At 48.1% G+C, this 121,896-nt stretch overlaps 1 protein-coding gene across 9 annotated transcripts; it reads left to right on the plus strand.

Annotated features, from left to right (window-relative positions):
- The first annotated feature begins 10,017 nt into the window (after positions 1–10,017).
- Positions 10,018–121,482, plus strand: PSD2 (pleckstrin and Sec7 domain containing 2). 9 transcript variants are annotated; one of them, XM_068959675.1, is made up of 17 exons: positions 10,105–10,244; positions 13,085–13,150; positions 35,185–35,290; positions 57,807–58,411; positions 73,005–73,493; positions 75,690–75,884; positions 81,624–81,704; positions 82,296–82,408; positions 88,470–88,530; positions 96,700–96,790; positions 97,928–97,971; positions 101,822–102,012; positions 103,238–103,308; positions 114,918–115,075; positions 116,678–116,822; positions 117,897–118,040; positions 119,665–121,482. In XM_068959675.1, the coding sequence occupies exons 4-17, from the start codon at positions 57,873–57,875 to the stop codon at positions 119,869–119,871; spliced, it is 2,529 nt and encodes an 842-aa protein (XP_068815776.1). In that variant the 5' UTR covers positions 10,105–10,244; positions 13,085–13,150; positions 35,185–35,290; positions 57,807–57,872; the 3' UTR covers positions 119,872–121,482. The 9 variants fall into 9 exon arrangements, with proteins under 9 accessions (XP_068815782.1, XP_068815779.1, XP_068815776.1 ...); XM_068959680.1 differs by lacking the exons at positions 10,105–10,244; positions 13,085–13,150 and adding exons at positions 30,038–30,285; positions 31,116–31,192 and having other exon boundaries at positions 88,470–88,528; positions 96,701–96,790; XM_068959681.1 differs by lacking the exon at positions 13,085–13,150 and having other exon boundaries at positions 10,018–10,244; positions 88,470–88,528; positions 96,701–96,790.
- Positions 121,483–121,896: the final 414 nt, after the last annotated feature.

A 121,896-nucleotide genomic window follows, 5' to 3' on the forward strand; every position in this document is an offset into this window, starting at 1 on the left:
ATTATATGCTGAGATGAAAAGAAAGATTCTCATATTGCCCCAGGAGCAGGGAGTTGCATCAACATGTCTTCCCAACATAGCACTGACACTGAGACATCTTCTGAGAAAAACAACTATAGCCCAGCTCCTCAGCTGGTTTAAAAGCATCTCTCTTTTGAAGCCACAGACTGCCCCCCTCCCAACAGCAAGCAAGGAGCCAGTCTCAAAGGCCATCCAACCCACATGCAAGCAAAGTCTATGCCACTTGTCCCCATTTGACCGTGTCCTGGACATCATCTGGGAGTGAAGGAACAAAACAGAGAGGGTATAATGCCATTGCTTCTCTTTCTCCCCTGATTTAGGTCCATCAAGTGGAGGTAGAAACAGCACACAAGCCCAAAAAGAAACGGCCCGTGCCACATTTGTCTCATTTGTGTCTCTGGGCTTGCTGCACAGGGAGCAGAGGAAGAGAAATATGTTCAAGCTGTAACTAATGCCAGAGCCTAAGAAATGGATCAATTCACCTCGAACAATTTGCAGTGCAAAGTGAGCTGTTCTCCTCTTGGTTAATTCCTCCCCACACAGAGGCATGCATACGCCCTCATTCCCACATCCCTGCTTTAGGAGAAAAGCAGTTCAGTGCCCCAGTGCAGTCAGAATCTGCACCAGATTGCCTGCACCAGATCTCAGCAACAGGTTGCTTCCTTGATGATTTGAATCCCCAGGATGTGCCTGCCATGGGCACCCTGATTCCTGTCCACCCTTCAGCAGTGATAAGGTAGGGTTGTGGAGACTTGATGCCAGGAACGGGATGACCCTAGCACATTGGTAGTACTGCCCATACCCAGCCCAGCTCTCCACGTCTCCAAAGGTTTGTCTCCAATGAGTGCTCAGCTAATTAGGAGAGGGAGCCTAAACCTTTTGGTCTCCATCGATCTTGCCTTTAAATCCTGCAGGCAACAATTCCTCAATCGATACCTCATTTAATTGCTGCCACCAGGATGACAGCTGGGGTTCTGGCTGTGCAAACCTGGCTGTCACATGGCAGGTTGCCAATGCCACCTTCTAACCTCAAACTGATTTATCCTCATGCAGTTCCTCTCCTCCGCCCAGGCCTCATTCCCCTACCTTCCTCCCTCTGTGGGGGGACCCCAGTAGAAAGAGCCCGGGCTGCAGGCATCCCTGCCACGTACACATCACATCTCTGTGCTCATTCGCCTCCAGAGCACAGCTGTGATTGAACTGTCTTGGCAACGCGAACCAGCGCACAAACATGCAGCTTCCACGCACACTGCTAAGATCTGATACAAACTGGGCCCAAATCCACAAGCAAAGCACTGCCATGGGGGTGAGTCCTGGGTGCCACATGCGGTGTTTCAGGACTAGCCCAAGCTGGGAGACAGTCAAACAGGCAGCTCCTGCCCCATACAACCCGCTGCTGGACCTGGCTTTCATGCCTCCTTGTGGCACTGCCATCCCCTGCTGGGACCCAACATATGCTAGGTATATTCAGTTGGCTGTGTTGTTTTTCTTGGTGAGCCCAGGAAACTGGGAAGAGGCCAGGAAAGACCAAGAGAGGAAGAAGGATCTAACAGCAGGGCCTTGGTTTCACGGGGGCCCTGCATGAGATGCCCTTGCTGCAGGTTGGTGGTGTGGGCACAGCCCAGCCCCGTCACAGGTATTCACGTGGCCACTGTGACCTCCAAGGCAGGAAGGGGCTTGTGCTGGGCATGAGGCAGAGAATTCCAGAGGGTAGGCATGGGAAAACAGGACAGAGCCAAAACATAATAGTATTTAGTGCTACTGGGTGGCTGAAATGGCGCTCCCACGGAGGATGCTTGTAGCATGTCACTTATTTCAGTGGGGGTGGAACCACCCCAGAAGCAATGTGCCTAGGACCAAATAAGCATGCTTCCACACTGAACAGAAAGTTGCTGGTCTCTCCCAGGCTGTAAAGCTCTGGCCATGCTTCCCCTCCTGCCTGCTGGCTGCTCAGCCCCCTACTCTAGCAGGTATTTAAGCAGGCTGCAGCAGAGATTTGTTGCAGGATAGCAGTTGCTGAGTAGCTGATTTGAGCTCTTTGAGATGCTCAGGGCTTGCTGAAGAGCAGCATGTACACAGACAAGCCATGGCTGTTATTCTGGCATAAGCTGCCACGCGGAGCAGTGCATTGGCTTCCCAGCTGAGCGCTCAGCTTGGCGTTGCAGGAGGTATTTCAAGCAGGTCAGGCTCCTGCCTGGCTTGGTTTTTATTCTTGTTTTGATCATGCTTTTTGCCGTAGTTTAATGATAATCACTGGTGCAACATCTATTTCCCTCAGTGGCAGATATGCAAAATAATTGCTGTAACCCTGCCTTTGATCAGTTGTGTTTGTCACCTCCTGCAATTCTTGATGGGCCTCTCTTTGTCGTGATGCTGATTGTTCTGTCTTTGTAATGTCAGGAAACATTAATATGTAATTTTGGAATGAAATCAAGCTTGTAGATAAACACATGACTAGCAATATGGTCAGAATGAAATCTAGGCCTGCCTCTAGATTGAGACTGTACTTTACAATGACAACTACGTGTCTGGGGTCTCCCTGGCAAGTAGGTGGATGCCGTGCTTCCAGTGGTGCCTGTGTGATCAGCCACTACACAGCTCAGCCCAACCACCGATACCCACTTCAGGTCTGATCTTGGTCACATCAGCTGTAAAGCAGAGTGGAGGTCTGTCCCACCACAGTCTGTGGCCACCACTTATTGCCTGCCTGTTCCTCTGAAGGTCTCGAGCTTTAAGTGGAGGCAGCAGTTATTGTCTGAGCCCTAATGATAACATCTCAGTGGACTTCTCAGCCCAGTTGCCATGGTGCTGGTGGGCATAACTTGTTTGCTAGCAGTCTTTAAACTAAAATCCATGACTTTCACAGAACAAGCCCCTAGGGCTGATCACACTTCCAGGGACTCCAAGGGAGGAGAAGATATAGCAGAAGAAAGCTTTCAGATCTGTTGTAGATGGGGTGACTATTCACTGAGTAACATCAATGACATTTTCTGTGTCACCCATCCTTGCAGCTTTGAGCTGCTCCACTCCATGGTGACAGTCTTCTCCAAGCAAGAGGAGCTGCAGACATCTAAAATAAATCATGGCAGAACGAGCTCTACTATTGACTGTAGTAACCTATATCATATATACTAGTATCCATATATCCTCACTTTGTGCTAATATCCTCACTTTGTGCTAAATAGCAGGGATGGGGCCCTTGCTGTGCCAGGTGCTGTACAAAGGAAATGATTCTGATGGAACCCGTATCTCTTCTCAGGGTCCAACAGGGGTGTGGAAATCTCAGAGGTGAACATCACAATATCTTTAAAGCCTTCACAGGCCAACACTGAGGAACCAGCACACTAGGAAAGCTGGGGGAGTATGCTAACAGCTTGCTGGGAACAAACTCGACTTTGGTGTAAATGGATGCACTTTCCTTAGCTCCACTGGAGTAAGTAAGAAGCCTCTCAGCTGCTGCGAGGGGCTGCTGTCTGCTCAAACCAATGATGAGAGGTGGGATACCCTGTGTCCTCACATATCTACTCTTGTAGACTGGAACAGCTACACCATGGCAGAACATGACCCTGGGAAAAAAAACAGGTTCTGCTCTTCATGCAAACTGCTGAGGCCAGGGGATACAGCATAGATCAGAACTGAAGAAAAATAAGTATCTGAATCCCAGTTCTCTGTGACAGAAATCATTTTCAGAGTCTCTGAGGCTGGCCAGCATCCAGCCAGTAAATCCAAGGTGTCTTACCACTGAGCTTGAACGGTGTCTGTGTAGGCAAGAACATGCACCTGTCAGGGTGCAATGTTAGGAGAAAGTCTGTCCTGTTCCCAGTCTTGTGGGCCACAGTTCGCCAGAGATCCAGGGAGGAAGGCGATGCTTAGTAGCTCCATGAATGAAGCCACTAAAAGCTTCCCAACACGCTGGTGGAACTGAGGTCTCACGTGTTATCAGCCAGTGGAAGTTGTTTCCATTTGCCTCTATTACTGTTCAATAGTCTGTTATATTAAGGACTGTTAACTGCTGCCGCTTGCTTGCAGCAGGTCTGCTGTGAGACTTATGAGCCAGGCTGAGCACTGCTGGAGCAAAGGGGAGCCAAGCAGTCAATCCTAGTGAGTGGAGAAAAAGGGGCTTATATAGGGCATAACTGTTAGCAGAGGAGACTACCAGGGGCAGGATAGGTTCTGGCTACCTGGGCAGGCAGTCCCATCAGGCTGCCAATCCTGCAGCCATCCTTGGCCTCATCGCGAGAAGGCACCTGACACATGCTGCTGAGAGATCAGCAGTTGGCCCCAAGCATGCCCCAGATGGTTTGATGCCAGGGTGTTTGCAGACAGCTCTGCCATTTAATGGGGGGAGAACGCATGGCTGATCCCAGCTGAAGCCATACACTAAAATGCTGACAGACTGTTTGTTGAGACACAAACATTGGCAAATGGCCCTGCTTGCCATATACTTAGAATTGAGGAGAAGGAGGGAACCTAAGAACAGCACTCTCTCTCTCTGCCAATAACTAAGAGCCACCAGAGTGCAGTTCAGTGCATGTTTCTGAGGAGAGGGAAGTAACTTTAGATGGAGATTTGAAGCCCCCTTTCCAAATGGGATTCCAAGTTTCTCAAAATGAGGCTGGGTGCTGATGGGGATAGCTGAGGATGTTGCCTGGTACAACACAACTTGGGGAATGGAGCACCTCACCTATCTGGCCAGAATGGTACTTCCTTGATCCCTCAGGTTTGGTGTGTTCAGCAATACTTCTCCAGAGTGAGCCAGACTGTTAGCATCTCTGATATGCTGGAGAATTCTCTCCCAGCGGGAAAATGTGGCATGTGGAGCTCACAACGGTGCTAGCTCTGCTCAGTCCCTCTCAGTAGAATTTTACCTTACTCACTGATATATGCTATTAGCTCTCCCCATCTGGAATCCCATGCACCAAAAAGGAAGAGACACATGAGACTGAACTGTCTTTAGATGGCAGCTGTTGAGAATGTAATACTGAAAATGTGAGTCAGAGTTGGGCAGCATAGGGCAGGAGCCAGGGACCAGTGTTTTGTTCAGCATGTGAGACAGGTCTCCTCTGCTCACTTCAGAGTCAGGCCAGGACCTGTGCACAATGGAGTTCCACCCTTGCACCATGAACTGATGGTGGTGCTGGGAAGGGAAGAATTGCCTGTAAGCCACAGCCGTTGCTTTTGGCCTCCAGTGCTGTCATCTTGCAGGTTACCAGGGTTTGCAGCCTGGAAAAGTCAGCTCCCAGGAAGTCTAGGTAGTGAAGCTGCTGAAGGATTCCCAAAAGTGCTGCACAGGAGAGCTGCTGTTCACAGACATCAAACTAGGAAAGTCATAAGCTTTGCTCCTACATGACCTTTTAGCTTTTTGTTTGCAAACAGGTGCCTTTGTGTCTCAGATACGATCTCCCCCTCACTTGTGAGAAATTGCTGAACCTAATTTTTAACCTGACTGGGCTTCCATGCAAAATGCCTGACTTCTGCTAACATGGAGTGTAGTGTTTCCTGGAGTTCTGCCCCTTAAAATGCTGAATACTTCTTAGACCAAAAGGTGGGAGAGAGGGGTACCCAGAGAAAGGGAAACAGGGTCCATGTGGGTGGAGGAGGGGGCATGACATGTAAGGAGTTATCACCTGGGAAGAATACATGCAGAATAGATGGTAAGACAGTGCATTTTTGTTTACCTGGATGCCAGTCAGGGGCAGTTTGATGTTAATGGAGACCATGGATTAAAATTATTACTAGTGACCCTAATGAAAATATAAAAACAGGGGACAGATCTGTGGAAATCAAGCCAGTTTGACTTGGGCTCAAGGCTCAACAAATTAGGAAGGATTCTCCTGTGGTTTGTCCGGCTTTGGGGATCATTCAATGCATACCTGCATCATGTGCCCATGAGTGGAGCATTTTTCCCTTGGCAGTTGCTGCAATACCGCCATGTTCCACACAGTGTCAGACGCCAACATGCAACTACTTCAAGCAGGCTGCAAAACTGAGCTCCGGCCTCCTCTATCCTGCCTGAGATGCCCCAGCCTTCAGGCAACATCAAGGATTGGAGAAGGCATTAATTTGGAGCTAAGGGTGCCTGGGAGACCCCAATAGCTGCCTGCTCTGAGCAGCCATCCCCTAATAAGCTGTAGCACTGCAACCTGAAGCTTTAAACTCAGCACCTACAGCTGCACTGCAAGAATAAGGCAAATGTCAAATGATGTGGGATGAAGCCTCCCATTTAACTTGTTCTATGCCTCTTTCTGCTCTCTCTTGTGGCCTCCTTGGTGCTGTCAACTTCACTATATATATATATATTTTTTTTTTTTAATTTTAGATCACATGATAGAAATGTTGGTCACCTGAAAGGCAAAGTAAATTTTTAGCTTTTGTGGGTTACAGTGAAAAGTGTGAAAAAGAACGTCTCAGACCTAGGTGGAAAATGTCTATTGTGGTGATAGGGAGCAGCTCCTCACCCTGTAAAATGGCCATAGCATATGCCAGTCGGGGCACCTAGTTGCCCCAGTCCCATGTCTGGGATAGGTGTCTAGCTAACACTAAGCTGTGTGCTGCATCATCTCTGGCCATCTTTCCTTCCATCCTCTGCACTGGGCCTCAGATCCCCTCTGACATCCTTGACCACATCAAAGCTGGGGGGGCAAGAGAAACGAAGTGACAATTCCTCAATGCGATGCAAACACCCCCGTGAGAGACCCAGCTGCAGCTCACCTTTGGCAGTGCCCAGCTCCCAGTGCATCGATCCTGCCCTCGGTGTTCCTCCGCCCTCCCACGCTGTCACACTGCCCGCTGAGCCTCAACCCCTTCAGCTTATGCTTGCCCAGCTGCTCGCCCATGACAACCACAGCAAGCTTCCCTCCGCAGCAGGCCTGGGAGGAGGAACAGGCTGCTAACAGAAGAACCTCACTTTGGTTTGATCTGTCTGACCTGAAACCTACAGGAAACTTCTCTCTAAATTAACTTCATCTGTCTCCCAGCATTTCCATGCTGCTCCTGAGCCTTTCCTCCCGGTCTTGATCCCTTTCTTGCCACTCCCGTAGGTTTCCCTGTGTGGGGCAGGGGAGCGTGTCTCTCACTGTGTCTTGCAGAAGCCTTTTGTGTGATCTCCTTCTTGGCCTTCCTTTGCCCTGAGCTTCCCAAGCCTTTTCACCCCCTCCCGCTGACGCACCAGGCTCAAACGCCAGCACCACAGCTTCCCCGAGGATCCTGTCTCTTAGCAACGCTTCAACCCAGAAGGTAAATGCTGATCACACATCTCCATCCATGGTGCTGTGTGCAAAGTGCAGAGGGTAACTGCTGCCTGGAGGGGAGAGGGAATATGTGCCTTCCCCTGCACATGCCACCTCGTCTGTCCCATGTCACTGGGAAGTGGTCGAAGGTGGGAGAAGAAGGAGGTTAAGTTCCTTGTTGCTAGGAGGAACGTGTGGTGTCACAGTCCAGCTACCCTGCGACCCAGCTCATGTGATGTGACAGGAGATTGCAGAGCTCAAATGCCCCTCTGGAGTCCCTGCCTGCTCCGGACACACAGTGCAAGTGCCCCAGGGAGGCCTGAAGCCTGGGTCTCCTGCCAAAATCCAATGGTTCTGCCCATCTTCTGCCAGCGTTTCATGACTGACAAAGCCCTGATAAGATGCTCAGACCTTTGCCTGCTCCATAGGAGCTGCAGAGATGAGCATGGGTTCACACAGGCCTTGGGAACCTACATACCAGCATTGTGGCTGCGTCCCAGTGAGCAGTGGGAATATCCGTAGGACTGAATCCTCTGTCATGGCCATGCAGCGAGGCCATCTCACTGGTACAGCGTTCTTGGAGATGAACTGACTGAAGATTTAATCCTGCTGGTGTGGGAACAACTTGGGCTTGGAGGTGAGTGCCAGCATCACTCAGGCTCACTGATACCACAGAATCACAGAATCACAGAATCGTTTAGGTTGGAAGGGACCTCTGGAGATCATCTAGTCCAACCTCCCTGCTCAAGCAGGGACCTCTAGAGCATATTGCCCAGGATCGCATCCAGACGGGTTTTGAATATCTCCAGAGAAGGAGACTCCACTACCTCTCTGGGCAACCTGTTCCAGTGCTCTGTCACCCTCACAGTCAAGAAGTTTTTCCTCAGGTTCAGGTGGAACTTCCTGTGGTTCAGTTTCTGCCCATTGCCTCTTGTCCTATCGCTGGGCACCACGGAGAAGAGACTGGCCTCATCCTCTTGACACCCTCCCTTCAGATACTTGTAGACATTGAGGAGATCCCATCTCCGTCTTCTCTTCTCCAGGCTGAACACGCCCAGCTCTCGCAGCCTTTCTTCAGAGGAGAGATGCTCCAGTCCCCTCATCCTCTTTGTAGCCCTCCGCTGGACTCTCTCCAGAAGTGCCATGTCTCTCTTGTACTGGGGAGCCCAGAACTGGACACAGTACTCCAGGTGAGGCCTCCCCAGGGCTGAGCGGAGGGGCAGGATCACCTCCCTCTACCTGCTGGCAACACTCTGCCTAATGCACCCCAGGAGACCATTGGCCTTCTTGGCCACAAGGGCACACCGCTGGCTCATGTTTAACTTCTTGTCCACCAGCACTCCCAGGTCCTTCTCAGCAGAGCTGCTCTCCAGCAGGTCGGGCTCTCAGCCTGTCCTGGTGCATGGGGTTCTTCCTCCCTAGGTGCAGGACCTTGCACTTGCCTTTGTTGAACTTCAGGAGGTTCCTCTCCGCCCACCTCTCCAGCCTGTCCAGGTCCCTCTGAATGGCAGCACAGCCTTCTGGTGTGTTAGCCTCTCCCCCCAGTTTAGTATCATCAGCAAACTTGCTGAGGGTGCACTCTGTCCCTTCCTCCAGGTCATTGATGAATATATTGAACAAGACTGGACCCAGGACTGACCCCTGGGGGACACCACTAGCCACAGGCCTCCAACTAGACGCTGCGCCGTTCACCACAACCCTCAGAGCTCGGCCATCCAGCCAGTTCTCCATCCACCTCACCGTCCACTCATCTAGTCTGCACTTCCTGAGCTTACCTAGGAGGATGTGATGGGAGACAGTGTCCAAAGCCTTGCTGAAGTCCAGGGAGACAACATCCACTGCTCTCCCCTCATCTACCCAGCCAGTCATCCCATCCAAGGTGGCTATCAGGTTGATCAAGCATGATTTCCCTTTGGTGAATCCAAGCTGACTACTCCTGATCACCTTCTTGTCCTCCAGATGCTTACCCCCAGAAAGAAGCTCAGGCTGGGCTCTGTGTGATGCTTCACTCTGCTGGGAGAGCTTATGCGCACCTCAGCCTCCACAGGTATTTGGGGCCACCATGTCTGCAGCCTTGAAAATCATAAGAAGGTCCTAAAACTCATGACATTGGAATAGCGAGGGACTCAGGGGCTGTGTAAGTCTGCCATATGCTGTTTTGCACTGGTGGGGTGGTGCTACCAGCCCTCAGCCAGCATCAGTGAGTGGCTGCCTCTGAGATGAGAGCAAAGCGTCTCCCAGTTTCACCTTGCTCCAGGATTTGGCCATTGTCTCTGCTTCAACAGGAGAACTGCCCTGGGACAGGAGCCACTCAAGTTGTGGGTCACCTCCCTGCCTGTGGTCCCCACGCAGCAGCATCCTTGCCCCAGGTGCAGGCAGTGCTCTGCTTCCACCCCTCTGGAACAAAGTGAGAACAGGTGGCCCCCCAAGCTCCACAGCCTGTTGCACCCCCTATAGCCTGTCTCACCCTTGCACCTCTCTGTATCTACTACCTGTCTGTATCTACTGCAGCGTTCCCTGATCGCTCCCCCCACCCCACAGCCTGTCTCACCCCACGGCCTGTCCACTCCCCCCACGCCCCATGGCTTGCCTCCCCCAGCCTGTCCCACAGTCCGTGTCCTTTCGCACTCTGCACCCCACAGCCTCTCCCACCCCACGGCCTGCCCCGCCCCGCCGCGGCCGGGCAGCCGGGCCGGGCGCGGAGCGGCGCGGCGCGGCGCGGGCCGCCAGGGGGCGGCAGAGGGCGCGGCGCGGCGCGGCCGGCGGCGGGGCGGTCGCAGCGGTCTTGCCCGCAGCCCGCGGGAGCGGCTGTCGCGCCGCCGGCGCCGGGCCAGGGCCGGGCGCCTCGAGGACGCGCTGTGCAGAGCTGCCTTCCTCATGGCTGCGTGCCCCCGGCGGCCCTCGTCGGGGGCCGGTGCGGGCGGCGGCGAGGCGGGGACGTGGACGCCAGCCCGGAGCTGGAGCCGGACACGGGCCAGGCACAGCAGCGGTGCGGTGAGTGCGTGCCCGCCGGCGAGCTGCGGGCTGCGGCTGCGGCAGGGCCTGCCGGCGGCGGCCTGCCCTCAGGCCCCGACCTGTCCTAGGCAGCGGCACCCGGGGCCTGGCAGAGCCCCTCACCGGGCAGCCGGGCCCTGGGAGCCGCGGGCCTGGGGGGCCAAGAGTGCGACCCTCACCGAGGTGCATGGGGCAGCCTTAGCCTGGGCCTCACCAGCATCCCCAGCCACCTGCCTGTCTGCAGGTCCAGAGGTGATGGGGCTTCCCCGTGCCCTCAGGCCTGGAAACCCTTCCCTGGCAGCCCATCTCCACCATGTCTTCTGCCCACCAAGCTAGGCCAAGGCACGGGTGCCAGTGGGGTCCAGCCCCACTGACTGGGCATGGGCATAACCCCACCCTATGAGAACCACTGCAGGCCGGCGTGCCCTGGGGGCATCATGCAGGGTTGGCCCATCCAGGCCACGTGATCTCCTAAGCATGACACTTGCTCAGAGGCAAGCAGCGTGCTCCCCAGTGGGGGCGGGTTGTGGGGCGATGGGGGGCTGGTTCAGCCCCGAGGTCCCTTTGCTTCCTATTCAGCCTTGTCACCTCTGGTGAGATGACGGGGACAAAGGGAACCTCTGCTACCCCACTTTCCCATCCACCATGGAGGACTGGGCCACCTCTGGGGGCTGTACTGCCCCATGCTACTGCTGTGGGGTACAGGAAGGGCTGTTTGTAGATCTTGTTTACACCTTTCGCTGTGGGTCATACAGTGACACACATTGAGCTAAAGGCTGTCCTTACCTGGAGAGCCTTCCCAGGAAGGAGTACTAGGAGATTAAACTTGTGCCCAAGTTTTGTAACTCTATCTCATAGGGCTGCAGTGACGATCAGACCATTTGGGGAGGAGTCAGTATTTTGATTTTGGAGGATTTGAGGCCTGGAAGAGGATTTTTCTGTTCTCAGGTTCCTGACGTCCTGCTTATGTGTCCCGTGCCCCCTAATTTTCTTCTGCTTAATGGAGTAAACTCAACTAGGTGCCAGAAACATCATTTCAAATGCCATCTAGCAGAATTTAAGACGCGATCCAGAAAGGCAGGGTATTTATTCGGATCTCCAGTACTCCAGCCAACCCCACTGTTCTATAAAAGGGGACATGGACATCTGTGTACCCAGTGATGTTAGAAGAAGGTCCCTGCTCAGACCTTTCGTGGAGCTTACAGGCATCTGCCTCTGGGAGTGGGCTTTCAGTTTCTCTCTCAATCCCTAAATAAGACCAGGAGAAGAGTGAGATTTAAGGTTCATGCTGTCCTCAGGGTTTCCTCGCAGAGCAGTTCCCTAGAAGACACCCCTGAACAGGATCCAGAATGGTTAGTAAGCATGAGACATTGTTGAGAGGGAGCTTGGATCCCAGAGTGCGATGTAGACTAGGACTTTCCTCCTGCTGTTCACATGGCCATGAAACCCAGCTCAGTTTAGTCACTGTTGCTAGCACCAAGAATGGGACTGAGGCAGTGCTGGGCTGGAGATGGTGATCTCTTCTGTCCCAGTGTTTCCTGTAACCCCCAGACTTTCCCCTTCCAGTCCCAAAGGGGCAGCATTGCTAACCACCCTGGGCTGCTGAGGAGAACAGCCTGTCCCTGGAAAATGACTGCGACATGCTGCTCTAGCATAGGCTGGATAGGCCCTCTTTTTGCTTTACTGGTGCCTTAATCTGCCCTGCCTTATAAGTAAAGTACATTCCTCCTCTTTGCCCCAATGCTTTGTCCTCTCTTGAAGACAAGTGCTAGCAGTAGCTGTTGTAACAGCCTTAAGAAAGACTAGTAAAAACTTTCTCTGCCTCCCAACTTTGTAGTAGGCTAGTTTGCAAACTCCCCTAGGCCAGAACAAATGACTGAGCAGCCTAATTCAATGTAAGGTAGTTAAAGGCTATTGCAGATGATGGATTATTTCAAGGTTGAAAGGAAACTGATGCAGGGATACTTGCAGAGAGTCTCAGTGCTTTCTCTAAAGGTGAGCTCAGCCATTGGATTAGAACAGAAACACTGATTTCCGTTCTGAGTCTGCTGAGAGTATGGATTGCCCTCAAATTGCGTTGATTCCTCGGGCTGTCCTGTGGTTGAAGTGGGACACGAAACTAGTGAATACCTGCATAGAGGTAAACTGTACAGCCTGATGAAATGAAACCATTTACTGCATTTATTATTATTCTTGCGAGTCTTGTGCTGGTTTTTGAATACCTGAAGGCCCTGTCTTGGGGCTGCTTCAGTGTAACCCTCTCATCTTTCCAGGAGGCCCAACTGATAACACAATTCTGGGTGGAACGCAGGGAAGACTGCCACAGTTCACAGCTGGGCAGCTGCCCCAGACTGCTTTCTGCAAATCTGGGCTTTGCAAAAGAAACCACTCCTGGCAGGGAGCCATTTCTCTGAAGGGGCTTAAAGCTTTCTACAAAGGAAAGTTCTCCACAGACCTAGGGCCTGTGTGCTTTCCTACTGCTTTCTGCAAGAGTTACAACAGATAGGGAATAAGATTTTGAACTACGATCCAAGACCTGGTGCTCTCCAGTGCAGGCTCCTAAGCCAAGAAAACTGCCTGTCCTGCAGGGGCCTGATTTGAACTCCAGCCCTTGTGCAGTCAGTAAGCGGAGTGGCATTAACTCGCCTCTTCAAAAAGCAGTGAGGGTTCTTTGATGAGCATGCTATCTGTGGTATTTGTTGTTTCTTTTTTAAAGACTCATCATGCTTGGTTTAACTGCAGCCTGCTGGCTGGTTTGAAGGTTACAGAGCTTTTGAAGATGCTAATACAACCTCAGTGATGATCCTTAATCGCTTCTTTATCATGTCCTCTCTAAACAGTGATCTTCTAGTGGACTGAAAACCTGGCTGGTGGAAGGGCAGTGAAGCACATGGAGTCCAGCAGAGGTAGGTTGGCTTAAGCCAACTGAAGGAATGGGCCCCAGTACCTGAGACTCTTGAAGCAGTTTGCAAGCATTAAACTTGCTAGGACACTTCAGTTGTTAGGCTCATCAGGAATCTTTCTCTCTGGAAATGGCTTGGGAATCAAGGAAGAAATTTCTTGCAAAACCCTGAGTTTAGGAGATCAGATAGAAGGACCGGCTGTCAGTTTAACCATTTGTAAGAATTCCCTAACCTGAGGGGCTGCAGATCAGGGCAGCTTCAGGAAGTTTTAAAGTAAAGTTTTAAAACATGCTGGTCTTTGTCCTGGAATCTTCCTACTGCCTTTTTTGTCTGACTCAGCATTGAAGCTGGCATCCAGAGGCAAAAATCTCCTCTTCAAACTGTTAGGTGATCTTTCTTTCAGGAAGGAAGATGCCTTCACAAGGAGATGTGCAAGGGGGGCGGTTCTCTTTGATTCTTCATATCCCACAGGCTCCTGGGGCATGATGCTGCTTCTTGTAGGTAGATAGATGGCTGCCGTCGGCAAATGTCAGAAAGAGGGAGAACCACCCTGCTTTGACTGAAGACCACTTGTCCCAAGCGCCTCCCCAGGCATGTTACATGTCTTCTCTTTAGCGGTTTCCCATCATGTTAGATGTGTGCCTGGACAAGCTTCTCCGCTGTATTTGCTCCTCCTGCTGTGGTGACCAGATGTCCTACTCTTAGTGGGTTTGTCCTACTTTCAAGTAGGTTAATCTATTTTTGCGTGGCCTAGGGTGTTGGACTGTCCTTCGTTGTGACATTGCCTTCCTACGTGCCCTGCCGCCTGGGAGAGGCAGAAGCTTTTCCTGTCATGATCCCAAGCAGTTTTCCTTTGATCTGTACACTGGAGGAAGCACGTATGATCCTGTGTAGTGACGAGCCTTCTTTGCTAAGGTGGGAGGTGCAAACACACAGTGTATGGTCTCAGAGGCTCAATACTAGTGCAGGGTTTTGAGCCTGCCTTCTTAAAGATGATTAGATGCTGAAGGTCCTTGAAGAGAAAAGCCAGGTTTCTACGTTGCTTTAGGCTTTTGGGTGTCTGTGTGCTGGCTGACTGTTATGCAACGCTGGGCGTTCTCGTTTGCACACTGTTTTAAGTGCCTGCACTCTCAGGGTCTGGGAGAGCCATCTAGCAGAGATGGGACGAGGGACATCTAGGGCTGTGAGCTGGGGACTGGACTGGAGTCTTGTACTGAAACTGATAGCAAAAGACGTATTACAGCCTTGGCACTGCAGGGAACCTACTTCCAACTCACAAGTCTTCCTCTGAAAATGCTGTGTTTCCCTCTAAAAATGCCTCATCTTTGGCTTGCCAGCACTTGCTAATATTGATCTCTCTGGCACTACTTGGCCCTTCCTAACCGACTGATTCGTTTACCTGCTGCCCTTGGAACTGGAGTTTAAAAATAACAGCTTCTCATGAAAGCTAGCAGTGACACACAGATTTGCAGACTTGAAGGGTCTCTGAACTACCCAAGCAGGACTCTGAGTGTTCTGACATAGCTGAAATGCTGCAGTCATGGAAAAAGGCGAGGGAGCTTGATTCCTCAGCAAGGTGAGCTGTACCATAGCAGGGCTGGAAGGGAGAGGAGAGCATGCAGAGTGGAAATGGAAGGCCAATGAGCTTTGGACCAGTGCTGCATTTTATTTATGGCCTGCTTAGCAATATCGGACAGTCAGTCTGGTTTAAAGCATCTCCTGTCCTGGATTGACAGTATGCATCCAATTAGCCATGAAATCCTCTAATTATTTGTCCTGAATTGCTCCAGTGGTAGCCAAGGTCTGCTATCCCCTCCTTTTGTCTGTGTCCCAGCTGAAAACGCCCCAGTGTCCCTGCATCTAGAGCAGCAACTCTGGTGTGTGAGCAGGGTCAGCAGAACCTAATTTAAGGAGAGGGGTCACATGAGTTAATGAGGGGGTGGGCCTGCTTCATTAACTTTTTAGAGATCTCTAAAAAGATCTCGTGTCCTGAGACATGAGGGACGGAGTTCACCAGATTATGTGCAGCCAAGATAAGAGCCATGTAATGAATTAATGTGGTGGGAGAGCTGGTTGGTATGGCTGCAGACCAGGGGGAGGAAAGGGAATGAGTGTCAGAGAGGATTTGGAAAAAGAAGGTCACTCATGTCTGTGCAAGATATGCATGTTCCTTGTAGAGTGCAATATCTCTGTCCAGACCAGGTCTCATGTTTCCACAGAGACATTTCATACTCCCTTTGAAATTGTATTACTAGGGGGGATCTCAGGAATCAGAGATAGCAAACACTCCCCCCTGCTCCCTTCACCCTCCCTGTTCTCTGCCCTCCTTGTTATTGCAGGCTCTCTAGAAATACAGCTTATCCATATAAATGGCATGTTCTTTTAAAACTCCACTGCTTCAGCCCCATAATCCTTGCTGCTTGTTTTTACTCTATTCATCAATGTTGTTCCAGCAGAGAGAAAGGAATAGACTCTGCCTGTTGTAGACTGCACTGTATCAAACCAGTCGAGATGACCATCTCAAAGGAATGAACTAAGCTCTCTAGGAGAGAAATTTGGTCTCTAGAACTTGGTCAAAGCAGCATCCTTTTTTCATGTCAGCAACTGACAGGGTAGTGGGAAATACCTGTGGGATAGAGAAGTCATGGAGGAGACTGAATGGGCTTATGGCTTAGAGGAGACACAAGCGAGGCCTGAGGACTTCTTTTTTTTTTTCCAGATGTATTCTGTTCCCAGACGTAACTGTGTTATGTTACAGCTGTGAATTCTCAACTGTAAAACCATTTTAAGGTGAAAAAAGCTTTGCAGGGCGGTTATCACATCCTTCTGCTCATTCTAATTGTTCATTATGCAAAAGAGGAGTCTCAACTGGCTGCAGTATAAAATGTGTCGTTTATGCTCTCGGTAACCTTAACTCTGACCCAGAATGAAAATGAATAGCTCTCAGATGAGACAGGACACCTTGTTGTAGTTTTAAAGCAAAGTTTAACACAAAACATATTCAGCTCCTCTATGAGAGGTCAGCTGAATGTTTCTGCCATTATTTCCAGGTCACAGGCTCCTACAAAATGAATTTTATGTTGCCATCTTCAAATGCCATCTGAAGGCAAACAGCACCTCTGCTCACACTGTTTTCCATGGACGCTTCCTCTTTGTGCAGATGTATGAGGCTCACACTTTCTGTGACCAGTCCTCTTTTAGTGATACAATTCTACTCATGAGCTCAGGAAGAAATCACAGTGGTAGAATCAGTATGGATACCCATCTTGGGGAAACCTGGAACCAATCTGTAGGTGTTCCAGATGGGGCTCAGGTAGCTGGAGTGCAGTGATCTGAGTCTAATATTTCTCTCTGAAATATTTCTCTCCAGCTAAGGGATGTTCAAACAGGGCCCTTCTCTGCCAAAAAGTGCCAGTCCGGCAAGGCTAGGAAGCAGCTGACACATCCTTCAAGTCTCTTGGTGTCCTTCCACCACAGGTCAGAGGTGTGTGTGCCAAGTTCAAACCAGAGAGCTCCCTCCATACAAATGGCAATGTGGGGGGTGGGGGGGAGGGAAGCTGTTATATACAAAAACTATTTCTTTTCTGCCCACTTAGAAAGTGGAGCTATTGAATTTTAAACAGCAAAGACAAAACCCTGCTGAAGAGGCCTCTTCTGTACTCGCTTCGTGAAACCATGGATCACAGTGATGGGGGAATCCGGGAAGATGCCAAAGTTGGCCTGATTAATGACTCTGTTGTTGTCTGCTCTAGTTTGCTGAGCTTCGCTCTGGAATGACCGTTTGCTAAAGAAGCAAGTATTTTCCCCAAAGAAGCTTTCTTATGAGCTGCCCCTGTGCTTGGAGTTGTTCTGAACTTCATGACTGGAGTTCCTAAAGGTGGTTCTTGCACCGGCCTTTAGAGTGACACTGGGCTAATGGACTGACCCAAAGTGCTCTAGGAACCTCCTTTATGGCAACAAAGGCCTGAACTTGCAGATGGAGGGGGCACAGGCAGGAGGAGACAGAGTCTCTTTGTTTTACCAGTAGCCTTTTTTCCCTGGCATTTAAGGGTGAGCAGCCTCACAGCTCCGTACCCCCTGAAGAGGGGCACCCCCTTCTTCCTTCACTTCAGTTCCCATGTATGTCTCTCCACTCTCTCCAGCAGCACTGCTTTTGCTGTGTTGGGAATACAGTGGCAGCCTGACTCATGCTTTCTGTGCAATAGTCTATCACTTCTTCCAGTTTGGGCAATACCTTGAAAGTCCATCAGAGCAGCCTTGCAGTTGCTTTTCCCTGTACACCTCCTTTTTCCTGTCCCAAGCTCAGAGCATCAGGCTTTCTTCCCTTTTTTTTTTTTTTCTCCTTGATCCACTTACTTTTAAAATAGAGCAGTTACCTTTCTTCAGAAAAGAGCTAATTCTTTCCAATCTAGGGCAGGTTTGACAGCACAGCAGTGTATGCAGTTCTCTCTGGGAATGTGCTTGTGTTTCCAACATGAGTTCATAGTATGGCTGTGCTCACGGGCAAGGGGGATTACATTTGTGGCTTAAGATAAGGGTTGGGTCAGTGGCTCATGGTCTAAGAAAGAACAGCACTTAGGGTTGAGGGATCTGTCAGGACCCAAGTCCTTGGTCCCCGTTTTTTCCTTGTAACTGCACATATGTCACAGGAGCGTAGGCTTGGCTCCGTCAACAGCAAGGCCAAGATGTAAATGACCCCAAGATTAAGTTCTGTCAATACTTCACACCTGTCCCTCCATGGCCAAACCTAGGTCCATGATGGATCTCTGGATGGGGAAGTTTACATTGTCCCTGGACCTATGTGATGAAAAAACAGAGGTCTTCAGACTTGTACCGACGCATGTATCAACAAGTAGCAGAACTGCAGGGCTGGCAGGAGTTTGGGAGGTGACCTGTTTCATCCCCTTGCCTGAAGGTGGGACTACTTCTTATCTAGGTCACTGCTGATAAGGGCTTCTCCAGCCTTTTCCTAAAATCCTTGCCCATGACTCCTATGTCTCTCACAAAAGGGGGAGCTGACTGTGATTTGGGTAAATAATGGCTTCTGAGATTAAATTCTCAAAATTTAGAAGAATCTCTGCAGAAGCTTGTTGTAGTGATGAATCCTGTGATAGAAAGGATTCTATCTGCATCAGCTTCCATGCCAGTGGTGGTGGGAAGGGTTTATATACTCACATTGTACTGGATTTCTTAATCTCCTCTGTTTAGGGATCCTTCTGCTGCCTACAAGTTTACACCCAGCTGTTTTTTAATTAAAAAATAAGCAGACAGGTATTCACAAAGAAAATGAAGCTGTTTTATTCTTTGTGTGTCCTTGATGATTTCCTGGCATCTTCTCTGGGGACAATCATTCTAAGCTTTGAATCTGAATGTTTGTCTTGCAAAGCCCATCATATTAATTGGGAAGAGAGCCATGCAACAGTAAATGTCTCATGCAGAGCAGACTGGCAGCAGTGTTAGGAACTATGCCTTCTTCTTCCCCCTTAACACTGCCTGGTAGGCTGTGAGGTTCAGGTGATGTGGCTGCAATTCAGGTTCAGCTTTATCTTTTGAGTGACTGCATACAGTTTCGTGTATCTGTGCTAAGGCTGCCTTGGCAGTAACCATGACCCATGTTGTGCTGTGAAGTACGGTCAGGATTTTTCAGCTGAGGAGAGCTGTAATGTCTTACAGTGTTAACAAAGAAAGATCTACTTAATGCATCCAAGATCACATGGAAAAACAATGTTAGCTGCTGGTGATTTGTAGCGTAGTAGAGGAGTGGAAGAAGAACAAGCTGACTAGAGCTGGAGGCTAGAAATCCAAGGCATGCCTTTATAGCAGAAAGTATTTAACTAGGGAGGCAAGGCTAGGTTACTTACTGTCTTTCAGCTGAGCTTTGTGCCTTTTTAGTGAAACTGGCGATGCAACACACATCCTGGAAGTTGGGGGCATACAGAGGACTCCCAGATGAGCTCTGAGGTGTTACTCAAACTACCTCATGTCCATCTGAGATTTAAAAACTTGTGTACTTGAGATGCTAAAGCAACTAAATCCCTGGGAGGAGACTGGAAGGGTCTCTATATTCCCTGAGTGAGCAGTGCTTCTGCATCCAGTGTGTTTAGATAAGACATGGTAGAAAAAAGTGAAATGCAAATTGTCCAGGGTGGAAGGAGTTGACTCTCCTCCCTTAAATCATTTTGAAGCACAGTGAACCTCGAGCCCACCCCAAGTGGCTGCCTTGTTGGGTACAGTTTGGGAGGTCTTCTGGGTGGGACCTGATACACAAGGCCCAAGCTCTCATTGACACCCTCTCAGAGGATGAGCCGGGGCAAGGCTGAAGGCACAGCCTAGCTGAAAAGGAATTTCCCATTGAAGAAGACAAGCCAGGAGAGCGGAAATTGGTTGCTTTGGACCTCACCAGCAGGAATGCCCGGCTTTCCCCTGCCCCAGATCGTAAGACCCCTCAGATGCTCTAAGATCTAAACTCATCAGGTTTGTACACTGAATTGCTCCATTGCTACAAAGCAAATGCAAGGATAAAGATCCAACCATGCCTTTGTTAGTGCCTGGGGGCAGATTAATGTCAGTCTCTTGCTTGGTGCCTACCGTCTGTAGCATCTCTGAGCGAGACAGGGGAGTGTTCGTTTATTGAGCTCTACTGCGCTCCTTCTACATGGGTAAACTCAGTGATATTACATATTTTTCATACAGGAAACTGAGCTTTGAAGAGGTGAAGTGACTTGGTGAAGATCTTTAAGGAAGTTAGAGCTGTGAGGAGGAAGGGAGAGAAGAACCCAGGAGAGCTGTAAAGCTGCCATTTTAATTTGCTGTATTATACCCTGAGAACATAAGCATTGCTGGAGATACCACCTCAGCTGCTAATCCAGTGAGAGCTACTGGAGATTTGCAAGTAGTAGAGCTTTAAACAAGGGACAATGTGAATTCAATCTGACATCCCATAAGATTCTCCTTCTCTTTGGCCCTGATCTACCAATAGACACCTCTTCCATTTTGCATATAACATGACCTATTGTATAAATATTTAGTCACCCTGTTGGGAACATTAATTATAAATGGAGACGGAGCTTTTGAAAGCTTCCCTGTAGGTCTGGACACCCAATTTCCATTAATTTTAATGAGAACCAGACATCCAAATCCCATTTGGTGGCTTTGAGTAGTTTCGGCAGGAAGCTCCGTTTGACCCCCCCCTCCCCTTTTACCCACTCTGCAATTTAATAGTGAGATTTGCAAATACATTACAAATCCCGTGGATTCCTGAGCTGCCCTTGAGTGATTGTTCTCTGCTGAGGATGGTTGGCTGGTAGCTTCAGAAGTATTTATAATAAGTTCATTTAATCCATCCTGTTAGTTCTTTTCCTCCATCCCCCGTCCTGCTCTCCCCTGGCACTTTGAAACAGTGATGCCTGAATGAACCCCCAGCCTGCACGGTTTTTGACACAGAAGCTTTGATGCTTGAAAATGACAGCTGCACAGAGCAGGTCTGAAATGAGTGATTGAATTATCTGACTGATTAAAAATGTGCTGTGGTTTGGAAGATCTGATGGCAAATATTCACTTAGGCAGCTGACATGAAAGAGAATGCGCTTGCGCGCAGGGGGTGTGTGTGTGCATGCATGTGTTAGAAAAAGCAGCTGATGAAATGCGACAAACACCCAGAGCTGCTTGGAATGGCAGCTTCTTAAGCTCAGCATCCTTTCAAAAGCCCCAAATCTTCTGCGTGATGCTCAGCAAAAGCTAAAACTCAGCATGGTTGCAGAGATAATCAGTATTTAGACAGACGTCAGCAGTGGTTTAGGAAATGGAAATTATGTTAAAAGGTAGCTCAGGCTGGGGAACTACTTAACTGTGTCTCAGTCCCATATGGACCTGTAACTGAAGAACGATAAATTCTTCTGCTGAAAAAATGGTTCCCATCCTCCATATTGCAGAAATGTACTCATGGTGTGGAGTGGCCCCAGGGATACCAGCTCGATGGGAATGTGCCCTGCGATCGAAACTGAAAAAGATGAGCTCCGGTGAGATCATCCATAACTGACCAGAAAGATAGAGAAAGGAAGCTTGATTATGGCTTTTTTTCCCCCCCATCACTGTCAGTGATGGGAACAGCAGATATGTTAATAACAGCAGGAACAGTTACAGCCTTTCCAGAACTGTCTCTGCTGCCTTCCCAGCCCTATTTGGTGATTTACTCCTTCCCAATGCCTCACAGAAATTCAGTTCTGCGAGAACATAGGCAAAAAATCTTGGAGTGAAATGACTGAGAAAATAAAACTAAAAATGTTTCTTTGCAAATGAAGCATGTTTTGTCAGCTGAACAGATCACGGATTCTGGAGGGAGTTTCAAACAGGAAAAAAACATCAAGCCCTAAAGGTTACAGCTGTAGTTCTTCGTTGCAAATGGTTTTGTTCTGATAGTATACGGAAATTGATTTTTTTCCTAAAATGTTTAACTGCTCTTCATCTCTCTAGTTGTAGAAGATCATTATCTTCTCCTGACTCCTAGCTCAAAAGCGATGAGACATTGGGCTAAAACTAATTGCTTTATCAGAAATAATTTTGGTTTAGTCTCTCAGTCCAACCACTGAATAATCTGTTCTTTGCCCCCTGTCACTGCTATTAGCTGCAGTGATGTTAGATATCTCTAATTGCTTCAGCCATGTATTTTCCTGCCCACGCTGTTGCAGTTCCAGCGGCCATTTCAGCAAGATGAAATGCTATAGCTACAATTGTCCTAAGGATACACATAGCCCATGGTAGTTCAGTGGGATCTGTATGTCATCTCCCTGTCAGCATCCCAGAATATTCCTGTAGCAACCCAGGACCACTCAGAGCAGAGAAGATGCTGAAATCCTCCTTACAAAATGTTCATGTAGCTGCATGCCTCATCATTCCTTCCTGCTCAACTGCAGCCTGACAACTGAGATTTTTGTTCCCCCTCCCACCCTTTACAGTTCTATTCTCCCACATCTCCCAGCCAGACCGTGTTAGGTTTAGTGAAACCTCTGATGGGTTCAGTGTCTCGTCCTACCCTCTGCGTATTTCCTTTATAGACAGTAGTATGTAAATTAAATTTTTATTTGCAAAAATTTATTTTAAATCCTTTTTCCTGTATTCCAAGTCGTTGAACAAGAAAGCCAGAGCACCTGGTTGTGGCCTCTAGGTTGGATCCAGACTGGCATGTTTTTTAAAGGTGAAGGTAAATGGCTGGGCCAATATCCACAGTTAGATAGGCAGTGCTCTCTCTGGTATATGCACAGGGTAGCTTACCTTGACTGGATTACTTTGGCGTTCTTTACCACCAGACTTCATCTTACAGACTAAGAAGTCCCTGATCTCACAGCCAGGGCCTGGTCTCTCTTCCTACACCTTAAGTGTCCTCCTTTTTGGTGTCTTGGGTTGTCCCTTGTAACAGCAAATTCTGTTCTCTGCTCCTTCATAGCAATGCTCCAGAACCTTACTGCACCAGGTTTAGGCCTAGATCACTTGGATGCCCAGGCAGTCAGTGCTGAGTCCTGGGCCAGCATGCAGTGAGGGAAGGCTGTAGCTGTTTCCCACCACTGTGTCATTTCTCTTCAGTGGCTCTCTTGCCTTAGGAGTCCAGGTGGTCCTCCTGGATTGCATCTGTCTCTAGGTACACTTCCTGCTTAGCAGGACTGTTTTATCCATGCATCATCTGTCCTGACAATCTGCAGGGCTGCTCTGAAGAAACCGTAGTTTTAAAGAGTCCAAGGGCTGGAAGGACCTCCCAGCAGAGATGGACTCGACAAATGGCTTTAGGTAAAGAGGGAAGGTTGCTTCCCTTAACCATGGGTCAGATTTGACAGTCAGAAGGGCAGTGACAACAAGCTCTGTGTAATTGTGTGAAAAAGGTTATCGGTAGCAACCTTTTAGGCCTCTAGGCTTGAAATATGGGGGAAGAGGTAGAAAGTAGATTGTGTAATCATGCCATACATCAATGGCACGTGCCTGAGTAATAAACGGACATCAGAAATTCTCATTTACAAAAGTAAATTGAACGTACTGGCCAATACCGAGACACATTAAAAGATTCACAGGGCTGAATCACAGGATACCCTAGTCACCCAGGCCTGACAGGTCAGAGAGCTGGAAATAAGAGCTACATATGAATCTCAGAGCCATGCAGTGTCAGGTACACTGAGAAAGTCATGTGCTACCTGTCAAATCCCTAACCTGGCTGGTGAAGATCATGTTGGAGATCCCAGTGAATTGATGTGATACAACTGTGCAGGACTCCTCAGAGATACAGCAGAGCTATGCCTACCTGGCATAGCGCTTAGGCTAAGTAACATTCCAAAGAAACGTCTGGGCAGCAGTGATAGAGCTTATGGGCACCTCTGCAGGTGGTTGCTTTCCATTGGGTAATGGGAATAGATTTACTGACAGAGTCCAATAACCTATAGCCTTTTTGCCTCCAAATTATCAGCTTTTCTTGGGACATTGTTCGCATGCCTGCCCTATAATACAGCCAAAGGCTGCTCTCCCATTCGGATTCAAGTTTGATATGCCCCTGGCATAGATGTATCCCTGCAGACTACCAGATCAAACTGGAGAGCTGGACAAATAGTTTCCCTAAACAGCTTCATAATAAAGTGAAAGAAAATCCATGTTTGTGGAACAGCTTTTCAGCCTCAGGGACAGATGCTGAAGGACTCATGCTGCTGCCAGTACTACAGCCTCAGAGTTTCTAAAAATGACGGATGAATTACTGTTACCAAAAGTATTGCAGTGAACTTAGTGTGATTCTGTATCAGACCTCACACTGATAGATCATGGTGAATTGATTACTGAATTCAGAATTAATGGTTGCTTAAATGACCTAATTGCATTTGTTACAGCAGATAGAATGTTGTAATCCTAAATGATAGTACATATGCATGGCACTTAAAGTGGTCAGTTTTCCTGAGATGAGAACAATTACAAGCAAACCATGATTGGAGGAAAAACTGAAACAAAATAATGTGTATTATAGTTGAGAGTTGTTTAAGAAAATGTTGGTAGAAGCCATTTCCTCCACATGCATGCGTACAATTTTGCAGTTATCAAAGTATTCTTAGCTAAGAATCTATCTTTATTAAGAAAAACAAAAACCAGCAATAATAATTAAAAAAAAACGGAAAAAGAAGGGATTTGACAACAAAGGCTATAGATTAACTCTTATGTAATGCAGAAAGCTAAAAAGGCTCGTTGGAAAGAGCAGTCAGGTTCAGAAATGAAAATTAGGTTTACTAGCATTAAAGACAGTAAGAGAGTGTGTGTATATACATTTATGTGTATGCGTATATGTCAGGAAGAAAATCAATGCTACAAGTTGTTGTTAGATGATGGTGGTAAAACAGTCTGTCATGATTCCACAAAGAAAGAAGTATCCAGCCAAAGATTCATAGCACTGGAAAAAAAGCAGTCTGATACCTTCATATCTTACAAAGATAATAGAAAGCTGCTTGTTCCAGCAGTAACCAGGCGGCATCTTAAATGGCAACAGGTAGAACTGAAATGTTTATGCATAGCTAGAACTGGAAAAATTGCATTCAACAAGTTTTTTAAAAAGCAGCTGGGAAATCCTTTTAGGGTGTTGATACCTCATGTATATTTGGTAGCTGGGGCACTGGGGAAAGATGTATTTGCACCTCTAGTTAGAAAGGCAAACTGGGATGACCTTTGTTTAGGTGCCATGATGAATGATGGGGAGGGGAAGGCACATTGCACTGGAATCTGGTAATAAGACATGGAAGACACTGCAGACTCCCTGTACCAGAAGAACAACTGAGTCCCCAGTGGACTTCCCAGAGTTTGCTCAGATCAGTTGTTGAGGATATGATTTTCAGTCACTAAAAGCTGGTGAAACCGTAGACCAACATTAGGACAGATCAGATGCTGGGAGTGATCTGATCTGCTTGGGGAGATGATTTTATATGGATGATGAGCTTTCAGGAAGACAAATGCAAATTCATGCATCCAAGAACCCCTGTGAACAGAGGGAAGATGATGTTTTAGGGGACGATGACTCATCTGAAAGTTGATGTGTAAGAAGACAGTGAACAGAGAAAGCAGGATCAATCTTTCCTTCTGGCAAAATCTGAAATGCCAAGAATGGTGTCTCCCATATTCCAGGCAGGGATTTCCCAGGCAGAAATAAACACAACAAGCAAGGGGTCAAATATCTCCAGAATACATCAAGACTCCTCCTCATGTTTGCACAGTAGAGGTGACTAATCCTTACACAGTAGATTCAGTCTGAGTGAGCAGTGTCTGCTTGGCATTTCTAGAAGGGTATGGAGAGGATGGTGGAGCCTAAAACCAGTGTATCTTCCAGTAGAACTGTCAAATACCAGTTCCTCAGTGCCCTGATGTGGGCAGCTCCGTATGCCATGGTGTCGCTGTTCTCATTTTGAGTCCCACAGTTCATGAGGAACACTGGTGTGCGTGGAAAAAACCCAAGGCAGTCATACTCAGCAAAGAGTTGAGCAGGAGTTCCTAGCATCACCACTAGGTAAGACAGTAAGCCACACATCTCTGCTGCACCTGGGAAGAAGGGTACATCAAGGCGAAGGGATGTGGTAGTATCTCTGGGCTAGGCACTGGCCAAGATGGTACTCAATTCTGAGCCCTCTTCTAGTACCCACACTCAGAAAGTTATCAGGGAGCTCAAAGAATGAATTAAAATGTGCAAAAAGACACAAAAGGAGTTCTACCTGCTTTGCATATCCAAGAAAAGGCTCTAAGGGGATCACAGTCTGAACAGCTTCCTAGAGAAATTGATTTCAGTAACAAGGCTCTGTCATCAAACTGACCAAAATGTAAGAAGAACCAGTGACTGAAAGCTGACACCAATTGGAAGTGTTTGTATGCGGAGCCTGGGATTTGAACTGGAGGCATTTCACCCTGTGTGGTAATTAACCACTGAACAGTTTACCTCCGGGTGAGGTGCTTGGAGTCTTTCAGTGCTTGGCCGTTTCCCCCTGGGTGTTTGTAATTCAGCCAACAGCCTGGTATGATGCAGAAATTACTAGGTGCAGACTTTTCTGGACATGTTCCAAGAACACTTTATGCCCCTCCTTAACCTCCTGCAGGAGTGGATACAGGAGTAAGCCGTGGCCTTGGATCTTGCAATGCCTGTTGTAAGCAATATCACCTGTAGGTTGAGAGACCTTCTCCTGAGATGAAGATGCTTTTTCCTGTGCATAAGGAAAGCTTCTTTACTTGAGGACACATTTTGTCTGGGCTCTCTAAATCTCTCAGGTCAAAGAGTTTTCAACTGGTTGTTAAAGCAGAGGTTCCTGGTAATGTCCCTTCCCATTCATGTCCTGGACAGGTTAACAACTCTCCCTCAGTCATCTCCCGATCCATCACAGCACCACAACCCCCCATTTGTTTTCTAACCCCACACCAAGCACAGGCAATCTGTGCAACTGTAACACTCTCGTGAGCTACAACTGGGACAAGGTGTCATAGAACAAGAGGTACAGCTATGACTGAGGGGAAGAGAAACCAGCTGTGAGTCTTACATTCAGTGTCTGAGGCTTCAGCTCCAGTCCAACAAAACATTTCACTCCTCTGTGAGATCTCTTGCTAGGTGCACGCTCTGGGATGGATACGCTGGTTTATATGTACACCCACACACCCACACACACACAGAGGAGATGTGTACATTCCTTGGACTCTCTTTTGAGAGACTCCCTCTCTCTGTTCCCTCTCCTATTTCTGTCTTTGCAGCTATGCAAACTTACTAGCAGCCCTTCTGCCCTAAGGGCTCTAACGGAGGTCTTTGCAGCGTTTTTTCATCATTATTTTAAAGCATCAGTTCTGTCCATCATCCAGCCACCCAGGGTGAGACAAAACAAATCTCTTCTCTCCCAGCCCCTAGAGCCATGATGACACCTCTCACCACAAGCTGTGGTCCTCCTAATGTGAACCACCATCTCAGCAGTCAGTACTCAAACAGCTGCATGGAAGCCATTATCCAGAGCAAAAGGCTGATTTTGAGTATCAGGAGGAATGCAGAAAAAGGCTCACAAAGGCTGGCCCTTCCTCCCTTCCAGAGGGCTCTTACTCCGTTCCGAATCTCCCTATCCTCACTGCCTGCGAAGAGCACACAGCAAGGAAGGTCCTGGTGATGCTTTCCCCTAAGTCTAGCTTGTGTCAAGGTAACTTGTATTGTAAGTTACTGAATCCCAGCTGGGAAATCCAAGAGATTTCCAGAGAAAAGTAACTATGGGAGGACATGAAAGCAAAATCATTCCTGAGCGCACCCTAACATTTGCAGTATTTTCATTGTAAAAAGGAAGAAAAAAGCTGAGCAGCACCCAGGAATGTCCTTGTGTGCCACACCAAGTATCATGCATTGGGCATGGAAAATTATCTGTAACTGGACAGCAGAATTTCAACTCAGCACTTGTCTTAGCTGCAGTTGAGGCATTTTCTTAATTTTCAGGTGAAGCTGATTGATTTGGTGGGATTGTAGAGTAATTGGGCCTGGGTTCTCCACTCAGAGAGAAGGGGCAGCAGGGCCAGGGTTGCAGAACCACCCGCCTTGGAGAGAAAGTTCAGGTTTATCAGTGGATCCCGTGTGGGTAAGAGTCCTTTGCACTATTTTAGGACCACAAACACTCATCATTCTCTAGACATGCCCTTCTCTCCCATCAATCTAGATGGAGCATTTCCATGGTCTGTGGAGTGTGGTTAGTTAGCATCCATGCCTGTCATGTGGTGTGTAGTGTTTAATTCTGTTGCATGCATTTCCCTGCTCTCTGGAAGGCTCCCAGATATGTGCTTTTGTTCATATTTGGTGCATGAGGGATAGTTCATGTGATGTCAGTGTGTAAGGAAAGTGACTTCTCCCAGAGGTTGCTCTCACTTCCCCGCAGGACTCCTGTCACAGGTGGCAAATGACACCTGTACAGTTCATGTGCACATCCAGTTAGTTAAATGGCATGTGGAAAATTGTTATAGTCATGGAGTTTTCTTTAATTCCAAGCAATAATTATGGCATATCTAACAAAGCTTTACAGACAATCCAGGAAAAGTATCTTGTGCTCTTATTGTTAGTAATGTATCATAAATGATATAGACAAGCACACAAGAGTGTTCAAGGGATGAGAGGAGATTTCTCCCTGAATCCAGCGCTTATTCCCAGAAGCAAGGTGATTGATAGCGCAGTTCTTTGGAGCCCAGCTAGTGGATGTATTCTTAGAAACTAGAACCTCATTTTCTCATACTGCAAAATGTCACTTCCCAGGACTGGCTGCACAGAAATTGGATTTTGCTACTTGCCTTCAGACCCAAACAGTACAACAGACTGATGAATATTGATCTTTTTTTTAAAGCACCCTAACCTGATAATTGACTGATTACAAATACATTAAAATTGATCAGAGAGAGGAACAGGACAGACTTTTATGATAGTATAACTTGAATCATGCCTCTCAGATAAAAGAATACAGAGAAAGGTTAAGAATTCCACACCTGAATTTGTCAGGCTATTTACTGGCCTTGTCCGTGGTCACGATACCTATTTCATGTGTCTCTCCAGCACGGTAACCTTCATTCACACTTGTGTTTGTTGGATAACTCCTGAGTATAGCTGCAGGGTGGCTCATTACATGGTTCATTACAGATACTAACCCTGGCAAACAACCCTGTGCGCTGCGCTGTACTGTGGGGTGTGCCTTCTGGAAGAATATACAGCCATATTTTACTAAGTTGCTCGAGGACATTATTTCATCTAATGGCTGTGCTTTGATGTATGGATATATTGCTATAGATTGTAATGGTATTTTTAATTCAGGACATAGGAGATTTGTCAGTTCATAATACAGTATTCAGCTGAGGAGTTATTTTCTTTAATTTTATGTTCAGAGGTGTATATCCCCTGGGATTAGCTTTCCAATAGAAACAGAGGTCTAGAGAGAGGTTTTCCACCAGAGACTGATGAAGCCATCAGCTACATCGGAACAGGTATGTGGGACATACACCAAAGCCGCCTTCTTTGGCCTAAAGGGAATATCAGCAGACATGGGGGTGCTGTGCTTTCTCTCCATGCAGCTGCAAGAGCCTTTGGTCCTCCACAAGCTGTTAGAAGGGAACGCTGTGCATACTTGCAGTGCTGTAGCAACCATGACCTGCCAGCACAGTGCTTGGCACAAGCAGGCATCACGCTGCTCTGTGAAGCACCCAGGGCAACAGGTGAACATCCTGGTCTGTGTGCGTTGCTGGGATGTGGGCTATCCCAATGTGAAGGCATGCACCAGTTCTGGGTGAAGGACCCCAATAGCTGACCGTTGCCCCATCCAGTTCAGTTTGAGGGAGCCTTCAGTGGGTTGTACTCAAGCTGGAATGACTTGAAACTGAAGGTCAGCTGAAGGTCAGTGGGGCTCTCGGGCAGTGGTGCGTTATAGAGGCAAGGCCTGTGGGAGCGCTGGAGGCACAGAGTAGGCCCTGCAAAGCTGATCTGCAGCACTGGGGGCTTTTACCAGGGTTGGCTTTCTTTAGGTATTTCCAAATGCTGTATGTCTGTGTATGTAAGTACATAGATCATTAAAGACAATGTATGTGTGTTTGGCAGGGTTTCACCAGCCTCAGCTTGAAAGGAGGTGATTTGCTGGCAGAAAGCAGACCTGTTCACCAGAGCTTTGCGGGGGGTGAGGGGCATAACCCCCAACCGATCTGGAGGTATTGTTAGCGGCTCCTGCACACCCTGAGCGGTAAGCAGAGCTTTCCAGCCAAGTGGCAAGCCGTCTCCTGCCGTGCATGTTCCTCCAGGGGCTTTGCCAGCAAGGTCTTTTCTTCCATCCTTTCATTGGGTCCATTCACCATCACTCTCTGCCTCCTCCCCTTCTCCTCGTCCCCTCCCATCCTGCCCGCTGGATCCCTAGCAATCTCTTTACACCTCAAGGGAAGGCTGGGAGGTGTAACCGTTGCTAGCAAAAGAGAGAGAGAGGGAGAGCAAGAGGGAAAGAAAAAGGAAGCCAATAAAAGGGAAGTCTAGGAAGGTGACGGTTGGGGGGATGGGGCTACTCCTCTGTCTGTGGAACTGCAGATTATTTTGCATGGGTTGTTGAAGAGAAAAGAGAGCTACATTTGTGAAGGGACCAAGAAATAAGCACCTCGTTGCTCGGGTAAGTGCAAATATGAGCTCCCCTGCTCTCATTGTCTGTCATTTGGTACCTCCATCCCCACATCCTATTTTGCTCAGTTATATTGTTTTTGATTATTATTAGGATTATTTGATGAATCAGCTGCATGCTGTAGTTGCTAGAGATCAAATTGCTTCCAGTGTGTGTGTGTGTGTGTGTGTGTGTGTGTGTGCACGCGCGTGCATGTGCTTGTGTATGTGGAAAGATGCCCATTCTCTGAATATACATTGAGACATTTTTCCAGCTCTCAGTGGGGTGTCTCGGTTGGGGTGTTATACTACAGCATGCTGTACACACACACATGCACATGCACAAATGGTGTTTGCTGTTATTGATTTAAAAATCCATTCATTCAGGCAATTATTGAAATAGCTAGACTGTTTGGCAGCTGAAAATTAAAAGGAGGCTCTTTAATCACAGCGCTCATTTGGATGGGGCTACTTTTCTTGATCCTGATCCTGACATTTTCAGTATTATGTTTTCTAACAAAGCTGCGTTTAAAGATCAATTCAGCAGTGGTTATTGCATCCAAATTACATGGTTGTCATGGAGATGGTACAGAGAAGCTGAAGTGATATGACTGCATCTGGACTAGAGTAAGGCTTTACTGTCAAATGAGATCCTGCCTTACCTCCTGTGTCTTTTTGTCTGTGCTAGGTTACAATTTCTTTTAATCTTGAATGAAGCAATACCATATTACAGGATTTAGAGGTCAAGCTGCTGTGAAGGGTGTGTGTTGGCCCCCCTCAGTGCTGTGTTATTATCTTAATTGTGATATTAGCATTTATGTCTCACTGAATTTCTTCTACCAGACTGAGGAGGAGGAAGACACAAGAAGGACAGATAGTTTTCAGAGCCACAGCTAGAACTGGGAGTACTTTCTAAAAAGGTAACTGCCGTGCCCACACCTCCCTGCTGCTTTCCACATTTTGGGGGACAAAAGGAAAAGAATTCTCTGATTTTAGCCATATTTGTCTTCCATTTTCCTGTCTCAACTTTAACAATACAGATAGGCAGTCACCTGCTCATCACTAAACAAGAGAAATGGCATTTGATTTTGTTTTATTATATTTGTTTTCCTTGCAAGTGGTTACATGAATGTGTTGGCAGCTGGGAGAGAAAATCCATAATTTATGAGGAAGAAATTTTCCTGCCTAAGGCTAGCTAGAACACAAAGAGTATATCTGTGGGAAAAGCATGTAATATGTTACAGATGTGTATTTCTCTAGTGGCTGGGAGTAAATCACACTATTGTGCTCATCTTCATTATTTTGGGTGTTAGACTGGTTTTAGTATTTAATCTGAGCTCATTGTGTACTCACACAATAAATGTGTAATTTGGAGCATAAGTTTACATCTATAAAATGCTTTGGGAATGCATGTGGCATTGTCTCCATAAATACAATTTCACCCTTTTCTGTAAGCCTAAGCCTATTGTGGGGATGTAAATATAGTAAAAGACACTGGTGGAAACAAGCCCATCAGAATGGCAGTATTTCTCTAATTATATTACTAAACATAGGAGAGAATTAATTACTAGGATAAACAGAGCTTTGTAGCTGTTGGATCAGAGTAATATTTGCATGGAGTTCCAGACCTGTGTTATATTAGCTAGTACTGCAGCTTAAATTTCTCCCATGCCAGTAGATAATGTTTTTAGCCAGCAGTGTAGCATGCTATCATTAGATATTTTTATATAAAATGTGCTAAATCCCCATGTCCCTGTCAAATTGTCCATTACAACTGCTCCAAAGTGTGTGATTCAGCTAGGATTTTCTTTAACATGATTTTTCCTGTACAAGTCCAAGCAAACAATGGATAAAGTCTGAAAGTGGGCGGCCAAGCCCAGAGGGGAATTCTGAGAGATGGCTGATTCACAAAATGGATGTTTCTCATTTTGGCTGTTCTTTCCCCCTAAAAGTTAAGCACAGGTGGAGATGAAGTGGGTGGTTTTCCCTCGAGATCCACTTGAATCCATGAGGCTGCAAGTCAAGCATTTCTGAATTTATACTGAATTTCTTCCTGTCTCAATGTGTTTGTTATTGCTCTGCAGTCCACCCTAGGGCATGCCTTTATTTCCCTCTGGGGAAACTGAGGCTTGAAGTGGTCAAGTGACTTCCCCAAGGTCACAGTGACAGTGTTATCAGAGAACACAGGAGATCTGCCAGCAAGTCCCTTTCTCTTACCACCAGGCCAGTTCAGTATCAAGATGGTGTGTTGCTGTTTATAGATGCAGTGGGCAGGTGATGATGATGGAGAGCAGTACTAGTTCATGGACTCTGGGTGGACGGAATAAGTGTACTTTTTACTGAGGCCACACATTACAGCCGGGTGGCGGGAGGAAAGTCAAGCAGTTTTACACCAACTTCTCTGGTGTCCAAAATAAGGACACTCTTTTCTGACCTGACATACAGGGTAAGCAAAATGGAGCCCCCTTTCATGTCTTCATTATGTGACCAACCACAACCCTGTCACATGTCTCTTCACATGGAGTTGAGGACTGAGCACTCAGGAGGAGGAATCCCCTTTGTTACTGTTTATGGTTACATCCAGCTCTGAGTGTGAAGTCTTTATTGATGTCTCACACCTTTGTTCTCTCACTGGTGCTTTGTATAGCTCCCTTACCACTCTGTAATGCCCTATACTGCTCTCCTTGACTTCAGCCTACAGCCCCATCCTCTCTCTTCCCTCTTCCCCATTAATCTGACACTTTTCTGTCCTCTTCCTCCATGGGTTTTCCCACCAATCTGTGCACTCCCAAATGCAGATCCCTCCATCCAGTGTTGACACAGAAGAAAAGAGGCTTCGGCCCATGTCGTGATTTATATATGACATGCTTGCTGCGAGGCACATGGCACTGAGCATGTCAGGTAAATGCAGGTGTTCTGCCTAAAGCTGGAGTTGGTGCTTGTTGCCAGAAGGAAATGGGAAGGCCTGCGCTGCTCACACATTCGTATATGGCCCTGCTGACTTGCACAGGTTGATAACATTGCTAGAAGGATGTTTTCTGGGCTGGGAACAGCTGTTGCTACTGCCACCAAAGCATTGGATATGGACAGAGTGACTGCCTCTGAAGGAATGCTTGGAGATCATACATGAGCAGTCACTGGAGTGGATGATCAGCTGCTGTAAATGGCCACATGAGGGTCTTAAGGTCCATGGAGCTCTGCTGGTTGACAAAGTCTGGGCTGTAGAGACATCTCCTTGTCAGTTTTGTTGAGGGAGAAAATGTCCTCCTCTCCCAACAGGACAGAAGAGCTTGGCCAGGGAAGTGCCTTTCCCTGGGATGTGCTGGGTCAAGGTCCATGGGAGGAACAATGCATCCAGGCTCTTACTGGCCAGATGGGTCCAAAGAGGTCCTGCGTTCTGCATATGAGACTCATGATGCTTCTCTATGGCAAAGCATGGCCCAGCAGAGAACTTCTACCCACACGAAGATGAGAAATGGAAGAGCAGATCCTGTGACTAGGCAGCAGCTGGCTGATGCACACTCTCACTGGGAGAGAGGAACTTCTCAAGCCCAGAAGATACCTACCTCACTCTTCATCCTCACTGCTGTCCCTCTGTCTTCCCACAGGACTTCCAGGAGATGAATGGCCAAGGTGCTCAGGAAGGCCTTTCCCTGCAGTCTGTATTACAGCTTTCCTGACCCTGGGCAGCACCTAGTTCTGCTCAGGTCCCAGGCAGGGACACCAGTGATTCCTTCTTCAGAGCAAATGCTGCTCCTTTCTCTCCAGCTTGCCCCCTTAACGTACTGGATATTCTTTCTCTGCTCCCATCATCTGCACCAGGGCTGCCTCTTCTCCACTCTCCTCTTTGCACTCGGCCCAAGAGGACTGGGACATAAACATTGGAGCAGCCCCAATGCTGCTCTCCCTTGCAACAGGTAGAGCCAAAGAGTATGAGGAGCTGCATACAGTCCGATCAAACGGATGATGCTGATGAGGCCCTGAAACCTTTCTTGTGCTCTCCATGCTCTTTCTGGGCTCTGGGCTCAGCCTAGCATTGGTTGGACAGTTTTTCTCATCTGTTTCTTCAGCACCACTTTTTATATGTCCTACTCTCCTTCCTTTTTGTTCTCATTGCCCCACATCCTTCCCTCTTAATTTCTCAGCTCTCTGATGTGTAAGCCAATCTTGGAGAGCCTGGCTAAGGGCTGTTGAGGATATAGGACTGGCAGGTAGCCTAGGCTCTCTGCTTTAGGGTTTTTTGAAGGAACAGCTAACCCCCACGCCCTGAGCAGGATCCATGTTTGCGCTAGGCCCAGGGTGTGTGGGGAGTGTGTACCAGAAAGGGAGACCACACCTGACAACAGCATCCCAGCTCCACTGTGGGTAGTCTCAATCAAACTGGGCATGGTATCACCTCTGTGGTGTCACAAGCTCGGGAAAGCCTTGCTTCACTTCCTCCTAAATCCACTCCCCTCTTCACTGAGGCATCCTGAATGGCCCCAAGCAAGGACTGTGTTGGTGGGATGCCCTGTTGTTGCTAGCTATCTTGAGACACTTCATACAGTCTAGGAGTTCAAGGAACGCGTGATGTTTCCTTTCAAGGAGAATGGGCAGGGGATTCATCCCAGCATTTTCTGCTTTCCTCTGTAAGGCATCCAGCATGGTCTGGTTCCTAGGGTCCTCTCCAAAAGCTCCTGCTATAGCAGAGCCTTAGTCCTCTGGTTTTGTATCTGCAGCTGTCCATCTTAGATACCTTAGCACTATGGAGGCCTCTGGTGTCTGGGGAAGTTTTAAGTACACTGTGAGCCTGGCAAGGAGGGAGTCAAGGAGGGAAGTGGGGATATTCTGTGATCTTCTAGATGAAGCATTTGCTGGACTGAGGGGTCTGCAACTGGATTTGGTCACTTCCCATCCTGTATCTCCCTTCCAGAGAATGCAGCTGAGCTCCTGGTCTCTCTGTGGCCTTTCACTCACTCTGTGTTGGAGAATCAAAACCAACTTCCTCAGAAGACAGACTGCAGCTCCAAGTTAGGAGAGTAAGTAAGATACCAAACTAAATAAACGTTTCCATTTTTTTTTTTAAATGCAGCATTTACTTATAGGCTCCAATGTTAATGCAAGAGCCTCAGTCCTTGCTACTTTTTTTTCTTCTTTACTTTAGGGGTCTTTTTCAGTCTAGCTGATGCTCTTCAGTGGTTTCAGCACAAATGCAGCACAAATCCAATTAAGATTTATCTGACCTGTAACTGCAATTTTCAGTCAGTGAACAATTTTTCCAAAAAAATTTCACACAGTTCTGAGAAAGAGCCTCGTCTAGAGGTAGAGAGAATTCCCTAAGTTTCTTTCCTGCCTCTCTTCAGCATCCAGACCAGAGCTGGATGTCTTGGCCCAGCTCAGAGAAGCTTCTATACCCTAGTCTATACAAATTGAGACTTGCCAAATATAGTGTCCCCCACAGCCAGCCCTAGGTCCTGTAGGCTTGCGTAGGTCTTTCTCCTACTCTGTACAGCCTTTTAATGTTAGCTGGTATTAGGCATATGGGAGTATGGAAAGAGCATAGCACTTTCTCCAGCTCCAGCTAAAGCGTCTCCCTGTTGCGTGTCCTGATGCAGTGTCATTTCTCCATCGCGTGTCCTTGTAGATGGATCTTGCACACTGTTAGATGAGATCTGCATGCTCGCTGTGGCGCAAAGCACTGTTCCCACTGTTCTTAATGCAAAGCTTACTTAGCCAGCTTATAGGTGGGGCTCTGCTAATGCCAGGCAGGGCATATTTGCTTTCAGAATTTGCTCCTTGTCTGAGGACACTGGGTACCCTGACAGCTAAAGCAGATGGAGGTGCACTGGGACCCTCATATTTCAGTCACTTTCTAGGATCAAAAATAACCATCCTGTGGATGCAGTCTGCCCAGGAGGGACACAGGCAGATAGAGCTGCCATGGAGAGAGCAGAGCTGACATTTTCTGGTCAGGAGGGGATACATGATGCAAGGGATTCTGCTAAATTAAAAATATATATTTGTCTTCTCTAGTACAATGGAAGCTAGGGAAGCAGGCAGGAAGAAAGTGAGAAAGCTTTATTTAATTGGATTATGAGGCCCCAAAGGCTTCAGACTCAAAAAAAAAAAAAAAAGATTTTTGTAATTGAGGATGGGGTTTCTGCCAATTGCTGCTTTAATGAGTATTTAGGTTTTATCTCATAAGTTAGCAACACCAGGCAAGGACAGCAATTTAAGCCACCTCCCCTAACAGATCCTTGAGCCTTACTGAAGCAGGAATTACTCACCAGTAGCTGGGAGTCTCCCACCTTTTGATGAACAGGCATCCTTTGCCCTTTCAAAGCTCTGTTTATCCAGGTCTTTTGGTGTTCTCTTGCCATTAAAGCTCTCTCTTTTCCCAAGTCCCAGGAGGCAACTTTCTCCATTGCATGTGTGGGGAAACTGAGGCAGCAGACAGTCACAGGATTGTTTCTTGTCTCAGAAGTAGAGAGGGAATTAATTTGCTATACCTGCTGAGAAAGTTTCCTTTGATGGTTTCTTCCTAGACCGGAGTGGGACAGGCTCATAGTCCTGTGGGGCTGTGGCATTCTTGTAGCCGGAAGGTGCTACCATGCAGTGGAGCAATCTGGGGGTTGCTCTGTGCTACTTCAGCTCTTGGTATCCTTAGCTCTGTCTCTCATCTCTCATGATCGGTTGGAGTGGTGGCACTCAGACAGTGATCAAGCGGCAGAAATTGTGTTAAAAGTAGTCTAATCTCTGTCAGTTTATTAAGTTTGTCAGTCTAGTCTCTGACTCCCCCATGTCCTTCCTGACTCCCTTAATTGGGATAGGGCATGGTGGGCTAATGGTTTGAGAACCCTTCAGATTCCTCTCCACACCTGGATTTTGGCATGCTGAGCTGAGCTGTGAGTCCCAAGCTTGAAGGCACAACTGCCAATCTGTTGGTGTCCTTTGCTGTCCAACCCCTTCTGCTCAGCACAACTATGAGCCCCTGCCCAGCTGTGTGCTCATGGAGTTGGGGGCTGGGCCTTGTATCACATGAAGAAGAGCCATTGCTCCTGAGAGACTTGCTCCACAGACTCCTATGTCATTGTGACTTGCCACAAAACTCCCCCCCACCCTGAGAAAGAAAGCACATGAGACGTGGCCTGTGGTCTCACTTGAGCAGCTCTGCTTGGAGGGGGATGTTTATTCTCTCCCAAATCCCCAGAGCATCTCTCTGCTTTGGTCCTGTGATCACATCCTTAACCTGTCCTCTGCTGTCCCCGAAACCCGCCAGCCACAATTGCTCCCTCATTAAATCTGTAAGATTCATCAGAGTCTCCCCCGCTGCCCTGCATTTCCAGCACCATTTCTTTGCAGGCTGAGAACAAAGGCTGAGCCGTGCATGTGCCAGGGTGTTTGTGGTGCATTTACTGCTTATGTCAGGGTCGTTCATTTTGAGAACGGCAGCGTGAGGCTTGGTCAGGCTGGCCTGTCTCTTGGCTGCAGGGTCACATGTTCACACTCATGCTATTTCAGTTCCTGTAAGTTCATGTTTTCATTTAATCACAGCTGCCCGTTTTTACGAAAGGAGAGGCAGACCAGCATTACCCTCTGAGCTCCTTGGGGGGAATCCCCATTTAACAGTTATTTCTTAGTATGAGGTAATTGTTATTGTTATTTCTAATATTAATTATTGCATCGTTTTTGTTTCTGTAGTTGGATTAGAGGTGGCAAAGGGCCTTCTGAAAGACTAGAGGCCTCACATTTGTCTGTGGGTCAGTCCAGCACTAGCAGTGCGTGAGAGACTGTCTCTCATGGCTGGGTCCTGGGGTGGGCAGTTGGCTCTGTGGGTTCAAGCAAAGCTTAGCTTCCACACGCTAGAGAAAAAGCTAGTTGAAGCCCACTGGAAGGGGTCTGCAACTGCTCTCCTACTTCTCTCTAGCTAAGAAGCCTATGACAGGAGCCAGTGGTACACATTTACCCTTATCCTGGACAGTTTTGAGCCCAGAAATGGAGAAGAGAAAACCTCCCAGTTGACTTTCAAAAAAAAAAAAAAAAACCCAACCACCTAGGCCTCATCTCATCAGAAGTTGTTTCAGAACGGTCAGGGCAGCTAATGAGCTGTTTTAATACATGGCTTATCAGAGACTTCAGAGGCATATGTTATGGGCAGTATTTCAGAGGTGTTCAGAAGTGTCTTTAAGTCACTGACAGCCTCTATTTATCAAGTCTTTATGAACTATTTACAAAATGTGCTATATTATAAAGTGTATGCTTTTATCTTACGCTCCTTCGTCGCCCCTCAGTTGTGTGGCCTCAGGAGCTTTTGCAGTTGATTGCTCCTCACTGGCAGCTTCTGGCTTCCTATGAGCAGTATCAGTGCACACAGCCATGGAGCCTCTTTTCAGAAGGTTGTAGGATTTCAGTCCAGAACGGCTGTCAAGAGCCTCTGTTTCTGGATCTGCCTTCCCTTTCCCCAGCTGGCTATGTTGTCCACCTGAGCTGAGCAGAGGGCAGAACTTGTGACACCCAGGGGAAATGCTTGTATTTCTTTGCTGGGAAGTGGTAGCTTCCTCTGGGTGATCTCATGTATATTTCAGATGATCAGTGTTCAAGCCTCACAAAAGGACTTTCTTGGTGCTTACGTGTCAGTAGACCATCCCCAGCGATCTTGCACTGGCAAAGCCTCTGAGGCATGCTGCATTTTCTCCATAAGGACTCCTTACGGGACTAAGTCCCTGCATGATGCTGCTGCCTTTGGACTCTCCAGTGCCTCATGAGCATGTGCACTTCAAGGCATTGAGGCTTAGCACTCCCGCAGTGCCCATGCAGCAGTGCCCATGCAGTGCCCAGCTCTCTGGCTTTCCAGTGCCCATGCAGCAGACAGAACCTGAGCATTGTACAGGGGTGTTTGATTCATGACACATCTAGGACCTGCTTCTGGCATGGCACCTTGCAGCACTGAGACAGGGGACATTGGCATGGACATTACTCCTGACCCCAAAATTATAAGACTATCTTAAAAGGGAAATCAATTTTTATTCCAAACTTTTGAACTTGCCACCTTTTGAACCTTTGAGCTCTAGAATTTTTCAGGCTTCCTCTGCAGTCTTTTAATTTCTGTTTCCAAGAAGGGAGAGAATTGGGTGTTCAGGTGTGACTTCAGGGGGAGAATTGGGTGTTCAGGCATGACTTTAGGGAGCTTGGATTTCAGATTCGCTCCCAATGGGAGAGTTGTGATAATTTCAAGAGGTGGCAACTCTGCACTGCCCAGTAGGAGTGTTGGAACCAGAGCTGTCTTGAGACCAGGTACAGAAGTAACAACCCAAGGTGAAACACAGGAGACTTGGATGTGTAGTATCAAAGCAAAATCACAGTGTGATGGCAACACCTAGAATGCAAATGTGTTACTATTACTGCCATACAGACCAAGAACGAAGTGAAGTGGCCACAAAATTATATCAGCTTCTGAGAGGTATAGGGAATGATCTTCCAGCAGAAGTCTGTGTTTTAGTGACCAAGATGTTTTTTGTAAGCACAAGCCGAATGCAGAGAATCCATCAATCTCCAAACAACAGCAAATTTTAAGGAGTGTGCCTTGGTGACACTGTCCTTTTAATTCTGTGCGCTATAAAAAACAGAGCTGCCCAGTCTCACATGCACGAAGTGCAGTTTCCACAGTTGTCTTATTCTGCATGTTCCCCAGCAAGTCTAACTGCCACTGCTCTCTCACTGCTGTCGCTGGGTCATTTGATAAGCCAGGCAGAGTGGCATTCATTTTCCAGACCTTTATTTCATCTTCACAACATCCTCATTTCTGTCAGGCCCCCCTTGGCTCCTTGTGTATCTACAAATACCTACTCAGTCCAGGATGTGATTCATCAGTTCCCCAAATTGTTATATTGAATCCTAAAAGTAATGACATCTAAGGAGCAGGAGAAAGGCCCTGAGAACTCCAAGTTTAAAAAAACTCTCTAAGATGCAAATTCACCTACTGCAGTCTGCTACGGCAACTCTTCTGTACCCTTTTCACAAGATCTAGTGCAGGATGTCTTGCACATTATAGAAATCTGGAAGAGCCTCTGGATCCTGGAGCCAGTATAGTTTAAACAGTACGCTGTCCTGATGCAATTACGTCAACCTGATGGTGCTTTTTGCTCTTCTTATAATTCCCTTGTGGAGAAGAAATAACCCTGTCTATATAAAGCAACTTTACCTCAGTGTAGGAGCATGCCTGTTAGAGCTATATGTCTTCATCAGAAAAATCACACTTCTATTGGCATGGTTATCCAGCACTTCTATTAAGTACAGAACAAATCTCTGTTTGCACAGGAGTTGCAAAATGGTTCCATCAGCTTTGTAGTATAAATTTCGGGGCAATATGCTCATTTTTCAAAGCAAATCAACTTCAACATTTCATTCTACTCAAGAGATCCGTGCTTTGACAAGCCAATTTTAGTTGTGTTGGGAAGTTTTGTTCCTGGGTTTGGAGGCTGTCACTCCCAGGATCTTCACCACAGCAACCGTTCCAAAAAGGAGAAACTTAGAAAATCTCACTGATTCTTTTTGAAGCACCTGCTTTCTATAAATGAACGCACAGCAATGCAAAGCTACTAGCAATGGATCTACTTTGAAATGGGGGAACAGAACTGACTGTGGGAAGAAAAAGAAGACTTGCAGGTTCCAAGAAAGTGGGTCCCTTACTCATGTAAATGCAGAAACATGTCTGAAGAAAGCTGTCTACAAAGGAAGTGTTTGCAGGCTAAATACGGTCAGCTCTGCTGGGCAGGAGACTCATTTTCTAAAAGTAGGTGTCAGCGGCTGGGTTTGTTGTTCCAGGCTGTGGAGATCTAGCCAATGAACACCAGAGTGTGATTTTTTTCATCGTAATATAGACATCTAAGTCAGATGCATTCTTTCTGCTGACTCTGACAAGGGCCTGGGGGCTGAGCTCAGCTGGAGATGTCTACATTTGGATGAGATGAATCTGACCCAAAGTGCTTTCCTATTTGTTCAAACAAATTCTGCTCTAGTCAAGTCCTGACTAGCATCTCCGGTTGCCATGTGAAAGATAATAACAACTTTTCCCATCCTAACAGAGCAGCGGAATCCTGCTTTTCTTTTAATGACTCCATGACTCTCCATGACCTGCAGACCACAGCCTGAGGGACAGGCAGTACATCAGTACATAGGTGTGATGGACCAGTCAAGGTGCAAATGGACCCCACATCTTTCTTCTTGAGTGAAAGCTCCTGGGAGAAAGGAAGGAGGAAGTTCATGCTACATGCAGAACATGTACCTTGGTCAACTAACTGGGATTCCTTGGGGCTCTAAAGCCAATAGAGAGTTTGTCAGAAGTTTAGAGATCAACTGTTTCTCTTTGGAAAAGGAGGATTTGCTAAACCCACACTTCCTTTGTAGGAACATTCCCAGCAATTTTGACACGGAAGGTGGAATTCTTTTTGCTTTGTTCAAAGCCAAAGTGAAAACTGCCTGCTGCAGAGGAACTAGTGAGCTATAGATAGAGTACTCACTGGGAACAGTGCTGATATACATCCTAGTCTCAGAGGAAGTGTTTTTCCCAGAGCACTGTCCTATCCGTTCCCCTGCAGTGGCATGCTCTCTCCATTTTGCCTCTCAAATGTCTTGATTTGGTCTTGATTATGCACAGAAGCCTCTTCACATTAGTTCTTATTTCCTCAGGCTACCCCTTGCAGGTCCTTTGGGCAAGCGGGTTTATGCCCAAGCAGGACTGCTGACTTCAGTGGAAATGGCACGTTTCCTGCTCTGACGTCCTATTGGAGGTCATCACATCCGGACTTGGTCTGTGTGCTCCAGCCAAAGAAGTGCATCTTAGTCAGGGGCAGGAGGAATGAGGGCAGCTGTTCTTCCTTTCCTTTACAGAGAAGAAAAGAGAAAGACCCCACCCATGTGAGAATTACCCAGCTGTTTCCCTCACAGACAGGCTTATTTGTCTCACTGGAGGTCCAAAATGGAGACTAGTTGATTCAACTTTAGGCTTAGCTTACTGAAGTCAGTTGGCAGGCTTAGCCCTTTCTGGACACTCTCCTGGCCTTCTCCAGCAATCTCTTCTGAATTCAATGCCTTCTAGGCCTGACCATCTTCCACAATCCAGAGTTGAAGCTCATAGCTAAGCACTGGGGCTCCAAGTCAGCCGTTGAGGTTGTCACTGGGAAACAGAGGCTGGAAGGAGCTCACAGGGCCTTCTGTGGAGCCCAGCTGGTATTCAGTGACTGCCTTCCTTCTTAGCACCCATGTGTCGCACCCATGTGTCAAGGTACATGTTGCCTAGTCATGGATGCCTTAGTACAAATGCTGTTGGTTTGGAGGCTACCTGGAAATGCCAATCAAACAGAGGTCTCTATTCAGCCAGGTCTCAGTAGCATCCAAGACTTCTGGACCAGTTGTCTGCATGGCAGCCCCAAGGACATGGAGACCGAAGCTGTGTGCTGCTGCGGCCTGGAGAGTGCTGAGCAATGCTGACATGAGGAGAACACTCCTGATACAGCAGAGACAGCCCTTTGGAGGCTAGGATGTGTCCTCACTTGACAAAACAAAGGCAGTTCCTTCTCTGCCAAGGGAACCTATTTTTCTTCTTCTTAAGAAGGGGTGAAAACCATTCCCTTTTCTCTGGATATAGTCCAGGATGGCAAAGCAGACATTTTGAGATGCTTGTAGATGTATATAATTACATCCCTGATGCTTGCTGTTCTCTTCCGCAAAGAAGGATCACCTCACTGGTCCTCCAGCCTGCAGCATCGATGTCCCACTCATAGCAATACCATCAGGTTGTTCCTGGTGGTTCCCTACAGATGAGGGGCTTGCTGGTCCGCCTGTGTGAATATAGGCCCTGCCCTTCACGAATGGGTGCTGTGCTGACCTGTGGAGAGAAGGGAGATGTCACTCACCGAAGACTGAGGAGTTGTTGGGTGTTCAGAGTCCAGCACATCAACTTTGGGCGCTAGCGACAGATACATACAGCTGTCTCTGACATCAGCACCCACCGAAGTCTTGACTGCTGTCTTCCAGCTTTCCCCAGCAGGCGTGGGAGATGTTCAAGAAGGCCTTGTCTCCTGCAGCGGTCCCCAGATCACACCCAGCTCCCAAAGGGCCCCTTGGCCAGTGCCCAGTCACCTCTGCACATTTTTGTGCATCTGGATTCTCAATGCTGCTGGACAACTTGTCCCTTGGGCTGGAATTCATTTGTCTTCAACAGCCTTGATCACCAACTTCTTTGGAAGAAGCAGCTCTGTAAAGAGCTGGTATATGATCAATCCTCTTTCAGGAAAAGATTTCTCCTATATCCCAGAATGAGATGTTCACTGATGTATTTGAGCCTGAAGGGAAGGTTTACCTCCCTTCCAAAAATCCGGTTCATTCTGTAATGCTCGTCTCCGTTATGCTGTATATTTATCTTATCCATAGGTTTGCCTGCTGCCTCTTGGAATCTTGCTAACGTCTTACAGCAAGACGTTGCACAGGTTTAGAGCATGACGGCATGGCAGGAATTTCCTTTTCTGGGGTCTGAGTCAGCCTCCAGCCGTGTTTTATTATTTTGGATATTGAGTGAATGTGGGGAGGGCAGATGAAAGCAAAAGGAGAAAAAAAGGTGATTAGGCAGGCTGTTTCCATTTACAGGTTATGAAAAGCAATTTGAATTCTCGTGGACTTTTATGGATAGTAGACCTGGCTTTGGGGAAGACTAGTTTTAATGTTCTCAATTATAAAATCACCTCACTTACAGTAGTGCATGGAACTGAGTGAAAAGAAACAGCCTGTTTTTGCAATAAAACCTGCAGACAACCGCTACACTACCCCTTATTCCTGTTTACAGCCACCTGAACTGTAAAGCTTTCAAGAAGAGAATGAGACTACCAAAGAGTAAGTAGGCAGAGGCAGGGATGGAGACAGCTCTGAGCTGAGAAAAGAAATCCAGCCGTTTGGAGTCAAAGGTGGGGAAGGTTGCCTGGAAGCATCATTTGAAAGCTCCTATCGTGAATGATGCAGGCTGATCAATAGCAGTTTGTTCTATCTTAACATAGGGTGTGAAGCATTGGGACCTGCTTGCCACTCAGACACGCCCCCTTCTTTAATATTCTTCTCTGAGCTGAGGGAGCTTTTGGCCAGGGCCTTGGTAGCAAATGCCCAGCAGCCCTAGTCAGAGTGCTTGGCATGCTCTGCAAGGCATTCATACAGCTGGGGCATGCAGCAGCGGGTGCGAGGTGGCCTGCTCTTTAAGTTCTGGGCTGCCTGAAGGTGGGGTGCCAGGGCACAGAAAGCCTTTGCCCCTGCCCTTTTTCCCCTGGCTTTGCTCTCACACCAGGGGAGAGGTGGCAGGAGTCCTTGCACATACAGGAGTCTTCTGTAACCTGCCTTTGATTTGCCTTGTGCCATCACAGGCTTGCACAGTGCAGTACTGGCCTTGAAATTCCACAGCAAGCTCCCACCCTGCCCAGGCCTACTCCGCATGGAATGTTGTCTCAAGGAGGCAGCCCTATATGAATGTCTCTCCTGCTCCCCTCTCTTTCTTCCCCTAACGGTAGGGAAGAAATTCACTCTCCTTTGCTGCTTTCTCTTTCTGGGGGCAGATCCTAAGAGGCCTCTAGTCCTCCCTCAGCCACAGGAAGACTTGTGTAAATCACAGTGGTTGAGTGCAGCTGGAGGGAGGCCCACAGGGGACTTTGTAAGGTCTCAGTGGGTCAAGCTTCACTCCTGCAGGAGCCGGGATCTCAGGGACCAGACCCCACCGGCTGCTGTATCACTGATGGGAACCTTTCTCTTCTCCCACTCAAACTGGAAAGCTCTTGACAGACTTTTGAAGTAGCCTGTTCTAGGAGGATTTCAGACCCAACGTGCCGACTGGAATAGAGAGATGTTCAGGTCTGTATCAGTCACTCTCCTGAACCTTCCCTTCCAAGCTCATGCTTGTCCCAAGAGACACAGAAGCCCACAGACCCCATGCTTTGGCTCACTTTTTTGTGGAAGCTTAAACAACTCCTACCCCTCACCAACGCATAAAGTGATGGTGAATTCCAGACCCCCATAGGCTTGCAGCTGTGTCTCTGTTTCCCCTATGAAATGGACTGTCAGGTTTGCCTAACATATGCACAGGCTGAAGGAACGCTCAGTGCACAAAATGCTGTATAGCCAAGGTGTCAGTACAGAGAGTAAAGCATGAAAAGTAATGGGCATATTGTTTTATTTTTCCCCTTTGAGTAACTGCAAAAGACTGCAAACGGGAAAGCCGTTAATGATTTTAAAACCCAATTTTATTGCTTTCTGTGAGTGGAAAACTGGCATTGTTTCCCCAAGATGAAGTTTTACAGGAGCCGTTTGGATCTGAACACACACTAATTACTCTGCAGGCTCTAATAAAAATTCAAAATAAGGAGGTCTAGGATTTCGCTTCAAGAAAAAGCAAGTTCCATGCACAGTGATTTCTGATTACCCAAAAGTTCTTTTTTTAGACTGTAGTTGCTTTGTTTTAGTCTGTGTAATATGTTTTATCCATGGACTTTCTTCTACCTTGGAAATGAAGGATAGGACCTGTGGTTTAAACTGACAGTGATAGATGGAAACCATTGGGATAGTATATTGCACATGAACAACAACCATCAGTACCCCAGGGGCTCTGCAGAGTATGATGCTAACAGCAACGAGCATTTTATTGTTGGAGCCATGTTTCTTTCAGCCCAGGTGAGTGGTGGAACAAACGGACACACAGCCGGGGAAGTAGCACGACTAGCCCTGGTATGGGCAGGCTGACTCTGGTGACTCTTCCAGGTGGCTCCCTTAAGCCTGATCAGGGTCTCCCACAGCAGTGCACTCGCTCTAGTCCATGCTGAGACCAACCAGACAGCAAGGCACGGGGCATCTGGATGGGAGTGGAGAGTACACAAACCTGTTCCCCAGGGCACAGAGCAATGCTCTCCTATCTGCTTTCCAGGAGCAAAAGAACTGCAAAGTTGAATGACTTGCCCACTCAGAAAGCCTGTTGCAAAGCAGGGATTTCTGAAGGTGGATTTCTTGAGTCCCAGGCTCAGAGTTGAAGGAGCAGCAAGGCAAGGGCAGGGAATGAGGAAGTACTGGGTCCCTCAAGCTCTGTCCACTTTCTGCTTTTTCCTGCTTTGGAGTGGCATCTTTGAAATAATTAGTGTTTTACAGATCCCAGCCCAGCTCTGCTCCTGAGACCAAAGTCTTCAGTAGAGATATTGCAGATTAGTTAGAACTGGGTGTCTTCAAAGGATGACAGGGCAAATCCTGTTGTGGACGGGACAGAAGGCATCAATTTATCACGGTATAAATCCTTGGTATTCCTACTTGAGTCCAATTGAGTCCAATACACACATCTCCACAAGGAGGTAATACAGTTATTGAAAATCCAGAGAAGGGCAGTCAAAATGCTCAAAGAATGGAGCAGCTGTCTTATGAGAAGAGGCTAAGAAGGCTGGGACTGTAGTTTGGAGAGGAGAGGCTGAGAGCTGATATGATTGAGGTCTACAAAAATCATATAAAAACAAACCTCCAGCCCATGGGAGAAAGAAATGATTTTCACAATGAGAATTGTAAAAGGTTTTTATTGTCAGCAGTGTTGAAAGGGCAGAGGTCAAGACAAAGATGTAATAGAGAAGAAATTTATTTCAAAAACAAAAGGCAGGCTAAATCATGGCTATAATCTCTCCATTTCTCTATCGGTCCCTCTTCTCAAAGAAATCTTGGTGTGCTCATGCACGCTTCTTCCATCCCAGGCAAAGCCATACCTGCGTTTTGCAAACTCAGCAGTGAGTCAGGTCACAAAATCACATCTGTTCTCATTCCACTGGCCACATAACGCATCAGATCAACAGCATTTAGATCATATGGCCTTACAGAGTGTTTCCTTCCTGATCAAAGGGGGTGGGAACTCAGAGCACGTAGTTGCTCATAGCAGAGGCTGTTACAGTAGGAGCTTTAGCCCACGGGACTCAAGGCATTCTCAACAGGAATGACCAAGGGAATTTTAAGCTGCTAAACACCTAACCCAGATGCTCAGAAAACAAAGATTCAGCTATTTAGGGTTTCGCTCTCTAAGAAAAGCAGAAGAGAATTGCGGCAGGCTGCCTGTAAAGGCAGACAGGGACAAGGCACAGCTGTAGCTGTGTGTGTAGGTGGTATCTGTGTGTCTACACAGCATGGTCTGTATTAAGGAAAGGGGCCAAGCAAGAAACATCTGCCTGTTGCGTCTGTTTGAATTATGCTGATGAATTCCTCCCAGCATGAAAGCTGATGCCTAAAATTGGCTTTCACTCACACAAAGAGGACATGAAAGGTATCTTTCAGAAGCAAACATCTTGAGAAATCTGCAGTCTCTATACAATGGCATGGAGAGGGTTCTTACTGCACAGAAAGCTCTGCAGAAGTGCACATGTTGTGGTGTTCAGCAAATGAGTTGTGAGAAAGGCACCTCCTGCCTTGAAGATGAAAAATAACTTGGAGCCCAAAGGATAGGATTGTGGAGTCCTGAATGGCTATCTGGATGTGTACCATCTGGGATTAGGGGAGTTCAGAGGACAAAGATCCTGAGATGCTCTCAGCTGGATCTGTCTGTGCTGTATTTATGTTACACTGAGTGAATCCTGTCCCATGCTTTGGGGTTTCTGCAGCTTGGAGAAGCTGTCCCCCAGCCTCTGCTTGTAGCACTAAAATGTAGAACTTGGTTTCAGGGGATGATAGGCCTGAATTGAAGATAAGCAGGCAGGGATACACTGGGGCTTCTCAAGCTATGAGTAAGCTCTCTGAGCCCTGCTTAGTGAATTTTATTCAAAAGCAGAGTTAAACCACCCGAACTATAGTTCAATCACTTGGGCTATGGTCAGGAAGAAACGTCCCCTCTAGGTCCAAGTGACAAAGTTCCTAGAGACTTTTTGTCACCTAGAAGAAGCTCACAGGAGGTGTCACCTATTTCTTGGGATCACATAGGCATTTTCCTCTCTCAGTTCTTTCTGTATCATGGCCCCAGCCATGGCTCAGCTCTCTCCCACTCTGTGCCTAGTGGTCCACAAACTCTCAGAGATAGCCACAAGGCCCGCCCAGCTCAGCATCCTGCCTCTCGGTGGCCAGCAGCAGGCACCTAGGAAAGAGAGAAAAGGACTGCTAGAGGGATGATCTAGAGGAAATCTAATGAAATTTAGCAAGGAGAACTGCAGAGTCCTGTGCCTGGGCTGGATTAACCCCCGACATTGGTACAGGTTGGGGACTGCCTGCCTAGGGAGCTGCTCAGCCGAGAGTGACCTGGGGGTCCTTGAACCCCAGTCAGCTCTGTGGTTTTGTGGCGATGAAAGCCAACCATATACAAGGCTATATTAGCAGAAATGCAGCCAACAAGTTGAGGAAAGAGATTCTTCTCCTCTGTTCAGCTGTGGACGCCTAGATACCATGTCTGGTTTTGGAGCTCCCAGTGCAAGAAAGACATTGACCGAATGAAGTGGGTCATGGGATTACATGTGCCCCCAGCTGTCAGCATAGGTTCAGAAAGCCATGTGCTGGTGGCACCTGAGTGGTAGCTCAGAGATCTTCTCTCTTTCCCTTTATGACAGCCTTCACTTCTATGCCCCAGAAGAAAATATGAGCCAAGCTGCCACCTTTCCCCCAAACCTGCTCTGAAGCACACTCACAGGGACTGACATGTCTCTGTTAGCCCCAGGACCTTGGCAAAGTCTTCCACCACTCCTCCTTGGCACTGCTACCACCTTGGGTCCAGCAGATCAAGGCGTTGTTTTGGGTGAGGCCTCCCTCCATGAACTTTGCTGAGTGACCCAAAAGGGTCAGTCCTGTTCTGCCCTGCATCTTCCAAACTTACAGGCAGCTCTACAAACAGGTGCAAAATCATACCACCCTCCTTCCCTCGTGTTCTGTACCACAGCATATCCCAGAGTAGGGGAGACTCGGACTAGGCAAGTGGCCTGTTTGCCACCCCTTCCCCTTGCTGGTCATTCTCCTCTACCTCTTTTTGGTTTTGACTCTCAGCTTGTCAGACAAGACATTCTGGTCTGCTCGCTTTCTCCTTCACTTCTTGAACCACAGGAGCTGCATCAGAACCTACCCTTTTCTCTGTGTTATTGCCATACCTCCTACTCCCTGTCTGTTTGGAGCTCTTTGCAGTGCCAGGGTGAGGACAGCCCCATCACGAAGAGAGCTGCTGCCCCCATCTCTGACAGGCATAAGGGAAGGGAACCCTGACCACCAAGGCAAAGCAAGGCTGCAACATGAAACAGGCCAGCTCAGTGTGAGGAAAAGTTAGTGCTCAAACAAACAGCAGGATTTTTTCCAAGCCTTTCTGTGTCGCAGCCACCAAGTAGTTACACAAAACCAAAGTGGGAGCCTTTCCAGTTCCCAACACAGGGAAGAAAATTAAAAATAAACCATTTCCCACCAGCCATTCAGCTTCAACAAAAGCTGGGAGACTTCCAGAGCCAGTCCCTGAAAGAGCTGCTGTGCGGTTTCCAACCCCTCACACAATCTGGACAAACTTTATTTCATTTCTGCCCAGCCTTTTGGGGGCTGGTACTTTCCTGCATTTGATGCCAGCCTGGCTTCACTGCCCCAACTGCAAATCCAACCGTGGCCTTTAAGTAGGCCAGCGTGACCTCGAATGACCATGAGGGAATGCCTCAAAACAAACAACAAGCATTTGCTTCCTGGGTGCCTCCTTGCACTGGTAACTTGATCCTCTTCATGCCCTGCATGAGCAAGCAGTTCACACTGAGGAGTAGGCTTGGATGAAGTTGTCTGCTTTCTGATGGATGATGTGGTAGGGTAAATCTTTCTGCTGCATTAGCTCACTGAGAGTCTGGCTTTGCACCCAGTGTGCAAGGTGCTCTTACAAACATGAAAACAGTGTCCCTCGCTCTCACAGGGCAGCAGGCAAGGGCTGGGCTGGAGGCAGTTCTCTATCTGCTGGGTCAAGCCTATGTCTCCTCTACTTCTGCTCTCCTTTCTTGTACTTAGTTTGGTGGGCAGCTCCCCGTGCCCTGATCTGCTAGTGGTCCAGGGGCTGTACAGGACCGTGTGGCAGAGTGGGGCTGGAGCACGCAAGTTGGTGGCTGTGCTACATAGCCGGACTGTGGCCCTGGACATGTGGCACATGTGGGCTAGTGTTGCCAGGAGTCTGGTAAATGAAACTAATAGGTCACGTCACTGCAGTTGGCTTGCTTGGATCTCACCTGCGAGATTCCTCAGCTCCTCTTAGCCTTGATATGTTTTGAACCACAATGCTGCAGTGGTAGCAGCCTCTTTTGCAGTGCAAATCCATGTCCTCCTGCTTATGTGGGCCTTGCAGAGCTTGTCTGTGCCTGGAGGATGGATGGACACATCCTATTTTCTCTGGCTGCTAGAGTTTGTTTCTTACAGATTGCTGGGTCCATCCAGACTACTGCTGTATTTACTGAGCAAGGGTACCTTTCCATTAACACAGCCTCTATTAAGGTGAATAATGCTGTTGATAGCATCCCTAATACAATAAATAAATATTAAAGATATTATGATAATAAAATGTAATGCAGATCTATGAGTCAGCCTATGCTCTCAGATACCCAGCTCTGAGAAAGGACCAACAAATCAAGGAACTGAAGCTTAACAAGTGTGTCTCAGCAGAACTGCAGGTAGCCTTTGGTGTGACCAGTCCTGGCCAGGGTGTAATCAAGGTCATTCTCTTTTATTGTCAGCCCTCTTTTTGCATGCTAAACTATGTTATGTTTGCTGGAAACTGGAAACAGTGGACATGCATGAGATGTCCATGTACTGTCAGGACCTAGGAAAGCAACAGTTGCTTTAGGGAGTGCCTGAGCTGCAGGAAGGACAGGGGTAATAGTCATGTGAAAATCCACTGGTGGAAACTCATATCACCCTCCAGCCCTTATCTGTGCAGCCCTCAGCCAAAGAACACCTTGCAGAGTAGAACCAAGAAGAAACAAGCAGGGACACAGTAGAAACCACGGTCCGATCCAGCTTCCTGTCTGGCAGGCTGTACTGCTTTGGGGTGATAGAAAGGAGGCATCTGTATTCCAGCCCCGCTAGGTGCTATGATGTGCCCTTGCCTAACGACCTGGCTGAAGATATGGCTTCTTTGGGCCAGAGGTAACAAGCAAGATTACCACTGCTGGTGGTAACCTTCCACCTATTGCCGGAGATAGACATGGACAGTCATACTAACAGGGACAAGTGCTTCCACCTGGACTTACATTCTAACCAGCTTCTCTGGGTCTTTCCCTCCAGGGTCTTTCTCCAAGTCCAAGTTGTGGCATCCCAGGCCATTTCCTCCTCCCTTTGTCCATGCACCTGACCCAGCTAAGGGAGGTTCACAGATCGGTCCTACCACATATAAGCAGCTCATTGGGTTGTAGAGCAGGAGAGACCCTATAAAGCTCACATGGGGCACACTGGCCTGGCTGTGGGACTGAGAGTGGCAAGAGCCAGTTGTATGACCTCAATGGGAGACGTCACCATGGGCAGCTGGGAGCTGAGCCACAGGCCATTACAACCCAGCCATTCATCTGGAACGTCTGGGAAGCCTCAGCTGCTTGTAACCTGGGTGTGCTTCAAGTGGCCATCACTGCAAGCCTAGATCTAGTTGCTAGTGACTTGGTCAGTAATTTGTCATGGGTTGATACACACTGAGCTTGCCAACAGACTTTAGCTGTCCATGACAACTTCCATCCATGTGTGGAATGGAAACATACAGAGGGCTCAGGAGGTTGCAAGAGACGCAGATTCCTACTCCTGGCTTTGCTAAAACCATACACTGGAAGCTGAGGGCTGATGGTCTTCCTGGCGCAGCAAGAGTCTGTTCATGCGTTCTCCCTGCGCTTCCTTGGGATCTCTTAGGCGGACACTCAGGCCGAAGAACAGCATGCCTAAGGGATTAACAATAACTAACTGACTCTACAGCCCTTCTTCCAGACCATAAATGTCCCATCTAGACTTCACAGAGGGTAAAACAGTATAAGCGTAGTGCAGTAGTTTATGCTGCATAATAACAGTAATGTTGATTTATTGATACTAGTAATATTAATAAGCAGATTACAGTTAGGAGAGAAGGGGGACTCCTCACACCTTATTAAGGTTTACCAACATTTCTCTTTGCACAGCCTCATCTCCCAACCACATACCTGTTTTCTAGTTGCATATAGCTGTCTCAAGCTTTAACTATTTGACCAGAGTTTAGCTTGAGTGGTGTCTGATTCCTACTGAAGTTTTGAGGTGGGCTGGGAGGAGGGGAATGTCAGCCTAAACCCTTTGTCTGGTTTTAAAAAATTGAATTTGAAAAAAAAAAAAAAACACATTATTCAGCTCATGTTAAGAAAAGGCCAATAAAGCTATGATGAAAAGTCCCTCCGAAGGTTTGAACATTGGCTCTGTGTTGCAAGTCTGAATTATGCCTCTGCCATGGGAAAGTATTAAAATTTGGCTGTATTAGGTTTTCAGCATAAGCCAAGATTGCAGCGCAGTCATGCTCAGGAGAGTCTTGGTAGTTTTGCAGGTAAATTCCTTGAAGATACTGCATTAGCTTGGGTCTGCTCTCAATGCACAGGAAAGCCAAGTGCTTGGGACTGATTTTCCATCCTGGATTTAGTAGGACAGAGGTATGCAGGCCTTTTCGTTAGGATGGCAGAGGAACAGACACTGATCCCACATGTGTGAACCTGAGGACTGTATCAGGGACTTGTCATGGCCTATCTTAGCCCAGCTTTTGAATCCCCCTGACTTTCCATGTATTTACCCCCACAGGCCTTCAAGGATGGGCTTTGGACCCTGATGTGCTGATTGTCCCAGGAATTGGGCCAATCTAGACTTTCCTTCATTAGGGGGATACATGCTGGCTGAGAGAGATACTGCCAAGGCCACTGAAGGGTCATGAGGGCAAGGGAGGATGGAAGCAGCAGTCCCTGCTGCACAGAACTTTAAGCATCAATGGCATAGATATCTGCTGCCTGGCTCGTCTACAGGCTCCTTCTAGCCACTGGAGAGCAGGAGGCACATCTATATAGCCTGATTCCCCCAGACTGAGGCAGACATCTAACATAGTACAGGCAATGCAGCCATGTCCATCTATCTCTGTGGACACTAGCAAGTCTGGCCCGCTAGCTCAGGCAGTTGTCTGTAGATATGCATATACGATGTCTGGTGACCAGACGTGCTCCTCTGGCCTGGGGTCATCACAGAGAGAGGCATCACTGTTCCCTTGCCAGTCTGCATTGCACAATGCACTCTGCAAAGGGAACATGACTTCATGAATATTATTGATAGTTCAGATTTTTCCTTACAGTTAGCTCCAAGACCTTGAACTTGATTCTCTGTTCGTTTGTTAGGTTAGAGGAGGACTGGAGGGAGCTGGTGGATGTTATTGGTAGGCCACTCTCCATCATCTCTGAAAGGTCCTGGAGAACAGGAGAGGTGCCTGAGGCCTGGAAGAAAGCCAATGTCCCTCCAGCCTTCCAAAAGGGCAAGAAGGAGGAGCCAGGAAACTCCAGGCCTGTCAGCCTCACCTCCATCCCGGGAAAGGTGATGGAACAGCTCCTCCTGGAGGTCATCTCCAAGCATGTGGAGGACAAGAAGGTGATCAGGAGTAGTCAGCATGGATTCACCAAAGGGAAATCATGCTTGACCAACCTGATAGCCTTCTATGACGGAATGACTGGCTGGGTAGATGAGGGGAGAGCAGTGGATGTTGTCTCCCTGGACTTGAGCAAGGCTTTGGACACTGTCTCCCATCACATCCTCCTAGGTAAGCTCAGGAAGTGTGGGCTAGACGAGTGGACGGTGAGGTGGATGGAGAACTGGCTGAATGGCAGAGCTCTGAGGGTTGTGGTGAATGGCGCAGAGTCTAGCTGGAGGCCTGTAGCTGGCGGTGTGCCCTAGGGGTCAATATTGGGTCCAGTCTTGTTCAATGTATTCATCAATGACCTGGAGGAAGGGACAGAGTGCACCCTCAGCAAGTTTGCTGATGATACTAAACTGGGGGGAGAGGCTAACACACCAGAAGGCTGTGCTGCCATTCAGAGGGACCTGGACAGGCTGGAGAGGTGGGCAGAGAGGAACCTCCTGAAGTTCAACAAAGGCAAGTGCAGGGTCCTGCACCTGGGGAGGAAGAACCCCATGCACCAGTACAGGCTGAGAGCCCGACCTGCTGGAGAGCAGCTCTGCCGAGAAGGACCTGGGAGTGCTGGTGGACAACAAGTTAAACATGAGCCAGCAGTGTGCCCTTGTGGCCAAGAAGGCCAATGGTTTCCCGGGGTGCATTAGGCAGAGTGTTGCCAGCAGGTGGAGGGAGGTGATCCTACCGCTCTCCTCAGCCCTGGTGAGGCCTCACCTGGAGTACTGTGTCCAGTTCTGGGCTCCCCAGTACAAGAGAGACATGGCACTCCTGGAGAGAGTCCAGCAGAGGACTACAAAGAGGATGAGGGGACTGGAGCATCTCTCTTCTGAAGAAAGGCTGCGAGAGCTGGGCGTGTTCAGCCTGGAGAAGAGAAGACGGAGACGGGATCTCCTCAATGTCTACAAGTATCTGAAGGGGGAGTGTCGAGAGGATGAGGCCAATCTCTTCTCCGTGGTGCCCAGCGATAGGACATGCCCGAGGCAATGGGCAGAAACTGAACCACAGGAAGTTCCATCTGAACCTGAGAAAAAACTTCTTGACTGTGAGGGTGACAGAGCATTGGAACAGGTTGCCCAGAGAGGTGGTGGAGTCTCCTTCTCTGGAGATATTCAAAACCCGTCTGGATGTGATCCTGGGAAATACACTCTAGAGGCCCCTTCTTGAGCAGGGAGGTTGGACTAGATGATCTCCAGAGGTCCCTTCCAACCTCAACCATTCTGTAATTCTATGATTCTGTGACTGTTGGAGGGATCCATCTACAACACAGATGTCTCTATCTGTAGATCTAGTTGATGAAATTGGATGTTCAATGGTTTCACCAGCAACTTTCTGCTGGATCCTGCAACAAAATAGCCCCATACTGCCTTGCTCTGGTCAGGTGGGGATTGTAGGAGGGAAGAAGTCAACAGCCATTTTTAAGGATTACTCTTACACTCAGCTTTTGTGACACCATGGCTGAAAACCAGGAAGGACCAATGTGTGCAGAGGAAGGACCGATAGGAGTATCTTGCAAACAGCAGCCATAGGATGGTTCTGGAAAACAGCTTAAGATGAGCCAGCACCAGGGTGATAGGAGATCAATGGGGTTCTCTTATCTGACCTGTTTCTCACTTTCTCTGGTCCCTTGTTACAGGCAGGGATTGTGCATCTGTTGGAAGAGCCTGGCTAGTCATAGTGAGATAGGTGTGGTGATGATGCACTGGCTGTGACAGCAAGAGATGCATGGTGATGCACATGGAGAAGAGGTAAAACTGTCTGTGGTGTCTGAAAGAGGAGCCTGCCCCAGCTCATCTGTGGCATGTGCAGTCCTTGAAGAGTTTTCCCCCCAGGCCTGTCCTGTGCAGGGCTCTGAACTCTCAAGCCCAATGCATCTCCCTGCTGCAGGGGACAGGACACAGAGAAGGGGCCAGATCCTGGGTTCAGGTTAGGCTTTGCCTGTGTTGCAGGTTTGGGAAGTCAGCTCTGGGATTGGGTTTCCCCTCTGGAGCAGTCCTGCTCAGCCAGCACCTCAGTATGGATCCACATGGATCAGTCCATAACCAGGTCATAGAAGGGGCGGTGGGTTCAAATCCCACCTCTCCCTTGCTTGTTGCCCAGCTGCAGAGAAATTGGAGGCAGGGGGACAGGCTGCTGACATCTTCCCAGCCTCCACAGGGTGAGGAGTTGCAAGACTGGAGGCAGATGAAGCCCAGCACCTCTTGTTACGAAGAACGAGTAAGGCCCTTTGCTGACAGAGCAGTGAATGATTTTACTGCTAATGAGAGCTGCAGCTCAGTAAGTCAGAGTGCCCAAGCCCTGCTGCAGACGTCAGGGCACCCTCACAGGCTCTCAAAGGTGAAGTGTTATCCCTGATTTACAGAGAGGGAAACTGAGATGAAAATTTAAATGGTTTGCTTGAGACATGAGGTAGGAACAGAACCTACCTCAGAACCTACCTACCTTGCTTTAACTGGTTAGCCATGCTCTCTACTCAAAGACATCCATTTTTTTTAAAACAAAATCAGGTGTTACCATGCCCCAACCTGAGCTCCATACAGAGTGCTTGCTTCCACAGAAGATCATTTCTGATGGTGTTGTGGTCTCTTGATTTTAGTTGCAGGGGTTACAGTGGAGAAGAGCTTGCATGACACTGCAGGGCCACAGCCCGTGACTGAGGATAGTGCTTGCAAGAGTGGAAGCTTTTGCATCAGTGGACATGTTCACAAACAAGGTGCCTCTTTTCATCAAAAACCATACATCTTGTTTGTCTGGTGCAATACAATGTCCTTCTGCTGTCCTACAGAGAGAGCCTCTCATGGGATATTCAGAAAGGACATATTTTCCAGTCTTAACAGGCAACTAATGACACTCTTCAGCAGTTATTTTTGTGTTGAGGAAGAGAAAAGTGTTATTCTGGCAGGCAAGAAGCTGTTTGGAAATGCAAAGTCAGAAGGGAGAATCACACATGTTGGCACATGACAGGTGCTTAAAGGTGTTAAAAAAAATCACATATTGCTCCTTTTTACCCCACCCCAACAAACAGGTCCCTGCTTTTGGTGAGCAGGGAGGACCCGAGTACCTCAGCAGCCAGTCTAGGAGAAACAGCAGGGCTGCACTCCTGTCCCCAGCCCTAGGCAGCTACTCACCACAGCCAGGACTTGAGCAACTTGCAGGTCACAGGCCTCCCACGTTTGAGGTTGGATTTATCTTGGGGAGCCTGTGTACTCATGCTAATCTGGCCAGGCCAATTGAAAAATTAGAAATTGAGTGACATTCTAAGGGAATGATGTGGGAACCGGCCTACACAGCCCCATGTTGCCTCTTTGTGCTCTGAGCTGAGAAGCTTCATTGCCCCTGGTCCCCTTCTTCCTCCACACTATCTTATTCATGCTCAGTTTTGGTTTAGGAGCATGCATAGGTGATTTAGGACCTTTAGCTTCAAGTGCTGTTAGCCACACATCAGGTTAACCTGCTTCAGTGCTTTCCTGGCCGCTGAAGGTTGGCAAGACTGTGCTGAGTCCTGGACCCTGGCTTTACACTTCTGGGGAGCGTTGCCTGAGCCATGCACCTACCATACTGCTCCAAGAGGAGAAGGGGAAGACTGGGACACCTGGGCCTGTGATGGCTCAGGTCTGCAACTGCAGCTTGGAATCAGGCCACAACTTTCCCCTCCACATCTCAGGACACTGGTCAGTGAGCACTAGTTTTTGCAGGCAGACCAGCACCATCCCTCCCTGTTTTTGAGTTGGGAATGGGCAGGGGGCATTTTCCTCCCCACTCCTGCCCCTACTTGCCACTCCCAGTAACAAGTTGGGCTGACCTGATGGATGCTGGCCCTCCTCCACTTTAAACTGTTGCCCTTTTGAATTGCTATCAACAAATGTCTTTCTGACAACCCTTGCAGAAGCTCATGTCTCTCTGTTTCTTTCCTGTTGTAGATAATACCAAGCCTGAATTAACCAAGGGGAAAGAAGCCCCGTAAGCGCTGTGAGAACAAGCAGAATATGACTGAGAACATTCACTTTCCATTATCTTCTGCAGACTATAATGAGTTGCATTCCTCAAGCTCACAGATCGTTATGTTAGCCTGTAACAATGGAAGCGAGCAGCTCAGTGAGCCCTCAGAGCCTGCCAGTGGGAAAGCCAGCCCCTTGGATAATGTTGAGCCTTTCCAAAGAAAGGATGGTGAGAGCCTGGCCAATGACAACATGGGCCAAGGGGCCGAACATCTGGAAACAGCCCTGGCCACGTGGAAGCCGAGTGAAAGACAGAGGGAGCAGGGACAGGAGGAGTGCACACTGAGTGAGAGTGGCAGAGATGATGGGCTGGCACTGATGAACGGCTTGCACGCAGAGCTTGCTACAGGGAAGGAGAAAACACAACTGCAGGACAGCAGCGTGCCCAGCCAAAGCAGCGTGGATTCAGGGGAGAGGGACTCCCTCACCCAGGAGATAAACAGTGAGGGCCTCAGCAAGGTGTATTTGCACACGTTCTTGGGCTCTTCAGAAGCACTAAGCGCTGACGACACAGAGGAACAGCTCGGGTGAGTGGGAAATTGTAACTTTAGTTCAGTGCTGGTTTGCGTATGTTGTTTCTCAGACCTTCTTGGACCTCCATATGTAACTCATCAGTTTAAAAAGCTACAGCTGCTCTCATGGCTGACTCTCATTTTTTCCTCTTTTCTTTCTGGGCTTTTTGCTCTGCTTTATCCTATTACAAATGCAGAAAAGTTGTGATTAGAGTCAGTGCCTGCCCACAGACGCACCAAAGCAAAGGAAAAGGATTTAGGGATCTCCAGTGTGCTGAACGCAGGGTGTGCTGACTTTGAGGGTGTCCCACTTGCAAACTGGAGATGCAGCTGCATTACCTAAGGCAGAGCTGGCTGAGGTAGCTTAAATATTAAAGCAGGGCAAGCACAACATGACAGCATGGAACCCATGGTGAGTTGGGCTTGTCCAGGAGCCTGATACACCCCCAGGAGTCCTGGCAGCATAACTTGCTCTGGCAGTCTTTGGACTAGCCAAGTTACAACCAAAGCAACATCTTGTTAGTAAGAGAAAGCAAGGTGTTAGGTTTTGCTTCCCACTTCACTTCTGGCAGCTGTTATCAGTGCCTGAGTAGCACAGTGATAGTTTATTTTTTGCTTTGGTTCATGGGCAGGTGCTCCCCAGCAGCAAGAGAGTGGCTTTGTGTGGCTCAGTCTGGGATGTGTGTGATGTAGGATACACAGAAACAAGATGGGGCAGTGGGGGAAGTGCTGTGTGTCAGGAGGCCATGCTTTCCGTAAAGGTGGTGATGGCCTGCTGAAGCACTACGGTGACACTACCATGGCAGGTAGTGCTCTCCCAGAACTGCAGGTGTGAGAGCTGAAAGACACCACTGTCGTCCTGTCCTCAGATGCTATAGACAAACCAGCGTATATTTCATGCCTTCCTCATCCCTGTGTCCTCCTTGCTGGCAGCATGACTTCATGAGAGAACCCTCTAGGACCATAGGAAGCTCTGACCAGAGATAGCCTTGTTGGGAGCTGGTGTGGGCTTCACACACTGCACTGATTTCCATATTTTATACCTGTACAAATGCCTAGACCCCACTGGAGATCTGAAGGTTGGGGATTGAAGGAAAATGACTGGTCGCTGGGATGAGTTGAGGTGGGATATGTTGGTATGCTCTCCTTTGCCACCAGAAATGGCCCAGGGAGCCTGGGGTACTGTGTTGTAGCCAGCCCAGGGTTGCTAGCCGTTGTGAATTTTACAGCATGGCCTGTATACCTTCTGTCACAACATGGAAGAGATGCCAGCAAGCAGTAGGGTGCTGGAGGAGAGCAGCAGAGGTTGACAGACAGGTGCATTGCCTTCTTAAGAGAAGAAGGCCTGAAAGGGCCATAGTGGCCAAGAGGTGCAGGTAAGCCACCTCCTAGTTTTCGTGTGGTGCAGGCTTCAGGCTAAGTTTGTTAGGAATATTGTCTGGAGCATAGCCAGGGATTGCAGGAGTGCTGGGAAGCCGCATAGCATGTGGGCTGAGTGCAGGGTATATCAAATTCATGGCATCTGTAGAGTTGAACAGAGTCCTCAATAAAAAGCTGGTGATTTGATTTATTCAAGCCCCCCAGCAAGAAGCAGCAGCTCTGTTTCAGCAAGTAGAATTGAAGGTAGCAAAGAGGAAGAGGGGTCCAAACTAGGCTGCTACTGTCTGTTGGCATCCAGAGGTAGGGTCGTCCACCCCCAGGCAGGTCCTCACTGCCCCGCAAGCTACTTAGTTGGGTCTTGGGTGTCTGTGAGTTGCTCAGGTTGCATGGGGATCACATTTGCTTGGTATGTGGCTCCCTGCCAGAGACTCTGAGTTGAAGACGAAGCTAAGAGTGGTCAGTGAATGCTGGTACAATCACTGGAAGTGCAATTATTTTAAGGTACTGGGGCATGAATTGGGAGAAGTGGCAGGCTGAGGAGCTGGACACGATGCAACCTGACTGTGCTCTGCATGCAAAGGCCATGATTTTGTGCTCTATACATATTCATTTGGATAGTAAGTAAGTTTTCTGGGAAGCTGAGTGCAGAGGGGACAAGTCACACACCCTATTCAAAGGCAAAAGTGTAGCTGGAAAACCTCAAGGACACAGCTGAATTCTGGGAAACCATTTATTCTGCAGGAATCAGGTTAACTCCCTGTATTCAAGCTCCGTAGTACTTTTACCAGCCATCATTAGGGTAAGTGGCAGAAACAACTGGCCAGGGCAGATACAGCATTGTAGAAAGGATATTTCGCTCTAGAGACATTGGGATCTGTCCATGTGAACTGGGCGCAGTGAGATGTATTTGATCTTCTTTCCTAGCTGTAGCTTACTGCCTGATGCACTGGCTCTCCCAGATGAATGTGCCTTCAAAAAGCTGACAAGCAGATCGAGGCACAAGGGAAGTCACTGTCATCCTGCACCATCTCTTGAGTTTCCCTAATTCTTTCTTTTTTTCCCTTCTAGATATGATTGTTTCCATTATTACCCCTTCTGGATGTAGGAGAAACTGGGGTTTCTCTATCTCTGGCCTAATGTTTTTCTGATGAGCAGTCAACAATTCATTCCTGGTGAACAAAGCATTTGTCATCATTGCTATGTTGGTGCTTGTGTGGCTCATTTTGTCCCTGGATCTTAAAGTACTTTACAAGAAGGGGTTGAGTCTTGCTCTCCCCACTGGACCAACAAGAAATCAAAGGGTAAAAAGTCCTCCAAAGTCATCCAGTCCATGATAGAGCTGGAGAAAGAAATTTGGTCCCACGATTTCGCCCCTGAACGTATGTTAGCACATCTAGGTAGGAAATCTTTATTAACAAAGTCAAGGAAATAAAACAAACCCAAAGCTTTAGTGCTTGTGCTGCAGTTTACGTTCACTGAATCCCTTTCACCTCCTTTCTAATTTATTCCATGACACCCCATTGACATGTGAATATAATGTTTGGCAAAGTCCTATTTTCCCCTTTTTATGCCTGTTTTGACTCTTTCACCTTCTGAGAGTCCCCAGCATTGGCCTAGCTGGTCTCAGGGAGGTCCCAGCTCTGCAGCTGGACTGAGACCTTCACCAGTGAAATATGTTCTCTTTTTCCAGTCTCCAGAAAGCATGCAAAGAAGTTCCCACATTTGGCTTGTAGATGCACTTAATACCTGACACTTTGGAACTACTGCCTTTACCCACACATTTCCTCCCACAGTACTGTGCAGCCATTGAGCATTTCAAATTCCATGAAATAAAGTTTCAGCAAAACTTTGCTAAAAGCCATCACTGGGTTGACAAGACAGTCCTAGTTTCTATTATGTCCTTTTCAGGCAGGCCACCCTGCTCCATCAACACAGCAAACTAGGTTCTACTTTATTATGACTAAGTAACCAGTGGGAAGTAAAATGTAAACAACTCAGTGCACAAAAATCCAGTATGGTTCAGTTGCAATAATAGCCAAATGCATTGCTTTTCATGCCTTGCCGTAAGCAGTAAAATAGCATTTCTGAGATGACTAGGAAAAGCAGCACAGGCAGTAAGATACAGCGTTACTTCAGTATACTTACAGAGACTTGTATTTACAATGCAAATAAAAACATGGCTCCTTATTTAAGTAAAGCAATTGCCTTCCCTTCTATTTAATACTTAAGTACAGAACACTTCTCTGTGGGCAAGCAATGTTAGGTCTATTCACACAAGTGAGATCTTTTGTTGTCTCACGTCTTAGCCAAGCTTTGCTTGAATTGATACAGACTGTGCTTCTGGGCTGGTGTGAGCTGGAAAAAGTCTGTTTGTCTTCCCCTGGGAGACTCTTCTCTGGGACCACACAAGGAGAGAGATGAACTGACTTGTATGCATTGGTGCTGGCAGGATGCAAGCAAGCTGGTCAGCATCCACTGACTTGTCCTCCACTGCGACTCCTGCCCTGATGTCTATGATATGTCCCATGCAGCTTTAGCTAAGGTGTCCTTATGGACATGGGCTTTCTCACTTTGTTACCTGCTATGTGACTTTGGGCTCAAGGGATAAATAAAGGGTTGGAAAATATAAGCTCCATGTTGTAACTAGGTTAATGGAAATGGCTGTGCTCAGTGTGGTGACTGAGTGAGTGGGAGCTGTCTGACTCTGGAGTATGGGAATGTGGGACCCTCTGATTAATAGCCTGAGGGCACGGGGCTTGATGGCTCTTTCAAGAGCAGTCAGGAGAGCACTTATAAGGACAGCTACAGGGCACAACTGCCCTGCAAATACATGCTGTGTGCCAAACCTCACGGGGATGGGCCAGGGCATGCAGCATCCATGGGTGCTCCCACAGCTGCCAGCTCCCACACAAGCCCTTGCATGCTGGTGATCAGTAATGAAGCGATGCAGGCTGGGGGGGGAGACACAATGGCTTTCTCGGAGGACCTGGAGAAATCACAGAGGCCAGCATTTTTCATTAGTTTGATGAGAACACAGAGCCTCTGTTACAGAGGGGGCACGGAAGTTCAGTGGTGGTGGAGACTATTGCTAGAAGTTTGGCAATGGCACAAGCTACTAAGGCAAGTCTTGTAATTCCCACCAACTGGGAGTTTTTAAACTGCCTCCTGCTTTTTGGAAGGGGGAGACACAGTGTCATTGCCAGGCATTGCAGTTCACCCTCCAGGGATAGGTGGATTTTTAAAGAGAACCAGTCCTGGAAGTAAGGAGCCTTTAGGTGGCAGTGGTTAGTTTGTGAAGCTGCTGCTGTCATTTTGCTCTTCATGTCATTTTTGCTGTCTGTCATTTTTGTTCGTGTCCGGTTTGCTGTGTGGCCAGCTCTGATGAGGCAGGTGATAGTTTTCTTAAAGCCTTGAGCTCAGGCATTCTATGGGGCTCTAGTTTTGAGGGCACTGGAGGATGGCCTCTGCAAGCATTGCCTCTTGGACATGCCCAAGAGAATAAGCTGCTCCATGAGAAAATGCTGATGGTTAAAGCAGCTTCCCAGAAAAGTGTGTTATCAGCAGTGACAAGGTGTGTATTCACTTGGCCTTAGGGCCACTATTTCCTGAAATAGCTAGCCATCTTCCAGCCTGCTTGAGGCACTTTGGAGAGGCTAGGATTTCCACAAAGAGACGACACTACTTTGGTATCTCTGAACCAGCAAATTCAGGGCATTGATTTCAGGGTGTTGATTTCAGGGCCAGAAAGAAACACTGTGATTCTCCTATCTGACTTTTATGTGAAACATCTGTGGATGTCACATATGTTTGTGTGTTCGCTGGCATCATCTGGGCAGCCCTTGGCCCTTTCTGAATTAGGAGAGCCTTATCTGGCCATATGATGTGCTGGTATGGAAATGTGAATTTCTGTGGAGGTTACTATGCCCTCTCCTTCATCCTGGATTTGGCCTGGCTCTTGAGATCCAGACATATGTGTATCAGTGGTAGCACCTACACCCAGTGACACCTCTCCCAGCTGCCAGTGGAGTTTCTTAGGCCTTCTTATAAGACTCCAGCCATTCCTTGGAACAGCACGGAAGTAAGGAAGAGGATCTGCCTGAACAGTCAGCTTCTACATTTGGGATGGTTTTCACAGTAAGTCCTCCAGGGCTAATGTCAGTTTGTAAAAATCAAACAGAAGTATATTTAAAAAACAAATATATGAGTTCTTCTCAGTGCCTCACCAAGACAGAGGAAGTGAGCATCGGACAACAGTTTTGTTCTGTTGCAGAAGGGTTGTAGAAGTTTTCTTCTTGCTTCTGGCAATAAGGTCATCAGTAGGCAGGTGGTTTTGATATTGTCAACAAAGTTGAGCTGGCAGACTGGCTTGTGGCTTTCACCACTGAAGGCCTGGCTATGAATAAAGGTATATTAGTGAGCATGGAGTGATGTGCCTGCACACAAGCAGCACACAAGCAGCAGGCCTTCCTTTGGCATGCAAAGTGATGCTTTGCCAAGACCCGCTCCTAGGGTCATGAATCAAGCCATGATAGTCCACAGCAGCTTCTGAAGTCTTCCTCCATAGACCTGTTATGAGAAGTATCTTTTCGATCTAGCAGAAAGGGTACGTGTTTCTCCTCAGCAATTCAGAGCTAAGGTGTGTTTTCCTGGGCCTGGATGAGAAGTGCATTTACTATCCCAGCAGTCCTGGTGAGATTCTGAAAGCTTTTTGAATCCTAAAGCAAGAAAAATAATTGAACTACTGAACATTTTTGTGAATTAGCTGTCAGAAAGCTTCTTCCATTCCCTGCCATTCTGGCTTTTAATATTGTTTCAGTTGCTTGACAAACAATGATTTTTGCAGTATACTGAAGGATTTTTTTTAATTTCAGAGATATCAAAATTGCATGTCTTGGCCTTTCTGTAGCTACCTTCCCCCTTCCCAAAATGGTCAAGTGAGTTAATGAAGGGGAGCCCAACCTCTTGCTCTACACAGTTTTGTTTGGATGAAGCACCAGGTTTTACATAAAGACTGCTTCCTCAGGGATATTCCTTCCAGTGGTATATGTGTTTGACCACTGAACCTCCCTGTCCTGTAAGCTACTCACTTCATCAGCTAGCTGGTCTCAGTGGAGCCATGTGCCATTTGTCAGTTTTGAGGAGGGAAATGTCACCTCCCCTCCAGTTTTTCTGCCATGTTTCCCAGCTGCAAACCCCAGGTTTCACACATCCCTGTGGTATCTGAGCCAGTGAGCACCCCTCAACCAACACCTTCCGCAGGAGTGAACATCATGCCAAGCCTCTGGCCTTACGAGTTTCCCAGCAAGAAGAGATTTCAAGGGAGGAAGGAAAACAGTGTAACTCTTGTCCCTGCAATATTTGATGCTGTCTGCAGAGCCATTGAATTTTTCTGTTTGTTTTTGCCTGTGCAAGGCCAGGTGATGGTGAGCCCCTACCTTCCTCTGACAATGTATCCCAGTAGCATAGCAACCTCTTGCGTATCATGTCCTGGGATTTTGCCTGAGGTGCAGTTAGTTTTTTCAGTTTGCAGAGATTGTTTATACTTTGATCAGTTCCCGGCCTTCCATCAGTGATCATGCAGGGCTAATAGTTTGATCCCTTGTGTCTTTCTAAACCTTTATAGTAGGAGCAGGAAATTTCCTGGGTAGCTGGGAATTTACCCTCCAACCTTTACTCACTGCACAGTACTACCAGACAAGGGCTGACTAGGTTTATAAGGTTTTTGAGGAGTTCTCGATTTGAAAAGCAGGAGTCTCTCCTTCCCTCCTAAACTAACCCCATCTCTCCGGTGGATCTGACCTCACTCATGGACCTGGACATTCCCCTGGCAGACCCTGGGAGACCTCACTTCATAGTGGTGGTTGCAACCCAATGTGGCACTGGAAGCCCTGTTTTCTGTTCCCTCAGCCTGGGTGCCTGGGAACTAGCACGGTTCCATACTGTTCCCTCTCTCTCACTCCATTCCTGGGTCTCATGGATCACCTCTGACCCTGAGCTTGAGGTTGCTTTGTCCTGCTCGGTAGCTCTCTAGGGAGAGCTGCGCTTTCTCCCACAACCCATCAGCCCTGGAGCAGAGGTGCTATGCATGTAGCAACACCTCAGTTTTGAGAAGGGGTATAAGGGCACATCAGGGTCAAGGCTATGGTGGAGGACAGCAGAGCAGAGTGCAAGCACCATGGTATGCAGGAGCTTTGCCACCCAATTTCTGATATTATTCAGTATTGTGGAAATTGCCCATCACTGCTGCCGGTAAAGGATCTCACCAAGGTAACAGCAGGGAAAACTGACTTCATCTGAGCTAAAACAGAACTCCGAGTTTTTTTGCTACTGGGAACCACACCAAGAACAGAGTTGTTGTGCAGAACTAGGACAGAGCTGGAAGGGAATCAGCATCAATATAGAGGATGAGAATAAAGCAGGAGCATTATCGGGGGACATTGGCTGCAGTGCAGAGCTCAGTTTAGCTGTCCCCATTGCATACCCATGTGTACGTAGACATGACATGCTTACAGAAAAACCTGTTCCCTACAGATGTACCTATAGTGCTATAGAAATAGAAATGGGACTGTCTCCTGCCTCTCAGTCAATAGTATAATACAGATTAGCACTCTTTGAGATCCAAGAGCTGAAATAGAAATAAATTGTCACTCAAGGTACAGGTTTAAGATGCAGAATTATTTCATTATTTCAGTGTTGTGGATCTCAGCTAATACCAAGAGTGGGAGCATCAGCTCTGCCCAGCACCTGATACCTGGAACAAGGGTTTTCTGCCCGCTCAGGACGGCCGAGGACAGTGCCCTGACTGTAGACAGGGGAGATCTCTAAGAGCAGAACTGTTCTGATGCACAGGCAAAGGCCTGGGGACAGACAGAGCTGTCCTTTGCAGCAGAGGGACGTAGGGTGTGGGATACCCAGTGCTGGGCGAGGCAGCTGGACAGGACGGGGCCACACAGCCTGCCCCATGTTGCCACTGGCCACCTTGCAAGGCCTCACAGGGGCCTGTCCCTGGCCAGGTGGCAGTCCCCCACCTCAGCTGGCCTGCTCGATTTGGCCCTCTTTCCTCCTCCTCGAGGCAGTCCCAGCCCCCTGGGGGGCCCCGTTGCTAGGGGAGCCGGGGTGCCTTAGCAACTGCCCAGCCTGGGAGCCACGGCTCCCCCCGGGCTGCCAGAGCCCTCTCCGGTGGGCAGGGATGAGGCCATGGTGTCCCTCTGCCTCCCAGAAGATACTTCGAAGTCAGGAGACCACGGCCATGGCAGGAGGAGGAACCCACAGCTGGCACTGAAAAGAACCACAAAGAGAAGCAGCAGCAAGTAACCTCTGCTTTGTTTGGTAGTCATTTATTTAGGACAGGCCCAGCCCAGGCCCTGAGAGCTTGATAAATAATTATGAGCGGCACAGTTCAAAAGGCCAGGAGATCAGAAAGCAGTCATTTTCCCCATGCCCTCAGTTCTCAGCAGGCAGTATGTTATGGCTAATTGCTGAAAGGCCATCTCCTTTGTGATTCCCCCAAATCCTTCCCAGCTCTTCTTCCTGGTCCTTGGAAATGTTTGACTGACAGACTTTACACCATGGAGAAGGAGAAAAGGCAGGCAGGCTCTGGCTGAGGTGAGGTGATGCCTTAGCCACAGGTTTGTGCATCCAAGGGAGGGAGGGGGTTGGAAGTCTAGCACTGATCACGCCTCGCTGTTGCCTTAGCCTTCTCCCCATTACTTATATCTCAAGGGGGATGCAGCACATAGGGCTGGGAAGCTGAAAACCTCAACACTTTGTATTTCCTCCCAGAAATCTCCTGGAAGCAGATTCTGCGAGGAAGAACTGATTGTGGAGGCAGAGCAAGCATGGGCTTGCTGGAATGTCTCCCTGTAAAATCACATCTCCCTGTAAAAGAAACATGTCCCTGTTATCCCAGCCCAGAGCTGCTTCTTAAGATCTGCCTTTGAAAGGAAGGGATGTGACCTTTGCACCAGCTGTAGCTGATGGGAAGCACATCTGGCATCCACAGCCCCACAGATCCAGTGCCCACAGCCGGTGCGAGGAGCTGCATTACTGTGCAATGAGACAGTGCCACGTTGAGTCGTTAGACAAGGGGGTGAGAAGGGGCATCTGGTGCATCAGGTCATCAGATGGGGACTGCAGCGCCAGGCTGCAGCTGGGAACAGGGCTCTTCTGATCACAGAGCTGTGCTAGGAGGTCCTTGCCAGCTGCAGGACAATGCGGGGGAATCTCTCTCAGACTAGGATACTTCAGCTTGGAAAAGAGATGAGTGGTGAAGAGGAGGTGTGAGAGAGGTCCGTGAAACAGAACAGCCTGGAGAGGGTAGATACGGAATGCTGGCTTTTCCAATATGAAAGTTGGGAGATATAAAAAGAAGCTAGCAGGTTCAAAGCAAATAGGAGGGTGATTTTCATACAGTGGTGGTGAAGCTGTGGAACACCTGCAGGGTGTTTTCTTCCCTGGGGCTCCACATGCTGGAGGCAGGTGATGTTTCATCACAGCCAAGCACCTGGCCTCCAGAGGGCATGGCCTGGCAGGGGGTGCCACATGAGTTGAGAACCGGTAGGTAATCTGCAGCAAGGCAATAGCAGTGGCTAGGAAGCACAGCTGAAGTTACATTGAGGCAAGTGAGGGTGCACTGATGAACCTGCTGGGAAAATGGGAGGCCAAGTTCTTTCCTTGCTGCCTTATTAACACATCCTCTGCTCAAGAGGTATCCCTCCCTCCTTGCTGCTTATTTAGCTGTGCACTGGAATTAAAGGCAAATCCTCACAGCCCTGGGAGAAGGAAGTGTATATCGCAGGCTATGTAATGGCACAAACCGACTTTGCTTCAGGGCTCTGCTCAGCCTTTGCCCGAGCAAGGCAGTGATGTTCAGGAGTCCACGTCCACCTTGAAACCAGGCAGCCTGTGTCTAATGAAGAAAAAGGGTCTGAATGTCTCTGGATCAAGGCATCCTTAAGCTGCTGATAGCTGGGAGTTGGAAGGAGGTGGCTGACTGGGGGGGCAGTCGCTTTGCTTTCTCTGTTCTCTGCTGCCTACTGGTGGAGATAGGATATAGGGCTATATTGCTGTACCTCTCCTTACTTACGCTATGAGCAATACCCTGGGGTGCTGTGTGCCTAAGTTTCCCTAGCTACAAAGTTCAGAGAACGACTGAGCTATCTTGTGAAGGGCATTAAAACTAGCAGTGTCTGGACTCCTGGGAGGCACTGTCATGACTCCACCATGTCCGGCTTACAAGCAGTTAGCTGCTTCTGTGCTGGAACCACAACCTTCCAGTGTCCATTTCCAACTTTTGTGGGCCAGGTGAGGTTCAGGTTAGATATTCTGCAAGGCTGTCACTGATACCTCCTAGAAAATGTTATGATACCTCCTAGAAAATGTTAATAACAATAGCTGGGTTTGGACATGCAGCGGCAAGGCATCTCATTTGCAAGGACTGCTAATTCCTGAACCATCCCCTAGAATTCATTTCAGGGAGATACATTCTTGCTGTGAAATGAGACCATGTTCATTAGGAGGGGAACTATGCACAGCCATAAAACTGAGAAAGGGTTTCCAAACTGTGACAACCACAGCGAGAAGGAAGAAAAGCTTACTTTTCCCCTAGCTTTTGCCTATATCACAGCACTAAATGTCCAGTTTTGTCAAAGCAGAATTCCTACTGGGAATGGAGAGAGAGGTTTCTCCAGAGAAACCCAGTGTATTTCAGGCAGGTCCTTGCAGCTTGGTCATTCCGGCTATTCCAGGAGGGACTGAGTCCTCCTAGTTCTCCAAGGCTCCAGCACAACAATCATTTGAGTATGACTCAAATGAATTTTCCTGTTGTGGGTTTTGTATCAAGATGTGCACTATAATGAATTCCTCTGTGTTCAAAGTCAAGCAGAGTCAGTATTGCTGTGGTTCATCCAAGCTTACCTGGAAACTAGTCTTGTAGACTCATTAATTTCACAGCCACCTCTTACCCTTCTAATGCTGTGCCTGAATCCCTCAGGCTGGCTGTAAAGTAGCATGGAGCCTCTCCTGCCTAGGCATGTCTCTCCCCTTGTACATCCCTGTCAGCTGAGAGAAAACAGTACGTCTAGGATGCCTTGCCTAGCAAAAAAGGTTTAAGAAAGGTCAGAAAAATTGCTCCCTAAAAGCTCCTGTTTTTCTCTATTGTAGAGGGAGCAAGGACATTCACTGCCACCATCCAAAGTTAGATTAGATCACAGAATCACAGAATCACAGAATCGTTTAGGTTGGAAGGGCCCTCTGGAGATCATCTAGTCCAACCTCCCTGCCCAAGCAGGGACCTCTAGAGCATATTGCCCAGGATCACATCCAGACGGGTTTTGAATATCTCCAGGGAAGGAGACTCCACTACCTCGCTGGGCAACCTGTTCCAATGCTCACTCACCCTCATAGTGAAGAAGTTTTTTCTCAGGTTCAGATGGAACTTCCTGTGGTTCAGTTTCTGCCCATTGCCTCTTGTCCTGTTGCTGGGCACCACGGAGAAGAGGCTGGCCTCATCCTCTTGACACTCCCCCTTCAGATACTTGTAGACATTGAGGAGATCCCGTCTCCGTCTTCTCTTCTCCAGGCTGAACACGCCCAGCTCTCGCAGCCTTTCTTCATAGGAGAGGTGCTCCAGCCCTCTAATCATCCTGGTAGCCCTCTGCTGGACTCTCTCCAGGAGTGCCATGTCTCTCTTGTACTGGGGAGCCCAGAACTGGACACAGTACTCCAGGTGAGGCCTCCCCAGGGCTGAGCGGAGGGGCAGGATCACCTCCCTCCACCTGCTGGCAACACTCTGCCTAATGCACCCCAGGAGACCATTGGCCTTCTTGGCCACAAGGGCACACTGCTGGCTCATGTTTAACTTGTTGTCCACCAGCACTCCCAGGTCCTTCTCGGCAGAGCTGCTCTCCAGCAGGTCGGGCTCTCAGCCTGTCCTGGTGCATGGGGTTCCTCCTCCCTAGGTGCAGGACCTTGCACTTGCCTTTGTTGAACTTCAGGGGGTTCCTCTCTGCCCACCTCTCCAGCCTGTCCAGCTCCCTCTGAATGGCAGCACAGCCTTCTGGTGTGTTAGCCTCTCCCCCCAGTTTTGTCTCATCAGCAAACTTGCTGAGGGTGCACTCTGTCCCTTCCTCCAGGTCATTGATGAATACATTGAACAAGACTGGACCCAATATTGACCCCTAGGGCACACCGCCAGCTACAGGCCTCCAGCTAGACTCTGCGCCATTCACCACAACCCTCTGAGCTCTGCCATTCAGCCAGTTCTCAATCCACCTCACCGTCCACTCGTCTAGCCCACACTTCCTGAGCTTACCTAGGAGGATGTGATGGGAGACAGTGTCCAAAGCCTTGCTGAAGTCCAGGGAGACAACATCCACTGCTCTCCCCTCATCTACCCAGCCAGTCATTCCGTCATAGAAGGCTATCAGGTTGGTCAAGCATGATTTCCCTTTGGTGAATCCATGCTGACTACTCCTGATCACCTTCTTGTCCTCCACATGCTTGGAGATGACCTCCAGGAGGAGCTGTTCCATCACCTTTCCCGGGATGGAGGTGAGGCTGACAGGCCTGGAGTTTCCTGGCTCCTCCTTCTTGCCCTTTTGGAAGAGTGGGGTGATGTTGGCTTTCTTCCAGTCCTCAGGCACCTCTCCTGATCTCCAGGACCTTTCCAAGAGGATGGAGAGTGGCCTAGTGATAACATCCGCCAGCTGCCTCAGCACTCGTGGGTGCATCCCATCAGGGCCCATGGATTTATGGATGTCAATGGGTCTCATGCTGAATCCGCTTTGCTCGACTTCTTCCTCAGAGGGATGCACCGATCTTGAGCCTGGAGGAGGTGATGCTTGAAGATTAACCAGCTTTCTTGGACCCCTCTTCCTTCTAGGGCCCTACCCCAGGAGATTCCTCCAAGTAGGTCCCTGAAGAGGCCAAAGTTAGCTCTCCTGAAGTCCAGCGTTGCAATCCTACTCATTGCCCTGCTCCCTCCTCGGAGGATCCTCAACTCCACCATCTCATGGTCACTGCAGCCAAGGCTGCCCCCAGCCTTCACATCTCCAACTAGACCTTCTTTGTTCGTTAGTACGAGGTCTAGCATTGCACCTCTCCTCGTTGGCATCTCCACCACCTGAGTCAAGAAATTATCATCAATCCTCTGCAGGAACCTCCTCGACTGTTTGTGCCTAGCTGTGCTGTCTTGCCAACAGATGTCAGGGTGGTTGAAGTCTCCCATGAGAACCAGGGCCTGTGATCGTGAGGCTACTTCCAGCTGTCTGTAGAAGGCCTCATTGACAACTTCCTCCTGGTCAGGTGGCCTGTAGTAAACCCCCACAACAGTGTCACCCATGTTACCCTGCCCTTTAATCCTTACCCATAGGCTCTCAACTTGCTCTTCATCCACCCCGAGGCAGAGCTCCAGACATTCTAGTTGCTCCCTCACATAAAGAGCAACTCCACCACCTCGCCTTCCTGACCTGTCTTGCCTAAAAAGCACATAGCCATCCATGACAGCATCCCAGTCATGTGAACTATCCCACCATGTCTCTGTAAGCGCAATGAGATCATGGCCCTGCGACCGCACACAGACCTCTAACTCTTCCTGCTTATTCCCCATGCTGCGTGCATTGGTGTACAGGCATTTCAGAGAGCCAGTCAAGCATGCAGGCTTCCCAGGAGAGGTGCAAGAGGATCCTCCGTAGCCATGTCCCATGCTGTCTCCCCTGGCTGCATGCACCCGCTGGAGGCATCCTGACTTGAGTGGTGTTTTACTGACTCCCCTGCCACTATACCACTCCCCTTCCCCCATCTTGCCTAGTTGATGACTATGATCCTTAAGGACTGTCATGATTTTGAAGTATAGTCATAATTGGAGCACTTGAAAGGAGAGATAACCTGCAGATTAGATCCACTCTGGCACTGGATCAAATCACAGATGTCAGATGCAAACATCTCCTGTTCAGAGCTCTGGATTTTTAGTGAGACATGATCAAATTAAGGGTTAGCTCCACCCCTGGGATTGCTCATTGTAATGCTCTGTCTTCATCAGCTCTAGAATTTGTGCCAAGCTTGAAGCTTGTAATAAAATTGGGAACCAAACAAGTTATGCCACAGAAAGTTCCCAATGGCCTGTAATAACAGCATCTATCCGTGTCCCTTCTCCTGCCTCCTACCTCTGAGATGAACAATCCACGCAGATACCCTGACAATATTTTCCACATCTCCCGTTTTGGTGCAGGTTTGCTACTGGAGATGCCAAGCTGAGCTGCACTGAGGATGACAAGGAGCAGTTCCAATTTAAAGATATCAGGGATGGGTTCAGCTCAACCTTTGAGAAGATTGTTGAGTCTGACCTTATGAAGGGCACATACTACAGCAGCTTGGATTCTCTGGATGTGCTCTCTCTCACAGATGAGACAGACAGCTGTGTCAGTTTTGAAGCCCCACTCACCCCATTGATCCAGCAAAGGGTCAAGGAAGGCCCAGAGGTCTTAGAGCAGAAACTGATGGCCCAGCAGAGAGAAGCTGTTCGGCACGCGACTGCAGATAAACAAGAGCAAGCAGCAGCAAAGCCAGTGGAGGGGGATTTTGGGAGCCCCCTGAGGCACTCGATTACCAGCAGCAGGTCAGAGAATGTGCTGAGCCGTTTGTCCTTGAAAAATATCCCAAATGGATTCCATGTGGAAGGATCAGAGGAAGACAACATTAAGATCATTAACTCCATCAGGTAAGTCAGTATGCTAATTCCTTTCAGGATGTGAATTCCTTGGGCAAACGGCTCCTTTTCTTATGGGGTCCCAGTCCAGGAGCAAGGCTCAGAGGACATGCCAGAGATGGGGATATTTTTTTCCCATGATCTTCCTTCCCTTGTGCTGTCACGAACAGAGACTAAGCATCAATAGGACAAAATTTCCTACCCACAGATTGAGACCACACCAGAGAACCAAGGTCTCATGGCATTAGATCAGCCTGTCCCCAGCTGTCCTGTGGCTTTGTCCTCTCTGCTCTCAGACCCAGGACCCTATGCTACACATGAGTTTCAGGGTCCTGGGAGAGCACTGAGAGCCCAAGAAAAGCCAAGGCTCAGCACTTTGTGTTCATATTTGCCCTGGAAGCTACCTACATTCATCTAGACTGCTTGCAAATCTTGTCTGCCCTTATAGCAAGCAAAGCTGGGGCATTTCCAGGCAGACTGCTGCTTTGTCTGCCTGATATCTGCAGAAGCCCATGGGAGGTTAAAAGCAGTCAGGCACGCTCCCAAATGAGCTCTGAGGTGCAGGACATGCTTGATGTTTTCCCTTAGGACTGGGTGCCCCTGTAGAGGCCTTCCCAAAGGCTCTTAATCTGCAGGCAGTAATGAGGCAGGAACAGAATTCATCCTCCAAGCCAGGCTGAGACCCTAAATGCCCCCCAGAAGTGCTGAGCAAAGGGACCACACAAGGGACAGTATGAGACATCATTCTCCACATGCAGGACATCACTGCATGGCAGTTCCTTCCAATAGGAAGCTAGGTGATGAATAGCCGGGTGAAATCTGCAGAGGAGATCTGGAGCAGTCTGGTGCGTGTGAGGAAGTGGGTTCAGTTAATTGCACGGCCTTTAATGACTCACACTGCCCAATACTGGGTAAAGAGGTGCTATAAATGGCTTTGGACAAGAAAATAAAGGCACACAGCCCCATCTATGTGGTGCCAGTGGGGCTGTTCTACATGTTACCTATGGAAACTGCTGGCCAGAATGCCAGCCAGCAGCTGGGTAGAGAAAAGCCCACCTGGGAGAGCAATTACATTTCCAGTCCCCTGCACATGATGCCCGAGAAGGCCCAAACCTGTACAATTGCAGTTTTTCATCGTCAGCAAATAATTTGAACCTGAAGACATATAATCTATACTTAAGGTTTTCTGAACGTGTTCAACTTCCAGAGAGACTGGTTTCCATCATCAAGCAGCTACCCACCTTTCAGAGCCTGACTACGGGTAGATGCTGCAGAGTGAAGGATGAGAGAAGTAGAAGGAATCAGAGGGAGTTCAGAGCCATCAACCACAATATAAACACTGGCACATCTCACGGCAAGGTTCCTCCTGTGCACTATACAGCAGCTAGGCATTAGGGATCCCAGGCTATGTTAACTCTGTCCTTGGTATCTTCATGGAGAAGAGATGTTTCTCACCCACAGAAAGAGGTCCAAGATGGTTTGGTGGCTAGAAGCAAAGCTTGGCAAATCTGAACTAGAAATAAGGTACAAGTTTTGAACAGTGAGGGTAGTAAATCATCAGGATATCATATTGAGATCTACTAGTGGAGTCTTCCTCACCTGGGGACTTTAAATACATAGTGGATTTCTTTCTAGGAGAGTGTCTATGGCTGAGACAAAGAGAGGATACCAACGAGCATAAACACAGTGATCATAATGAACCCCTTTGGCCTAAGAATCTACAGTTATCATCATTTTGAAGGGGAAGCCATGAACGGATGAATGAAGGGATAGGGACTGCAATGTCTGTTTTTCATATCTTGGCCTCTTCAGTCTGAACTCTGAATTCCCAGAGTTGCTGGGAATTTTGGAGAGACCTTTCTCCCTCAGATACTGATTTGAAGAAACTAAAACTTCTGACAGTCCCTGTATCCATTCAGGACAACTTTCCATACAAATGGAGAGAGGGGAAGTTTAAAAAGGTGTTAAGACGGTACATCCTCATTTCTTGGTGTGAAGTCACTTTCTCTTCAGTCTCTTCCTACAAGTTTGAAATTAAAATGTAGCATTTGAGTGTCTCAAAATACATTTCGATTGATCTGAAATGAAAGAGGGTTTTTGCGATGTCCAGGTCACAAACGTGTGTTGCTGTTTTTTCATATTTTTTTTCCTGTGGGTTTCATAAAGTCACATTGCTGCTTTTTGAATTATTTTTTTGCTTCTGTGTAGTGATGCCAGCTTGAAAGACACTCTTTCAGATTCTGACTCTGACATGGGCAGCACAGAGCAGCTTGACCATGGCAGCACAGACACTTTAGCAAATGGCTGCAGGGCAGATAGTGAGGCTGCAAAGAGGCTGGCCAAGCGCCTCTACAACCTCGAAGGATTCAAGCGCTGTGATGTGGCACGCCAGCTTGGAAAAAAGTAAGTGGGCTTTTTGAGTTACAGCCACCCCAGGAGAATGTGGAACGTGGCAAGGTGATTGAATTGACAGAGCCAGCTGTGTGGCGAGCAGAAACACAGTTTTGGTACAAAGACGAGGTTCTGAGGGAGCACTGACAATGCTGCTGGGAAGAGGATAGGACAAAGCTAGGAATTAATTTTGAAGGAGAAAGCCTGCTGTTGCAGGGGCTTGCTGGATGGAATTGGGACCATTTGAGATCCTTCCAGTTGATCCTTCCTGTCCAAGTCCAATGCTTTTACCATTTTAATGGTACAAGTTGTTTGCATTTATTGGGCATTAGCTTCCACAAGGTCCTGTCCTCCAGAATCAAGAACTTCCTGTGTTTAGAAAAGGCTCAGACCAAGACCTGTGAAACAATCCCTGAACTGAAGGGTTTGTTATCCAGACCTGCACCTGTTTGGCTGGACCCTCTTTTGGAACAAGAAGGTGGTATCAGTGAGAGCCTCTCCCAGTGGGATAGGACAAAAGCCCTGTAAAATCTTTGCAACGGACTCACTGGCAACATCCAAGATTTTCATGACTGCACTCAAAAATCTCCTAACTGCAGTCTTTATAGACAGCGTGAACTCAGAAAGCTGGGATGGAGAGCCAAGAACACACTGGAGGTCTCAGTACCTTGGTTGATAGACTTGCCGGGATAAGGCAGAACAGTGTTTATTCAAAGCATCTAAAATAAGTGACAGAGTTCCAGAGATTTTTAAAAGACAGAGTAAGAGTAACAAAGGTGTGAGTAATAAATGATTTTGGGTTGCCAGTGGGTCTTGTGGTGCTGGGTTTTTTGTATGTCCTGAAATGACTCACATCTGTACAGACCAGCAGAACACAACTATCCCTCAGCAAATACCCAAGCTTCCAGAACAAATATCCAGGGCTTCTTGACCCTCTGCTTAGCCTCCGGGGTAGAAAGAGCCCACTGAGCGATCTCTTTGTTTCACCTAACAACATTCTGCTCTCTCAGTGTGATTCTTGAAAGCAGGTGTATCTCTGCTTGCTGCTCTTTCAGGTCTGGCATTCTTTTCCTTTCTTGCAAAGTTTGTTGTGCCAGCTGGCTGAGCAGGGTCAGCTCCAAGCAGTGGGGTCTCTCAGAGTGCATCTGAGTGTGCCCTTTTGCCACTTCCTGCCACCTTTGCCTCACATGTACACCAAAACAACATTTTGGAATGGTGTGCCATGCCTCACAGCTGGGAATTGACCTAGCCTTTAAAAGAAATTAACTTTTGTTTTGATCAGCTGGGTTTTGACAGCTGGATCACTTCCTGGATCCAGTTCCCAGCACAAGACCTGGAGAGAGCTGCAAGCTCTGGGACCAAGTGGGTAGATTTGTGGAGCAGGAAAGGAAGAAGGATGGGGATAGGTGTATTTTAATCTGATCATGCCCACTAAGACAATATAAGACCAAACTACAGTTGTGGGAGCAGGTTCAGTTTAAGCTATACTTTCAGGTCAACTCTATTTAAGAGGTGGACTGGCTGGGGGATATGTAGGAAAAGCAAAAAGGTGCATCTCATTTTTAGACTTTTTAGCTCTTTTTAACCCCTTTTGTCTGAATGTTTCTGTGAATGTTGGCAATTTTCTCAAAAAAAAAAAAACAAACAAATAAACAATATATTCACCATTGTGAAAGAAGTAGAAAAGACTTGATGAACAAGGAAATGGAAGTTGGACCTCTCCAAATAGTTTCTTACTAGCTGATACAATTCTGTGAAGTTAACTCCAAATCCAGAAAATGCCCTTGTTTCTCTGAATGTATTTTGGCAACTAAACTCTATATGCAAGATTCCTGTTCCTGCATTTGTCTGTGGCGTTGTCTTAGGCCCATAGTCATATGTCTCTTTCTCTTCTGCATCACTTCCTTCGACATGAACTGGATGTAAGTTGGTGTCTCAGCTGCCAGTCAGGACGCCTTGAAGATGGTCATGCTGGGTGTTCTCCTGCAAGATTTCTAAAGGGCATGCTCTGTTCACAAAGGCACTCAGGCAATAACGGAGCAGGCATGACAAAAAAGAGGCTTGAGTGAAGAGGTTTCAGCATTGCCATGCATTGTGAGCTAAGAATCTGTCCCATGGACAATGTGACCTGAGCATACAGCATACTTTCCTCTTCTGGAGAGTCCGTGAATATCATGTGACCAAAGTTCTTATGGGAAATCTGATTTGATCCAGGTGACTATAGCAGAATAAGGGTCTTGGAAAATACAGTGGCTCTGTAGAGTAGTGTGATTCAGACCCAGGCTATAAATATCACAGGATGCATCCTTGTCCAGTCATGCAGCAATACAACTAGGAGAAACAACTGAAAAGATCGAGGCTCCTGTGCTGTACCCAAGGGTGACTTGTGACCAAGACAGATTAATAAGTCTCTCAGTGCCTGGGCCTTTCCAAACCAGGAAGAGGGAGGAAACGTTGAACTGGAGTGTAAGGGGAAAGAAGGTCTGTAGGGACTGTCTGTGTGGCTGGGCCACGAGCCAGAGGATGCTCGACATGTCCCCACGGGAAGCCCCTCACAGTGACCTGATATATACCTTCCTTATAGTGAAGGCTCTGTGCCATATTTGAGCTGCCAGTGGAAGCGTCACCCTTCCCTGCAGGAGGAGCTGGGATTGGCACAGAGAGAAAGCAGGCTACCTCTAGAACAAGGAAGCCAAAGCAATCACCTAAGTACACCACAGTGCAGGCTGTGGGCTTGCCCTGGCCTGTGATGGAGCCTCTGTCCCAGGCATGCCTTGGGGTATGTTGCCTGGAGTTTGGTGCTCAGGGAAAAGGATCCCATCAATGTTATTAAGCCCCAGACTAGACATAGGAGTTTGTTTCTTTCTGGGAACTGGTTGCCTCCAGGTGCCCTACTAAGCTGTCCAGTTTCCTCAGCAGAGCTGGCAATCCCTACCTGGAGCTTTTCCAAACAGAGATGAACCAGATGAAGCACATAGGGAAAAGAGTGGCAGGTAACCCAGGCTGGGGAGCTGCTTGACACCGTGGCACCTGGCAGCCACCAAGATGCTGGCGAGCACCATCTCTGGGCTTAGCAGAGAAGCAGTTGGCACAGCCCCTTCCCAGCCGGGCTTTCTGGGTCCTGACACGAATCCCATGTGGACTTTTGGCCTCCAGCAAGACTCATTGACCTGAAGGACAGGCAGCTAGGCCTGCCTGCCCTGCCAGTGGAAAAGTGTGAAATGGAGCCACTATCCACTTTCATCCTGCCTCATCTCATTAAGGATGTAAATTACGGTATAGCTTCCATGGCTGTGGAGACCCCTCGAGAGCTATTCAGCCCACCCAAGACCTATGCTAGGCTCTATATATACTTCTCTGTCTTTTGGCTCTAGGGAGCCTTGGGCAAGGCCAATCCTTCCTTTGGTAGCCCAGCATAAAGTTAAGTGGGAGGAATCAGACACTTGTTCTCCCCCTGTCCTAACCCGTATCCCCCAGGAACGGCTTTTCCTGATCATGCAATGTGTTTTGTTACTGAACAGGGTCCACCCCAGAAGCAGCTGCCTTACAGCAGAAGATAAAACAATGCTATTGGAGCAGCAATGAGTTCTGTCTGTAATACATCCTGGGGTGAAAGTAGATGTGCCACACTTAGCAATATGCTTTTCATTTTGTAGGGAGAAGGAAAAGGAATTATATGGCAAAGGCTGAATATATTGAGATCATTTCTCATTTCTTGCCAGCATTCATTGATTCTTCTTTTTTCATTACTAAAACCACACATTAACTAAAGAAACAGGACCAAATCCAAGGAATAAATGATTTTCCACAATGATCACAAAGTTTTGGCTCGAGAGGCTATCGGGACTCATAAGAGGCTATTGACCCCACCTTCAGACGTGAATAGTATTAAAAGATCTTCATGGCTGCCCATGCTGTCAAGTGGGAAGCTGCTCGTTTGGGTGCTACAGGTCAGAGTGATGCCTCTAAGTCACACCTGAAAGCAGAATATGGGGAGATGGAGACTTAGAAGCTTTTTTGCCTCATATACGTACTCCTCCCCCAATTTTGGGCTGCAGAAGAAGCCCCAGTAGGACTAAGAAGCTTGCGGGGAGGCCCAGTGACACCACAAGCCAGGGTGGCAAGGCAGTGAACTCTGTGCCTGTCCTACACATCTGCAGTATACCTTGTGGGACTTCCCTGCACAGATCCCTGCAGCCCTTGCTGGCAGGGATGAATTCCAGATGCAGACACCTGGCCTGATGCAGAAGCTAGGCCTGAGATTCTGCTGAGCTTTTGTGTTTGCCATCTGAAATGGCTTTAGAAGGGAAAGGAAAGGAGACAGGATGCAGTGCAGATTTACTGGCTGATTTACTTGATGAGTCCCCCAGTCAATTTTGAATGCCCATTAAGTGTGACGTCACCTTTACTGCATTGGCCTTCCTACAAACCAAAGGGATCTCAAGAGCTTTCTCCCACTGGGACTGAGCAATGTCTTTCTCCTCCTTCCATGCCCAGTGGAGGGGTGATTCCATGGGCAAGATGAGAACTGGAGGCTTAGCTTAGCTCCAATTGTCAGCCTGAGAGCCACATCTCTCTACGCTGGGGAAGAACAGGTGTCTGGAAGATGCACTGCCAAATGCTATGACCTACCATTATGGCTTACAGTTGTCAGCTCATCCTTTTCTACAGACACCTTATGACCTTTCTCTGAAGAAATGCCCTCCCTCACACAGAGGAGGGATAAGGATTAATTGTTTATTATTTCCCTTCTGGCTGTCTGGTTTGACTTCTGTGCTTGTCATCCCCTTCCCTTCCACACACGCCAGGGCCCAGCAGCAACAGTGCGTGAAAGAGGCTAAACTCAAGTGAAGCTGGGAATGATCAGCCCAAAACACCTCTGTGGAGCAAAGCTGAGAAGTCCCAGCCCAGTCAAAAATGAGGTGTGTAGTGCTCCAGTGAGGGAGATGAAACTCTGGAGGAATTAGTGGAACTGTCTTTTGAGATATACTTGCCTTTTCTGGCAGTCACTGATGTAACTGGGAGCAATACTGCTATCTGAGCTGTGCAGATAGAGGGACTTGACAGCACTTGTTCTAGCTTTAAAGGCAACCAGTCTCCAAGCATACTTCAAAACGACTGCAGGAGAACAGATTCTGGAAAAGCATTCAGAAATGAACAGGGGCCAGAGGCTAAGCTGAGTGCTCCTTCACCCCAACTCCTTCAGTTCGCCAATGGCATTAACCTGACTGTCTTTCTCCCCACATCAAGATGTGAGCAAGGGTGTGTGAGGGTGGACTTGAGAAGAGACATAGGATGGTATGTCATGGTGAGAGGGTGGGATGGGAGCTAACCTGGGAATGGAGAGCAGGAATACTGCAGTAGGAAGAGGGAACATGTCTAACAATGGGAGGGAGAGGATCAGGTAAGATCCTCCTCCTCAAGCTATGCGGTCCTGGCTGGCTTGGGAGGATGAGACCCTGTCTAGCCAGCAGTGCAGATGGCAAGTGGCTGCACTGAGGCCAGACATATCCCCTTCTTAGGCGTCTAAGGATGGCAGCCAAACAGTGCAAGGCTGGGGGCATGTTAAGGCCCTTTGGAAGTCTCCCAGCAGCATTTCAGGCTTGGATAAATTCCCTTTGGGTCTGGGACCATGTCTGCACAGTCTTGCTGGGAGTTTGAGCTGTCCAGGAGACAGGAGCCTGCTGTTCCTCTTGTAGACAGTGTCTTCTTCCCTGATGAAAGGGCTGACTACTCCCTCTTTAATTACAGTAACGAATTTAGCAAGTTGGTAGCAGAGGAATACCTCAGCTTCTTTGACTTCACTGGCCTGACCCTTGACAAAGCACTCAGGTGAGCTGGTCTCTGGCATTCCTGTGTATCGCCTGGGCTGAACAAAGCTGAGCAAGGCGGTGGGTTTCTCCTCGGGGCTTCCCCCAACTCCAAGGAGGCTATCCATCTCATGAGAACAGGGACTGGGGGATCTTCATGTTATGGTTAAATCTTTGCTTTGGTGTCGTGTTTGACACAATGTACTGCCACCAAAAGTTGGCTTTGACAGCTGGGCCCACTACCTGCTTCCCCATGGTGGAGAGCAACTTTCCTAAGAATCCCATCTGTTTCAAAATCAGAGCAAATGAGAGGAACTTCTGCCCTTGTGATGGATAACCCATCCTGATGCCATCAAGCCAGAGGTGAGGCAGATTCATTGATCTCACCTGGCAACATGGTCCCCTAAGCATCTCAGAGCTCACTCCATAGATATTCTTTCTATTGCAACCTGTAGGGCCCAGGGCCTCACAGGCTGAGATGAGGACAAGGGCCTCCCTAGCTGCTCTGAGGACCCTGAGAGGAAAATATCCCCTTTCCATCTCTCTCTTCAGGCTGGCCACTGCCTGGCAGATTGGCCTTGTGACATCTTTAAGTATTGCTTTCTATTTGCAGGACGTTCTTGAAAGCATTCCCCCTGATGGGAGAGACGCAGGAGAGGGAGCGGGTGCTGATTCATTTCTCCCGGAGGTACTGCCAGTGCAATCCAGAGGAGAGGACTTCTGAAGGTACCATTTTCTTTCCCTGGCTCTAGTGAGGCACCATTGCATGCTCACAGTGCACTTGCCACACACCTAATGAGTCTCACAGGCTGAGCATAAGACAAGTTATCCATAGCCAGGCCTGAGTATCACCCACTGGGCATGGAAGGCTGCAGTTTCTCCCTTTGTCTAGCATCATGCCCTGCTGATTAGCCCTGCCCTGGGTGGGATTGGGGGTGCCAGGGACCTCACAAGGAGAGCCATATGTTTCCCATCAGGATCAGTGATAGGGAGACACTCCCTCCAGCTCAGAGGGTTGTGGTCAGTGGTGCAGAGTCAAGATGGAGGCCTGTGGCTAGTGGTGTCCCCCAGGGGTCAGTCCTGGGTCCAGTCTTGTTCAATATATTCATCATTGACCTGGAGGAAGGGACAGAGTGCACCCTCAGCAAGTTTGCTGAGGAGACAAAACTGGGAGGAGGGGCTGACACAGCAGAAGGCTGTGCTGCCATTCAGAGGGACCTGGACAGGCTGGAGAGGTGGGCAGAGAGGAACCCCCTGAAGTTCAACAAAGGCAAGTGCAAGGTCCTGCACCTAGGGAGGAAGAACCCCATGCACCAGGACAGGCTGAGAGCCCGACCTGCTGGAGAGCAGCTCTGCCGAGAAGGACCTGGGAGTGCTGGTGGACAAGAAGTTAAACATGAGCCAGCGGTGTGCCCTTGTGGCCAAGAAGGCCAATGGTCTCCTGGGGTGCATTAGGCAGAGTGTTGGCAGCAGGTGGAGGGAGGTGATCCTGCCCCTCCGCTCAGCCCTGGGGAGGCCTCACCTGGAGTACTGTGTCCAGTTCTGGGCTCCCCAGTACAAGAGAGACATGGCGCTCCTGGAGAGAGTCCAGCGGAGGGTTACAAAGAGGATGAGGGACTGGAGCATCTCTCTTCTGAAGAACTCTGCGAGAGCTGGGCGTGTTCAGCCTGGAGAAGAGAAGATGGAGAGGGGATCTCCTCAACGTGTACAAGTATCTGAAGGGAGGATGTCGAGAGGATGAGGCCAATCTCTTCTCCATGGTGCCCAGTGATAGGACAAGAGGCAACGGGCAGAAACTTAACACAGGAAGTTCCATCTGAACCTGAGAAAAAACTTCTTGACTGTGAGGGTGACAGAGCATTGGAACAGGCTGCCCAGAGAGGTGGTGGAGTCTCCTTCTCTGGAGATATTCAAAACCCGTCTGGATGTGATCCTGGGCAATATGCTCTAGAGGTCCCTGCTTGGGCAGGGAGGTTGGACTAGATGATCTCTAGAGGTCCCTTCCAACCTAAACGATTCTGTGATTCTGATTCTGTGAATTTTGCCGCCTAGACCAAATATGGATGAGCTATGCTGAAGGCAGCTTCTTCAGCTGTAGCCTGGCTTAGTGGCCTTGCTTTGCACAATGCCAGGAGCGATGATCAGTGGTTTGTGAGCTGCTGGGATCAGGGATTGCAAATTTCTGCAGTTGTGGCTTGCAAAGTAGTTCCTGCTGTCATTGACTGATGCTAGCTCAGACCAAGGTCTCATCCATGGAAAGTGGTTCTCCTGAATGGAAGAGAATATTTCCATATAGATTGAGGAAGACTATCAGCATGTCATGCACAGGGGTTCTGCTCCCTGCATCTACAAATGCAGAGAAAGAAAGCACAGTAGGGTAAACTTTTGGGCTCACCAGGAGTTGCAGATTTTGGAAGGTACTTTCAGCCCCCCCCCCCCCTTTTTTAAGTTGAGATACTTTCTCTTGACACTTTTAGAAGGCAAAGGTCACTCCCTGTACACACGTGTACATGCACACATCCAAATATGAGTATGCCTACACTCACACTTCCATGAATGCCTCTACACATGTACTCAGAGGTATCTAGAGATGCCACAGTGAGAGGAAGTCACTGTGTTGATCTGCCCTCAGCTGGTGGTGCGGAAGTGCCAGTTGTTCCTTCTCCACCCCCATCACTGTGCGATAAGTCTAAGAAGGTCCTGTTTGACTCTATCTTGCAGGCTTCCCAAAGAGCAGCAGTGCATTGTGTCACAAGAAATCTCTAATCCTTCTGCCAAGTTAACTGGACAGAAGCTCTTCTCAAAATAGAATGAGCTCTTTGTTTTGATCAGTGGTATCCTAACAGACTATAGCTTTCGATTTCATTTTCCTGTGTTTGCTTTACACACAGTTTTTCCCCACTCAGTTCAGAAGAGGGCCTACCTCTGGGACTGATCCTCCACCTATAGAAATTAAGCTGCAGGCTAAATTTTCAAGGCTTTTTTTCAGATTTCCTGGCACTGATTTTAGCAGGAGTTGCTGAGATTAGGCTAAACGGAACCAACCAAAATATCCCAAATACCCAATCCTGACCCCTCTTTACTACCTCTCTCTGGAACTGGATCTTGGACCCTTTCTCCTCCTTCTGGTCCTCAGATATCTTACACTCAGTGTGTGGAGATGAATGTGTACACGTAGTAACTTGAACAGTGGTTGAACTGGAGCACATAGGAGTCAGGGTCATAGGAGTCATCCCACACCTTTGAGCATGTGTGTATTTGGAGGGCAGATAACAGTAAACCAATGCAAAGGTTTTGCCATGGTGACATAGATTAAAAAGCTGCCAGTGAAGCCATGATGTGGCAGTAGTTCAGAAGAGAAATTAGATCCCCTCTCTGAACACCTGTGCAAGAAAGTATCTGCTAATACAAGCAAAGATGAACCCAGAATGTTAAATTCTTCAGGAACTGCATGGCCCTTAGTGAACATGTCACTTTTCCTGATAGGACCTGTTTTGCAAATGTTACAGTCCTTAACAGTACAAAATTCATTAACAGTAAGGAAAATTAGAACTGAAAGACATTAATGCTGCAAACGTCATTACCTGTTCATTAACATTTCAGGCCACAGCATAGCCTGTGATGGTGGCAGCAGATTTATGCAGGGGTGGGCAGAACCAGTTTCAGCAGATAAATGCAAACTAAATGAGTCCCAGGCAGGAGAGAGCTGTACTCAGTGGCAGAAGTGAATGAGACTTGGAAAATACAGTTGGAATCCAAGTACTACTTGAAGCTAATGCAATGAACATGTGCAAGGCATGGAGGGAAGCAAAGCATTTCCTTCAGGTCACATCTTTTGCAGAAACTGTCAGAAAGATCTGAGTGTGCATTGGATGGATAGTGTTTTGAGAAAAGTACAGCAACTTGTGATGTTCTTTCTTCAGGAAGCAGTTCCTTGTTGTTGCATACAGCCTAAATTGGCACAGGAAGTTTCATCTAGATGAAATCTGAGCCACTGCTTATTATTTAGATACCTAAGGAAACACCTGTGGCTGTGATTGTCAGTTGGCATGTACACATGGAAAAGCCAGGGCAATTTTGTCCGGAGATGATCTGGCAGCTCTCAAGGTCCTACAGCCCTCTAAGACATTCCAGGGCTTTGCTACATGGTCGTTCAATAACACCTCTACTGACGAAGACATGGCTCTTGCAACATTGAGGGTCAGTTCAGTCTGCATGATGGGATGCTGCAAATGAGAGTGGCAGAAGCTCTTACCTGTCAACTACTGAGTGGGGGTGGTTGCTTTTCTCCCAGAGAGTTGTGTCTTGGACACAGTATTTAGTGCTGTCCTGCACTGATGAAGCCCAGACATGGAGGATGAATATGATTGTGTCATAACAGTGTGAGCAGAGTGAAAATGGGAATGAAACTGAACCAAGCAGCAACTGATGCACAGGCAGGTTTTGGGACACCAGCTCCACCTTGGGCCTATGGAGAACATGGTTTACCTGACTGAAGTGATAGAGCAAAACCAGGTGAAGATGTCAGCTCAAAACCTCCCACAGAGACTCAGAAATATGCTCTGGGGAGGCAGTTTGTCCCAGGCTCAAGGCTGCTGCTTGTGAAACTGAAGGAAGCATTTCTCTTAGGGAGTGATTCTCTCGTGAAGAGGAATGTTCCTCATTCAGTACAAATGATGCCTTTGTTTGGTAGCTGTCTGGACTGGGAAAGGACCGCAGCTCTTTTCTTCCCCATGGCTACACATCTTCCGCGCAAGCAGAAACCAGTACCACCTCCCCATCCTGGCCTGTCCCCCATAACATCCTCGTAGGCAAGCTCAGGAAGTGCGGACTAGATGACTGGACAGTGAGGTGGATTGAAACCTGGCTGAATGGCAGAGCTCAGAGGGTTGTGATCAATGGCGCAAAGTCTAGTTGGAGGCCTGCAGCTAGCAGTGTCCCCCAGGGGTCAACACTGGGTCCAGTATTGTTCATCATCTTGTTCATCAGTGACCTGGATGAAGGGACAGAGTGCCTCCTCAGCAAGTTTGCTGCAGATACAAAATGGGGAGGAGCGGCTGATACACCAGAGGGCAGTGCTGCCATTCAGAGGGACCCCCAGCAGGCTGGAGAGATGGGCCGAGAGGCACCTCATGAAATTCAACAAAGGCAAGGGCAGGGTCCTGCACCTAGGGAGGAATGAGCCCATGCAGCAGGACAGGCTGAGAGCCTGACCTGCTGGAGAGCAGCTCTGCCGAGAAGGACCTGGGAGTCCTGGCGGACACCCAGTTGACCACGAGCCAGCAATGTGCCCTTGTGGCAAAGGCGGCCAACAGCATGCTGGGTTGCATCAGGAAGAGCGTTGCCAGCAGGTCGAGGGAGGTGATCCTCCCCCTCTACTCAGCCCTGCTGAGGCCACATGGGCCCGAGTCCTGGGCCCGCTTCTGCTCTCTCCAGTAGAAGAGAGGTATGGAGCTACTGGAGTGAGTCCAGCAAAGGGCCACTAAGATGATTAAGGGACTGGAGCATCTCTGCTATGAGGAGAGGCTGAGAGAGCTGGGCCTGTTCAGCCCGGAGAAGAGAAGACTGAGCATGGATCTTATCAATGTGTTTAAATATCTGGAGGGAGGGTGTCAAGAGGATGGGGCCAGACTCTTTTCCGTGGTGTCCGGCGATAGGACGAGAGGCCACGGGCACAAATCAAAACACAGGAAATTCCACTTGGACACAAGAAAACAGCTCTTCACTGTGAGGGTGACAGAGCAGCGGAGCAGGTTGCCCAGAGAGGCTGTGGAGTCTCCGTCCTTGGAGATATTCAAAAGTCATCTGGACAGGGTCCTGGGAAATATGCTCTAGGTGACCCTTCTTGAGCAGGAGGATTGGACAAAATGATCTCCAGAGGTCCTTTCCAACCTTGTCAACCATTCTGTGATTCTGTAACTCACAGCCTGACCCTAGGGCTTCAGTTCACAGCGCAGCCTGGGCTAGGGAAATAAGCTGGAAGCATCATATTAGGTTGAGTTTGTTACATGGAGTAGTCCATTTGTGTGAATGAAGGCATTCCAAGAGCAGGGCCAGAGGCCAAAGCTTCAGCACTTTCATCTCCCTGCTGTTCTAGCTAGGCATTTTGTGACTGTTGAGGGCACCAGTTGATGTGTGCAGGAGTGCATTTGCATCTCACTGCTGTGTGGTGGTTCATGAAGCCAGGTCTCTTGACCTTGAAGCTTCAGGGCATAGCCTGGGTTTGCAATAGCAACAAGCCACCAGGCTACCTGGTGTAGAACTGGGAGCTGTGTTGAGTCAAATGGAAGGAAAAGCTTTACAAGAGTTTTATTAAATCAGAGGGTACATTTCACAGTTGGGGAGCCAAAAATGCTACCTTCATTTGTAGTAAAATTTTTTGTTGGGGGATTCAAGAGCTTACAAGCCACCCTGAAAAAAGCCTGAACTAGCTTAAAATACTCTTTTGCCAAAGCCTCTGCAGCCTTTGCAATGTGATTAGCACAAAATGGAAAGTGGAGAGGAATCAGCAGAGAGTCTGATCTTTAGAAGGCCTTTGACAAAATTGCTCTAAAGTCAATTCCATGGTAATCTTTCCAGAAAAAGGTAAAGTTTGAGGGGAAAAAAGATATCTTTTGTTAAACTAACTTGTGTAGTTGGAAGAAACAGATGTGCTTTAAGGCACATGAGTCCCCAGACATAGCAGCTGGCCTTTCTTTTTGCATCAGGTAGGCTGCCCATATACAGTGAACACTGAAACTAGCAGGAAGGGAAGAAATAACTGCCAGCTGACTGTTATGTGTTTCAGATGGGATTCACACACTCACCTGTGCCCTGATGCTGCTAAACACAGATCTTCATGGCCATGTAAGTAGTACTTGTGGATGCATCCTTCCTTCTTTCCTTCCCAATGTAGAGGTCTTTCTCCTTGTGAATGGATGTGTTGCTGGAAAAACAAGATAGATTGGAAGAAAATACTCTAACCAATCCCAGAAGAAACTGTTGATGCTAGGCCCAGCCCTGGAGACAGACCTTCTCTTAGTGTCACTCCACACTCACACCAAGGACAAGTCTCCTGCTACCTTCCCTTATCCTATACAGGTACAGGCAGTGCAGCCTTCTTCCCATGTCCTCCTGTGTGCTTCAGCCCTGCCCTGGGAGCTCTCATGGAGACGTCGTCACCACTAGTCTCTGTGATGCTGGCAAACAGCAGCTCCACCTGTGCTGCTATTTGTTATGATACAGACACGTGAGGCTCCCATCATCCCAGAAACTTCTACAATGCAGTCAGTAGTTTCGAACAGGCCTAGGTTTGATTTTTGCTTTACAGAACATGAAGTAAGTTGCAGCAGCTCCTCTTACCTAAGTCATTATGCTCAGCCACTGGAAAGCATCACATCAGAGATGCCTCTAGACAAAGAGAAGGGTGAGAAGAGGTCACTGCCAGAAGGTGAGGTTGGAAAAGAGCAGAGGCTGTTAGGAGAGCTTTCACCAGAGCTTTCTTAGAGGCACCTTCAGGCTGCACAGACTGGACTTTTTCCTAAAAGTTCAACTGGAGAGTTCCCAGGGTATGTTGAGTTGCGAGCATAGCGGGGGAGAAAATTGCTGCAGAAGGGAGATGGGACTGGGCGTGGGGGGCAGCACTGGAAAGTGATATTCCCTGGAGATCTTAGCCATAGAGTACAGCTCAGAGTAAGCATTAACTCAACAACCTGCTTACTACTGTGGAAAGCTGTTGGCACTGGTGGTCCAGACCTCCTCCTCTCTGTGTCCAGCCTTATCACAGAGCTGTAGAACATGGCTGTGAGCTTCAGGGGCTTGTATCCGCTTTCCAGTGGTGTAGGAACTCCTTGAGTCTCAAATCACTGAAGTACCTTCTCCTTTCATAGCCCCTCTGAGAGCTCAAACATGGAGCTGCGGACTCCCCAGGGCCTGTGTGCAGAAGGAGCAGGGGAAGGTTTATTGTAACAGCTTGCACATATGAAACCCGTATAAGTTTTACCCCCTTTTTCTGCCTCACAATCCCATGAGTTCCGAGCTGTAGTATCAGACTCCTCTCCTGCCTCCATCTGGCAACAATTTATTATGCATCTGCAGAGATTTACCCTGATTTTATCTTTGTTAGTCTGCTAATGAAGAGGCAGTAGGCCATAACGTAGCTCTTTTTCTGCATACTGGTTTATAATCACCTTCAAACCAGCTTGTTTTTGTGGGGGTGGGAAGAGGACGTGGATCAATGCTGTTCACCTGTGGTGGCAAAGATGCAAAGGCCACCAGCTTCACCAGTTCCATTTGACAGTCCACTTGAGAGACCCTCCCCATCATTGCAGCGTACGTACGCTCCTCATGACACAGTGGCAAGGTTTGAATGCAGGAATCCATGGAAGGAATTACTGGTCTTGGCAAGAGCAGCTAGTCACACCAGCACAGTCAGCTTTCTTCTCCTGCAGAGGTAGACTCGTCTCTGAGGTGTGCAGCAAGCTCTGTTTTGTGTTTGTTAGGGCCAGGCCAGATTTTGGACCCTGGCAAGCCAATGAATAGGCTATGAGAAGGAGATGGGGTCTAGGGATCTAGTCTGAGGTAGGAACCAGTGTCAAAAAATAACCTATTGAGGGAAAGCTTGTGCCAGTCAGGTGCTGAGACAGCATCTTCAAGAGACAGAGCCCAAGAGGGGCAAGATGAAAGCTTGGAAAGGACATAACTCACAACAGTACTTGATACTGCTTTTCCTTAGCCAAAAATGGGGATAGGAGAATGCCTTCAGCAAGGCATAGGGGATAGAGCTCCAGGAACAGCTGATGTCCTTTGCCCGAAAGAGTGTTGCTACAGCCGGGCTCAGGATATGGAGGGGAAGGGGATAATGGCAGTGCAAGGTGGTCTCAGCTCTTAGTGCCGGATCCAGATGTCTCTTATTTGCTCTCTCTCCATTCAGGAGGGGCCATCACAAGTTAGCCTATTTGATGCACTCTCAGGAGCTGTGGGGTCCTTAGGCTGAAGTGAGACCAGGATGCAGGTCTCCTTTCCTGAACATCTGCACTGTGGCCTGCACCAAGCAGGTTACAGGTGCTATGGCCTCATCCTTTCCCGACCAGAGAGCCTATGACCAGCATCATAACAGCCATGTGGGATCCGTTCCCACATGGATGCCAGTAACATGTCTACGCAAAGTGTCTTTGAACGCTATTAGAGAGCAGTGGAGCAGGCTTCTGGGAGGGTTTTACATAGCATTCATCCTTCAGCTGAAATGGTTAGAGCCAAGGAAATATTTTCATCAAAGCGTTTTCTGCGACAGCAAAAGCAGCATTACAGCAGAACACAAACCATGCCCCTCACTCCACAATAATCTTATTTTCTCCAAGTTTTTTAATTAAAAAATCCAAAGAGTGGCTGGGAAGGCAGAAGTTGTTGAAAGGGCCAAAATGAAGCCCCAAATGCTTATTATTTCAATTTTTTGTTTGAAAAGTTGGCTAACAGGCTTGGTAAGAGATGATCTCCTGTTATCTAGGCAAGGAAAAATATACCTTTCTTTTGACCAGGTATAGAAATGCCTGAGCTTTTCTTCTTTGAAAAGTCTTCTCTTTATTTTTTGGCATGCATAACATTAATTTCTTCTTCTCCTTCTTCTCCTCCTTTTTTTAATTCCTTCTGCTCCTGGAACCTCTCTTTCTGCTCTTTAACCCTTTACCAGGTGGTAAGTGCAGTCATTCTAGTGTTTTACTTTAAAGCACTGGCATTTCACTTTTTTTTCTGTGTTAAAAAATAGGCATTTTGTTTGTCTGGATTCTGAAATTGTTGTGCAGTGCCCTTCACTAATTAGCAGCCCATTCTTAGCAGCTAATATGAGTCACGTGAAGTTCTCCTTGTACAAAGAAACCTCCAAAAACCACAGTGTACATGGGACTGTGTGACTTATTTTCTCTCACCCCTCCTTGTTTTGTTAAAGAAGTTGTCATGATATTGCATATCACTTTTTATTTCATTTCCTTTTTGATATTGTGTGTATGTTTCAGTGTTTTACTGTGCATTACCATGGAGTGAGAAATCCTCTTGGTTAGGAAAGGGTAATTAATATGTTCCTACAAATGGCCAGTTCTCTATAATAGTGTCTCTACAGTAGGCTAGTTCAGAGTTGCAGCAATGGCTGTCAACCCTGAGTTAGGGTTAAATATATTGAATCTGGCTTTAAAACATGAGACTTTCACTTGGCATCACTGGAGGTTTGCTTTAGTACTGTTGATTTTCACCACAGGTGCAATGAAACCTTGTTTCCAAACGGTTCAGAAAATATTTCTAAAAAGTTAAAAGTGAGATCTTCCATTTTCATTGATTTACACGATTCCTGGAGTTGTTGCTTTAAAAGCCAGCAATCACTACCAAACATTGCAAGCTTTGTAATAAAATCAGGGTTGCTGGCAACTCTGTAGCATGCTCTGCTGCTGCTATTTGAGCTCCAGCAGAGCTTCTGACAAAGGACTTGCGCGCTCCCTCTGTTGACCCTTGGAGACAAAGCTTTGGCATGTCTCCTTTTACATGCACAACTTTATCCCTCTTTGTCCAGAACTGCTGGCCATGGAAAGACAGTGACAAATCAACACCTCTGTATCACCAACTCTCACAGTTGCGTTTTATTCTCACAATACTGAGTGCCTTACTGAAGCCCAGCCCCTGATGCCATGTGCTGATCTGACAAACTTTAGCATTCAGTACAAAAGGCAAATCAGCAGCTCTCTTAGCCACTGAACAAACCTGGAAAATGTGATCCCTGACAGCCTCCAATCCCACATGTCCATGGTTATTAGCCTTACAAACCCTGTGAGTTTCTCTGTAAGCCAAGCTTGAGATTTGAGACCCTGATGTTTGAAAAACTGGTATTAGCAGTACTGCTGTGTTAGTAGCACTGAGAGAGCTGAAGAGCTCTGAGGTCAGAGCAGCAGTTGGAACCACCCAGAGAGTGATCAGACATCCATCTACCCATGGCAGCTTTGCATGACCCAGGTGTCATTGTTACCTGAGGGCTGCAGGATCATTTCCTGCAGCTGGATGACTTTGTTTCTGCAGCCTAGGGCACATCCACTACCAGATCCCCTTGGTCCAGTCACACCAACAACCCTCACTTCATACTGAAGCATGAATGGAGCTTTCCCCCCCTACCCCAGAAGATGAGTGTTTGAGAGAAGTTAAAGCCTGAGTAAAGCAGGGCCCACTAGGGGAAGAAGGTTTATGCTGAGGAGTTCACAGGAGTTGTGCTCCACTCACCACTTTGCAGCTGAGATGTTTGGTGCCTGGGAGCTCCAGCTCAGAAACTTGAGTTTTTTAAAAAGTTACAGAATGAGGGCAGGGGAGAGCATCCTGGGCAGCCACCCTTCACTGCTTCTGCCCCCTAGCAGCCTGCTTCTCCTGCTGGGCCTTTCACATGGCACCTGCTCTTCCCACCAAGCATGCAGCTCCCTGGTCTTCCTGCCATCACCCCCGCTCACCTGTACAGCCTCCTAATGTTGGGATTTGGCTACACTACGGCCTGTTGTTCTCTGGAGGAGGGTAGAGTCATCCTGGACACTTCAGCGCATGATATGTGATTATCTTGGATCAGTTAGCTCAGCAGCAGATGGTAGAGGCTCAGAGGAGGAAAGAGCTCTGTGATAAACAATGGAATTGCACTGGGGTGAAAGCATGAGACAGCAGAATCAGCCCAGTCTATCTACCCATATAACCATCTTCCAATCCATCTTATCATTCCCATAAGAATCTACAGATCTACCTATCTCACCTTGAATATTCCTCTAATTTATTCTTGTCCACTCTAGCCACCCCAGTTCACCCTGTCTCATCCATCCATTCCTATAGACCACCTGCACCCATCCATCTCTATCCATCTGTTCCCATACTGTCTCTACCTGTTCGTTCCTCTAACTATCATCCATTGCCATATGTTTTATCCACTGCTCACTCATACACTCGCCATCTCACTCACTTGCCACTCAAGCACACCATAGTACTGGCTGATTGCCTTAGAGTGTGGCTGACCAGTTCCTCAAGGAAATATCTCTCTCCAACCTCTGCAAGCAACTGTTTATGCCCAGAGATCCCATTTCAGCTAGGGACATGGGACATCAGAACACTGACCTTTAGGTGTGCAATTGCTCTTCTCAAACAGAACCATGCCTAGACTTGAAGATTATATCTGCATGCGATGATCTTGTTGAACTGAGGCCCACTTCATAAGAAAGTACCGCACTTTCCCCTTATGGTGGCCCTTTCTAGAGGCATTCCTGGGATTCTCCATATCCACTAAGTACTGTTGCAATATGTGGAAAAGCTCAGGCAGTCGCTGGCATTGGTGCTGTTGATAATCAGGTACTTGTGGTCACAGAACTGTTTCTTTGCAAGTGTCAATCAGGTGAAGCTGCAGAGTCCAGGTCCCAGCATATTTTTTTCGTTTGTTTGTTTCTTTACCCAGCTGATTATAAATGCAGGAGGTCTGGTGCCACAATCACTCCTGGTATTGGTTTGGAAGCACTTGCAGGGCTTTGGATTTGAGCAGCTGGTCCCAGTCCATTTCTCAGAGTAACAAGCTGAAGTGTTAAGATATTGTTGACTTGAAGTTGTATTGCTATTAAGCCACCCCAGCACCCTGTGCTCAATCCTACTGACATCCAGCCTGAATCCTGCCCCTGACTCTGCAGTACTTTAACAATCTAGTCCAAAAAGATGATTCACAGTGCCAGCACTCTTGCTGGAGCTTTCTCTTCACCTCTTCTGGTTGTCAGAGAAAGGGCAATCCTATGATTTCATCCTCCTCAATTGCTCAACTATTAGTACAGTGCAGTCTTAGTCTGCAGTCTTAGTCTGGGTTCAGAGATCTTCATGCGCAAGAGAAAGAGTCAGATCTTTATGAAACCAATACACAGAATGGAAAAGAAGCCATTCAAGCCCTAGGATTGATTTATGGCCTGGATGCAATACACAGGATACTTGAAGAAGGTCCTGTAAGCCAGGTAACTTGTGCCATTTTTTCCCCACTATATCCATTCACTTTTCAAAAGGTTCTTGCTTCTATCTTCATTGCTGAACCAGCCCCACTGCAACAAGGATTCTGCAGACAGAAAGACCTGTGCTATGTGCTCTGGTTTTACTGCTCAAGGCAGGGGTAGAAGTAGCCACCTCCTTTCTGCACAAAGGAATTTGTTGCCTCAGGGTTTTGGGCAGCATACCTCACTCAGAAAGATTTCCTACTGCCTTTTTTATGCCCTCTCTCAACCTCCCTTCTTTCTCTACCCACACACCCTTTGCAGTGCTGGCCATTTTTGCTGTAATTCAAGAGGCCACAAGTACACAAATTCCCTTCTCTCTTCCAGAGAAACACAGCCTGTCTGCAGTTTTCTCTGCAGGTCCTCTGAGGCTAGTTCATCCCCTGAGTACTGGCTGGCAGAATCCTGCTGCTGTGGGGTCCAGTTATGGGCATCAGTTTTTTGAGAAAGGAAAGATGGTTGAGTTTCATGCTGTGCTACACTGTGCTGACTGCAGCATCACCAGGTGATGCAGATTTATGACAATGCTTTATTCCTCTTTTCCTTGATCTCTCCAGCATGCCAGCTCGTCTGAAGCTGGCACCAACAGGAGGCAAAATTAGGAGTATCAGACAGAGATGCTCAAAGACAGGGTCAGCTCCCTGTTTAGCCAAAGAAGATGTCTCCACACACAGCTAGCAGGTGTGGGGGGCACATTGTGAGTTAATCCCAAGGCCTCACAGTGCAGATGCTTTCACTTGAGGAGAGGCCCCCAGGTCATCTTTTCTGCATGTTTGTGGGCAGGGGTTTCTAATGCCAGTCACTCTCAAGAGTGCATGGAAGACATACCTTGCTCTGCACAGTACCTCCTATATCATCTGCTGTGGCTCCATCCCCTCCCACTGAGGCCCTGAGTGGGATCCTGGCTCAGCCATTCTTGCCCATCCTCCCAGCATCCTCTGGGAGGACCTTGGACAAGGACAGCCACCTTGTTGATACCACAACTCAAGCCCACACAGTGTCAGGATGCTGTTGGGATCCTTAGGGCTGCCAGTGGTAGGTCATGTCTACTACGCTCCTCTCACTAGCTCCACTGACCGCTCCATGCAATATCACCAAGGGTTCTGTCCTTGGGCTCTTCACTCCAGGGTAAAACCTGCAATATCACATGGCACTGGAGATACCTCTCTTTCCTCTGTGGTATCAGACTCCTTTTTCTGAGCCCCACAGTCCTCACTGACTCCTCCACATCTCTGCTCTAGTCCTCTGGAGAGGTAGGATTGCAGGGGGAGGCAGGAAAAAGGGCTGCCTCGACCTGCACAGTCTAAGAAGATGACACTCTCAGCTATGGTGAGGGGTAAGAGAGTGTGGGAAGAAGAGGCACAGCAGGGACGGATGACAAAGGCAGCTATCAGGGGTGCCAGATGGCCTGACAGCATCAGCATCAAATAGTCTTGGCACAGTATGTTCCAAATCATGAGATTCCCATGGTATCCATGTATTGCCCTCACCCTCCACAGTAACTAAGCTCACACAGTAACAAGTAGCTGGATCATTCCTGTCCGTGATGGCAATCAAAAATAATTTCCATCAAGGGCAAGTCATTGCCCAGATCCTGCTGCCTTAAGAGGCTGACTATGCATGCTCAGAAAATTTCATATGCTGCTGGCATGGAGACACACCCCAGTGTTGCTGTTTCAAGGCAATCTGAGTGCTTGTCTTGAGTTTTAAAGCACAGATACAGCACCAAGACCAGCATAGAAACCAGAGGTGAGACCACTTGAAAAGTGTGGATCAAGAGCTGGAGAGGTTATTTACAGGTTCTTTAGCTGCACCATTTTAGAAGAGGCCATTTGAAATGCCTGGTTGCTGGCATGAACAAATAGAGCAAAGAGCCCAATAGAAAACCAAAGCAGAAGACCTGTTTCCAGCTTTGGGTCTTGGGACAAATCCAAGCCTCACCATTACATACAAAATTGTTCTTCAAAAACATTCTGATTAAAGTTTAATGACCTGCCTCTTTGCCTTACAGAATATTGGCAAAAAGATGTCATGTCAACAGTTCATAACAAACCTGGATGGCCTGAACGATGGGAAGGACTTTTCCAAGGATTTGTTGAAGGTAATATGATATAAATAGACAATTGCATGCTGTTATTATTACTGTAGTACCACCCAATCCAGTGCCCAATTCAAGGGCACCAGTAAGTGCCCTTGAATCAGCATTTTCCAGTGCATAGTTCATCCATTGGAAGAATTTTAACCCATGCTGATAGCTTGTGCTAACTTGCATATCAAAGTTTCTCCTTCCTGTTTGTCTTTTGTCCAGATTCGTGGCATATCTGTCCTCAGAACATATCAGGGGGTCTCTCTCCATCGTAGTAGTTCTGTGACCCACCAGACAACGCACAGAGCAATGCACTCAAAATAAATATGGCCATCTGGCACTGGTACTGTTCTTTACCTTCACTTCCACTCCAATTAGATGGAGCACTCCAGTACAACTATTTCAGTACCGTGGAAAGTGGGCTAGACACACAAAATCAGCATTTCGTCACTTCATGTGGTTTAACACCACCAGCTTTGCCCATACCTGCCACAGTTTCAGCAGCCTGATCTGGTCGGGATTTCACCGTATGGAAAGTGGTCGAAAGGACCAGCGCCACATCAGGGGTGTCACAACATGCTTGAGACAACCCACTCCAACAGGCCTCATCCTACCCCAGCCCCAGACATGGTCAGGGCCACCTTCACATTCTGCTTTCCCAGCCATTAACTCCTTCTTTCCCAGTGCCCAAAGGAAGTTATTTGAATTTTGCACAGGAGGAATCTGAAAATACAGAAGAGCTGTGCTCCAAAGCTATTCTTTCTGCCCCTGCTTCTCAGAGCAGCATTTAAACCTCCTCTGCCCCTCTTAGCATACCCCGAACTCTTCTGTCATCATTGTGTAGGCAAGAATTCACTCAGGACTAGGCCCAGCACCCAGAATTAGGCACAAACATCATAACCAGGCTCCTGAGCAAGGCTGACTGCCATATGCTGCTGCTTACTTGTCCAATCCAATCCCTAGCACGGCACATAGGCAAAAAAGGGCCAAGTAGGATAGCAGCTGTCCTGCTCCCTGGCTGTTGCTACCCCAGGACAATTCAGCAAGGAGGGCATTTCTCCAAAAACACATACAGTGCGTTGGGCAGATGGTTTCCACAACCCAGGAATGTCTTCAATAAGAGATACAGCTAATACTATCTTCTTGTTTCAGACACTGTATAACTCCATCAAGAATGAGAAGCTGGAGTGGGCCATGTAAGTATACGTTTTAAGCATTTGAGAGATAGCTTGTCTTTCAAAGTAGTTGACAGGTCTTCAATCATGTTTTTGATCCAGAAGCATCCAGAACATTCCCTTTCAAGCCCTTAAACATTGAAGGCCCTCCTGTAGGCGAGCTGGATTTATTTACAACTCAAGTACAAAAGTAGTCAGGGGAGGATGGTGGCAGTCTGGACACTAGAACCGTAGGCATGATCTAAAGGAAGGCAATGGCCTCTTTATTTTCTGTTACACCTGTGAAGTGGCAGCCCCTCTCCAAATCCTTCCAGAGCATGGCCTTTGCTCAAGAAGCCCAAGGTCTGGGATTATTTTCGTCACTGAGATCTCACTTCTCTTCCACTTGGAGCCACAGTGCCATCCAATTCTTTCTGGAAATAAAATCACACAATCACTCAGGTCGGAAGGGACCTCCGGACATCTCCAGTCCAGGAGACTCAAAATGGGGTCAACACTGAATTCAGAGGGAGGTGCTTAGGACTTTGTTCAGCTGGGTCTTGAAAGCCTCCAAGGATATTCTGTTGCCTCTCTGGATCTGCACATCAATGCTTAGTTATCCTCAGTGACATTTTTTTCTTATATCCAGTCAAAACCTCTTTTGTTTTAACTTACACCCTTTGTCTCTCATCCTCCTGCTGTGCACCACAGTGAAGAACCTGGTTCTGTCTTCTCAGTAACTTCCTCACAGATGCTGGAAGACTACAATGAGGTCCCCTGAAGCCATCTCTGCTGTAGGCTGAACAAGCCCACTTCCCTCAACTTCTCCTCACAGAGCAAGTGCCCCAGTTCCATGGCCATTTTGGGGGCCTCTGCTGGACTCTCTCCAATTTCTTTCTGTACTGGGGGACCCTAAACTGGTTGCAGTATCTAGATATGGTCTAATGAGTGCAGAGTAGAGGTCAATTCCTTCAATCTCCTGGCTGTGCTCTTGTTCATACAGCCCGGGATGCTGTTGGCCTTTGCTGCCAGGACACCACTAGCTCATGTTCAGCTTGTTCACCAGGAACCCCAGGGCCTTTTCCACAGAGCTGCTCCCCAGGCAGTCCCAGCCTGTCCTTTATACAGTATCCTACTCTACTTTGCATTTGTTCTTGCTGAATTTAATGAGGTTCCTGTTGGCATGTCCCTCCAACCTGTTGAGGTCTCTCTAAATGGTGACTTTGCCCTCCCAGATATCGACTGCAGGTCCTGGTTTGATGTCATCCACAAACTTGATGAGGTGCACTCTGTCTCCTCTTCCAGATCACTGATAAAGATCTTAGACAAGATAAATCTGTTCCTCTTCAGCTATACACAAACACCTTTCTCATCTCCAGCTACCCTGAAACAACATGGTGACAGTTCTGAGAACAGCTAGCGTGATCACCTCCATGATGACTTCACAAATGGTTACACTACATCTTCCTCAGCCCTTCTTCCTTTTCTCTGTTAACAACCATCTATGTCCAGTGTAGGTCAGAATCGCTTGACAGGAAGGTGCTATGTGCTCCCTAGCCTACTGCCTTTCCTGCAGCTCTCTGTGCCTGTACACCTCTGCCTTAGGGAAGCCCATGGCACACCTTGGGCCTTCAGGTTACAGCATGGACACTTCTTCTCTTCTAAGTTAGCCTCAGGCCTGTCTTGCCCTAGAGGATCGTGGGACTGAGCAGGACCTCTTGGGCTGTTAGCTCCATTGTTTGCTGTACACCTTATGTTGTCCTGGCCAGAAATGTCTCCGGAAATGGTTTGATCCTACCTCCTCCCTCAGCTACCTTGCAGGAAGGGTCAGGCTTTCCAGATATAAGGGGAGTCTCCTGCACCAGCTATGCCACAATAGCAGAAATGCTTGCTGTGGGCTAGGGGTTCCTTCAGGAAGGGCCAGGGGCTGTAGCATTGGAAAGTCAGTGATTTTTGAGTGAGTCATGAGGCGTTGATTCCACTTAAAAAATGATCTGACATTAAAACCTTAAGAAAGAGAGGCATCGATAACAGCTTTGTAATGGAAATGCAGCCCTGAAGGGGTGCAACCCCACCAGGCCATGGCAGGCCGGGTCAGCCAGCCGCATGTGGCCTTCAGTGCATTGACCTAGCTGTGGCGTTGCTGTAGCACATCAGTCACGAGAGGGAGCTCTGTAGCTCTACAAAAGGTCCCTGGTGGGATAATTTATATAACAGGAGTTCAGCAAAAGTGCAGCTGTTCAGTGGATGCAGACAGTGGTTACACAACTTCTGCAAGCACACAGCTCTGGTGGGGGGCACGTGCTCCCCTACATGGGCATGTCTGGGGAGCAGCATCCCCCACAGGGCACAGTTGTGGCAGGCTGAGACGGTCTAATCCCACTCAACAGCATCTAGCCCTTCATCTGCCCCCCTCCACCCTACCTTCTCATTCCTGTGCACCACCTTGTTCACCCCAGTTATTGGTGTGGGACCTGTCTTGCTGCAGAGTGTCTTGCTTCATTGCAGGCAGACCAGTTGTAATGTGAGAAACCTTTCACCTCTGCAGCAAGACAGATGATCCCTGGCACGGGTATCTGTTTTTTCTTCAGAGACGTGGCACTGAGTCATAACCTTGCATGCATCAGGTGAGACCCTCTTCTGCCTGCTTGCCTCTGCCTTCTCTCAGTAGCCATTCCACTGCTTGGCCTTCAGGGAAGCAACACACCCTGTCCACAAAGCCCAGCTGGATATGCAGACACAGAGCCACAATCCCAGCACCAGCTACCTCTCTGGTAGAACCCAGAGAACTGATCCTCCACTAACTCCCCAGCCAAGCGTGGTTTCTGTGGTCCCCCAAGCCCCAGGACTCCTATGGGGCCAAGAGCTCATAAACCAAACCTCTGTTCCTAGAGGTTCCTGATACTCTGACCAGTCTCCTTGCTGCAGAGGGGGAAGTATGGTATTTTACCGCTTACATCCCAGCATTTGATTAATCCCCAGCTCACTGCACAGCTGAGATTTGGCCCTAATCTAGTCTGCAACCTTGGGTGCCCAGGCATGCCATTTACACACTAGTTTGCACCAGGTGGAGCAGAAATTCCCTGTTTGCTTTCCCTTCTGAACATCCTACAGACACTGGGGAAATACTTCCCATGCAAGTTCTAATTTCTATGTTCCAAATTATTTTTACTTCAAAAAGGAAGAAACAGGCTTTGAGGAATCATTGAACATTTCTCTGAACTGCTCAGCCCTTGCTGTCCAGAGTCCAGGAGCAGGAGATCTGTGAGGAGAAGCAGTTTCTGGAAATGACCAGCATTCTTTGCTCTCTGCTGTCCCAGCCTGAAGACAGAAATGGGAATGAAAGGCATAACCTGCTCCAGGGTTTTCACTTATTTGATCAGGGTGCCCAGCTCCTTAATGTCTGCAGACATTTTGTGCCCCAGAGATGTGGAGAAAATTCATAAAGCTCCTTCAATATCTGGTAGGCCACAGAAGCCGCCTCAGGAGAGGTGATACCCCTTTGATACCTGGTCTCCAGCAAAAGACCTCCCCCTGGCCCCTGTTGGTGAGGCATATAGTTGGGGACTCTCCCTGTGAAATGCTCATAGTCCTAATAATGCAATCTCTGCAGATTACTGGTATTCACACAGGCACGCATCCCTTACCTGTTTTAAGTAATGTCACAGTGGAACCATTGAGACAGTTGCTTGCCATCCATGATCCTCCAAGCTGTGTCTAGATCACCACCATTGGTATGCCCTGTATATTACAGTCCCTGGGTCTCCTTGCCTTTTCTTTCTCTAAGTAGTCTTGTAATAAGCAACTCTCTCAAAATCAAGAGCAGATTATACCCACCATGACCCATCCCGTGTGTCCTCCACTCAATCTCTTCTCTGACTTTGTTTCCAAGTGATGAGGACGAGTTGAGGAAATCACTCTCGGAGCTGGTAGACGACAAATTTGGATCCAGTGCAAAGAAAGTGACAAGGATTGTTGACAGCAGCAACCCCTTCCTGGACATCCCCCAAGCGCTGAATGCAGTCACCTACAAGCATGGTGTCCTCACACGCAAAACCCATGCAGACATGGACGGGAAGAGAAGTATGTGTTAATGGGACAAGTGGAGATGTGCCCTAGGCAGTATCAGTGCCTGCCCCTAACCTTCCCCCTGGCTGTCCCTCTGGAGTGGCATTTCCTCGTCCCATCCCAGGGAATACAAGTGAGAGTCTCTAACACCTGCGCACCAGTTCAGAGGGAAAGGAGGGTGTTTTGAGGCATTTGCAGACTTGAATGTTGTCTGGAGACCCCAGTCTTGCCTTCTCACTGCCAAGGAACCTAAAAGTGTCTGCTCCACACGCTGCTGACAAAGACCTGGCCTTCTGTCATGGGCATAACCCTGAATTCCACACTCTGAGCAGTTGGGCAAGGCTGGTTCCACAGCAGTCGTCCACCCCAGACCTGACCTTAGGGCAGACCGGTCTTAGAAGCTTTGGCCCTATCTACATTCTGTTGTGCAGGGCACTGGGCAACAGGATACCTCATAATTTTGCAGTCAGCATGTGAGATTACAGGAAAGGTAACAGGAAATGTATTTGGAAGCTGTTTAGCTGCTAGTGAGCAGTGATTAGTGAATCACTAGTCACTTGGATATCCACTATCCCCTTGGGAAACCACTGTTGCTAACCGATATGGATGGCCCAGTCACTTTAGTCAACTAAAAGGTCTTGAGGAGAGAAGGTTACCACCAAAGGCCTTCCTTGCTTCCAGCACTTTCTTAATAACCCACCCCTGGAGGATCAGCTCTCTTATGATGATGTAGATGGCTTTCCTCACCTCCCATCCCTCCCCAGCTTCTAGCAAGCTCTCTTTCCCTGAGTCCACCAAGACAGCTGGTCGTAAGGCTCCATCCCTACTGCAACAGAAGCTGCCTTAGCCAGGGTATGTCTGCCTAACCCATCTGAACTAGAGAAGCTCAAGGTATGTTGCTGTTCCTCAAGCATAAGTCCAAGTAACATGAACCTGGGTTTGGAGAAGCAAAGACTGCCAGCAGGTGTCCACTAGCACCCCTGTACCTTCTCATCTCTGACTTTGACCTGCTTATGGGAGAGATGCTCGCTGGGAAGCTGCATCTCCCACCCCAGGTCTCTCTAACTGTCACCTCTCTGCAGACAGGCTGCTTGTAAGCAGTGGCTTGGAGGTGTATGAGGTCTGGCATCAGTGCATGTCTGTGGTGGGTCAGGAAAAGGGTTGGTCTTGCCAGAAATGTGAAGGTCAAGCAGCTCTGGCAGAAGCAGGCATGTATAATTAGATGTTCTTCCTTTTTTAGCTCCCAGAGGAAGAAGAGGTTGGAAGAAATTTTATGCTGTGCTTAAAGGGACCATCCTTTATTTACAAAAGGTAACCATGGTGGACTGAACCATTTGCTGATTTGTGCTGTCTCCAAAGCAGTCATGCTCTCCTAAGCAGGAGTCCCATAGATGCAAGTACAGGTGGGTCCATGTCCTAATGCAAGAATAGACATCTACAGAGTTCCTCCAGCGATGTATACACAGAACTGGAGGACACTGTCATCTTCTGTGATGATGTTCATGCTAAGGGTGCTATTCACAGCTTCAAAGAGCACCATGCAGGAAGAAATATGAAAGAAGGAACATTTAGGCAAGATTTCTGCAGAAGAGCCCCAAAGGTAGGAGGAGGATGACTGAGCAGAGGATCTGGAATAGGCAATAGAGGATGTTGGTGAGCCATGCAATAGGAAGCTGCCAGGAAGACTGGTCTTGTGCTGCCTATTGTTCTATTTGCTGGCATAAACCTGAGCATAGATAGCTCCACTGAACATGGTAAGGACCTCTCCATGCTTAAATTTATATGTCTGCTTCAGGGCCCTGCTGAGCGAGGTCCTCCATGAGCTGTCAAATGGAGCTTTCTGCCTTTCTGCACCTCTGTTCATAGAGCTTTCTCCAGCTCCCCAGGTCTTGTAACCTGTCTCTAGTCATCACAAGAATAAATTGCAGATCTCCACAAGGGGCAAAGTCACCACAGAAAAGCCTCCATGCATTCTGTAGCCTTCATCTCTCTGCCTTTGAAGACTCTTGGATGCTAGAAGGATTTCCATGGGTAGTCTTTATGTGGGGAACATTTGAGGAGCCTGGACACGAAATCGTTTTAATTTCAGTAAGAGCCAGCTATGGGTGCCTGTTTATCACGCAGTTGCATAACCCACTGAACTAGGTCTGAACTACTTAGTAAAACATGCTGTGCAGTAAGCCATTGAACTCACCTTGCTGGAACAGCACTCCCTGTGGGTAGATGTTACTGTGAGTTGCAGAATTATCTCCAAAGCAATGGAAGTAAACAAACAGTGGATTATATAAGAAAGGCACAAAGATCCTCAGGGCAGTACGGAATTATGACTCAGAGCTCATAGCACACCCCGATGATCTTTGTGTTTTGCCAGATCCTATGGCACATGTCACAAGGCCAACAAAAGTCTGACAGTAGCTGATTATGATTTGCTGTATGGATTGCTCTTAGCCAAGAGGCATTTTTACAGCCTTGCCGCCTTCTTCTGCAGCTGAGGGAAGCTGCAGTGTACAGGGGAGCCCAGGTCTTCCTCAGCCTTCTAAACGTGGCCTTGTTCAAGTCACTGACACTTGTTACACTCCAGTCTCTTGTCTTGTTGCAAGCTTCACATGGCATCTAGTGAAGAGGTCCTCATGCTGACTGCAGGGTTAGACATGAGGATTTAACTAACACAGAGCGACTGTCAATGTTTAGTTTTGTTGACAGAACAGTTTTGCTATGGAAAAAAAAAAGCAATTTCATCAAAATCACAGAGACCAAATGATTTTAAATGAATTTTTCAACAAGGACCTTTAGGGACGGGGACCTTGAGGTGAGGCTGTTGAGGAGAAATATATTTGGAACCAAATCCACTTTCAGGACAAGATTCTTCCTATGTTGGGCTAAAATCCAATTTACTCCTGTTTTTTCTCAGTGCTTGGACAGTTTTAGAAGGAGCCATGAAGCAAATGATGAGTATCATTGCTGATTTGGTTTTCTTCACTCTACAAGGATAGTAGCAGTAACCTTACAGGCTGGTGTATTAATACAGGTTGTTATATTAATACTGGAAGCTTATAGTTCCAAAAGAGAGAGGGGATGGGCTTGACAGAGACACATGGTTGTTGGAAGACCAATGCTTTTGTCTAGCTTGGCCTTCAGGGGCTAATGGTAAAGAGGTTGAGGACTTCTTTTATGGAGATGAACTGAAGAAGCAAAACACCTAAGTTTTAGTTAGGTTATGAAGGTATCTGATAAATACCAGCCATAACTGATGTGTAATTAGAGGGAGCGACCGGAATTGCCTAGGATGCCCCAAGGAAGTAGCATAAGGAACAACAACAACAACAGAAGTTAACCTGAGGAACATTTGGGCAAAGGGTTAAGAGAGGTTTCTTAATCATGAGCTGCTGTTGAGCTGTACATGGCCCCTTTCAAAGGACTGAGAGCACAGCCAACAGAGGCAGCGAAAAGACGCAGCAGTTTGCGCAGCAGTGTCTGGGCTCTGCCTGGGCCTTTTGTGGGCCTTGTTGGAAGTTGTGGAGACTTTCTGGGGAGCCCCGAGGAACTAGACGGTGCTTGCTGCTAGCAGGAAGGGAGAGCTAGGCAAGGACTCCTGCAGGGGGCCTTGACTTCACTTCTCCTGGGAAGTTCTAGCTAGGTGTGGCTGCTGCTAACGGGCTCTCTGGGCTGCCCTGGTCAGAGGGAGTTGGGGCTTTTGTTTCAGGTGGCTCCTGATTGGGTGGGTCAAGCACCCTTGTGAGTCACTGCTAGGCAGAGGCCTATATAAGAGCCAGGCCTAGAGTGCAGCTCTCAGAGTGCAGCCAACAGAGGCAGCAGTTTGTGCAGCAGGGTGCCAGAAGGCAAAGAAGGCACCTCTCCATTTTGCACAGTGGTGTGTCCTTCCCCGGGGCATGGTGATGACACGCTGCAGAGCATGTTCCCCAGTGGCTGCTGGAGGTGCTGCATCAGCTGTGTCTGAGGCTTCAACCCAGATGGACCCTCTGGCAGCAGATGCAGCTCTGCAGGTGTCAGGCTGCAGGGAGTGCCTGGGGCCTCTCCGTGAGGCCTGGGCTGACAGTCAGCTCTCCTGCGTGAGGTGTGCTGTGGTTGCCTGGTTGCATCACCAGATAAAGGAGTTACGGGAGGAGGTTAGTAGGCTGCGTAGCATCCGAGAAGAGGAGCATGAGATAGACTGGGTATTCTCAGAGACTGTGCAGCTCCAGGAGTCCCCACCCCCCACTGCAGCGGAGTTGTTGGAGGGCTCTGTACTGTGTGTAACAGTACATTATAACACTGCTGAAGAGGGCTGGAAACTGGTGACCTCTTGTAGAAGGAGAAGGGCTCTTGCTCCTCCTCAAGATTTGCCTTTAAAGAACAAGTTTAGTGCCCTCCAAGCTGAGGAGGAGCTGGGCATGGCTCCAAGGAAGGCAACGGGCCTGGGCCTGACAGACCCTGTGCCGTGCAGGAACCCCCGGAAGAAGTGGCGAGCGATTGTTGTGGGTGACTCCCTGCTGCAGGGGACAGGGGCCCCTGTCTCCGACCTGACTCTTGTCTAGAGAGTTTTGCTGCCTGCCAGGGGCTTCAAGAAGAGATGTCATGGAAAGACTGCCAAGGCTTGTCCATGCATCGGACTACTACCCTCTGCTGATCTTCCATGTGGGTGCTAACGACACGAAAGGCAAATTGGAAACCATCAGACAGGATTTCAGAGCTCTGGGAATGGTGGTCAAGAGTCGGGGAGCCCAGTTCATCTTCTCCTCAATCCTGCCTTTTGGGGAAAGGATGGGAGGAGGAGTAGACGCGTTTTCCAAGTTAACAGCTGGCTGCGCCACTGGTGTTGGCAACAGGGCTTTGGTTTCTATGACCATGGGACCCTGTTTGAAGACCAACAGCTGATGGGGAGCGATGGGATCCACCTTACCAAGCGGGGCACGCGTGTCTTTGCCAACAGATTGGCCAGCCTGGTGAGGAGGGCCTTAAACTAGGCAAGATGGGGGAAGGGGAGTGGTATAGTGGCAGGGGAGTCAGTAAAACACCGCTCAAGTCAGGATGCCTCCAGCGGGTGCATGCAGCCAGGGGAGACAGCCTGGAACATGGCTACGGAGGCTCCTCTTGCACCTCTCCTGGGAAGCTTGCATGCTTGACTGGCTCTCTGAAATGCCTGTACACCAATGCACGCAGCATGGGGAATAAGCAGGAAGAGTTAGAGGTCTGTGTGCGGTCGCAGGGCCATGATCTCATTGCGGTTACAGAGACATGAGTGGGATAGTTCACATGACTGGGATGCTGTCATGGATGGCTAGGTGCTTTTTAGGCAAGACAGGTCAGGAAGGCGAGGTGGTGGAGTTGCTCTTTATGTGAGGGAGCAACTAGAATGTCTGGAGCTCTGCCTCGGGGTGGATGAAGAGCAAGTTGAGAGCCTATGGGTAAGGATTAAAGGGCAGGGAAACATGGGTGACACTGTTGTGGGGGTTTACTACAGGCCACCTGACCAGGAGGAAGTCATCGATGAGGCCTTCTACAGACAGCTGGAAGTAGCCTCACGATCACAGGCCCTGGTTCTCATGGGAGACTTCAACCACCCTGACATCTGTTGGCAAGACAGCACAGCTAGGCACAAACAGTCGAGGAGGTTCCTGCAGAGGATTGATGATAATTTCTTGACTCAGGTGGTGGAGACGCCAACGAGGAGAGGTGCAATGCTAGACCTTGTCCTAACGAACAAAGAAGGTCTAGTTGGAGATGTGAAGGCTGGGGGCAGCCTTGGCTGCAGTGACCATGAGATGGTGGAGTTGAGGATCCTCTGAGGAGGGAGCAGGGCAATGAGTAGGATTGCAACGCTGGACTTCAGGAGAGCTGACTTTGGCCTCTTCAGGGACCTACTTGGAGGAATCTCATGGGGTAGGGCCCTAGAAGGAAGGGGGGGTGTCCAAGAAAGCTGGTTAATATTCAAGCGTCACTTCCTCCAGGCTCAAGATCAGTGCATCCCTCTGAGGAAGAAGTCGAGCAAAGCGGATTCAGCAGGAGACCTGCATGGATGAGCAAGGAACTCCTGGCAAAACTCCAGCAGAAGAAGGAAGTACACAGAGTGTGGAAAAGGGGACAGGCCACTTGGGAGGAATATAGGGACACTGTTAGAGTGTGCAGGGATGCAACAAGGAAGGCTAAGGCCCATTTGGAATGAAATCTGGCAAGGGATGTCAAGGACAACAAGAAGGCCTTCTTCAAATACATCCAAGGCAAAAGGAAGACTAGGGAAAACGTGGGCCCGCTGCTGATTGGGGCGGGTGCCCTGGTAACAAAGGATATAGAGAAGGCAGAGTTATTGAATGCTGCCTTTGCTTCAGTCTTCACTGCTAAGGCCAGTCCTCAAGAATTCCAGATCCTGGGGACAAGAGAGGAAGGCTGGAGAAAGGAAGACTCTCCCTTGGTGAAGGAGGATCAGGTTAGAGATCTTTTGTCCAGACTTGACATCCATAAATCCATGGGCCCCGATGGGATGCAGCCACGAGTGCTGAGGCAGCTGGCGGATGTTATCGCTAGGCCACTCTCCATCCTCTTGGAAAGGTCCTGGAGATCAGGAGAGGTGCCTGAGGACTGGAAGAAAGCCAACGTCACCCCACTCTTCAAAAAGGGCAAGAAGGAGGAGCCAGGAAACTCCAGGCCTGTCAGCCTCACCTCCATCCCTGGAAAGGGGATGGAACAGCTCCTCCTGGAGGTCATCTCCAAGCATCTGGAGGACAAGAAGGTGATCAGGAGTAGTCAGCATGGATTCACCAAAGGGAAATCATGCTTGACCAACCTGATAGCCTTCTATGACAGAATGACTGGCTGGGTAGATGAGGGGAGAGCAGTGGATGTTGTCTCCCTGGACTTGAGCAAGGCTTTGGACACTGTCTCCCATCACATCCTCCTAGGTAAGCTCAGGAAGTGTGGGCTAGACGAGTGGACGGTGAGGTGGATTGAGAACTGGCTGGATGGCCGAGCTCAGAGGGTTGTGGTGAATGGCGCAGAGTCTAGCTGGAGGCCTGTAGCTGGCGGTGTGCCCTAGGGGTCAATATTGGGTCCAGTCTTGTTCAATGTATTCATCAATGACCTGGAGGAAGGGACAGAGTGCACCCTCAGCAAGTTTGCTGATGAGACAAAACTGGGGGGAGAGGCTAACACACCAGAAGGCTGTGCTGCCATTCAGAGGGACCTGGACAGGCTGGAGAGGTGGGCAGAGAGGAACCCCCTGAAGTTCAACAAAGGCAAGTGCAAGGTCCTGCACCTGGGGAGGAATAATCCCATGCACCAGTACAGGCTGAGAGCCCGACCTGCTGGAGAGCAGCTCTGCCGAGAAGGACCTGGGAGTGCTGGTGGACAAGAAGTTAAACATGAGCCAGCAGTGTGCCCTTGTGGCCAAGAAGGCCAATGGTCTCCTGGGGTGCATTAGGCAGAGTGTTGGCAGCAGGTGGAGGGAGGTGATCCTCCCCCTCTACTCAGCCCTGGGGAGGCCTCACCTGGAGTATTGTGTCGAGTTCTGGGCTCCCCAGTACAAGAGAGACATGGCACTCCTGGAGAGGGTCCAGCAGAGGGCTACAAAGAGGATGAGGGGACTGGAGCATCTCTCTTCTGAAGAAAGGCTGCGAGAGCTGGGCCTGTTCAGCTTGGAGAAGAGAAGATTGAGAGGGGATCTCCTCAACGTGTACAAGTATCTGAAGGGAGGATGTCGAGAGGATGAGGCCAGCCTCTTCTCTGTGGTGCCCAGTGATAGGACAAGAGGCAACGGGCAGAAACTGAACCACAGGAAGTTCCATCTGAACCTGAGAAAAAACTTCTTCACTATGAGGGTGACAGAGCATTGGAACAGGTTGCCCAGAGAGGTAGTGGAGTCTCCTTCTCTGGAGATATTCAAAACCCGTCTGGATGCGATCCTGGGCAATATGCTCTAGAGGTCCCTGCTTGAGCAGGGAGGTTGGACTAGATGATCTCCAGAGGTCTCTTCCAACCTAAACGATTCTGTGATTCTGTGACTCCTTATGCTGGGCTAGGCTGTAGACACAGGTTCCACCAAGCTCATGGAGAAGAGACAGGAGGACAAGACCACCAAGCCAGAGTCCTTGCGTTGCCATTTCCAAACATTCCCAGCAGTACAACAGAGAGCTGATGAACATCAACCCACCTGGTTCATTCTTAGTGCAATTTATTGCTGAAGAGGTGGTTTGCAGAGCAAAATAATTGCACAATAAACAAAGGAAACCCTGTGCCAGTCTCCCAAGCTCTCAACAGAAGGTGCATGCAAATAAACATAAGGTAGAACCTGGCTTGAGCACAAATCACTGGGAGAAGATTGTCTAACGTGAAAACAGAGAAGAAAGTACCTGCTTCCAGTCTCACCTGATGCCATGGAGCACAGGTTCAGCCTGTTCCAGCTTTACATTCAGGTCAAACCAAGGATCTAGCCTTTTATAGGAAACTCTCAGAAGACTGTAGAGACCAGCCTTGGGCATCAAGTGGAGTAGAAATGGCAGGGGGGCTGTCTAGGGAGACAGACAAAAGGAAAGGAGGAATGGGTAGATAGGTGAATTTAAGATAAGCAGAAGTGTGGGGGTGGCGGGGTGGATGGATAGAAGGCAGTCTTTTAAAAGCAATCCAGGCATAAACCTGCTGATGTAGAGATGTTACGTCATTGACTCACCAGTGTTAATTGCTGGATTAGCATGTTCTAGCACAGTCTGCTGAAGCAATTGCTTGATCCCTTAAAGGGATGCAGTAAAGTCTTGGGGGTGAAATGCAGGCTTAGGAGCAGGGCGCACCTCTTCTGCACTCTAATCTGTGCTGGGTCACTGACTCACTCCATGGCCGTTGGCGACTTACTTCACCTCTGTAAAATGGAGATAATAACCTTAATCACCGCAGATAGAGGGTTATTGAGAGGAGGGATGAAGGGCTATAAGGAATGCATCTGACTCTGCAGCCCAGACTCAGGAGGGAGTTCCCAGCACTGCCCTGAGCCGTCGGCATTGTCCCATGCAGGCCCTTACCACAGTGATGCTGCTCAGAGCACCAAGTTCACGGCCAGACTGAAGATGACAGCAGTTAGTTTTCCTCATTAAATAGCCTACTGGGTGTGAGCTGAAAAAGAGGAAAACCTCTCACAAGGTGAAGCATGAGAGAAGTTTGTAGCTCCCTGTCTGTATTCGTATCATTGCTTGGGACTGGTTCTGAGCCCAGAGGAGGCAACGAGAGTCAGTGCATTGGACTCTTTCACCCCATCCAGGTGCCCTTCATAGGCAGGCAGGCATACCTCTTCCAAGAAGAGGTATCTCTTCTTGGAAACAAGCTGTGAGCTGGGGAGCTCATCTTAGTTGTGGATCCCCCACCCTCCACACACAGGGGTGGGCAGTAGGAGAGAGCTGGGGCTGGAAGAGTGAACCAAAGATGCCATAGAACACTGCCATTGGCAGAAAGTAAGCCCAGGAGAAGGATTGGTCATGCATGTTTAAACAGGGTCTTTGTGCAGGCAGAAGAGGCATATAAACTGGGAGTCTGTCTACGCAGTTAACATTAAAAGTTGAAAGTAAATTAAATGAATTTGGACAGATTCTAAAACAAAGCACCCACACAAGGGCTCAGTTCCTGCAGAAAGTATCTCCAAAACATATCCTGAAAATTGCTGACCTCCACCATCCTCCATGCAGAGAAACAAGATAAAAATAAATTCCTCACCATTGGAGGGCTGGGGGCCTTGAAACCTATCCTGATTTAATTGAAATGGAATGGCAGATCAGATCTTGCCCATTTCACAGCGGCAAGTACCCATGTGAGCAAAGTAGGACACATAAGACAAGGTATTCAGCAACTCTGTAATGCCAGATTAACATCTTTATCAGCATATGTAAATGAAGCCAAATTCAGTATGGCAGGATAACACTGTGGTTATAAAAAGGTGAGAGTAAGATCAGAAATACTACAGCATGGAGAAACCATTGCATGAAGTTCCTTCAAATGTAACAGGAGCCTGCTTAGGTTTTAATATAAAAAAAGTTTTCTTTGAGATTTAAACTATTTCAATGAAAGTGTGTTACTATTATGTTTTTGGATATGCCTCTTCCACAGCAGCAAGTTCTTAAGCTTATATCAAAGTTCAGAATGGGACAGAGGCAAAACTTAGAGAAGCCAGTGGAGGCTTCAAAGCAGAGCTGACATACTTCACAGAAAGGCAATGGGATTATTCTCCCAGGGAAGGATAAAGCGCTAGTGCAAGTGCTGGGCACAGTAAGAACTCCAGTTGTCTGTGACTGGCATCTTACAGGCCTGGAAGGCTGTTTATGGAGGGTGCCTCTGTAGGAGCACACAGAGATCTCCCAGAAGTGGCAGCAGTGCATATCATCATGGCTATTGCAGCATTTGCATCAAAATGAGCTGCCTGGCAGACCTGAACCATGCAGAAGTGAGCCTCCAACACCACACGTTCCTGCAAATGCAGCCTGTTTCCACCAGCGAGGAAGCACAAGACAGAGGGGACCTGCCTAACTCAACCTCATGCTGATTTACAGTGCCAAGTGTTAGAAAAATAAGATTTGGCTTTTCCTTACAGCTACATTAATGCGCATGAGCATGAAATTAGTAGAGGCAATAAATGATGATGCCATTCAAGGTGAAGATCTGCATTAGTTGAACCAATTTGCAGCCGTGACTGTTTCTCCTTTTCATGTCCCACTAAGCCTCATTATTCTTGAAATAAAAGATCATAGGCTTCCCAGTCAGTTTTATTCATATCCAAAGAGCTTCAAGAGCTTTGGAAAAGCATTCAGCACTGGGAGTCTCTCTGCGATATACTAGGCTTGAACAGCGGTGTCTCCCTCAAGCAACTATTTGCCACCAAGTAGAGTAACATATTAGGTCCTCATAAGCCAAAGCATTTTTTTTCTTTGTTGTAAGACAATTAGCCCATTTTTCTGACTACTGACAGCCCCAGTTCAGCTCCTGCAGTCAGCACTGGTATCTGTAGATAGTTGTCTATGGCTGAATTTCAGAGGAGCTCCAAGCCAAGCAGCAGTGCTTGAGAAAATGTCATTCAGACCGTCCCACAGTGCAACCCATCTGATCATCACCCTATGAGCAGGGTGCCCACACCGCCCAACCCTTCCCATGCAGGACTTTTCTTTGCAGTTCATTCTTAAGAAGGTAACTGTGTGAGTCAGGGGTCAATACTAGGCATTTCTTGACCCTGTGCCCCACACCGTTTCTTTCCACGAGGCCAAGCAGCCTGTGTGCTCATACACCAGCCACTACAGCAGCCCCTCTCCAGGTTTCGGAAAAGAAAGGAAGGAAAAGCTTTGGAAGCCTATGTCCCATGAGGAGCAAGGATCTGTGCCATCCACATTCATGTGCTGGGTGGTGCTGGTCCCAGTTGCTCCGCAGATGCCATGCGGCAGAGGGAAGACCTTTCTGGCCCTGCAATGGAGAATGGCCTTACTGACTAGGGTTACCAACCAGGAGACTGTGGCACAGCTTTTCCCAGGAGGGCTGGATTTGTAGTCCCAGGACATGAGAAGGAAACATCTTTTTGCAAGACTGCAGAAGAGACTGAGCTCTAGCTTGAAACCTGAAGAAGATTCAATAGATCACCAGTGTCAGGGGAGAGCTGCCCCTGTATTGACAGTCAAGGACAGTCAAGGAAGGCAAGACTCCTAAGACTGAGCTAGTCTTCTAGGTTTGAACTGTAATCCGCAGGGCAAGACAGGCTCTTGCAGGGAGAGCCTGCCCTGAAATAGGCTATAACATGGTCATTTCACAACAGCTCAAGCTGCCATCCAAGTGTAGTTACCCAAAACAGCAATTCTGCTCTGCACTTCTGCAGCACAAACATGCAGTCCCAATATGGCCCTTTTCCTTGCACCAGCCCGCTCATCCAGGCAGGGTCCTGGAGCAAGGGAACTGGTGCAGTTTATAATTGACCAGAGGTGGGCACTTGGCAGGGGTGGGATGGGGAGTTTGTTTTAGCCAGGCCAGGTTTCCATCCATCCATCTCACTACCCAGATGGACCAGACATTGAGCTGGAAAGCAGACAGTCCAAGAAACTGGCTTAAAGTGGCCAGGAGCTTGGAAAATTTGAAAGAAAATAGTAAACACTGGATTGATGGAACTCCTTTTTTTTTCATAAAAAGCACTGTGTCCAGACAATCCCATTAGAGTCTGATGTTTGGGATTTTTCTATCTGTTTATAAAATATATACATCTATAGTTATTGCTACATTCCCTGCTTGTGTGAAATTCTCCTGCAGGGGGGAAAGTGCTACAGAGCACCAAGGAAGCAGGAATAAAGGCAATGATGCAATCTGCAAATGCCTGTCTAATGAATTACATGAGAAACCATGCCAAAGCGTCAAACATACTAAAGAGAGACCAAGCATGGCTTGACTGGACCATGCTCAGTTTGGCAGCTGTCCCACCTACCACACATCTGAATCGAGGATGCACTAGGCTCCAGAAATGTTGGTGTTCCAGGGCTGCCAAAGACAGTGCCTGAGCCCAGGTACTCCAGCATGTAAATCAGCGTAGCTCCAGAGTGGGCTCTAGCTGATACCTGCTGGCGACCGGGAGCTGCATTTCGGCTTGAGTTCTGTGTCTGTGGGTAAAGCTCTGCAGAAACCTAGCCCTGTCTTGTGTCTTCCCTCAAAGCCCCAGGCATGTGCCATGTTAGAGATAACTATTGATAATTACATTTAAAACTTTCATCTCCTTCTTAACATCTTCCAAGTGAACTTAATGATGGAGGAAGTTGCCAGATGTTAATTATTATCATTGTCAGCTCCTAGCATTTACTGTACAAAGCAGTGCTTTTCCTAGCCTCAGTACTCTATGATTACAGCACAGAGAAAAAGGCATATTCGTTTAAGTAACCCACAAATGTTAGTGTTGTCATTATCCAATTAATGTTCCTTCTTCACAGGATGAATATAAACCTGACAAAGACCTGTCTGAAGTGGATCTAAAGAATGCCATTCGTGTTCACCACGCCTTAGCTACGAAAGCCTCTGACTATAGCAAAAAATCGAACGTGCTGAAGCTGAAGACAGCTGACTGGAGAGTGTTTCTATTCCAGGCCCCGTAAGTACCAGCAGTTCCTAATCAGCTCCTAATCAGGAGACTTCCCTCTCAGTTTGAAATGGCAGGCCAACTTCCAGCTAGCATCAGATTCTCTTCTTCTTGACCAAATCAACACACATATTAAAGGACAACCCTAGAAGGAAAAAGAATTTGAGGGAAGAAGGTGCTAAGCAGAAGGAGGGCTGGTCATGAGTTCACAGTTTATACCCCAGGTAAGCAGAGATTACTTATGTAACAGCAATCAGGCTCTTGGCAGCGGTGTGTATCAGTCTTTTCTGATTTGTCACCAGAATTGGCTGAGCAGATGAGGATGAGAGGTAAAGGGCAGAGGAGGGAAGTAACTTCCCATTCTCCCTCTCTCAGGTATTAGTGCACCAAAAATGCTACAGCCTCCTACCTTGAAGCCATATCCAGCCTGGCTACACAGTCCGTCAGGCAAAATCTTACAGACTTCAGCTGGGTTTTGCTACTAAAGGACTGAGGGGAAGCTGATGAAGCAGGATGTTTCCAGAGCATGTCTGTGGGTTACATTGCAAGAGAGGGTTTCCAGGGCTGGGCAGGAAAATATTGTTTCCTGACAGGCTCTGGCGTTCCCACAGCCCCTCAAAAAACAGCAAGGGAACATATGGACACACTTGCACTTAAAATGTTTTAAAATGTGCTTGAAGTATTTTACTAGTTGAAAGTTATGTGAGACAGCTGTCTGGAGTGGACGTTTCCAAACTCTCTTCCTGCTTGCTCCGTACAAACAGTTTGGGCTACAGTAACAAGGCAGCCCAAATCACACGACGATGCTACCAAGTACAGTCCTGGAGTCCCCAGTGTGGATATGTCCTCACACTCTCCTCTTATTAGCTTCTGCTCTCAGTCTGTGGGAGGGAGAAAATCTATATGAGGCATTGAACTAAGATGCTGACAGTTCACATTGTCAGCAAGTGATGGGGAAAACTACATTAAGGTCGTTAAAGAAGTCCTACAATCCAGGCTATGTCTTCTTTCTTCCTTAGTCCACTGCAGAGAAAAGTTGCTCTGCTAACAAGTGCCATGTGTGATTGAGCTGTCTTCTATTTGATATTTTCTTTGTCACTCCCTGAGATACTTGACACTGTAAGTCAGGCTAAATCTTGGCATCTAGACTCATGCAATGAAAGCCAAGTTGAAACCTAGTGGGAGCACTGCCTGAACAGATCTGATTAAGGACCCTGGGCTGTGTCCTATGACCATCTGAGGGATCCACATTGCTCCATGGGACTTCTGTTGTGGGGCTTCAGATCTCCAAAGACTGGTATGTCCTTGGCACTTGCCACCATGTCACCTCTCCTCCATTTCTCATATAAAGCGATCAGAGTTGGTAAGGAAGGTGGAACTTTCAGGGCTTCATGTAGGCAGACAACAGTCCTGAAATCATTAAGGCACTGTAGAGGAGCCAATTAGGCAGTGTTTTACTGTTCACAACCAAGGGTAGCACAGAAATGGCTTCGAAGCAAGGCCACTTATGGCCCTCCTGAGAGCAGAGAGCTCCAGGGCTGTGCTTAGCTGGCTGGGCTTGGGTTAGGAGCTTTTACAGAAACCCAGCTTCTCTTCTCCCCTCCTTCATAACAGAAGTAAGGAAGAAATGCTTTCCTGGATCCTGCGAATCAACCTTGTTGCTGCCATTTTCTCTGCCCCGGCCTTCCCAGCTGCAATCTGCTCCATGAAGAAGTTCTGCCGTCCGCTCTTGCCTTCATCCATGACTAAACTGTGCCAGGTAATGTGTGAGAGAAGAGGTGGTGGTGGAGGTGCCTGATGCATAGCCAGCCCTTCAGCACACAGCTTAGGGTGAACCCATCTGCAGCTTCCCTCAGCACCTGCCTGCCTGACGTATCTGAGTGCTCAGAGGTACACACACCCCTATCTTCAGGGTAGGAAGGAGTATAGTGGGCAACTCGGACAGACTGCAGCAAATCTCAGCATCTGGCCAATGCTTCCTCTGCAATGAAGGTAAAACACCCCTGCGCACACACCTACTGCCTTTATGGCTGTTGACTCTGGACTGTTTATTGCTCATTGCCCATCACACCCCCGCACCTCTCCATTGAGCTGGCTACAGCCCTAGTTTATTTCATAACGTGACACTCAGAGAGGGCACCCTGTTATTTCTCAAGCTGAAAAGCCAAAGAGAAGAGTCCCACTCAGTAGGGAGGGCTGTCTGGAAGCAGCGGGGCACAATGCACCAGAGCACCGCTGCCTAAGGCTCAGTTAACCAAGAGTGATGGGCAGCTGCTTTTGTTTGTACTGCCCAGGGAATGCAAAACGTGCCTTAGCAGCTCCAAAAAGCAGGGAACACACTGCCACTGCACCTCAACAGAGGGGAAGGGAGAGGAGAGCCTGAAATGATCAGAGCAGAGATGCAGCTCCTTATCTACTGGGCAGACATGGCCGGATGTTGTCTTTCTCAGAGAACAGACTCGGAGGGTGCTTTTTTCTCTAAAAAGAGCAGGATAGTCAGCTCTGGGGATGCAGCCAGTTCTGTCTGGGTATTAAAGGACTCAGAGCATTTCATCTTTGTGATGCTAAAGAGGCCCAAGTGCCAGAGAAATCTACCCCTGTCACTTGTTATGGATGGGTTTTGATCTTCCTCAAATACTTATCTTTCAACTACTCCTTATCAGATGAATTTGCAAATGTGCTGCATGCCTTTGGCTCCAGCACATGGTACACAGCCCATTCCAGTAGCTAAGCTTATGTCCTTGCAGAGACAGAACCCATGATAATAGGCAGTCAGTGCACTTAGGTGTTACCTCTTTGCACATTTTAATACCTGACATGCTTCTCTCTGCAGGAGGAACAGCTGAGGTCCCATGAAAATAAAATGAAGCAGATTTCAGATGAATTAGCAGAGCATAAATTGCATCCTGTAGAGAAGAGCCTCAAGTCAAAAGAGGCTGAGGAGTATAGGCTGAAAGAACATTACCTAATATTTGAGGTAAAGGAACTTTCATCTTTTCTGTGATAGATGATACCTTGGCTGATTGAGGAGAACTGGTAAGTCTGGAGAGGATGCTATATGTCTGGGAAAGCATGAAAGAGGAGAAATGAAAGAGGGCTCACAAGCTCAATGGGTGTCATGGGGCAGCAGCAAGTTTCACTGTTTTGGACTTAAGCTAAAAAAAGATACAGCAGATGTTGCATATCCTCTGCAATTTCTAATGTGAGGAGGAGAAAACTGATGAGAGAAATAAAATCTTTCGCTACCGTCCTGGAACTTGAAATTTCCTCAGATCCCAAGTAAGAAGGTGGAACTATTCTTGTTTTGGCAGAACTGTTTCTGTAAATAAAAGCCAAAGACCCTGTTATGGCTGATTACAGACTCTTTGAGGACGCAGGTAGCTAAGTTTAAAAGCTCTGCAAAATCTAAGTGGTGCTCCTTGTGGGAGAAATACAGCATTTTGTTCCAGAATTAGCTGAGCCCAAGGTGGGATTCCTGCTGTAGAGGAGTCAGTGGGAAGAGCCTGCTGGTGACCTCTAGTCATGCACTCAGCCAGAGGTTGGACTGTTGTCAGTACTAGCCCAGGCTGACCATGGCTTTTTCTGGCCAAATCTTGGAAATCTCCGGTGAAGATCTCCTGTCTCCCTGTTGCTACATCAGAGGGCTGCACCACCCTCTTGGAGAAAGGTCTTCTTGTAACGCCCAACCTAAATCTCCCAAGCCACAGTTGGTGGCTGCTGGTTCCATTGTCTTTGTGCCGACTCTTCAAATAGTTGTTGGCTGCTGTTAGGGCCCGCTTTGCCTCCTGTTTGCCAAACATCTTATTTAGGATGCCTTTAAAGGAGATGTCTCCATTTCAGCTAGTTCTCTAGACTCCATTTTTAGTCAGGGAGGTACTTCCAGGGCACAGTTCACCTCAGCTGTCTTATGATGTGTATTCTGGCAATGCCTTTTTTTCTGTGTCTCTCCCAAAAAAGGGAGAATATGCCACCTCTGACACTTTAGGGAAAGGGCTGGCCTATTACACAAACCCATAAAAATAGAACCCATCTAACCTTGGAGTAAAGATGCCGGGCAGAGAGGAAATGCCTCCTTTTTGTGCTGTGCTCTGGGAGGAGCAATGGGGGCACAATTTGACAGTAACAGTGAATCATTGGATGCGTACAATGGCAAGCAGAAGTATTTAAATCAATGGAGGGGAACATTCCTCCCTGAAAATTACTATGCTCACCAAGGGCATCCTTGTGATATTCCTAACCAGGCAGGAAGGAGGATGGAAACTCTGAATATCCCAAACCAGGAAGGAGCAAATGTGTTGGCCTGCTTTTGCCTCTAAAACCTGCCTCCCGCAGTCAGAGTGAGAGTCAAGATGTGTAAGAGAAGCTGGAGAGTCTCACACAACCTTCCACATTCCCCCTGGGGTTGATTGGTCTTTTTAGGCTGTGGCATAGATCGGGCGTTGTGCTGTAATTAAACTATACTTGCTGGCTCTGATTAGTGGAATCCTGACAATAAAGCATGTGTTTCCTACAGTAGCAGACAGCATTGTCTCCGATTTCCGTGCATGCCCTATTCTGTCCCTATTCCCAGGTTCTCTGCTCTGTTCCCTGTTCCCCTGCAGAAGAGCCGCTACGAGACATACATCAACCTGCTGTGCATGAAGATAAAAGTCGGGACAGATGACCTGGAGAAAATTGAAACTAACTTCTTCAAAGTGGAAGGTGATGATATTGCTTTGCGGAAGACACATTCAAGCCCTTCCTTGAGCCAAGGGCATGTGTCTGCCAGTTGCAAGGCAGAAAAGGACATTATAGAGCAGAACACTTAACAAGAAATGCACACAGAAGGGGGAATGAACCAGCAATGTTTGGCGCTCCTGGACTAGATTGATGAGCACAATTTTACCTAGGAATTTATATGAACAAAGCCGTAGACATACATGACACGGTGACTGCTCTAGTGAAAGAAATCAAAGAAGCTTTAGTTGACACTCCTTGGCAATGCTCTGGCATTTCAGCATCATAGACGCTCCACCTTTTCTTCATCCCTAACAGCACCTGTGGCTTTTCTTTCCCTCCTATGACTACCCCTACCTGCACAATAAAGGGATATGCTTATTCTCCAAGGGCCAGGTTGCTCTTTTATCCAGTGGTCCTCTCTTTCTCCCTCCATCCGTCCTTCCTTCTCTCCCTGGAGTCTCTGCTGGCTCACATCCACAGTTCCTGGCGGTGCAGGAAACTCAACCAGTTCTCATGTTCAAAGGTTCAGCCCTCATGTCTCCAGGGAGCAAATAGGGTCTGTGGCACCACAAATGCTCTCAGAGAAGGTCACAGAGCAGCAGAGCATGTCCCTGCCATGAGAAGAGCACCATTCAACACATGGCAATAGGACAGATTCCATGAGCTAGTCACTGACCAAGTGAGAGGTGTCTTCAACATGGGCGCACGAGAACGTGATCCGCCCACGGCAATAGAGGTCTGATATCTGATGTGCCCTCTGTCGCCTTTTCCTTTATATATATATATATATATATATATATATATATACATACACACACATATAAATATATATAAATAAATATATATATAAGGAAACCTTAACGTGGGTTTTAAACCTCAGTGTGCAAGCAAAGGTAAGCTTCCTGGGGAAGATATTAGGGACCATGGAGGGTCTGACCAGCCTATTAGGATATTTTCAAAAATGCAGTAGCCTACGTTTCTTTTTTTCTTCCTTTCTTTTTTTACCCAATCCTACTGGCTTTGCTGTGAAACATCGCTCCCCTGTTCCTGCTTATTCAGACAAACTAGCCAACTTGCTGCTTATTTAGCATCCATGACTTCTGCCACTTTGGGTTCGAAGCACAATTGGAGACATGCTTCATATTCAACCTTACTTATGAGTGCAGGAGTGATTCTAACTGTCCATTGATGTTATACTTCCTCCATTTTGCTGTTCACATACTGTACTTTTTTAAATGGGGACTTGTGTTTCTGTTCCTTTCTGTTGTCTGTGATCCAATGAGTTACTGTTGTACTAGAAATGATTCCACTGCATTTCAGTGCCATGACTGTCCTGCACTTTATTTATTTATTTCACTATTTGGTTTCTTTATCTCGGGTTGCTTTTCTTTCTCCTAGGTACATTCACAGTGATCAAGTTCCAGTTTTAAAGGATCTTGTAGCTAATTACAGTCATTTGCTGTTTATATTTTTGCAGCATTTTTTAAACAAACAAAATATTTTCTTTGGACCATCAACACTTGAGAGCCTATGGACTACTGTTTTCCATGATGGTTCATGCCACTAAAAACCTCCGCCCGACTTTGTCACCTCTTCTTTTGAGCTCTCTATTTCTTTGTACAGTTTGATAGTTTATTTGAAATGATGCACTAAGAATCATGTAAAAAGAATAACAATAAAGCTGAATCTGTTGCTAAAGAGACTTGGTCTGAAATACGATTCCACCAGGGCCTGTTGACTGGAGTGGTTGTAGATTTTATAGCAATAGATGGTTATGCTCACATTGGTCTCCACCAGCTCCTGCTGACTGAAAGCCAGACCCCTACTGACAACACCAGAAAACTCTCATTGCCTTTCCACAAGTGGAGTGCAAGCCTGTCCATCCTCCTGGGTGCTGAGACTGCTGGCCGGCCTATGCTTAGGATAGATGGCTCTGTGAGCAGGTGCAAATTGGCTGCTTTGGGAATACATTCAGGTAACTCATTCTTTCATCCAGCACATCCAAATCCTACCTTTCCACCTGCATCCTGGAGGTTTATGAGAGGAGAAGCGTATCAATGTCTGCACTGGCGATTGGAGGTACCCTAGGAACAGTTCCCAGAAAAGACCTTGCC

This window comes from Struthio camelus, chromosome 13 (assembly GCF_040807025.1).
Source record: "Struthio camelus isolate bStrCam1 chromosome 13, bStrCam1.hap1, whole genome shotgun sequence".
Taxonomy (NCBI): domain Eukaryota; kingdom Metazoa; phylum Chordata; class Aves; order Struthioniformes; family Struthionidae; genus Struthio; species Struthio camelus.

Bases quoted from the DNA above. Each gene is read 5' to 3' on its own strand.
- PSD2 (XM_068959678.1), top strand. From the start codon at position 57,873: ATGACTGAGAACATTCACTTTCCATTATCTTCTGCAGACTATAATGAG. The intron at 58,412-73,004 runs GTGAGTGGGAAA...GTTTTGGTGCAG, and splicing joins GACACAGAGGAACAGCTCGG to GTTTGCTACTGGAGATGCCA. The intron at 96,791-97,927 runs GTAATATGATAT...TTCTTGTTTCAG, and splicing joins TTTCCAAGGATTTGTTGAAG to ACACTGTATAACTCCATCAA.